We start from the raw sequence: 115,582 nt of genomic DNA, 5'->3' as shown, positions 1-115,582 counted from the left end.
CAACAACTGAACATTTGAGGTAATCGGTTCGAAGTTTGGACATATTTTCAGTATGGACTACAACCGCTGCTGCTGACAAACAATAATGTCATACTCGGAGAAAAGTTTGTCGGAAGTTTTGACCTTGTATGTGCAAATATTGTGACATAACTAGTTATAAAACATCACACATCAAGAAGGATTTGAAACAGGTTGTAGGAATCCACTTGTTTTTTGGCCAAAATGAATATAAAGATAGCTTTGCAGCACCTGGAGGGTTCAAATTCGAACTTTATGAACTATTAGGGTCCAAATACACAAATAAATGTACCAAAGACTAATAAAAGCGGATTTAGCAAAATATGACCCCTTTAACACAGAAGAGGGTTTCTTTGATTTAATATAAAAAGTTAGTTGGAGCTTGTAGTAAAGCTACAGAATGCAAACAAAATAATGCCTCTAGCTTCACCCGCCCATACAGCGACCACTAAAAAAAACATGAAAGACCCACCACTTCTGTAATTGCATCACCTAAAATCTCCCTAAAATCCATACATACATGCTGAGCCATTAACAATCCCGTGTAGTTCATTTAGATTACTCCATTATGTTAAATGTCACCGGTAGGTAGTGGTGTAGTAATTCAGTGTTACTTGTCACCCTCTGTGGTGCTGAAGGTTCCAACAGGGCAGGGAAGCATGTAGCTGGTACCCTCAGGGCAGTAGGACCCTGCAGAGCAAAGACCTCCTGTTGGGCCTTCTTCTGGCTGAGCAGACACAGAGCCTTGGATACAAAGGTAACTAGGGCCAGAGAAATGATGAGGACAGAGAAGATGGAGAGGGGGGATGTGGGAAATGATAGATGAGAAAGACAAGCAGAAAGGCAGAACAGGAGGGAAGTTTAATTATAGAAAGGAAGACAGAATTAAACAGAGACAGGATGTCATGTCGTTCATATCTCTCATAGTCTTTCAGTGAGCGTGCTCAGTTTGCCTGTGTTTACCCAGGGGAACAGTCCCCAGAGGGAGCAGCTAGTCCGGAGGAACTGCAGTATCTCCCTGGAGGGCAGAGCTCGCAGCCCGACTTATTGGACAAGCCCATCTGGTTGCTGAAGGTGCCAGCTGGGCATGGGAATGCTACACCAGACTGTGTTCCTGTAGATAAATAGCGTATAATATCTACAGATGGTCCAGGATTAAACATCACAGAACAGTTTATGATGACCATCCTCATCTTGATCATCTATAATGGCCATTTACATAATTAGTAAGCCATTTACTGTAGCAGCAATTGTTTGAGTATGCACACAAAACAGGAATGTTATTTAAATGCATCTGTCTACTGTATAAATGCATTGTTACCTCCGCCAAGGAGGTTATGTTTTTGTTGGGGTTGGTTTGTCCGTCTGTGTGCAAGATAACTCAAAAAATTATGGATGGATTTGGATGAAAATTTCAAGAAATGTTAATACTGGCACAAGGAATAAATGATTAAATTTTGGTGGTGATTGAGGGTGGGGGTGGGGGTGGGGGGGGGCACTGTTGTGCCTTGGCGGAGGTCTGCGCTCTATGAATGCTTTTCTAGAAAAGACAGCGCAGTCCTCTGCCAAGGCAGATCAGTGCCCCCCACCCCCAGTCACCACCAAAATTTAATCATTTGTTTCTTGTGCCAGTATCAACATTTCCTGAAATTTTCATCCAAATCCGGGGCACTGATCTTCCTTGGCAGAGGTCTGTGCTCTAAGAGTGCTTCTAGTTTTTATTTGGTTTTGGATGTTTTTCTGCCTTCATTTCATAGCTGACAGTGACAAAGAAACTAAAGCAGAGGGAGAGGGGAGTAACATGTTACAAAAGTTGCCTGGACTGGACCCTGTTGGCATAACCATTCAACTAAAGGCCCCACCAACACTCTATTTGTTGTTTTTTTAACCATGCAATATTACTCTCTATACATGTATCTTTAAAATAAAGCAGGTCAACATCGCAAACTTAGTTATGTAAATGTAAGCAGTACAATCATGTCCTACCTGGTGGGCAGTACTGTCCTTTAGGACAAAGTGTGGGAGTGTGAGTCCCAGACACCAGCCCAGTGGTAGCATCTACAGAGCCATCACAGTAAAACCCAGCTGGACATTCAATGCACTCTATCTGTGGAAAGGTAAAGCTGATCACTAAAACTAATGGACAACAACATTTGATTTGCTTGTATTTGAGAACATAAACCATAACTGCTAACAGCATATAGAGATGTTTTTACATTTTTTTTTTTTTTTTTTTTTTTTTTTGAGGCTTAAATCTACACATTTCATACAGTTCAGTCATAGTATTGACTTTAGTCCACCATCAGAGTAAACATTATTTTCAATTCAGTATATCAACCAATATAATGTCATGAGAATTTTTCCAGACATCACTGTTTTACAGTATGAGTAAAGGACAGAGGTCAGACTCAGGTTTATTTATGATGTTTCTGTCTTCCTTAGAAAACATGGTGCAACACAGTAAAAGCTGCTATTTAGGATTCTGTACCCAACACGATCATCACACACATTGACATTATGCCATATTTTGCTTCATGACAGATTCTTATGGTATTTAAATATGACATGCAGTCACGGAAAAAATATGACCATCAAAAGTCATCAAAAACAATGGTTATACAATCAAGTACTAACTTCTGTGTGTATCATGTGACTAAAACAGGCAGAAAAGAAAACATGAAATGCCTAAAAGCACTGTTTTTGTCAGTACAATGCCACAGCTAGTGATGTGAGAACTTAAGGGAGTTTGGTTATTATCAAGAAAACCATGGAAAGTGGCTAGATATCAACTCTTAAATTAAACTATTATGAGCTACTTTTGTTGTTATCATTATATTTGTCCAAACACATGTACCTTTAGTTGTACCAGGCATTAAAATGAACAAGAAACTGAAGAAAATAAAGGGGGGTCTGATAATTTTTTCCACTACTGTATATCCAGAACTGAATGGGTTAATCTGTTCTATTGGGTGATATCTGTTCTCTAAACGTGTACTGTCAATAAATGTCTCTTGTTTAATTAATTCAGAAAGCCTCCTGTGTGTATGGACTTCAGTTTCTTTTAAGACCTGCTCACAGAACAATTATCCATCAACTGTTTGGGTAAGACATAATACAGCTGGCATATTTCTTAGCGAGCACAGAAGATATTATACACTCTAATCCTCCTCACCTGTTCAGGAAAATCCTGGTAAGTCCCTGGCAAGCACGGGACCTGTCTTTCAGACCCAGGGGGGCACATGTTTCCAGGTGAGCAGGGTATAGCACCCAAGAGACCACCGGCTTCTCTTCCTGGACAGTAAGAACCAGCTGGACAAATATGAGAAGGGAAAGAGAGCCCTCTGGTGACACACAGAAACCCTACAGAGAATAAAAAAAAACATTGTTAAGCAGTTATAAATATGAAATCACAGTGTAGAGAAAGAACATTATTAATAAATTAAATAATATAATGAAGGATTGGTCTTTGGATAGATGAAAGATATACAGTTTAACATCTGTGTATGCAACACACATATAATAGTGCTAACCTGAAGGACATGGGAGGCAGTTGGAGAGATGAGTGTTCTTGGTTTCATTGCTGTAACGTCCTAGGGGACAGGGCACTGGTGCTGCGGAGCCTGGGGGACAGTAATGACCTCGAGGACAACTATCACCTGTCATCCCTCCATCTTCTGGACTGGGTGAACGAGCCCCAGACAGGCAGTAGTATCCTGCATTACAATAGCCTGATGCAACACCTTTCCCACGGGATCTACAGAATGAGCCTGATGTAATACAGAACAGAGTGAGTTTCAGAGGAGGAAACAATGGTCTGGATTGTCCTGCATAACAAGAATACAAAAACAAGCATTTCACATTAACCCATAAAGACCCATATATCCTCCAGCGTCCAAAAGCGTACTAATCTAAAATATTTAATACCTGCTGATCCACTAATCCTATCAATCCATGTAAACACCTGGTGTAAAATGCAGTTTGTATTCTTTTCATGGTCATCAGATATGACCCATTTGGACGTTCAGAGGCTCCATAGTGAATATACAGTAGAAACACTGTCATCTTCTACAACATCGATTCACCAGTGAAACCCATGGAGCTGGATCAATCACAGTGGATGGAGACATTTAGTTTATGTTCAGTTAATGATATATTTTACTGAAAAAGTGGCTTTTTCTCAAGTTTTCTTTGTTTTTGGTATAATAACCCGCAAAGGTAATCTTAGCATGATGATTAAAGTACATGATCAGTGAATTAAATGTCAGAAAATAGCTGATTTTCACAAAAAAAAAAAAAAAGAAGCAAAATAGAGAGGATAATATTATGATAAATGGTGATAAATCCCTTAAGATTAAATCTAGAGGAAAATTCATTTGGGAACTGCCACTAAAGTAGCACTGGGTCTTTATGGGTTAAATGGACACCAGTTGGACACCAGTTGGACAGTCCTTTTTATCACCAGCTTAAGATGCAGTACAGAATAGAATAGAATAGAATAGAATAGAATAGAATAGAATAGAATAGAATAGAATAGAATAGAATAGAATAGAATAGACTTAATTTGCCATTTGCACAGATACATAGCAGTATAGGTACATTGGAATTCTTGTGCGTTTCCCTGAGTCACAGAGTTAGAAAAAGATAAAGATATGACAAAAAAGACAAATACAAAACAAACACAGCTAACACATATAAAAAACAGTTATTGCACATACAAGCACAAATACACATTTGTAAAATAGAGTATTATAGAAAGAGTAATAATAATAATAATAATAATAATAATAATAATAATAATAATAATAGTACTGAGCGGTAACAAGTTATTGCACATTTGAATTAAAAGTACTGGGAGGTAGAGCAGGTTATTGCACATTCAATTAAAATACTGGGTACAGTACAAATGTTACGTTACTTTTGTCTTTGATGAGATGTAACATCTGCTTTTTGAAGTACTACATGGCAAATTAAATGTTTAATTATAATTTAGTGTCAAGGTCAAAGAACTGAACAACCTAAGTCAACCACTTAACCAAACAGAAGCTCATAGACATTAGCAGTAAATTGTGCATGACCTGGAGGGCAGGGTAAACAGTCCTGGAGGTCTATCATCCGACGGTGGGGGTTGATGGATCCGGCAGGACAGGGATTCTGGTGTTTGGACCACGTCCCGGACGGACAATAATGGCCCACTGGACACTCGTAACTTCCAGACACAGAACCATTACTACTGACAGGACAATAAAACCTATCCAGCCAAAACAAGGATGGCATAATTAACTTTCTGTCTTCTGGTGAAAGTAAGAGAGCATGATTATATCCTACTTGCATCTGTGTTTTCAGTCTATATACAGATGCGTGAAACTTGTTCAGACATGTAAACATAAAAAACATGGTAAGTCTAGCATCTTTATTGTTCTTGAATAATCAACTATGTTTAAATGCACAAATGTATAGATGTTCATGTGTGGCTGATAAGCAAGTTTACCCCTGGGGACAGAAGCTGCAGCTGGCTTGGCCGTCTTCTGTACTGATGGTTCCCAGGGGGCACTGCTGAGGAACTACAGAGCCCTCTGAGCAGTAATAACCTGGTTATGCAGGGACAAGAGCCATGTAAGAGATGCACATTGAAACGCACATATACACAAATACTGACGTGAACAATCCACAGGGGACAGGTTTGATTTCCAGTGTCAACACAGCAGCTGCTTATGTGAAGGCCTATTAACTTAAAAGGTTGTTTTGTTTACCTGCTCAGTAAGCTAGCTCTGGCTTATGGCTATTTTAGTCTTAATTCTGTGCTTCTCATTTTCTTTTTTAACTGTTTCCTTGCATGTGAAGTAGTAGATCCTATGTTTTTATGTCCCATCTAAATATCTTCCCCTACCTGTTTACTTTCCTCCCATTTGAAAATATTCCAATGAGAGAATTTAGAATTGTGATGACCTTTCAGACATGGTCCCCCACGACTGTCTCTCAACGCAGGGTCAGGACGATCAGCCCCCTCCACACAGAGAAAACCTTTCCAGCACTTTCCCGAAGGCACTGAGAGCCCCACGGCGTCGCAGTAGTAACCAGGGAGACATGGCTGGCAATCCTCCTGACAGGGAAATAAGACAGAGGAAGAGGGGACGAGGGAGAGAGGCTGTAAGAAAATGACTAAAGAGAGAGAGCCTCATCGATTTAACATAGATATTGATTGGCTGTCACAATGAGCAAGATAGAAAAATAATTGTAAAGATAGTAGAGGAAAGCTAGCTTTAAAACTAAGTGTGACAGACATGCATGGAATGCTGCATAACACATCTTTAATTATTCAAGGAAAGGGAACAGTGTTGGAATGTGATGAATGACATATAATTAAATGAGTCAGTGTGGTGATTCAATTGGTTAAACTTCCTTGTGTTAAGAGTTGGCACTGACCCATTTTAGGTTTTAAATGCATAAATGAACCACATGAAATTTGTGTATTGTATCAAGGCTTTTTGACTTTGTCAGGAACCTCTATTTCAACAAAATAATACATATATATATATATATATATATACACATATATATATATATATATATACATATATACATATACACATATATACATATACATATATATATATATATATATATATATATATATATATATATATATATATATATACATATATATATATATATATATATATACACACACACACGGTGGGGAAGCAAAATTTACAATGAACATTTAGTTGTTTTTTCTCAGCAGGCACTACATCAATTGTTGTGAAACCAAACATATATTGATGTCATAATCATACCTAACACTATTATCCATACCTTTTCAGAAACTTTTGCCCATATGAGTAATCAGGAAAGCAAACGTCAAAGAGTGTGTGATTTGCTGAATGCACTCATCACACCAAAGGAGATTTCAAAAATAGTTGGAGTGTCCATAAAGACTGTTTATAATGGAAAGAAGAGAATGACTATGAGCAAAACTATTACGAGAAAGTCTGGAAGATACTATTAAAGAAGAATGGGAGAAGTTGTCACCCGAATATTTGAGGAACACTTGCACAAGTTTCAGGAAGCGTGTGAAGGCAGTTATTGAGAAAGAAGGAGGACACATAGAATAAAAACATTTTCTATTATGTAAATGTTCTTGTGGCAAATAAATTCTCATGACTTTCAATAAACTAATTGGTCATACACTGTCTTTCAATCCCTGCCTCAAAATATTGTAAATTTTGCTTCCCCACCCTGTATATACATATATATATACACACACATGCACAGAGAGAGAGAGAGAGAGAGATTTTTTTTTTTTTTCTCCACTAAATTCTGAAATGCTCTGGTTGAAATTATGGCCTTTGTAATATTAGGGTTGGTTTTGACCCAGTTATAAAAATAAGGTTATAAAGCAATAATTACAGTCAAAACTGAAATCATAAGTGCACTGTCAGCCAACACACTGACGGCCAGCTCCTCTAACAATCATGTGAGCTTTTAGAGATTTCCATTTTGCCCTGTTATCCAGTTTTCCTGCACAAAAACCAAAACAGGCAAAGACAGGCATGTCCACACATGTGAGGTCGGTTCAGAGTTAGTGACTTGCAGAGTGCACATTGATGGGTATACTGACAAAAAAAAGGCCCAAAGGCTCACACCAAAAATATTAAAACCAATATTTTCATGGATAAGGAAGCCTAACCAAGAGATGAGAAACAAACTGGATGACTGATAATTGTTTTTAGTGTATTTTAAAGCTGGGTCAAAACTGACCCGTTAACATAAGAGATGGTAACAGAAGGCTAACATGAGAGGAGGGTTAAGCTAGTTTTTGGCATTTTTTTCTGCAGTTAATAACTAAACCTATAAACTGCTATAAATTTTGAGGCATGGATACCTGTATAAATAAAAGATCCTACAAGAGATTATTTTAAACCAATGTTCAAGATAGTTCATTCTGCCTAAAAGACTGCAAGCTGAAGAATATTATTATTATTTTTTTTTAACTTTACATTTTTTTAAGTTGTTGTCACATTTGGCTACAGTTTCTTCATGTAAAAATGTCTGAAATTTTGCAATAAACTCAAGTGAATGACTTTTTGTTGTCATGTGACTTTCTCACAATCACCAAGCTTTTCTCCTTATGGTAATTTTGCTATAGTTTAACTTCTTCCACTGTGAAGTAGTTGGTAGCTTCCAAATATGCTGACAGAGTAGTTTCCATAACACTGAAAAGGGCAATTTAATTCTTCCATGAATATCCTAATTTACAAGTTTACAATTCCAATTAAAATACAGTAGTTCTGTAATTTGTAAGAAAATATTCTTTCGGCTAAGTAGTTGTGTAAGTGTGTCAATGGAACCTTGGAGCTTATTTTAGTCAGATTAGAAAATGTTCCACGTGGACAGGGCAGAGGATGGACGGTGGCCTGGGGGCAGTAATGACCAGTAGGACATGGACCTCCCTCTCCTGGTGAAACACACAGAGAGCAGGGTTGCCATTTGTCAAACATCTTAAAATATAAATGCAGCTGCTCAGCATTGGGCACTTTGTTTATATTAGTGAATAAAAAAAAAAAAAATAAATAAATAAATAAATAAATAAATATATATATATATATATAGTATTTGCGATATATGTGGATATTCATTACATGATCTGAGAAAGCTTTTTATTTACCTGTAGTCTGTGAGAAAGGTTGTGGGGAAATGTTTCCATGTGTACAGTAATACCCTTCCTGACATGGTCCAGTGACAGCGGTGCCATTTCTGGAAGAGCAGTAATGACCGCCGTCACACTGCTTGCACTGAGAGATGGACCAGTAGCCGAGGTCAGGGCCGTACGTTCCTTCTGGACAGCTTTTCAAGTCAAACCCAGTTCCTTCGGGACAGTAAAAACCTGCAAGACAAACAGACAGAGAGAATGAAGATGCCGAATTCACATACAACAAATGCAAAGCTCACATTGTAGGGCAATCAACTCTCATTTTTATCTTTCTAAATTACTTGTGATTTTACTTTTGAGTGTATTCCCATAAGATACATTTTCTAATATCAACATTTATGAATACACATTTTAAGGACATAAAACAGTAAATGACCTACCTGCTGGACAGAGGAAAAGAGAGCCAGACACACAGTACCAGCCTGGCAAACAGGGCTCACACTGAGTAGCATGTGTAACAGCTACATATGTCCCTGGATCACAGAGCACAGGTCGAACACTTCCCTCTGGGCAGTAGTAACCCTCAGGGCAGGGTCCTCCAGTAATTCCATCAGTAGGGGTGGATGTGACGGCGCTCTCTACACAGTAATACCTGGATGAGAAACAATGATAATGAAAATGATAGCTGGTGTTCCACGTTATGTATCAAGTTCACAGGGGTATGCTGTACCCTCCACTGCAGGGTGCAGTGGGTTCAGTGAGGCCTGTAGTGTCACAGTAGAATCCCCCCAAACAAGGCTTGCAGTCTGTGTGGCTCTGCAGGCCGGAGCTGTTGGACCAGGTTCCCTCAGGGCAGGTCACTGGAGCTGTGGTGCCTGTTGGAAGAACAACCAACCATCACTTCAACGTCCCTGAACAGACCAGTAAAAGGATAATTTAAACACTATGTCTACAATAGAGGTAAAGTGTTACATAACATGCAATAATGTAATATGACAGCAGGGCATATTTTGGCATGTAAGCAGAAACGAAGTCCTAGTAAATCAGTACGCATTGCACCACAGAGTCTGATAAAATCTAGCTCCTACAGCAGCATGTCTAAATCACAGGTCAGTGCCCCTAGTCAAAAAGAACAAGAGTACAAATTAATCTTAAAGAAACAGTATCAAATACTACAAGATAAATGTTGTCAGAATTTCCTGTAGGCTACCAAATGGTAATTAGCTTGAATAAAAGATTACAGCCCTAGAATATAGAGGATAGATTGTTAATACTCTCAAGCCGTATAAATTTGGTTACATTAGTTTATAAAATAAATTACATCAGCAGTGAGTTGCAAAAAATAAATTCACATGGATTCTAAAAATTGCAACTTTATAGATTGAAGGAATCTCATTACAGCTTTACTGAAGCTGCTGCTGGGGCTTGATTGCTTATCGAGAGAGAACACAGCAATAACCTGATGGGCAGTATTGGCTGGGTGGACACAGGGAACCTGAGAGTCCATCCAGAGGGCTTGGAGAGGATGCTCCCTCTCTGCACCAGTAACCGGCATGACATGGTCCTGTTCGTAGCAAAATAAAACACATTTAGTTACATCAACAGTCGTATGGTAGATGTTTCGTGTTAAACCAAATTTTAAAAAAAAAACATGTTTATCTCCAGTGCAGATGGTGTTCTTTTAACCCAGCTTTTTGAGATTTCCATCAGTGTGACAAGTATCTCAGGGCAAAATAGTAAACAGTAGATATTTGCATGACAGATAAAAAGGGAAACGTAAGAAAAGAGGAGAGCTTGCTTCCTTTCTCTCTCACCTGCCGGCTCTGAAAGTCCCAGAGAAGGACAGTACTGTCCAGCAGCACATGGCATGCAGCCTTCACGACTGTCTGTGAGCTGTCTGGGGTTGAAGGAGCCTATTGGGCAGGGATGCTGGTTGGCCAGGGATGTACCTGCAGGGCAGTAATGTCCTTTGGGGCAGGGCCTCAGCAAAGAACCATTTGCTAGACCCAGTCTCAGATCACAGTAATAACCTTGGAAGAAAACAAATGTACAGCACATGCATGTTAGTGTATTTTCTACCAGCTGACCAGCATGGGAAAATAGTCTAAGCAGCTTAATGCAAAGTCACATGTGTTTATTGATAGTTTTATAATATTTTATGCAGGATACTTATTTCTGTGTTATTGAAAAATGCAGAACAATAACTTGGGTCAATATATAATCGAGAGACTTTTTGAGTTACCTTTAGGGGTCACATAGTTGACAGGTATAGTTGACATTTTTGCTGTTTTCAGGCCTAAAATCAACGTAACCATAACACCACATGGGATTTTTACAGAAAGATTCTTCTAAATATTATATATACAATTGAGTAAAATTGAAACTAAAAGTTGTTTATAGAGATATTGTAGTAACACTGTTGACATAAAGTGTGATAATACACACTAGACTCACACACTACTTTATATTAAATAACTAAGAAAGAGGAGAAAGAACATACCTTGGAGTCTTGCAAGTGTTTTCTTCAGGAGGAAATGACATCATGTGGAGCAGGTCATGTGATTTGGAATTAACAGACTTCCTTGCGAGGTGTTTTTGTAGTGGGTAACCTAATTGAAAGTGATTTCTCAGACACATTGAATTAGGTATTTTCCATCTATTTTTTGATATATTTCCAAAAAAACAAATATCTGTCATGATAATCTCAACTTAATAAAAAGAACACAATCAAAAATGTTTGGAATAAGCCAATTTTATTATTGTTTAGGTAATTAGAGGGTAGTTGTTATTAAATTTGGATGGTTGCTTAGTTGACATTTTAGTATATCTAGTCATTTATTAATTATTTATTAACTATTTGCTAACAAGTGATGAACTAATTCTGGAATTTTTAAAGATATGATCATAATGAACATAAAAAACTTTTTTTTTTTTTAACTTTTAATAAAGATGTATGTCAGATATATCCCATGGACTTCAAAAGTCACTCAATTATATATTGACCCACTTAATTATATGCAGCTTTACAAGTAGGTTTACTTGCTGGGTTATCAAACAGTTGCTTATTTTACAAAAGTTCTTTACTTCATTTGGTAGAAAAGAGTGACTATAGCTCCTACCTGCCTCACAGATTGTACAATCTGCCTGTCTCTCCTTGTCCTGGTAGGTTCCAGATGGGCAAAGTTCTGGAGCTGCACTGCCCTGTGGGCAAAAGTGGCCTGAAGGACATGGCTGAGCAGTAGCCACAGTCTGACCAGGAGGGCACCAGTAGCCTATAGAGAGAATAAAAAACACAGACGTAAAAGCATATTATGTGTATGTTTAAATAGTTTAAAAGAAGGGAGAGCACATACCTTAAATAAACAAACAGATGCAATAACAAATACAGTACCAAGTGAACCATAAAAGAGTATATTGACTGGCCTTGGCTGCAGGGTCCAGTTGGGGCCTTTAAACCTGTTCCTGCGCAGTAGAAACCTGCAGTACAGGGCCGACAGCCAGCCTCACTGGTTAGACCAGACGCTGCAGAGAAAGTTCCAGCTGGACACAACTCTGGTTTCCCAGAGCCCTCAGCTGTGGACAGAAATCATTTGAGCAGTAAAACATTTTTCACCACATTCATTTGTTACTTTTTTAGGCCAATATTTTATCAGGGTTGTACCAGGACATGTTGGAAAGAATATGAAGCAATAACACATCACTATAAACAAGACACATAATGAGTCTTACTTAAACCCATGAGAAATGAGGATGTTCAATACACCTGAGTCATGGCTATAGTTAGTTTAGAGTACAATCCAGCTATTTTGCATTACTTTGAACCAAGTAATGGATCCAAAAAACTTCAAATAAGCACCACTGAGCTTTCCTTTGAATATTTAATCTGTGTTATTTAGAGAGGCCACTAAAGTGAAAGCCTGCCTTTGCTGACTCCTGCAGTGTTATGTGGACTTTGTACCATTAGCTTAGTTTCACTCAGCTGCTTCATCCGCTTGTGTTTTAGTCATGCTGTCTCCAAATTGTACATACTCTTGGGTCACCCTTGAGGGATCAACATCTTTTTAGACGTGCACGGAAATGCAGCAACAGTCACCTTTTCTTTTAACTTTGGAAAAACACAACTATTACCCAAAATGAAGTGGATGACATACTGAGGTTTATGAGTGTATGTCAGTGGAGATTTGACTGTTTCCTACAGTGTCACTGATTTTAAAAGAGTCTCGTTGTGATTGAATTATCTGCAGCAGACGCCAGATATTGACACATGCTGCTGATATTGCAAATAAATGCTTTTCTATTAATCTGAATCATACATGAATAAACACTGAATTTGACCTCCTGAAACCCCAGAAAGTAAAAGTGTTGGCTTTTCTTAACACTTTCAGTGCCATGGGCCGATTAAATCGGCTTTACGAAAACAACCTGTAAAGTGCCACGGGCCGATCAGATCGGCTTTGGAGAACACGCCATATTTGTGTACAAACAAACCATCCACCCCCATTTCTTTCTCACATTTCGATGACGTTCTTTCTGCGTCCCCCTTTTGAGACCAAGCAGACGGGAATTTGAGGTCACGCGACCGAATAATATTTTTATATCTTTTTAATGTTTCTTATTCTCCGGTGTTTCATCAGAGGGAGCCCTCCATGCCGGGGGGCGGCTGTGGACTCCGGGGGCTGTGGCACCTTCTCTCACTGGGGTCCGCTCCTTTCTGGTGGGTGGGGGTCCCAGTTGGCCCTCTCCCACTAGTTGGGATGCGGGGCTGTGTTGCTGGTGCCTGGTCGCCGAGGTCGGCGGCTGCCTCCTGGTGCGGATGGCTCCCTGAGACAGCGCCTCCTAAACTGATGTTTTACTTTTACTTGTACATTTTTGTTCTGGTCTACCCGTGCTCAGTCAGTCTTCTTAAGTATGTGTGAGCTTGTGGGTTTGCGTGTGTGTGTGTGTGTGTGTGTGTGTGTGTGTGTGTGCGCGGGTGTGTGTGTGTGCGCGGGTGAGTGGGTGGGTGTGGGTGGGGGGCGGTACTGATTTTTAAACTGATATGTAAAGCACTTTGTGCTACAGTTTTTAATGTATGAAAAGTGCTATATAAATAAAGATGATTATTATTATTATTATTATTATTATTATTATTATTATGAATTATGCAAATTACGGTCAATAATGAATCGGCTGCGTCCGGTGCGTTTTGAATCTAATTAGCAATCGGTCGGATGTTACCGAGCGGTTTCCTGCAGGATTCTTCAAATATTATAAAAACGACGCGAAATACTGAAAAACGGCCAAATTCTGTGGCACTTTTAAGGCTTATTAGCCCCTTAACTGTCTGGCACTTAAAGAGTTAAATTAAATAATTGCTTTGATTGGAAAAAGCATGATGCAACAGTTTTTCAGATACTTTTTTTTTATGATTTTTTTTTTTTTTTATGGATTGTCCTTTGTGGTGGACAGCCTTTTTGTTGTTTTTTTAACCCATAAAGACCCCAAACATACATCACTGACCAAAAGCATCAACTAATATAAACTCTTTAATACCTGTTGATCCACTAATCCAATCAATTCATGTAAATAATTGGTGTAAAATGGAGTTTGTCATCTTTTCATGGTCATCAGATGTGACCCATTTGGACGTTCAGAGGCTCTGTAGTGAACGTGGAAACACCGTCATCTTCTACAACATTGATTGACCAGTAAAACCCATGGAGTCTGATAAATGACAGTGGATGGAAATGCTTGGTTTATGTTCAGTTAAATGATATATTTTACTGAAAAAGTCACTTTTCCTGCAGAAAAAATATATTCACCCTCAACTTTAATCTGAGCTTTTATGGTCATTTTCGTGATCAGTAAATTGAAAATTGGAAGATACTTGATTTATACTAATGACAAACAACATACAGAGGATAATATTATAATAAGTGTTGATAAATGACTTAAAAAAGGTTAGACGTAGAGAAAATTTTATTTGAGAACTGACACAAAAGTAGCGCTGGGTCTTTATGGGTTCAGTAAACCTGTGAAACTCTTGTCCCCTATAGAGGACAGAAATGCATTGCTGGGTCTCAGGAGGTTAAACAAAAGTGGATCCAATATAAAATGTTTCTTTCATCCAAACATTTACTATATGCTGATTAATAACATCATCATCTTTGTTGCCATGTTAGTAATACAACAGTCTCAGGGCAGTAAGACTCACCACAGTATGTCCCAGGTGGACAGATACCGCCTGTTTCTCCATCTGCTGGTCTGGCCTCGGTGGCCCCTCCCACACAGTAATACCCAGGGGAGCAGGGTCCCATCGGCAGAGCCAAACCTCAGAAACAACAAAGTATTTAAAATTCCTCTGCTGAATATTGTATACCACAAACACTACATATGACCCTGATATCCACTCCAGTAGAATAATACAAGTCCAAAAGATGGAAACACAAACCAGTGTATTTCATGTTTTATGTCGGTGAATGCCTTGATTTATCAAGGATTTTTTTCTTTAAGGAGTGATATTTTGCTTTTTTAAATGGAATAATTTAAAAAATGTTAAAACATTTCCCTGTGGTCTACATAAACTGTAAATACTATGCTTGGGTCTGAATTCTTCATTAATTAATCTCCACAGGTCCATCTTCAACCCTGTTTCTGAGTAATGACACCAGAAAGGTCATTTTGAGCACTGGCCCTTTAAATGCAAATGAGCACTTGACGCCCCAGCCATTCCAGGCAATTGTGTTCGTTAATACAACCAAGAACTGAACATTTTAGGTAATCGGCTCGAAGTTTGCACATATTTTCAGTATGGACTACAACCGCTGCTGCTGACAAACAATTATGGCGTGCTCTGAGAAACGTTCTTTGGAAGTCTTGACCTTATATGTGCAAATGTTATGAAGTAACTAGTTATAAAAAGTAACAAATTAAGCAGGAATTGAAACAGTTTGTAGAAAGCCACTCAATTTTTGCCTAAATGAATATTAAGAGAGCTTTGCAGCATCTGGTGAGTTCAAATTCAAACCTTCTGAACTATTAGGGTCCAAATGCACAAATAAATGTACCAAAGACTAATAAAAGTGGGTTTAGCAAAATATGACCCCTTTAATAAATGAACTCTATTTGGTGTCCAAATACCTGAGACGTTACAGAAGGTTCCAGGTAAGCAAGGCAGAGGCTCCGAGCCACCTGAGGGGCAGTAAAAGCCAACCTGGCAGTGCCCCCCAGTGGCAGTGGCTGGACATAGACAGTTGGCGTTTGTATAATTGTCCAGGTCGAAGGGCTGCGAGTTCCACGCCGCTGACACACAGAACCAGCCTGACAGGTAAGACAAGGTTAGATGAGACGGTGCTCTGTTGTCTGGCTTCTGTCTGTCTCTGCAATATGAGAACACTCCTGGTTTTGACATACAGTAGCATCACCTTAGATGCACTTCATGACTTTCTCAGCTGTGGATGAAATAAAAGTATCAACACAGGCAGAATGTAGTTCAGGGCAAGGTGAGAAAAATGAGCCAGTCAAAAAGACGGGCTTAATAAACCTGCTAGCCTCTGTTCTACAGTCTTTTTGAACAGACTTGTGTGGTTTGCTGTTTTGGTTGCTTTGAATATAAATCATAAAACATGGAGTTGCAGGGAATTATTTAAAAGCTGTTAACTCTACAGTGTTATAGCATAAATAAAATAATTATTGATATGGTCAGGGTGGGGTATTTCATGCACAATTTGCTCCCTGACTGCTGGGGACAGACTTGGCAGTTCCTTGGAGACAAATACACTAGCATATATATAAGACAAAGAAAAAAGGGCTGTACGTGATCTTTGTAGAAATAAGCACAGACAGTATTACTGACCGGGTTTGCATTTCCCAGACACTTTGGTCAACCTCTCCTTCTCACAGTAGTGTCCTGGAGGGCAAGGCAGGCAGCTGTCCAGACTCTGAGTCATGGGCTCTGGGTTGTAGTATCCCCTGGGACACGGAAACTGTGTAGCCTGTCTGGTACCTATGCATATGCAAAATAAGACTTTAAATAGGAACACCAAGCTTCGCTGTATTGTTTTAACTTTATAAACTGAGTGTGTTATGAAAGCTGGGAGAAAAAAAGAAAAACAAAAAAAATCTGTTCTGCAAAAACAGATCTACCAGCAGGAAGCCAAATATTAAATTATAGCCAAAGAAATTGAGGGTAAGAGGATTAAAAATAGAGCCGTTTAAACTACAATCAAACTTAATAAGCAAATACTAAAAAATGCCTATAACTTAACTACGTTGCATTCAAGTAAAAACAGCGCTGTTTAAGTCAGAGTTAATATGATGTTTGATATATGTAATATGTATCATATACAGCTCTGGAAAAAATTAAGAGGCCACTGCAATTTCCTGTGAAATCAGCATGTCTGCATGTATGACAACCATTCCATTCCTGTGTCTGTTGAATTCCAACACAAGCGCACCTCATTCTACTGAATAAACACCTATTCCATGTCTTACTTAGGAAGGAGAAGTATAAAATCCACTAATGTGGCCATCACTATTTTTTTTTTTTTACGATAGGGTAAAAACAGTGCTATAAGTACAGCAAAAGTAATTGGAATAAAAAAATAATCATTGAAAACTACTGGACTTCTGCTCTGACAATGTTCCCAAACTCTGAGGACTGGTGTTTCTATCAGGACAATGCCCCTGGGCTCAGCTAGGTCAATAAAGGTGTGGATGACGGACCACCAGATGAAGACCCTGTCATGGCCGGCCCAATCTCCAGACCTGAATCAACTCTGAAAACTTCTGAAGGAACATGGATGGTCACAAGTCATCAAACATTACTGAGCTCCTTGAATTTCTATGTCAGGAGCTGCATAAAGTCATCAAACAGCAATGGAGGAGAGCCAAGACATGTGAAAGGTGTCATTGAAAATCAGGGTTATTCCACCAAATACTGATGTCTGAACTTTTCACAAGTTACAACATTAGTATTGTAGTGTTTAGAAATGAATATGAACTGGTTTTCTTTGCATTATTTGAGGTTGTGTTCTGCAATTACATGCTCTAAATAACAATATTTTTATTTGGAATTTGGGAGAAATGTTGTTGGTAGTTTAGAGAACAAAACAAAAATGTTCATTTTACTCAAGCACATACCTATAAATGGTAATATCAGAGAAAGTAATCATTTTACAGTGGTCTCTTATTTTTTCCAGAGCTGTTGAGGTTTTGTGAGTGGAGATCCATTCAGGAAACAATCCTGTTCCTCTGCTGGGATAATATGCCAACCATAATTTTAGCTTATTGGCTGAAATGTCTTGCCAAGACAAAGTTAGACAGGAGATTCATTTTCTAATGACAAACACAGCTGACAATATCATTTTTAAGATTCCTGACAAACCGTACTGTGCTTGAAACACACACACACACACACACACACACAAAAATAAATAAATAAAAGTCTAAGTTAGTAATGCTGACTAGTAGTGTTTTCAGCTCATTTTACACTGTGTAAAAGGTTCCCAACAGATTACTGATAGTCTGATGGAGTTGTGGGCAGGTCTACCATCAGGGCAGTAGAATCCAGGGGGGCAGGGGTACTGTGTGAAGTTGCTGGTCTTTTCTGGACAGTAGTATCCAGCAGGACATGAGGAACACACTGACTGGCCCGTGAGGTTGGTGTAGCTTCCCGCTGGGCAGGGTGCTGGGCTCGGGCTACCCTGAGGGCAGTAATGAGCTGGTGGGCAAACACCGCCTTCTGAGCCTGGAGAGAGAAAACCAATTAGGTGTTGTAAATAACTGAGATTAGAACTGTGAATCTCTTAATGTGATGAATCCTGTGAAAACCCTGATTAATTCAGTGCTCATCCTTTCAACAAAACACCCTCAGATTTCTTGCATTCATCAGCATCTGTTCCTGATGGTTATTCATGAGACTTATCTCCGTACCCCATTTATTATTTCTGCCCTCAGCGATTTAACTCCATGTATGAACGGCATGAAATAATAATAATTGTTTAATAAATTGTTACACAATTCTTTCCTTGTCTGGATCTGTAGACATACTGTGTTTCCCTACAGATAATGGATTAAAAATTAACTCCATGTGAAAATGTATATTTCTACCTGTGGCTGTTGTGTCTCCCCCTGGACAGTAAAATCCTGCCCTGCACAATCCAGACGGACGAGTCAGACCTACAGTGCCACAGAAGTGACCCGCAGGACATGGACTACAGCCAGATGAATCTGTCAGATGAAGACTGAAAACACACACATCAGCAGATAGATTGTAGAACAACAGAAGTAATCTAAATATAAGTGTGTTCGCAATATTTTGATTGTCCAACCTTTTAGAGAAGGTTCCTGGTGGACAGGGCAGGGGGAAACTGGTCCCCTCAGGACAGAACATGCCTTGTGGACAGGCTCCTCCTACACCTGTGCTGAAGTTTCCATCTGGGTTCTGGAAGTTTACACCTGGAGAAGTTGCACATCTGTCTAAACAATTGTATTCAGGCTGTGTTCTGACTGTCTTGTTATGTTCTGCTGTGGTATTATAATTGTACCTGCTATACAGTAGTAACCAGCCTGACAGGGTCCAGTGGGTTCAAACAGACCCCAGTCCTCACAGTAGAACCCTGGTTCCACAACATGAGGAAATGAAAAAATAGCATTACAGTAAAAACAAGACAGGGAAATCATCTCAGTATTTACTGCATATCTCAGTACATTAGTCAACAGAACATATGCCCTCTGTAGTTAGTTAAGAATAACTGATACACATTTCACATACATTAAAATGATTCACTTAATGTCATCATTTTATGTAAGAATTTCCAGTACCTTCCTCAGCACAAAAATAAAACCATGTAACAATACTCTCACCTGCTGGACATATGAGGCATTGCTCTACTTGGCTGAGGCCAAGCTGAGGGCTGTATGTACCAGGAGGGCAGGGCAGGATGCCCTCCACACCACCACCGAGACAATAGTGTCCTGCAGGACAGTGCTGGACTCCATCACCTGACAGACAATAAGTCCCTGAGGGGCAGTCTTCACACTCCTCTGCTCCTTTATTCATTCCAGAAACAAAGAAACAACAAAAAATCATATGTATATCCTTTAAATCCAAGAAGCTCATATGTTGAGGCACCACTACAAGGTTCTTTACCTGTTGAATTTGAGAAAGTCCCATCAGGGCAAAGGACGGGAAAAGTTGATCCAATCGGACAATAGTGTCCAATTGGACAAATGTCTCCTGTCACCCCATCCAAAGGCACTGCAGACGCTGCCTCTCCTAAACAGTAATACCCTGTAAATCAATGGATAAAAAATTGATTGATTTAAACATATTATTGCACCATATTTGTCATTTTCATTATATAAGATAAAAACTAGAATACAGCCTATTAGTTGTCATTTTTCATTGCTTCTCATTCATCACAGAAAATCTTCATGACAGAAAAATGACTGACATAACATTTTCAGTTCCCCTTGATGCGTCAAAGAACAACCCTCTGTAATTGTAATGACACAGTGAAAGTGGCAAATTTTGACAAAAACATGCCTTTTTATTTGGTGTTTTCTTTTGCTGGGATTTAACAGTTTTACTGCCATTATTCACTTGTTTCCCCACATGCAAATGTTCAAACAAAATAAGACTTCATTTGATTAAGCTTTGCAAAGACACAATTGCAGCACCATGCAATTAGCAACTCCCAAGATGAATGTGATTCATTTAAAGATTTGCAAACTTGGTGCCAGACCTATCTGCACACAGTGGCACAGTTCTATTAAAGTGGGCAGACATGTCTGGCTCTGCTCTTGATTGATGAAATTGTATTTTAATACCTGCACCACAGGGTCCTGAGGGCTGGCTGAGTCCAGTGTTATTGCAGTAGAGTCCTGAAGGGCAAGGCCAGCAGGAGGACAGGTTCTGGCCTCCTATAGCATTACTCCAGGTTCCAATGGGGCAGGGGTATTGGTGAGGATACTTAGTCCCTTTAGGACAGAAAAAGCCTGCAGGACACACACCACCAGAGGCCACAGCCACCTGTTGGAATGTAGTAGTACTCATCAGAATATGACAAGTCTCATTTCATTTTGGCTCTGATTTGAAATGAAAGTTGCTCTAGTTGAAGTTGAAAAGTTAAAGCTGTGGGCTGTGTGAGTTGGTAGCTGTCAGTCATTTCCCACGCAGCTACAGCTAATCCAAAAAACAATTTTTATTTATTTAATGAACGCAAACCTGAACCAAATATGACTCTAAATTCACATTCATATCAAATGACAAAAACACTTTAGCAGTCAAAGTGTGTGGGAAATTAATGGCTGCCATCAAATCAACTAGAGAGCTTCAACTTCAACATAAATGTTTTAGTCAAACTCTGTATGTTACAGCCACTGAAATTGCCCTAGATTTTTCTTATCTGCACACCCTTCCCCTGGCAAATATTATGTAACATACATTGCAAACAACATGTCAAACATCTCACTCTCATAGTTTATAATTTAGAGATCAGCCTGTTAAATAGGAAAGCATTAGTGGCTGGTTTCTGAATACTTCATGACAACAGTACATTGTCAGAAGATCGTCTGAAATGTATGCAGCTCAGACAGTCCTTGGTGAAATGGCACTGAAACACTGAGATCAATGAAATTGCTAAACAAATGTCTTTCTTTGCTTATCAAATGAAAATACCATAATAACCTACTTTGATCCCTGAATAAGTGACATTGTAAAACCAGACCTTTTTTCAGACACTGAATCTTTTGCGTAAATACTGTTTGTTGAACTTGTAAGTAAAAAGTAGCTTCAGCTATGTTCTCTCTCAAGTACAATTTTGCCAAAACATCAGAAATTTAAGGATAGCCTGTGTAAATCAATCTGTAATCTGTAAATGTCAAATGTCTTACTGGATTGGCAGTGGAGGCTCCAGATGTGCAGTAATGTCCACGGTCACAGCGACCCTGAGGCTTAGTGAGACCAGTCCTGCTGCAGAACCAGCCTGCCTCACAAGGCCGACATCGTTGTGCAGCATCAAGACCAAACTGATCAGAATAGGTGCCCTGAATAATAGCATATTTTTAATTTACAGTGTATATCTCAGCAGGACAAATGAAATTAAAATACGCAAAATTAAAGTATCAAATTAAAGATGCAGCAGTGAATAAGAAAACACTTTAGGAACCTAAACTAAGAGCTCCATGACCTCATACACACACATACTGACACACAGATACTGACTGGAGGACAGGGATGAGCAGCAGAGGACCCTGGAGGACAATAGTGTCCTTTGGGACACAGTGGCGGCTGCGACAAGCCTGTCTGGTTACACAGTCTACCTCCGTGACACTCAACACATGACTGTGCACCTCGACGCTGTGGAGGATTTATAGACAAAGGGATAACCTTGAATGTGGCACTTCTGTCATCATCTCTTTCTAACAGGGTGCTGACAGTGTCACAGGGCACTTAATGTTTTATATATGGATTATTTCATACCATCTGAAATGTGCCATGAGGACATGGCTCTGCCCTGACAGCCCCCTCCAAAGTATAATGTCCTTCCTCTGCCTCATTCTGAACAGGTGAAGCAGAGCCTCCAGTGCAGTAGTAACCAGGAAAGCAAGGGCCTGAAGGGGAGGTGTTACTGAAATCTAAACAATAGAAACTGACAAGGAGAAAACACAGTAGAAAAAACATTTAGTGGTGTTTATACAAAGGAGAAGATGAAATGAACATGAGTGGTATTACCCTGGTGGACAGCTGACGCAGTCCTCAAGTCTACTGTGGCCTGTACTGTTGCTGAAGGTACCGGGGGGACATGGGAGAGGAGAGGAGGAAGCCAAAGGGCAATAACATCCTGCTGGACACAATCCTCCTGTCTGCCCATCTACTGGAGTCTGAAATAACCAGGATATGCATTAAAATAGTAACAGTGTCATCCTTGCACAGGGGAAGGTATCGTAGTAGGAGGCTGACCCAAAATAAAAATGATACAATGAAAATAAAAATCTTTTACATCATATTGGACTATATAAACTCCTTGATATTTTAGACCTGAAACTAAAAGTGACCATTCTTTTTTTACTGTAGTCATCTATGCATAAGTATTTAACAAAAAAAAAAAAAAAAAGAAAGGAAAGCATGTCCAGCTATGCTATTACTGATAACTAACAACTTCTGTATGAAAAAGATGCAACAGCAATGTCTTACTGCAGACTTGGCTCCTTGTCTACAGTAGAAGCGCTCTTTGCAGATTCCAGAGGGCTCTGTGAGTCCCACACCAGTGCAATACTGACCTCCACCACAAGGGGAGCACTCAGACCCATCACTGAGAGCCGTATGTGAACTGTAGGTTCCCTCAGGACAAGGATCTGGAGTAGAAGTGCCCTCTGGACAATAAAAGCCCTATGAATTAAGTGGTGGGCGGAGAGTGTTACTATTACTTGATACCAACTAAGATATCACATACTAGACTGTGGGAAGCACACATTAAGGATGTCATGCTGTTTCACTGTTGGTACAAATTCATACCTGTGGGCAGACTGAGGCAGTGTGAGTTCCTGGTGCGTCACAGTAATGCCTGGATGGACATAATAAACACGTCTTTCCATTGTGACCGAGTGAGTTGTTCCTGTATTGGCCAGACGTACAGGGGTGGGTGTAGGGGTATCCTGTCCCAAGGGGGCAATAATGCCCATCAGGACAAACCCCTGTCTGTAACGTAACAACACATTCAATGACTATTCATTCCTCTTACAATGTGTAATCTTTGCAGGCAGTATTATATAATATTTGACAGTTTCATGTCCAGTATTCTGATGAAATAATCATGTATATAATCACCTACTATTGTAAATCTTTTTCCATTAGTGCAGTGGTTCCCAACCTTTTTTGGCTCATGACCCCATTTTAACATCAGAAATTTCTGGCAACCCCAGACATTCAAAACGGAGACATTTTTTGTGGCTAAAATTAATTTGTTTTTGATCATGGAATAGTTTGCCTTATTATGTTGCAAATAAACTTTAATTTTAGATGACATTTAGTCTATATAATGTGTATTATTATGAACAGAGGCAGAAAAGCCAGGATGAGATTACTGCACAAACTGAGAATTTTATTTTCCTTGGTCAGGATATGTACAGTCAGCCCAGCTTGGATTTACAAGGCTGACAATTAATACTGAACAAACAATAGCTCAAACTATGAATTATAAAAGAGCTGCAGCATCTGAAACTTAAACCACAATGGACATTTGAAAGATAAATAGTACCACAGTGTTTCAGTTTCAGCTTCAGAGTTTGTCATGTCTTTTAAGGATTGTGATTGTCTCTCTCAACTCGCCATATATTTTTTATTGGTAAGTTTTTATTTTTATCAATTTCTAGAAATTTCAGGTGACCCCATTTTAATTCTAGGTGACCCCACGTGGGGTCCTGACCCCAGGGTTGAAAAACACTGCATCAGTGACTTACAGGTCTAGTGATTGGCTGCTCCTGTGGATGTTGGGAATAACAGTACTCCCCCTCTGGACACTGGGCACATTCACTCACATCACGCAGACCAGGGAATCGACTGTAGGTACCATTGGGGCAAGGAACAGGGTTGGGATCCTATGAGGAAAATCCCGGTCAAAGAAGTAAACAATGCTATAAGTGCTTCACATATTTGAAGATATAATGGTGATAATAGAATTTGTCTTTTGCTGTAGCTAAGATCTCCACCAAGGCCAACAGTCTGCTTTTCTTCTGGCTCCACAGTATTATGTTTTCCACCTTTTTGTGAGTTGGTGCTGTGGCAAGTGATTTGCAATCAGGTCCATCTTCCTGACCAACTTTTAGAATTATTTTAAAAAATCTTTTTCACTATTGGCGACTGTTCTGCTTTTTTGTTATTTTCTAAGACATGAAGGCAGCTATTCTTCTGTTTAAAAAAAAAAAAAGAAAAGAAAAAATTACACATGATGCATGACAATATCGCATAATCAATTTCCTTCAGATCTAGATAATGACCTCCAACTGAGAGCAGAAATTCATCTCTAAATCAGCCACATTTGATGAATGTTCATGCTCAGTCTGATAACAGTAGTGACAGTAAAGAAATTGCATCTACACCACAAGTAAAGTAAAAAAATAAAAAAGATGACAGAGACATCAATCAACATCAACATCCTGGGGGTATGTTTTAACAGTCAACTGATAAAACAAATCAAAATTCTTGTAAAAAGAAACCTACATATGCTATTACATATATGATACGTGACATATAATTTTTTTTTTTTCACTTATTCTGAATGATGGATATGGTCTGACATCGGTGATTCTCCAGCTTGTGATTTTCTAGTTTTATTTGTCATTTTAACTGCTACTGCTCTATGTGCTAAAATAGTGTGGGGCTCTCCTGTGTGCATCCTTGAAACTGCTTTTATGGATCTGCTCCATAGTTTAAGGCGTTCACCCTAAGCCTAAAACCAGTGCAGCAGGTTTAAGAATCCCACTAAAAGACAGACAGACAGGTGGACAGATGGACTAATGGGAGTCATCATGTAACCTCAATGGCTGAGATAATTATTTAACTCACGATGCCTCCTCCTGGGCAGTAGAAACCTCGGGGACAGAGGGTAGCTGAACGCTGAGGGTCTCTGGCCAGACCTTGAGAGCAGAGGAAGCCTGGGGGGCACATCATGACGCTCAACATGGCCTCCTCACTAGTGGTCTCATTACTGCAGTAGTAGCCCCGCAGGCATGGAGAACACTCCACAGAGCCCTCATCCTACACACAAGAGGACACAGAAGAACATTCAGGGAGTTGAAGTTAAAGATATCAACCAGCATGGGGGAGGGACACAGCAAAGCACCGACTGAAAGTGCAAGGGAGAGGAGGATCTAAGTTGGAAGACGATGGAAAAATACTAAGGTTCCTTCAATATTGAGAGCGAAATGTGAGCCATAATAAAATTTCTCTAAACTATTCATCTGGCTGACATTTACAGATGTACATACATCATGAGTAATGTAAGATGATATCAGTGTGGGCGGAAAATGCTAACCTAAAAATAGGACAATCAGAATGGCTTATAGAAGGATGAGAGTATTCTACTGGTTGTGCCAGATGACCAGTCACACTGGACACAGTGCGGTGTGTAACAGATGAGGTCTTACAGAGTAGCTGCCAGTTCCACACACTCTGGGGTTGATAGTGGCTGAGTAGGGACAAAAATAGCCAGCAGGGCAAGCAGAGCAGTCCTCCAGTCTCTGACCTCCTTTCAGATGGCGAAATGTGGCGCTGGAGAAGACAGGAAAGAGCCAAAACACTAAATCATAAACTCATGCTTATTACTCGGGCTCAGATTTAATTTCAACCACTTTCACCTCTTCCCACATTACATTACCACAGTTTACCGTGGGCAGGGAGTCGGTTTGGAGGTGCCCTCATGACAGAAGAAGCCTTCAGGACAAATCAGGCAGTCTTCCCTCTGCCGATTACCCAGTTGGATGCTGTAGGTGCCCACAGGACAAGGAAACTGGGTACCATATGCAGTCCCTGATGAACATGGAACCCAGATGCAAAAGTTATTTTCACATGAAGGAGCACAGTTTAGAGCTCAAATGAAATCTGTAACAGCCTTTAAAGAAAACTTATATTTGACCAGGAATAGAATAGAATAGAATAGAATAGAATAGAATAGAATAGAATAGAATAGAATAGAATAGAATAGAGTACTCTCTTGCCTACATACCCTCAGGACAGTAGTGTCCAGAGTTACATCTGCCTGATGGGGCTCCTGACCCAGCCAAACAGTACCACCCTGGTGGACATGGATGGCACTCACTCTCAAATTCCAACCCACTTTGGCCGCTCCATGTCCCCACTGGACACTTGTACTGGGTGGGGAACATAGTGCCAGGGGGACAATAATGGCCTGTAAAGCAGGCGAGTGGCGGTCTCTGGATACCACCTGTGCCTGTGTGGATTAAGTAGCAATCATAATAAATAATAAAGGGGGAAATATCCTCTGAAGCAGACATTTATCTATAAAGTAAAAACATAATATAGGAACTGAATCTGTGTTATGATAGAGGCCAAAGCAGCCACAAGATCTATCACATCACATACTCTATATTGACTTTGCACTTGAAAGGGTGAATACTAACTTTTCCAAGGATATTTGAAAGTTTGTCATGTATTTGTAAAATAAATGGCACCTCGCAGACAGGCGTATCTTGCTGGACACTGCTGACACTGTGAGGGGTCAGTGAGGTCGGTGCGATTGCTTAGTGTCCCTGGTGGGCATGCGTTGGTCAGAGCATTGGGCTTTGAGGAACCAGGGGGACACACAAACCTGTCAAGATCCAAAATGAGCAAAAAGTTAAGGTGGCATTGCTAAAAGTCACATGAGGATACATTCCTGAGCAAATATAAGAAAGAAATTCCTGCTTTCACAGAGTTTCAAATATTAGGAAAATAAGTCATTACTTACCCTTGCATGCAGTCCACATCAGGGGCTCTCAGAGCTACCTGAGTGCAGGCTTTCCCTGCATAGCACTCTCTACAGTCAACCAGCTCATCTTGACCTTCTAGGGGGTTAAAGGAGCCTGGGGGGCAAGGCAAGGGGTCACTCGTACCCTCAGGACAGTAGAAACCATGTGGGCATTTGAGACAGTCCTTCACACCTGGACAGATGGTTTAGAGAACAGAGAGAAACAGCTGCTCATTATTAATATACATTTAAAGGTACCCATGAAACTGACAAAAAACATTAAGTTATATGAGATGACAGCTTGATGCATCGAAATGTTGATTCTCCATTTTCATTATCATTTCTTCAATGTTCAGCTCACAGCTCCAGCTTACATTACTTTTTTTTTTCCTCAATTTTATTGCTAAATTAGACTCTATTGCCCCCTTGGCATCCATCTGTTACAGTTCATCTTCCATACATTCTGATTCATAATATGATCTAGGCAACATTTTAATCTGTAAATAATCACTGATTTTCTCTACAGCTCTGATGCCATATTAGTTTTTTTGGTTCAAGGGACAATAGCTTTTCCCAAATAAAAAAAAATAAATAAAAAACTTAGTGAAATATTAAATAATGATATAGACATAAACTCCTTACTTATTGCCCCTTGATGAGGGGTAAAAGTGCCTGGAGGACATATTACTTCTTCCAAGGTGCCAGCTGGGCAGTATCTCCCCCGAGCACAAGGCAAACCGGGGCCTGATGAGCCTGCCTCACACAAACACATAACATCCAGTACACAAATATACACACTGCCAAGGAGAACAGCAGGCACAGCTTGTCATATGGTCAAAATATATGTCTTCAAAAAGTCTTTTTTTTAACTTCTGTTTGTTCTTCAGATTTAGATGTAGTGACACATTTTCAGAAATATTTCCTCTTTTATAGATGTTAGTGTATTTGTGCTAAGACTTACCTGCAGGACAAAAGCGTCCTTCTCTACATCTCTTGCACGCTGCCCTACTTGTCTGACCCAGTTGTTCCCCCGCTGTACCAGCAGGGCAAGGTGACCCATGAGGGGTGGCTGTGCCCTCTTCACAGTAATAGCCCTGTGGGCACAGGAACTGGGAGGTGGGCCTCCGCGAGCTGCCTTCCAGACAGTAAAACCCTGGAGAAAAACATTTATAGAAACTGTCACAGACCACTTATGATAAAAAAAAACATAGGACGTGGAAAAAATAAACTAAACAAAACTAACTGACCTATTTGAAGAGAGAAACTGTAACTGAACATGATATATGAAATGATGATCTGTACATGGCAGTTGATATGAAACAGTTACTGTAACATTACGAAGCATGAATGTTTGAAAAATCCACCTGCTGGACAGATTGTACAGTCTCTGAGTCTCTGCAGACCTTCTTTAGCACCATATGTTCCTGCAGGACAGGGTAGAGTTACACCTCCCACACAGTATTGACCTGGGGTAAAGGCACATCCAAACATACAGTATATTAGACCTCTGGGGTTTTGCACTGCTCTGCACATGCTCTGTTACATCAACTGTACATATAAGCAGAAATACCGATGGGACAGATTGCACAGTCTGATTCTTCCGTGGGGTCTTTATATGTTCCTGGTCGACAGGTGATGGTTTGACTGGACCGATGGATGGGCTGGTTCCAGCGGGGGCCCACAGCTCCTCTGCACTGTAAGGAGGAGTCATTACAGTTGTGGCAGTAAGTTTGACCAGGTGTGGAAGACCAACCAGGAGGACACGGAAGAGGCTGGGACATCCCTCTGTCTGGACAATAAGTACCTGTGAGAGGCAGATGATGAACTTTACTTCTTTATGTTTAATCCCTTGTACTGTGGGTTAGTTTGAGACATTAACCCATAAAGACCCAGTAATATTCTGTTGGGTTTCTGTAAATTGACTTGGAGTCTGGTTTTGACCAACTCTATATATAAAATGTCAAGAGATAACTTTTTTTGTGATCTGGCGCTATATAAATAAAATTTGATTGATTGAGTGATTTAATTGGTTTTCCTCTGTAAGTCGCTTTGGAAAAAAGCGTCTGCCAAATGCGTAAACATAAACATAATACTTTTGTGGCATTTCCCAAATGATTTTTCTCTCTAATTAACCTTACTTTAGTGGTTTATCACCATTTATATAATACTATCCTCTATATTTTGAACATTTCACTGTAAATCATGTATTTTCCTTTACTTAATTTCCAATATTTAATTTAGATGTTCATGAAAATTCTGAGTTAATTCAAAGGTTATTATATCACAACAGAGAAAACTGAAGAAAAAGTGAGTTTTTCAGTAAAAATATCATTGACTGAATGTAAAAACGAGCATTCCCAACCTCTACCATTTATCCAAATCCATGGGTTTTACTGGTGAATCAATGTTGTAGAAGATGACGGTATTTCCACGTTTACTACCTAGCCTCTGAATGTCCAAATGGGTCATATCTGATGACCATGAAAAGATGAATAACTGTATTTTACACCAATTATTTACATGAATTGAAAGGATTAGTGGGTCAACAGGTATTAAAACAATGTTTTTCAACCTTGGGGTTAGGACCCCATGCGGGGTCACCTGGAATTCAAATGGGGTCTCCTGAAATTTGTAGCAGAGAGACAATCACAATACATAAAAGACATGACAAACTCTGAAGCTGAAACTGAAGCACTGTGGTACTGTTTATCTTTCAAATGTTCATTGTGGTCAGTTTCAGATGCTGCAGCTCTTTCATAATTCATAGTTTGAGTTCTTGTTTTTTCAGTATTAATTGTCAGCCTTGTAAATCCAACCTGGACTGACTGTACATATCCTGACCAAGGAAAATAAAATTCTCACTTTGTGCAGTAATCTCATCCTGGCTTTTCTGCCTCCGTCCATAATAATATACATTATAGAGACTAAATGTCATCTAAAAATTAAAGTTTATTTGCAACATAGTATAGCAAACTATTCCATGATCAAAAACAAATTAATTTTAGCCAAAAAAATGTCTCCGTTTTGAATGTCTGGGGTCGCCAGAAATGTGTTATGCTAAAATGGGCTCATGAGCCAAAAAAGGTTGGGAACCATGGTATTAAACAGTTTAGATCAATAGATGGTTTTTGTCACCAGTGGAGGTTTGTGTCTTTATGGGTTAAATTCAGTTTTACCTGCTGGGCACTGAACACATTGGATAGTACACATGGTGGAATGGAAGCCAGGGAGGCAGTCGTTACACACAGTGTGATTTAAGTCAGGCTCCTTGCCAGGCTCACACTACAAAACAACAGGCAGAATAAGACAGAATATCTCAGTTTTTATCATTTGATTTGATTTTGATTTATTTATTAATTATTAAGAAATAACCAGTTAATTAGGACGTTTTGCTTGTTTGTTTGAGTGGAACAACTAAAATGTCTCTTTCACTTTTACCTTATAAGGGAATCCAGAGGTACAGATGGAGTCGACTGGACAAGTCAGACAGTGAAGGACCCCCTCTGGAGAATGTTGGCCTGGGGGGCATAAAGAGAGGGTCCCATTGTCTGGATCACAGGAGAAACCTGCAGGACACAGCCTACAGTCCACTCTGTCCTCTGAACTAATCAAACCTGGAAAACAAGGCTGCAACATACAGAGACAAGCAAAATCATAGCATGAAAGAAACACTACTGAACTGATATGTGGATGATTACATTATTTCATTATAAGTAGCATTTCACTTGTCATAATAAAGCAGGCAATCACAAAACTTTTTTCCAATTCTCACAATGTAACTTTTCAACAGTGGTGGAATGCAATTAACCAGATTACTTGAGATCAATTTTGACATCCTTGTACTTTTCTTTTCTGCTTTGTTATACTATACTTGTCCTCCATGTTTAGTTCATAGTTGATGTTATGACATGATGTGGAAGTGTTCACAGTATCTAAATTTAGTTACACATTGGCCTACTATTTACTACTGATAAAACAAATCAATATATTTTACAATGAAGCAACTGGGAGCCATTCTGTGTAGTGAATACTTCTACTTTAACCCATAAAGACCCAGTGCTGCTTTTAAGTCACTTTCCAAACACATTTTTCCTCTCCATTTAAACTTTATGTGATTCATCACCATTTATAATGATATTATCCTCTATTTTGTATTTTTTCCAGTGAAAATCTGGTATTTTTCTATATTTAATTTGCTGATAATATGGATGTTCATTATAGTTAAGGGTTATTATATGAAAAACTGAGAAAATTGAAGAAAAAGTTACTTTTTCAGGAAAGATATCAACAACTGAATGTAAAAAGTGTCTCCATCCACTGTCATTGATCCAACTCCATGGGTTTTACTTGTGAATCAATGTTGTAGAAGACGATGGTGTTTCCACGTTCACTACGGAGCCTCTGAACTTTTGGTAGATAGTAGGTGTTTGGGTCTTTATGGGTTAAATGGGACTATGATCAATTTTGCAATCTGATGACCATGAAAAGAAGACAAACTGCATTTTACACCAATTATTTCAAAGTATTGATAGGTTTAGTGGTTCAGGAGTTATTAAACATTTTACAGTAGATAGTTTTGTTTGCCAGTGGCTGGTTTTGGTCTTTATGGGTTAAGCAATTTATCACAATTTATTATTATATTATCCTCTACATTTTGTATTTTTCACTGTAAATCATATATTTCCCTATATTCAATTTTCTGGTCATGTAGATGCTCATAAAAGTTCAGATTAAAGTGGAAGATTATTATATTACAAACAGTGAAAAATGAAGAAAAAGTGACTTTCACTCTGTCATAAACATTTCATTAATCTCATACCATTTCATTTCAACATTTTCTAACAATACTTCTATACTTTTAGCTAACGTTATTAGTCCAGGACTTCTATTTGTAATGGAGTATCTTTACAACTGTGGCAGCCCTGCTTTTACTTCATTAAATGATATGGTTCTTCCCCCTCTACCTCTCAAACAGATGACAGTTTTAACTTCATTTGACTTATTAGTTCCACCTGTAATATTCAGCTAGGAAAAAAACAAAAATATCTCTATAACTCTACAACTCAGATTAATTTGGGAAACCAGGCAGTCAGCAGAGGATGATTTATTTTTCTAATCTATTTGTTCCCTGTCCCCATTGCAGAAACGACAAATAAATAATAAATAGATAAATAAAACTGCAGCAGCCACCTTTCATTTTTTTTTTTTTTTTTTTAACACTGGTTTATTACCTTGCAGTCACTGATGCTGCTTTTCCCAGTGTAGAGGTTGAATGTTCCTGCAGGACATCGATGAGGTGCAGATACATTGCCAAGACAACTATATAATAGAAATATATTAATTCTTAGTAAAAAAAAAAAAAATCATTATGTAACTGAACTGAACCCATTTAATCTCTTTTCTATTTCTACTAAAAACATCATCCAGCAAAAAAATATACATTTCTTTAGTGTTCAAGTCAATAAGTTAAAAGATGGTTGATGACTTACTAATGACCAGATGGACACTCCAGGCAAAGCTGATGAGAGAAATATGTTCCTTCTGGGCACTGACCAAGGTCTGTGTCTTCAGTAAGGAGGAGGTCTGCACTCCCTTCAAGTAATTCTTATACAAATACACACCAATGTGTTTGAATGTATGATCAAAAAAATTTACCTTTTTTTATTTATTTATTTATTTATTTTTTACAGTGATTGCTCTTACCTGATGCAAATCCAGATTTTGTTGGCTGCAGAAAAATCCACAAAGATGACAAACAAAGCAGATGTGTAACTTTCCATATCCACATTGTTAAAGCTCGAACTAAAAATGCAGTTGTTTCTATATTTTGATTTGATTTTGATTAGCTGGGACAGCGGCCTTAGCAAACGTGACTGAAGACATGAAAGTGAGAGGGCCTTAGTCCCTGAAAGTGAAATAAGAGCACGTAATGAGATTCCCAACTGAATGCTCTTAACTGATAATGGTGTGCAATGATCTCCTGTAACTGTATCTTTCACTTTCATAATGTATGAGTACGTGCTAAAGCTAACCTACATATTGTCTCTGCTAGTGGATCTACTCAATTATTTATGCTACTTGTGTAATTCACTTAAAGGTTATAAAGATATAACCTCTAAATGGTTATAAACATATCAGATTAAAAAATATAATACAATTGCTTTTTTGGGAATGAATCAGATTAATCTAGATGCTAATGTGAAATATTTTACTACATCTAAAAGAACACCTTGTTTATCAAATGATTTAAATAAATGCCACTTGACAAAGATTCATGCTGCTGTTCAAACACTGACAGAGGCAGTGCATTTGCAGACACATGCATCTGCAAACCACATGAACCTTTATTGGAGGTCTTTTTTTCTAGCATGTGTAATATGCATGCTTTACAGCTTTGCAAAAAGGAGCAACATTTTACATTTGCTTGCTTATCATTTCTCTCAGGTTTTGTTTTTATCAATGGTGCATCATTTAAGTTTAAGGATATATTTTCCATCAAAATATCAACTGAAATTTCCAGGAAGTCAGGTGCAATGGAAATGTTCTGACTTATTTTTACACAGTTCTTGAATCCTGGTGTATACCACTTCCTGTGTGAACCCTGGAGTTGGTGCATATATGTGGGTACTTGTGTTTAGTGCTACAGGTGCATGCATTGCTTGGTATTCAGATTACTTGAGTGCATGTTTTGGCAGCAGGAACCAATAAAACAGGAGAAGAAACAATGTTTTTAATCCAGTTTACATGGTTCTTTCTTTTGGCAAGTCAAGGTAAATATATATTTAAATTTGTTGTGTAGCCCATGTCAAAGGATGGATCCTACATAGAACTATAAATGTAAATGCATGCATGTAGGCCTATTACTATACTATACTACTATTACCATAGGACTCAACAAATGTGCTTTGTGAATTTTATATTATACATTTATACTAACGTTGTCTCTAACACTTTGTCTCCGCAGACTTTGTGAGCTGTGCAAACACAACGATGACTGTAGAGTTAGGGGCTACGCTTACATTAAACTGCACCTACAATTGCGCCTCTGGATTTGTTCGCGGATGTTGGAAGAAAACACAGAACGATACTGCTTGTCTTGGCCACGGCAGCGTCAGCCAAGGCATGTTTTGTACCGTGTCTCTCCATCTGTCAAATGTTTCCATTAAAGATCTGGATTATACCTACACTTGCTTCACAGTAGCCACAGATCACCCACAACTTCGAGAAAACACGGAACGCACCGTGTTACTACTTCAAGGTAAAAACATTTTACAGTGACCTTGACTATTCCTTAAGAAGTAATGTGTAAACATATACACTTGTATATACATTTATAGAACTATTCAATTTTAATTAAACATTTTTTGCAGAACAAACAAGCTCCAGAGGCCGGACAGTTACCCATAAAAACCATATTACAAACAGTACGTATGAAGCAATGACTTACCCTGTGTTTCCATGTCTAATATATAACTGTATGTCAGATATTCTACTTATGCAATACTTTTTTTTAAATTTAAATTCATGTTGTTCCTTCCACTGTCTCTTCTAGCTTCACCAAAAGATCCAAGCGGAGGTGAGTTGGCATGTATTGTGAATAATCACTCACTAAGAGATTTATTACTGTATTAATGATATAAATCAAGGTAACTTTGTTGTTTCCATGATAACAGGAGAATTCAATGGAATGAAGGTTTTGGCAGCAGTTACTATTGCAGTGGCTATGGTGCTTGCAGCTTTGGCTATGTACCTGTGTCTGAATTGCAGCAGGCAGAGCTGGAATGGTAAAGGTGATTACAAAGATTATTGTGCTTTAAACATACTGTATGCTGACTATTAAAGGTCGGCTGCAATTTCAGAGAAAAGAGCAGTAAGGACACATTTATCTTTATGTCATTACAGGTCAGCCTCTTGTTTCCATGGCAGGGTGAGTGCAAAGTATACATGAATTTTTCAGGAGAAAAAAAAAATCTATTAGCTTCTAATCTAATCTATTTATTTTTGGTCAATGTTTTATTATTTTTCTGCTTGTTAATTCTAGCTCACCACGACCATCTCCTACTGTTCTGCCACCAGTAAAGGGTAAACATTTACTTTATTAAAAATAAAATGGAACAACTATACTTCACAAATGCAGTTCTATCATTTATATCTGTCATTTCCCCCAGGATCACTGTCAACACAGAGTGAAAGACCGACACTGAGGATTCCAACTCCAGGTAAGGCTATCTGTGGATGTGAAATCTGCAAGCATTTGTCTCTGAACAACTTTACAATTCAAATGATACAAGTTACTGAAAATTAAATCATCTCTTTGACCCAGATAATGAGAGCGACACGGAAGTTCCCTATGCTGATATAATGATCACCGTCCGAGGTGTGAGCACACCGGAGCTCACTCAGGTTGGCTACTTGAACTGTGGGGAGCAAAAAGAGGTAAAGGACGACACTACCGACTCCATATGTTTAAAAGTGTCATTATAGCAAATTTAGGACAGACTAATGCAGCGGTTCCCAACCTTTTTTGGCTCGTGATCCCATTTTAACACCACAAATGGCATCGATCCAGCTGATGTCATCATATCTGTGTGTGGTGATGACAGCATATCAACTGCCTCTATATATGTGCCAAGGCTGAAGTAAATTGAAACAAAATTTATGTTTTTATAGACTTGAAATTTTGCCCATTATACTGTACATAAATAGGAGAAGAAAAAAGATTTTAAAAGTTCATAAAAAGTTTTAACTTTGACCAACTTTTCTCAAAATGTAACCACATCTATTCTGGGTCACTGGCAATCTACAAACCCAATTTTGTATGACTTGGACCAATAGTTTTGCTGCTACAGACATTTTAAATTTTACCCATTATAAGTAAATGGGAGAAAAAAAAAAAGATTTTAAAAAATTCATAAAAAATTTGAACTTTGACCTACTTTCCCCAAAATGGAATCAGATCTGTTCTGAGACCTTGGCAATCTATAAACCCAGTTTGGTATGAATTCAACCTATAGTGCTGCTAGTGTTAAACAAACATACAAACCGAACCAAAAACAATACCTATTGCCTCTCCTTCTGGGGGTGGGGTAATAAATGGTGATAAACCACTTAAGGACGGTTAAGTATAGAGAAAAAGCCATTTGGGAACTGACACACACGTCACAACGCCCAGATAGCAAAATCATTATGGCTTAAATCTGGCCCAAAACTGGCATGCCATTTGGCAAAGTTCTGGGCGGATGTATGGGCCCTAAATGGCCCAAAATAGGCAAGCCAAAATCAAACCGGAAGCCAAAATTCACCAAAAACTAATTGCAAGACTTCCAAAATATAGCCATAATTGTCCCAGAAAAGCCCCAAATCCCCATAATCCAGCCAAAAAGTAGCCAAAACATGCCATACCATCCCTATACTTGATCCCGCCCTTTGCCCGGTCTTTTGGTTAACCAGACATAAGCCATAACTCAGCCATATACTGCTGGTGCCTCCATATCTATTATGGATAACCTCAATCATACCACAGTTAAGCCTAAAGGTTTTCATAATGCCAAAAGAGAGTCAAAAATGCCAAATGTATGCCAGAATACTGCCAAAATATTTGCTATCTGGGCGGGTGCTTATGGGTTTGTAGAAGCCAATAATGTAATAACAGCTGATAATGTAATAAATTTGCCATTTTTAAAATGTAATAGGCCAATAATGTAATATCTGACCAATAACATAATAAAAGTCCTGAACCGATAACATAATAACTTTTGGCCAGTAACGTTATGACTTACTGGCTGGTTATTACGTTATTGGCCTGGTAAAAAAAAAAAAAATTCTTTGCAGATGTAAAAACTGAGCCAATAACATAATAAGTTATAATGTTATTGGCCAAAAGTTATTACGTTATCGGTTAACCCTCCGGTATCCCGCCCAGCAAGGCCCTTACCAAGCACCAAGTGTGCCTTTTTGGCATACTTGTGGAATAATGTAAAAAAAAAAAATTCATACAGTTTGTTTTTAATTTTTTTTTTTTTTTTTTACACTTTTTTCTATTTCATCAACTTGAGCTGTAAATAAAAATACCAAATACTGAATAATTGTCACATTTTTTAACCCTTTAAATGTAAACAAACCATTTTTTTGGGTGCAAAAAACAAAAAACAAAAAAACAACCATCAACATAAAAAGTGGATCACATATTATTTGATTTTTTCACCCTGGCATATGTCAATGATTAACTCCAACATCGGTTAATTTGCATTATTATTTTTGGCGCTAGGTCCAACGTTGAAAAAAGCTAGTATCTGTCACCAAGTGTGCGGAAAATGCACACCTATAAATCAAACTATTAAATATCATATTGATTTCTTTTTCTGCTCTAATTTGATTTCATTTTTTGTAAATCAAGGTCAGCCCTAATCATACATATCAAATGGAAGAAATACTGCATTTCAGGCACACTTGGGAGACAGATGCTAGTCTTGTAATTTTCTTTTGTTTACAATGTGCACATTTTAGTGGGTGGCCAGAATTTTAAAGATCACGCAAAAATGAAAAACTTTTGAATTCTAACCTTATTTAAATTGTGAAAAATAATATGAAGTTTTTTAAAACAAAGTGCAAAGTGTGCTTAAAAGGCGCACCTGGATACCAGAGGTTATAGGACTTTTATTACGTTATTGACCAGATTTTATGTTATTGGCTTATTACATTTTAAAAATGGCAAATTTATTACGTTATCGGCTGTTATTACGTTATTGGTTGTTATTACCTTATTGCACAAGTGTCAAACATGCAGCCCGGGGGCCAAATCCGGCCCGCCAAAGGGTCCAATCCGGCCCTTGGGATGAATTTGTGAAATGCAAAAATTACACTGAAGAAATTAACAATCAATCCACCTACAAACACATACAGACCAATTAGATTTCAAGTGAGTCAGACCAGTAAAATATTATCATAATAACCTAGAAATAATGACAACCCCAAATTTTCTCTTTATTGTTTTGGTGCAAAAAAGTAAAATGACATGAAAATGTTTACATTACCAAACTATACTTTTATAAAAAAAAAAAAATTGAGTAACCTGAACAAATATGAACAAACGGAAATGTCTTAAGAAAAGTAAATGCAATTTTACCAATATTCTGCCTGTTACTAAATGTTTTGTGCGATTGTAATGCACATGTGTAAATGATAAACTGATAAACCGAGACAGAATATTGTTAAAATTGCACTCGTTTTTCTCAATATAATTCAAGTTGTTCATGTTGTTCAGATTTTTAGGGAAACTTTGTAGATGTAAACCTGATCATAATTTTAATAATTTTACTATAATTTTACTTTTTCACTGTTATTATTTTACTGGTCCGGCCCACTTGAGTTCGCTTTGGGCTAAATGTGGCCCCCGAACTAAATTGAGTTTGACACCCTTGCCTTATTGGCTTCTACATGGGTTAAACTAAACTAAATAAGCAGTTTCCCTTTTGTACAGGGAAGCCAGTATGTTGTGCCATTTGCCGTAAAAGCGTTGGCCTAAATGTGTGATGCAGCCTTCCTTCCTCTTGCTCCTCTTCCTTCCAGTGGTGGGGGGATGAGTGTCACTTCCACCTGCAGGCCTCCCGCTCAGCTGATCGGCTCCACGTCCCTCAGCCCAGAGAGGTCAGCCGCAAAATGAGCACAAACTCAGAGTATGCTGTCATCACATACGCATGATGACTGAAGAATATCCTGCTGTTGGAGAGAACCGCAAACATGCCTTGTATTGTTGCTATCTGGCTTGTAACGCTGTTTTATGCTTGTCGTGTCTGTGTTTTGTATAATTGTGTCTTTTATACCCAATAAAAGTATTCGAGTTTACTGATGTTTGGGCCTCATCAGTTCCCGTAGTCAGAGCTGTTGCTTAGAAACCGTCGTCAATAAAACACAGTTCAACTCCGCTGTACCGCATCAATTTAAAGGTAAAATACGCTGGAAAAACTTATCCTGAGACGTGTCATAAAGTGTCATCGCAGCAGTTTAGTGCCTAAAAATGTCCGTGCCTTTCTCCAACACCCACCTGCGTGTCCCCCGTGGGTTTGGGACCATTCTGGAAGGACTGGCGAGAGAAGTTCTCCGAGATCAGCCAGAGGACATCCCTAAATATGCAGCAGAACACTTTGAAGCCCTGCTGAAACAAAGAGAAGGTAAACACTATGTAAGCACATTCAGATAAGAAATAAGCTCTTCTCAAAGCTGTCATATGAACAGTTAGCCTCCTGTGTTTTTACTTTAAGAGAGTGGCCTGGACCCAGCTGAGTGGGCTGCAAAACTAGAGGATAGATTCTATAACAACCATGCATTCAAGGTGAGTGTGACATTATATAGAAATACACATTACTGTCACTTTTATGGGCTTTATACACAGCCCCACTACTTCTTGAGCTTCAGGCATCCCTTTATTTCCTGTCTTTTTTTATGATTCAAAAACACATAAGGAAATGTTTTTCACCAAATACAGTGATGAGGGTTATTCATTGTCACCATATGTTTTTATTTATTTATTTATTTATTTATTTTTAATTTTTTTAGTTTAGTTTATTTAAATATGCAACAAGACAAAGTAATCTTACTTAGTCCTTAGCAATAAATCAGGTAGTAAGAAGTCATGGAAGAAAGCAAAAAAAAAACAAAACAAAACTTATACATATATATTACTTCATTTACACATTCAAAAAGGAGTGGGAGGAAGTATACTTTATTTAATCCCACCCCTTCTCCACACAACAGTCTATCCTTGAGCTTCCCATCAGCATAATATATGAAAAGTCAAGTCCCTTAGATCTTTGTAAGTTATTAACCTCACTTATCCTCACACACACATACGTACACACCCATATTGACATATCAGAAAAATACATACATACATAATAATAATAACTATTTGTATAGCACCTTTAAAAACAAAGTTTACAAAGTGCTTTGACAGAGGGCACAACAGCAGGATACACAAAGCAAGTAAAAACACTAAAACAGAAGCAACACAATTAGAGAGATGTATGAACAAGTTAATAATCAAACAGGATCAAATTTAAAAATTACATACATACATACATAAGTCCTTGAAGGCAACACAAATGAATACACAATAAAATAAAAAATAAGACAAGGTAAAGGTAAAAGAGTAATGTAGGGAAGGAAGAGGGAGATAAATATGCATTATTAATATTTTATGGAGAAGGGGTGGGATTAACCCATAAAGACCCAAATATCCATCACCGACCAAAAGCATCTACTGATCTAAAACTGTTTAATACCTGTTGATCCACTAATCCTATCAAGATATGTAAATAATTGGTGTAAAATGCAGTTTGTCATCTTTTCATGGTCAACAGATATGAGCCATTCGGATGTTCAGAGGCTCCGTAGTGAACAAGGAAACGCTGTCATCTTGTACAACACTGATTCACCAGTAAAACCCATGACAGTGGATGGAAATGCTTGGTTTATGTTCAGTTAATGACATATTTTACTGAAAAAGGCACTTTTTCTGTAGTTTTTTCAGATTTTTATAGAATATTTCTCAGCTTTAATCTGAGTTTTTATGAACATCTATATGATCAGTAAATTAAATACAGGAAAATGTCTGATTTATACAGATACAACGCAAAATACAGAACATAATATTCTAATAAATAGTGACAAAATCACTTAAGAAAAGTTAAATATAGAGGGCATTGTATTTGGGAACTGACACAAAAGTAATGCTCGGTTTTTATGGGTTAAATAAATTGGACCCCTTTTTGGGCATGTAAATGAAAATATTGTGCTGGGGGGTTTTTTGTCAAAAGATTGTCTTGATTAGTGATTTTTGTATTATTATTCATGTTTTACTTGCTCACATATATGTAAAATTTCATTGCATGTTCGGAATAAATCACTAAAATCAAATCAAAAATTGGACACACTGGTTAATCCAGGTGTGCTTGTTACTTCTTGTTGTGACTACTGTGGTCAGACACACCTGGATTAATTAGTGTGTCAAATAATCAAAGACAGGAAATAAAGGAGCTGCCTTAAGTTCAGAAGCCCATTATATGTAATTCCCTTTTATTCTGCACATCATTTATAACACTGTTGGTTTTTTTTTTCTCCACTCAGCACACAAGTCATGAGACCATTTCCAAGTAAGTTTCACTGCAAGTACAACAAGCGGAACAGTAACAGGACTGGGACGGACAGGGGGGGGGGAAGAGAGAGAGAGAGAGAGAGAGAGAGAGAGAGAGAGAGAGAGAGAGAGAGAGAGAGAGAGAGAGAGGAGAGAGAGAGAGAGAGAGAGGAGAGAGAGAGAGAGAGAGAGAGAGAGAGAGAGAGAGAGAGAGAGAGAGGAGAGAGAGAGAGAGAGAGAGAGAGAGAGAGAGAGAGAGAGAGAGAGAGAGAGAGAATAAAATATTTTGATTTCAGATTTACTGCTAAAAGGTTTATATATGGTGTCATGTAATGTTGCTCTACATATAGTCAGAAGATATGTCATCAGTTGTTTATTTTTCTTACCCTGGTTCAAACATATTCTGAAAATAGAAAAAAGCTCACAAAATTGCATCTGACCCTTTGTTACCTTCGTCAAGATCTGCATCCCCAGGTGCAATGATTACATACTGAGTCTAATTACACTTTATCTATCAACAATAAATCACATTGTCACGATGTTTTAGGTATTTTATTCCAACTTTATGAGTGATAGTGTATAATGTCCCCTCACATGTTCTCAGACATCCTGTAACCAAATACACAGTATATTATTCTCAGTCTGTTTATGTGTTCCCATGGTCAGTAGTGAACCTCCTAAATTCTCAGTCAGTCTGTGTGTTAATTATGGAAGAGGATTAGGGCCACTGGAAAGAAAAAAACAAAAACATTAAGGTCCAATGTATTTTTTTTTAATTATTATTCTGAGAAAAAAGTCAGAATTCTGAGATTTAAGTCAGAATCCATCCATCCATTATCTTCCGCTTTATCCGGGGCCGGGTCGCGGGGGCAACAGTCTAAGCAGGGATGCCCAGACTTCCCTATCCCTAGACACCTCTTCCAGCTCTTCCGGGGGGATCCCGAGGCGTTCCCAGGCCAGCCGAGAGACATAGTCTCTCCAACGTATCCTGGGTCTTCCCCGAGGTCTCTTCCCGGTGGGACATGCCCGGAACACCTCCCCAGGGAGGCGTCCAGGAGGCATCCGAAACAGATGCCCGAGCCACCTCAGCTGGCCCCTCTCGACGCGGAGGAGCAGCGGCTCTACTCCAAGCTCCTCCCTGGTGACCGAGCTCTTCACCCTATCCCTAAGGGTGCGCCCAGCCACCCTGCGGAGGAAACTCATTTTGACCGCTTGTATCCGGGCTCTTGTCTTTAAGTCAGAATTCTGAGTTTAAACTCAGAATTCAAATAACATTACAAGATGAATGAAAAATGAAAAGGGCACGTCAAGATGGCTGATGCGATCAGCTATGAAATAAGTGAAACTAAAGTATCAGTCAAAATGCTATACTCAGAATTCTGAGTTTAAAGTCAAAATTCTGAGTTTAAGATCTAAATCTGATCAAATGAAATTTTTTTTACCATTGTAACATAGAAGTCTCAATAACATGAACAAAAATAAAATGTTGGGTGCCAGACGAGAAGGGATAAATTACCTTCCACAAGTCAAATTTATTACAGATTTAACTTACTCACTTGCTCACTTCCTTGTTACAAAAAACATCAGATAACAACATAAAATTAAGGTTTCTTAATTTTCTCTATTTTAAATCATCAGTTCGAAATCATCTACATCCTCATCAAAACATTTCTAATTATTCATCAACTCAAAAAAAAAAATCTTAAATCAGGAATTAAACAGTAAATTAAACAGACATTAAATTAAACGTAGGTAGTCCGTCTCAGAACACAATAACTTTTTCATGTAGGTATGGAGTTCAGTTCAGTTCAGTTCAGTTCATGGGGGGTGTGTGTGTGTATGAGAAGGGGTAAAGATGAAGGGGGTCCAGTTCAGGGCAGGTTGGAGGTTAGGGGCATATATGTGTTGAGTAGGGGGGAGAGAGAGAACACAGGGGTATCTTCAGGCCAAACAGGAGAAGCCAGGAGAGTTTGGGGAAAAAAGGGGAACTTATCTGTTTGTGGGTGTCCTCCGAGAGAGAGTAACTGCTGAGTCCGAGCAGAACAGGTCCGCCTGCTCCAGGGATTCAGATTCTCTTCTAAAGTCTCCTGGGTCCACACCGGTCCATTTCCAGATTCTTCAGTTAAAGTCACATTAAGGTTTTCTTTTTTGTTTTGTTTTTTTCCTCCTTTCCATGTCAATCTCACTTCTCCTTTTGCTCTGACCTCCTTCCAGTCTTTCCTTTGTTTGAGTTTTCCCTCCACACACTGCCCTCAGGTGTGTCTCATTTATAAGTTTCCCTTCCCCCTCCTTACTAGTGATGTCATTGTTACTTTCTACTTCCTGCTACACCATGGATTCAACACATGGTCTGTAATTAAAATGCCATTTTATAACATAACTAGTTATAAAACGTAAAAAATTAAAAAGGAATTGAAATGGGTTGCACAAATCCACTAGATTTTTGCCGGAATGAATATGAAGCGGCTAAAATTTACTTAGGGGGTCAAATGAGTGGCCATTTTTGTCAAAAAAAAAAAAAAAAAGTTGTAAGAAATGCATAGAACTGTGTTGAAATAATGCTAATACATTTGTGCACAGACTACTGATATTATTTGACAGTGGAAGCTATATTTTCAGAAATATTGGGTTTTGAATAGCACGTGTTTGTGAAAACTTTTGCTGGTGGACGGACGTGACAGTGGACAGATGTGACATTACCCATGATACTCTGGTCAGTACCAGTACTTTATTACTAATAAACTTATATACTTACTATTGCTAATCCTCCTCTTATTCATAAATGTTAGTATTGTGGATCTAAAACAATAACAGCTGACACAAAAACACAAAATGTGGCAGTGGACAGATGTGACATGGTTGTTACGGATCCCATCATACTGATGCTCGGCAGCCATGTCACCGTTTCCAAAAAATCCCTGTGCAAAAACTAGTATCATAATTACCTCCGCCAAGGAGGTTATGTTTTTGCCAGGGTTTGTTTGTTTGTTTGTTTGTTTGTCTGTTTGTCTGTCCGTTAGTGTGCAACATAACTCAAAAAGTTATGGACAGATTTTGATGAAATTTTCAGGGTTTGTTGGAAATGGGATAAGGAAGAAATGATTAGATTTTGGTGGTGATCGGGGGTGGGGGGGCCCACGGGGGGGCCCATTTCCAACAAACCCTGAAAATTTCATCAAAATCTGTACATAACTTTTTGAGTTATGTTGCACACTAACGGACAGACAAACAAACAAACAAACAAACAAACAAACCCTGGCAAAAACATAACCTCCTTGGCGTGGGGGGGCCACTGATCAGCCTTGGCGGAGGTCTGCGCTCTCCGAGTGCTTCTAGTTATTTATTGTATAGTCTATCATCATACTAAAGAGTAAATAACAACATAGAATTGTTATTTCTTTATAAAAATGCTTATTATTAGAAAACTGTTGATTTAAAAAGCGACGTGTGACATTCTTAATGTATGTATTTGCATAACATAAGCAGGATGGATCAGCACCATACTCCATATTGCAACCTGTAAAAATAAAACATGTGATATGTAGGATATAGTCTTGTAAGAAAAAATGGAGAATCTAAAAGAATAGAATATTTGTTTTTCAGGTAAATTCAGTTAAAATATAACTTGGCCATTTGTGACATGAAAATATAGCATTGATTGTGATGAAATTGGACATTTTTGACCTGAAAACAGTTCATATGTCAATCAACATGTTGCAACAGAACTGAAATCCTGTAAATTTGCATAACTTGCATTTACCAACACAAAGTTCCTTTGGGGATTCACTTATATTGATTTCTTATGCACAAGGGCATACATAAGACCTCTAAGCAAATTTTAGCCAAAAGATAGCTTTGCAGCACCTGGAGGGTTCAAATTCAAACTTTATGAACTATTAGGGTCCAAATACATAAATAAATGTACCAAAGACTAGTAAAAGTAGGTTTAACAAAATATGACCCCTTTAAGGAAGGACTCAGCAAAGGGTCAGTTTTCATTATCATTCTACATACTAATACACAAAGTTAATTAAACAATATTAATCTGGTAGCTCAATTGTCATATGTTTTAAGTTTTTCATCACTGAGGACCAGAAGTGACACAAAATCAGCTTATTGTTTAAAGCTCTGTTAGGTCTGTGAAGTGTAAGAAGGGTGAGGAGTGACAGACGAGAGGCCTTCTGCTGCAGTGAGATATTCACAGGTTCCAGATGAATCCTAGAGAGGCATGACATATTGCTAATTATAAGAAGCATTGCATTTTACCACCATCGTTTCCAACTTGTTTTTCATGTTTCCATTTAATTGCTGTTTTTTAGAGAAAAATCATATGAGTCCCAAACTGAAGATGAATCCAGTCATTTGGAAGAGGCGTCATCTTTCAATCAAAATACCAAACCTAATGAAGAGGCCGATTTAACAGAAACTACAGACGACGAAGAAAGACATGTTATTCTGCAGGAGGAGTCAGTCAAGGAGCTTCCAGTTGCAAATATAGACTCACATAATCTGAGCGGGACAGACGACAAACAAGACCCAACGATAACTACAGTTAATCAAGCTGACAGTGCAGCTTATGAAAACGATAACAGCACATTTTCAAACCAAATATCTGACTCTGACTTAGAGGCCTCTCAGTCACAATCATTTAGTGGGACTGCAAATATAGATGTGTGTGCTCTGGAGTTGGGAGAGACAGAAACTGGAGGACAAACATTTCATAAAGATGAGACTGATGATGGTAATGAGGATTTTATGGACTCACAAGGAGAAAAAACAGTGGAAGAAACAGCGAGAACGCCCGAGGAGGCTGCAGCTATTGAAGAACGCAGTGACGCACTTGCTATCAGCGAAGAAGGCGAAACATCCCAACTCAAAGAAACTATTCTACAGTCGTCTCTTTCTCAATTAGAAACAACAGAGGATAGTCATCAAGAAGCAGAACATCAGACAGAAAACATAAAGGAAGAAGAATTAATAGAAAGTGAAGCTTATTCTGGGGAAACAAATGAAATTGTAGCTCCTGCTGAGGACGATTTAGGTGATAACTCTAAAACACAGGAGGAGTCTTTGGTTGAGATTAGCTTTGAAGATGTTCCAGAGGCTCAGCAGATTACAGAGTCTGAGGAGACAAAGCAAGTGGTTGAAAGTTCAGAAGAGTTGCAAGGTGAGAAATCAGAGGTGCAACAACATGAAGAGTCTGAGGTTACTGCGGTGATAACAGCCGAAAATGTATCTGGTACACAAGACAATGATGAGCCCAAAGTAGAGGGGGGAGAAATGGAAGTTAGGTCTGAAACGGAGGAAATGGACAGTCAGCAGGAGGCATCTGATATGGCAAAAGAGAATGTGGACTCTCATTTAAATGATAGTGATCATAATGAGATGGAAGAAGGTGTTAAAAACATCAGCACCACACATCAGCCCACCACCGAGGCAGAGAAAGTGGAGGATCAAAATACTCAAATTATTGACGATAATGAGAAGATAAGTGATGGCGAAACACACCAGAGAGAGGATTCTCAAACCAAAACAAATGCAGATGACCCCGACTACGGAGAAGCGAAAGACACGTTTGGAGAAAGTAAAGAAACCATAAATACTGAAGATTCTGACGCAGATGAGCAAGAAATGAAGGATAGTGATCCTGAAAATAATTTATCACAAACAGCTCAGTCGAATGTAGAAACAGTTGGATTGGAGGAAGAGAACAAAACTTTGGACTCAAGTGAATGTGATTTAACAGAAGAGAAGGAAGAGGAGCCGCAGCCAGAGGATACGCTGGAAGAAAAAGTAGTCACCTCACAGGAGCCAAATTCAGAAGTGGAACTTGTAGAAGAAATTAAAATGGAGAGTGACGTACAAGAGAAGAGGGAAGAGGGAAGCATTAACCCAGATGAAAGTGCAGACCAGACTGTCACTGACGACCAGGAAGAGCAGCGGTCACATGGGTCTGAACAGGACGCCGTACAGCCTGAGGAGGAGAGTAACGACAAGGTAAAGTTTGGAGATTCTTGTCAATGCAAAATGCAATACATCAGTGACTCCCTTTTATGTAGTAAAATACACCTTTGCATATGATTAACAATAACATGTGAGCATCTTCTCAGCTCTCATATTTGAGGTAAATGACCAAAATTATCTGATAATGACAAAGTTAAAGATACGTGTACATCCAGTTTCAGACAGAGGTATTTTTAAGGTAGGCTACAGTCTGCTGTGTTCTCATTTCTCTGTCAGGTAGCCCATATAAATAAACTCTTCAAGGACAAATCTGATCATCTGTGTCCCATACTTTTAGGCTGCCCTGGACTCCTCAGAGATAAACCTGTAAATATTTCCAGTCTGTTTTCTGAACACTATACTGTACAGTTAGTTACATACATACTTGATGAAGTCTAAGTGCAGGGAAATAGGGTCATAATCATAATAATCTTAAAAAATGTTCAGAAAATGTAGTACTAAGTCTAACTGAAGAACATAAATGATCTCTTTGCTCATATACAAGCACTTTAATGATGCCGTTTGAGGCCGCTTCTCTGCTGCATGGTCATAAAACAGTAATACTCTGCACCAGATCTAGTAAGACTCCTCTCTGGAGGCACCACAGCTTCCACAGATTTAAACTTGCTTTGGTAATCTGTCATCATAAAAGACCGACCGAACAATTTGTCTTGTGAATTAGGCCCTTAACATTTTTTTTTTTTTACTGCTGTCACAGTTAGCCCGTCTGATTTGTCTGGACCAACAAGGTTCCAAACACGGAGAGAGGGAGTGTAGGAAGAAGTCCTAACAATGTTACCATGGTAACTCTTCACCATCCTGCTCTCTCTTAGTGCCGTCATGGAATTAATAGGAGACGGTGATGCTGATAGTTGCTAGGCACCATCTGTGTCAGCTATCTACCTTTAAAAGCAGTTTATAACTGACTGAAAAAGCAGAGTAAAACAGCACTTTCTGTATTTTGGAATACAGTGCCTTTGTGTGTACTTTGGCTAAGAATATTTTAGAAACCGAAAAACATGTACCACAAACGTGTACAGTATATAGGCCATCTGTTCTCACAGTGACCTAGCTGCAGCATCTCAGACCCAAATCTAGTCCTTACTATTTTCATTTTTATTTCTAAACCTTTTATGTACAAGTTAAAAAACAGCTCACGTGCTACGATCATCTGGGGAAGACTAATATAGTGTAAGATACAGTAGTGATTAGACTCATTTGAGTGAAGTTTTGATTGATTACAGTTAATTTAATTACACTAATCATTCCTATAAATGAGGAAAAAAGTAATTTGATTGATCAAACAATGTAATCACATTCGTCTTTGTGAGATTAGTCTCGACACAAGCCATTTTTTAAGTGATAACATATTGTTTGTATGCTTGGTAAACCATTAGCAGAGTGTTAATGTCAGAGATATAACTCAGATAAATGGATGTTTTCTGTTTCTCTCTCTCCGTCATGTCTGTGAGGCTGGCAGAGGAGTGTGGGCGGCCATACCAGCTGGGATCAGAGGGATGGAGAGTGCTGTTAGCTCACTCTGAGTCTAATAAATTTATAACACCTCCTAGTGTAAAACAGTCCAAAATGTTTACACAGTTTGGTCTTCATGCTATTAGTAGAATTTGAAAGTCAGCATTTATTGTTTTATGACCATCTGTCTTTAATATAGTATTTCTATGTTGGTCATTTGTTGTTATTTGTGGGCTTTATTATTGTAGCACGGCAACTTGTGTATTTAAATAATTCTCTGTGCATGTGGTTGAGTGTGTTTCTAGTTCATCTCCAGACTGTATAGATCTACCGTCCTCACTGGTGTCAGATCTGTCAAACTTTACATGATCAGAATAGTCTTCCTACTCTGCATACTTCAGGCTTTACACATTGAATGTTGAAATGAGGTCTGCTAAAGGTCTAACATTAACGTGATCACAGTAGGTCAGCAACCTTAATGAGACTGAAAAGATGGAACACATGCTGTCATGTTTGTAGGAGGTCTCTCTTTCCCTCCCTCTCGCCCTCCCTCTTTCTTCCTCACTGACTGTATATCTCTCTCTCTCTCTCACTCGGTGCGTGAGCGGGTGTTACTGAACATACAGTGATTGTTAGTAAGAGCCAGTCAGGCATCTGTATTTTACCGGAGAATCTTTTAGGAGATCTTTGTTTGTTCATACCAGCCATAACAAGTCATACTAGGTCATCTCACCTGAAGACTGAAGTGATCTCTGAGAGTAAGACATGGACTGTCACAATGTAAGTACAAGCTTCAGATGAACTTTGTTTGTTTGTTTGTTTGTTCATTTTTTTTTTTTTTTTTTTACCATGACTTTTGTTGGTAGATGCACAGGTAAATGCATGTTAACTGAGTACTGCTTGTTACTAGTAACTAGTGTTGTAAAGCAGTATATTTTCATGTGTGTTTTAAAAAGGTATTCTATGTTGAATCACAAATGATAAATTTCTTTCACATGAGCTTTAAGCTGCAACTAGTTTTCAACATAAATGGATAATATTACATAAGATTTGCGCCAGCACATTTTTCAGATTAAGTCTAAAAACCATGTAGCAATAAAAACAACAAAACCCATGAGAAGGTGTGTAGACAGTAAAATTCTGTCCAGCAGTCCTGCATCTCTGTTTATGCAAAATAACTGTATTCTGGCTCCTCAGTGAGCAGTCAGACAGAGAGGCTAATGCTGGCTGAACAGGTGGGTGGTCACACTCCCACACTGGAGGGGTTTCACTGGAGACATGATGCTGCTTCACCAAGGTAGTGGGATGACAGTGGGCTCATTTTGTGGGCTGCTTTTGTATGAAATGTCTGTTTCCATAGGCAAAGTGTGGCATGTAGCTGATGTGTTCAACATGGAATCTGATTTGGTGTTTACATAACTCATCAACAGCGATGGCGCTATTCCACTGACACTTTATGACAAGCCAGGATTTCTTTCTCCTCCGCCCACCCTATGTTTCCTTTGGGACAGTGGTGCTGTACTTTGACTGTGACTGTTTGAGCTACTGATGTTGACTGCAGCACCATTTTAGCTGGGTCATGCTTTTCTGCCTTGGTTACAGAGCAAGAATGTCCTTGAAACATGATCTTCCCAATGTATCACCAGTTTTGTAAAAATTAAAAGATGCAAGATGTAAAGTATAAAATCTTTTAACTTTGAAAACTCAGATTGGTATCATTTCTGCTAAATGCAGCGGTTAATAGTAGTTATTTGCAAAAGATGCTGACTCAAACATGTTTTCTCCCACAGTGTAACATGCAAGAGAGGGATATAAAATAAGAATTTCAGGTTACTGGCCTCCTGAGAGCTCCAATAAAGTCATGAAAACACTTTGCAACAAACACACAACATATTTTCGGACTCACAGGTAACTACTTCTGCTTTTTGGTCATCTCAGCAGGAGGACTGCAGCCGGCCCCAGGAGGAGGAGGACATCATGGACATCCCCCTGGATGACCCCGAGGCCAACAGGGCTGCTGCCAAGATCCAGGCTGGGTTCCGTGGGCACATGACCCGTAAGAAGATGAAGCCGGAGGACAAAGCAGAAGGGGAGGAGGTGAGCAGCACTGGGGAGGTGCTCAACGGCAGCCAGGGGGACACAGGTCAGTGGTGTAGAACCAGGGGATAAGACTAGGTCACATAATGCCGTTAAAGAGGGCATTATGGCTAGTGACTGTAAGGATGGTAACCACAGTGGGGGACGTGAGGTAAGTAAAAGAACATAAGTTAAAGTAAGGATATAAGATGCATAGTTTCATAGGAAGTTTAGAGAGTGTTAAGTTTGATTTGTATATGTCCCACTGGTTTGTCATTTCATCAGTTCTCTTTTAAGGTGTATAATGCAGAAACACCAATAGAGTTAAAGAAGGTAAAGGTAGAGGCAAAGAACTCATTTAAAAAGCTATATAATCATTAAGTACACATATTAGAGGCCCCCGTGAGTTATCCCAAGTGTGATTAATGCGGTGCATAAGTGAGTGACTCATTTAATTATCCCATAGGCACTCCAGGAACAGATGATTGAATCTTTCAATTACTTCTTCTGTTAAATGTGTTATGAATCAATCTGATTGTAAATTTGCGTTTAAAATTGCTTAAGAAAGCTTGGATTACTTTTAAAATGTCAAGCTACCGTTATACAAACCAAAATTAAACATTGCGTCATTGTGTTAAACTTATAACGGCAGATTTACATCAGAACACCTACATACATTTTTATGCGTGGAGCTTGGAGCATACTGTCAATCACAACACATGTGAATCAGAGGCGTTTCTGTCAAACAGGCCTTTAGTCCTTAAAAATCTGTCTTTGCCTTAGACAAAGCTGCATTTTCTCCTGTAATGTGGCTGACACAAGGGATCTGGTACGTCAAATGATTTTCCCTAACCCAGTTGCTGGCTGCCTTGCATCCTTATGTAGGAGATGTATTTATAACTCCAGGTGCATTAGGAACAGTATATGCTTCAGAGGGCCAAGCAGAATTAATGGACCTGTCGGACGGAAACCGAACATCCTGAGCACCTCCCACTGGGGGAGACCCCCTTTTTAAAGGAAGTGAGTTTTTTGAGTTTATAGCGATAGCATTCTTCAGCTTTACAACTTACAAAGCCAGTTTTGCAACAAAAAAAAAAGTGCAAAATATGTGTGCAAAATGCAAAACCTTTAAGTCATTTATTAAGTAGCAGCTCATCAGGTTTCTTCCAGGGCTTTTCACAATAGATCGACCCACATGTAACCTTGCATGTTGTGATAAAGTATTATAGCTTTCACCCTTGACAGATCGTGTATAACAGTTCTTTCAAGGCTCTGCAGTGCTTAACTACGCCTTGCCTATTTCTGTTTTTAGAGACAGGAGGATCGGGGGCAGTAGAGAGAGACGACACATCTGTGCCAGAGCAGTGACGCCCCTGTCCTGACCTGGATGAACAGAAGGAGGGGAAGCAAGGTAGCGAGAGATGGCTGGCAGAAGCTGGCATGGCTGGCTTTCAGGCACACCTTTTTACCCCAGGAATCATTTTCTTTTCAACACAAATTAGCTGTAGAAAATGAACAGTTTTGAGGGTGTGTTATGTGAATTTTGTGAACTTTAACACTCCTCTGCTTCTCCAGCAGTATCATCAGTACGGATGTCTTTGACCCAGAATTTGCAACTCACTGCATGTACTTGTGAAACTTCTGGTAGTGTGCTAGTTTTTAGATGATGATCTGTGAATGTGAAAATGAATGTCCTCTAAATGCTTACAGGGCTTATTTTGGATGGATCAGTTCATACCATCTGTGTATAAACCTTGTATGCATCAGCATTAGATTTGCGTACTTAGTGGCTTAATTTATTTGTTCTTCTGCATTGTTTTCTGATGTGCTTGTATCTTGATCATTTACCTATTTGACTTGCTTACAAAAATGATTAAAACATCAAAAGAGAAGTAGCTATGTATGTTCTATTTATTCTGTTGTTTACCGTATTTAAGATAGCAATTGCCTTGATTATCTTTTGAGTTCTCTGTTCACATTCTCAAGCATTTTTCTATAAATCTGATCTTCCAGAACAGTAAGCATGCAGTAATTACACTTTTTTTCCAGATGCATTTGGTTCAGCTTTATCGTATGAGACAAAGGTTCAATATGCTCTGTTGTTGTGTTGGTGGGTTCAACTTGTTTGACTTATGTTAAATCAGGTGTATGAAATTCCATTGTTAGAGTTTGCAGATCCTTCATGCTTGAAAAACAAATTGAATAGTACTTTGCTCAACTTTGCTGTAGAGTCGTGGCATTACACTAATAAATCCACCTCAAATATATGGTGAAATGTCTGTTTTAAACTTCATTAATTTGACTGAGGATCTCTTTATATCAAATCGTGCCTTTTATGTCACTTGTCCTTTCTATAGTATCTCTGTTGTAGAAGTAAGTGTTGAAGTTTAGATTTTTTTTCAACATTACAGCAACCAAAGCTGCTCATTTGTGTCTATCATGCAATGTAAGCAGGGCTGCTAATTGGAGAGGAAAGGTTTCCATGAAGCAGAAACAATGTTTTGTCTCCCTCGTGACTTTCTTGCACAAGGAATCTAATGAATAATTCATGAACAGAAAACTACATTTACAGTGACACGAGACACACTGGGATTTTATTTTGGACAATAGATATAAGAGGGAGATGGGATTGGCTCTGGCGTCCCCGGAACCCTCTTGAGGACTGTGGAATGGATGGTATAGAGATTAGATATGTCAGACCTATACACCTAAAGTTATACGATAATGTCATCAACAGGTTTATTGAGATAAACACCTACAAGACAGAGAATGATGTTTTGCCAGTGTTTCACATTGTACAGCCTACGTTTACAACAATATGGCTGTCTAAATAACAAAACACTACACAGTTTTACTTCACTTGCTAAGGTATTCTTGTTAGCTTTATGAGAAACAGGCTCGAGCATCTTCAGCCTCCCAGTGCTCCCACTCAGCCCACCCACACACATCTGAGCCATACAGCACACTGCACAAACTCAAACTGCACATGCTTTTTCACACAGGAAAAACACAGCCCTTACTTTAGTATGCAGATCCCACTCAAGTCATTCATTGTCACTCTCATGCACATGTACACACATACACCCACAGACACACAGATGCCTCTTGGTTGTGTCACCAGCTGCAGAGATAGGACAACCAACACGAGTCTTATTCTCAGTGGTTTTCCACAGCCATGGTGCAGAGTATTTCCTTCTCAGGTTGACATCCCTCCTCCGCCACGCTCTTATAAACATCCTCTATGGGTTTTATATGGACCTATTCTCTGTTCTCCTACTCAGTCCCACAGGTACCATGGCCACGTTCTTCTGTCTCTTTAATGACTGTGGGTGAACAATCAATATTCTGCACACCTCCAAACATAGCACAACACCCACTTGGTGCTGTAGATTGAAGTCTAAGAGTGAGAGAAGAGAAAGGTTTTCAAAAAAAGAATCTGCAAATCGTATTGGGTTAGGGTCTTAATAGACCCAAGGTTCATGAAGAGGCTACAAGCCCACAGTGGTGTAGCTGAGAATAACAATCCACCGTTGTCTTTTGCTTAAGCGAGGGTTATTTCAGGAAACCATCATCTCAGTGATCTGCTTGGTTGGTCTGTTCTCTTGCTCAGACAGTTTGTCAGCAAGAGGAGGTATCTGTACTCTCTTGGGTGGTAATTAGAGATGAATAAGCTACAAGTAACAGCAGGGGGCGCAATTATCTGCTTTCCAGTGGTTATGCTCATGGCTTTCCATCTTATAAGAAAGTATTTTTTTTATAATAAGTAGGTTGCACAATTTGGCAGAGATGAGAAGTCATAGACGAGTTATAATTCCAATAGTCACAACAGAATATTCAGCACTTCACAGATCATTGTTATACACTCTTTAATAATTGCAAATTTAAGCAATACCATGGAAGAGAGGCTGCAGCTTAATGATCTGCTCATTATAATGTTTATCACATTTTGTTTGAATCTGCCATGTTAAACCTTTGCTGTCTGACTCATGCTGAATTACATCAGTCTAGTTGTGCAATAAACTTGACAATGCCATGCACGTACACACACACACACACACGCACACACACACACACACACAGATAGACAAGCCTCGTCTGTGCCTGGTCTGTCTTCCTCTATTGACTGGAAAGTGTCCCCCTTGATTTAGAGTGTGTTAGAAGATGAGAGGAAGAGGGAGGTGCAGCTTTTACCAAGGGCAGAGGTGGAGGGTAGAGGTTCAGCTTTGATGGCCAACTACACAACAGTCTGAGCCCTGGGAGAGTGGTGACAGACAGCAGCTGTTCCCACATTCTTACAGCCTTCTATCAACCATGTTTCCTCCTCTGCATAAAACGCTCCCTTTGTAGTCAAACAAAAATGCTCTAAAATAAACCATAACAAAAGGCTGCTTTCTCAAAGTGGGAGTTATGACTTACAATGAAACAGGCTAGTCAGTACAAATAAGAATAATGATGCTTGAAGATCCCAAACACAATGCAATTAACTGATGAAACATGGGATCAGTATGTGAAAACATTTCTGACATCACTGTGACTGTTCAGACCTCTGGAGATTGTCAAGAGTTTTCCTTTAGTTTTAGACCTTTCGACCTATACGTTGCATTTTAAAAATATATATATATATGTTCAATATCTAACAGAAATGACACAAAAAGAGCAAAAGTGCAACAACATAAACCACAACTATCTCATTGCATTGTCAACAGTTTAGTTGCCACTTTTCTTTTGCTTTCTTCTCTTGCTTTCTTCACCATCACAGTCGTACAGTAATGTGACTTTTACACCACCTACTGGACAAACTGAGTTCAACAACATTCCTTTTACTGGCTATTAGTTCTTTCTTTTTTTTAATGATGCACATCCCAGGGATGTACAACATACAGACTATGCAACTGACAGATCATGTAGCAACCACAAGTAAAACGATTCAACCATTGTGTTTGTGTCTAGGTCAGCAGCAATTTGTGAGTTTATTGTGTGGCTCCGGTCCAAAGAGGCGTTTGCACAATGTGACAAAAGTGGGCCAGCGAAGGGGGATAGAGAGTTGTTTTTCAATTTCAGACAACTCAGGGGTTGAAGCGGGCTCCTCTTGAAACTGCTTTGGGCTGAGGTGCAGTCATTCTTCTCAGGGGGAATTCTTAAGAAATAGCTTAGCTCAGTATTGCATTCAAGACTTTAATGGTTTTGCTCAGAGTTTTAAAAAGACTGGGTGAAAAAAAAAAAGAATCAATATAGTCAAAGGGAAGTTTCTGAAATAACATTCACATTAAAATAAATAATTGACTTACAAGACAAATATTTTCTTTGGTTTCCCGTTTGACTGAGAGAATCTCATCTACACTGTTTCACAGGAGTACACACACATACACACATACACACACATAGTCAAACACACACAGTTGGCTGTTGTTGGAAGTGACTGGGGTGCTGTGAGGAGAGTGGGGCTCAGTGTGACTAGGCAGAGGCCAGTGTTGCAGGCAGGCAGTGGAGAGACTGTTGAGCCACAGAGACGTGCCCAGGGTGGATAAACCATGCTCACTAAGAGGGAGAAATACTCTGCCCAGGACACAAGATGAAGGTGGAGAGGAAGACCCCTTCCACAGGCAACAGTTTTACTGACATTCCTCCACTGCTGACGCTCTTTGGCCTCCTCCTCTTACTCTTCACAGGTAAGTTCAACCATTCACTCGGGCTTTTGCATGAATGTCACCAAGTAAACTGCAGATACCTATGTTAATAACATGTAACTGGCTTCTTTCACAGTTTATTTCTTTCTTTATATCAACTTATTAAACATCTGTATCAATTAAAGCCAACCCGTAGACTTTTACAAACTGTGCACTGAAGTTAATCTTTGTTAAGTTAGTCGCAGATTTTCCTTTTCTTTCTCTTGTGTTCCATGAACTGGCTGCTCAATGGATTAATTCACGGTTGCTGCTTTGTACTGGGCCCCATCACAGGCTCGAGGGAGCCTGGAGTGGCCTTTGTAGATTTGTAAGAAGAGGACATGTAGGTTAAGTGTGATTATATCAAGTTTTGTGAAGAGCTGTTAAATAGAATGAGGCTTTTTATTAAGAAGGGGAAGCTTTAGGTGAGGTCATATTAGTGGAAAATCTGTCTGTAGTTGACTATTTGGTAATCTGGGTAAAAAAAAAAAAAAGTGTGGTTTAGCTCAGTGATCTGTAACAGTGTTGTAAGCTGTTTTGGTAGAATAACTGGATTCTGTGTCTATCTCCAACTTCACCAGTGACAAAGAGTCTCTCTCCTTCTCTCACCCTCTCTCTCTCTTTTCAAGGGAGGAAAGTAGTTTCAACAATCATGCCCTTTGTCTTATTGCCTTGGCAACCCTGGTCAGGCGGACCAAATGGTTACCACGGCAATGAGGCGATGCCTTGCTAACTGCCTCACTGCAAAGAATAGCGAACAGTGCACGGTCTCTCCCTCGTTCTCCTCTGAGTTCTGAGTTCCATCACTGAGGCCTGTAACAGTAGGAAGCCCCTCATAGGCCCGCAGCCAATGTTTGGGCCTCCATGTGTCGAAGTACGCTGAGTTATAGGAACCTCCGCTGTGAACATAATAGCTTTGCTGTATTTGGTTTCCAAGACAGAACTACTCTATAAAGAATGAAATGTGACTAACACTATAATACCTTATCCCTGTATCTCTGCTGGAGGTGACGGATAATTGGGGAGCACAAATCACAGTTGGAGTTTTGCTTGCTCACTATGAGGGGTCATGAAAAAATTCCAGGGGAGAATGTCTGAGAACAGCGATTAAGATGTGACAGCCCATAGTTAATACAACTTTTGATCAAGTTTCTTTGAGTGAACTAGTGCCTGTAGAGACATAAAAACAAAACAAAACAAAAAAACATCAAATTTTGTCCAAACAAGTTCATTGTGAGCTGAAATTCTGGAAAACTGACACAGACTTGGACAGAATGCATTGTTGAAGGTATTATTAACACCTGTGCTGTCCCTGTGAAAAGAAGAAAAAAGAAAGAAACATCCAAACATACCTCTGGTGGTTTCTCTTCCTGAGCATATGGCTGTTTTTGTATGACAGGCTGCATCCAGGTGAGAAGGAAACCAGTGCAGAGAGGGAGGAGTGGGGAGGGGGTAGCTGTGACCAGGGGTGCATTCAGACACCTGCTTTAAGTAACGGAGGAACTGAATTAACCTGGTTACCCACTGTTTTAATGGATCACCTTCACAGATCAGTGTGTGATGAGACATGGCCTCAAATACAGTTATAAGCAAACTAAGTAAATTACCAAATCCCATTTTAAGATATTTTAAAAACCATGTTGGATTAATTTATTGGCAAAATAATTAAGAATCAAATGCATCTTAACATAATAGTTCTGGCCAAACAATAGACTAAATAGACAACTAAAACCCTTGAAAATACATTACATTTAAATACAATAGACTGGAATTAAAAGGATTAGAGGAGCTTATTTTAATTTAATAGGCAAGAATCATAAAAAATCATACATTTTCCTCAAGGAACTTCTATGTCACAGGTGTCAAACATGTGGTCCAGGGGCCAAATCCGGCCCGCCAAAAGGTCAAATCCGGCCCCTGGGATGAATTTGTGAAATGCAAAAATTACACTGAAGATATTAACAATCAATGGTGTCAAAATCATTTTAATTCAGGTTCTACATACAGACACATGCAGTCTAATTAGATTTCAAGTGGGTCAGACCAGTAAAATTTTATCATTATAACCTATAAATAATGACAACCCCATATTTTCTCTTTATTGTTTTGGTGTAAAAAAAGTAAAATTACATGAAAATGTTTACATTACCAAACTATACTTTTACAAAAAATGTGAATAACCTGAACAAATATGAACAAACGGAAATGTCTGCAGAAAAGTAAATGCAATTTTATCAATATTCTGCCTGTTACTAAATGTTTTGTCCGTTGGTAATGCACATGTGTAAATGATAAACTGATAAACCGAGGCATAATATTGTTGAAATTGCATTTGTTTTTCTTAAGACAGTTCAAGTTGTTCATATTCAGATTTTTAAGGAAACTTTTTAGATGTAAACCTGATCATAATATAGTTTTACTTTTTTCACAGTTATCATTTTACTGGTCCGGCCCACTTGAGATCAAACTGGGATGAATGTGGCCCCTGAACTAAAATCAGTTTGACACCCCTGCTCTATGTCATATACAGTATAATAGTTAACATAACAGGCTTAGAGACGAAAGTACTCACAGAAACATCCAGTGAAGTACAAAATATACAAATATGCAAACACAAAACACTGTCTATAAAGGTCCAAAGCTACCAGAGGAAATCCTGGAGTAACCATTAAAGGTCTATGAAAGACTAATGGTATGGAACCAAATAATATAGTGTCGATATTTGATTTTCATTCATTTTCAGCATCTCTGTGTTTCTGCCACATACAGCTCATATTGTACTGGAAGGCAAATGTCACGGCCACTTTGTATCAGCAAATATTCTGATTGTCAAAACATAGATGAGGCACCCAGGATTAGAGTTATTTACATGATAAATACACAGAGTAACATACATGTGACCTGCGTATTAGTATTATCTGTGCGTACTGTACACTGCACTTAAACATTCTGGATCAGGGGTGTCCAATTCTGGTGCTTAAGAGCTACTCTCCTGCATGTTTTTGATGTGTCCCTCTTCCAACACACCTGATTCAAATGATAAGTTTATCTTCATGCTCTGTAGAAGCCTGATAACGACCGTCAGGTGTGCTGGAAGAGGAAAACATCTCAAACATGCAGGAGAGTAGATCTCGAGGACCAGGATTAGACACCACTGTTCTAGATGAAACACCAGCCATGACCAAATGATTGTCTTTTCTCTCCAAAATGACTTTTAACAGCATTGTTTGTACTTTTAACCCATTTCACAAGCACATACACAGAGACAGTTAACTGTCTGCAACAACAGGGAACAGCAAAGTCAGTTTAGTTATGTTTGTTGTGCTGAAAGCATCCAAAAAAGGCACAATAAATAAAAATAAAATAAAACAATCCATCCACTGGCCTGCAATATGTTCCTGCTTTGGAAGGCTGTGCAATAGTTTTATGCACTGAAGCAAAAATAATGCACTTTTCATTTACAGGGCTAATAAATCTTACCTCGAATATGTTTGGTTCTTTGTTGCTACATTACAAGATAAGGGTTTATTAGCATGTTTGTCTGGAGGACATCTTCAGTGGATTCACCTAGAGGACTGACAGTACTGAGAAAGTTCATAGTTTGGTAACTTTCTTTTACATCACAGTTTACATCAACCTTGAAACATAATAAAAGCTATTTTCATGACTTTAAAATGTTAAAAAAGTATAATGATCAGTTGCAGTCTGCAGTAACAGACTGTTCTAAAACATAAAAGAAAAAAAATATTTGTTGTATTGCTTAGAGCTTTCAGGATATCTGGAATATTTTAAATAGTTGACAGGTTGTAGGGTCAAAAAAGCACAACTTGAGAACATGCTCAGAATACTGCAGGCAGGTCAGAATAGGTGCTTATCATACTACATGTTAATCCTGCCAATTGTTAGTAAGTATAAATGGAAAAAAAAAGCAACATTCTGATTTGATCTGTGTCATTGTGGTTGTATTTTGCCCAATTTTTAGTCTTAGTTGATTTTAATATTGATCTGTCACACCACTGGCTTTTACTTGTTTTATGAAAACTATATGCAGGAACACAAATTCTATGTCACACATCCCAGAATTCACTTGTTTTCTTTTCTTTCTTTCTTTCTTTCTTTCTTTCTTTCTTTCTTTCTTTCTTTCTTTCTTTCTTTCTTTCTTTCTTTCTTTCATTTAATTCAACCTAAGACCCTACACAGAATACATATCACTCATAAACTTCACTGACATTAACACCTGCACACTCTGCCCCAAAGCAATAGAATCATTTGGATGCATTTTCACATACCAGTTAAACAGTTCAGGTCAGAGGTCATGGGTGAGCTGTCCAGGGTCCTCAGCCTCAGCAACTTCATAACTTATCAGGTGACCGCTCCGCACTTACCATCCCCAAAGATCTCCAGACCTCCATAATAGCTTTAAACATAGGCAAGAACGTCCCAATTTAATGCAAAAACAGGACAAATCTATCAAGAAAATTACCCTACAAGCACCCTCACCTCATAACCTCCAGATTTACCAAATGAAAGTTTGTTATTGTATTTCCTCTTAATTGTGTATCTCTTCATCTTGACCATATATATTTATAACAATAATAATAATAATAATAATAATAATAATAATAATAATAATAATAATAATAATAATAATAATGGATTCAATTTCTATAGTGCTTTTCAAGGCACCCAAAGCGCTTTACATTATTGATCCATTATTCAATCACTCTCACATTCTCCCTCTGGTGGTGGTAAACTACATTTGTATCCATAGCTGCCCTGGGGCAGACTGATGGAAGCATGGCTGCCAATTCATGCCAAACAGCCCCTCCAACCCCCACTGAACATCCATATACATTCATACACTAGTGTGAGTAACACAGGAGGCAAGGTGGGTGAAGTGTCTTGCCCAAGGACACAACGGCACATGACTAGGACGGAGCGGGATTTGAACCACAAACCCTTAAGTTATTGGACGGCCTCCTGGGGCATGGCCGCCATGGCTGCCATAGATATCTATGTATCTGACGTCTTATCTATATCCCTATGATTGTCACCAAAAATGATTTGGTGCCGTTTCTTAGTCAAACCAGACACAGTAAAAAACAAGAAAAGCACTTCAAGAGTGCAGGCCCTCTGCCAAGGCAGATCAGTCCCCTGCCCTTGAGCACCACCAGAATGTAATCATTTGTTCCTTGTGCCAGTATCAACATTTCCTGAAAATTTTATCAAAATCCATTCATAACTTTTTGAGTTATCTTGCTAACGGACAAACAAACAAACAAACAAACAAACAAACAAACAGACAAACCCTGATGAAAACATGACCTCCTTGGTGGAGGTCATAAATAAAATATGAGTCAAATCCTTCACCTTAGGATATCTTGTGTGCTTTATACCAATTCAGTGCATGGTGCTGTGTGTTTGACTTGAGTCTATGTATTGAATGTGATGTCCTTGTGATTTCATATTGTCAATTTTATACCTTTTGAAGGATTTAATAATCCTAAAAAGGAAAAATAAATAAATAAATAAAATAACAATAAACCCAAACAGCAATATTCAAGTTAAATGAAAGTCAGAATTATACTTACATAATACAGGGCCCAAGTAAATTAGCATTTTTATTTTCCACCTCTGTTGTGCAAAACCCCATACCCATATTTCTTTGTGCTTGTGATTGTTTGTACTTTTATTTGCAATAGTAATTAGAACAGCAGTAATTAGTGTCATTACGGTAGAAATCCTCTATTGTTTTACTACACATGAATAGGTTATTCCTCGGGCTAAGCGCCAAAGGCTGCCTTTGTTTACACTGCGTCCTTATGCAACCCTCCATTATTCCTGTATTCCTCTGCTCTCCATGTCATTGTTATACCTGTATGCTTTCTTCCCAGGTGAGGTGTCAGGGGTCAACGTGACGAGCCAGACGCAGGTGGTGAAGGGCACGGTGGGCAGAGAGGCCCTGTTGTCAGTCACCTACTCCAGCAGCAGCTCCGACAAGCCTGTCATTAAGTGGCAACTAAAGAGGGACAGAGAGAAACCTATCACCGTGGTGCAGTCAATAGGCACTGACATCATCGGGAACCTGAGGCCAGAGTACCGCAACCGTATCCTGGTGTTTGAGAACGGATCGCTGCTGCTTCACAACCTGCAGCTGTCAGACGAAGGGGCGTATGAAGTGGAGATCTCCATCACAGATGACACCTTCACTGGAGAGCGCTACATTGAGCTCACTGTGGATGGTATGCAGATTTATTGTCCTTTCACAGACCTGGATCTTCTCATTTTTCATAACATGACTAAACAGGGCAAGGCAGTGAAGAGGAGTTATGGGCCAAAAGGAAAATCAGTGCCAGTTAAAAATACATTGTCTATAAGATCAAGTAGTTGCAACGCTGAAGTTCAGTTTTAAAAGATGAGACAATAATGACTCATAACACTGGTGAGGTTTTAAAATGACATTTACTGTTGTATGATTTTACAGATCAGTTTGCTTATATAACAAAAGATCAGCCGGCATCTCATATTAGTGAATTCACTGTTAAATCCCTCCATGTGTCTGTCCTCAGTTCCAGTATCCAGACCTTATATCCAGATGATGGCCTCTTCTGTGCTGGAGTACAGCGAGCACTTTAACCTGCACTGTTCCCATGATAATGGCACCAAGCCCATCTATGGGTGGCTGAAAGGAGGCAAACTGCTGGTTAATGACTCACGAATGCTGCTTTCACATGACCAAAAGGTGCTCACCATCTCACGCGTTCTGATGTCAGATGATGATGTCTACACCTGCACAGTGGAAAACCCCATCAGCAGCATGAAGAGCATTCCAGTCCGGCTCACTGTCTACAGTAGGTGGCATGTTACACCGGTAGGATCACAAGCTATGTTAAGTTTACCATTAGGATGTTATAGATGTGTATTGGATGCAAAATTCCTTCTATGTTAATCAAACAAGCGAGTTACAAACCTCATTTCAGCTCTGCAAGCAGCCATTTTCAGTGGCTAGCAAAAGCAATTATCATCTCATGCTGACCCATACACAAGCATGCCTGCCTCTCTAACAATGTTGTTAACAACAAGTGCAAATCCAGGACATGAGCACAGTAGAGTTGGCTCGGAGCGACTGATACTGGGCGCCAGTAGAGAGCCACATGTCAGGCAGGGAGACTGAGTGTGTGTAATCCAATGAATAGACAGTTATTTATGAGGAGGGAGCAGAAAAATAAAGCAGGTGGGGAGGAAGCTTTGCCTCAGTGGACCTCAGTAATCCTTACTTCATTATTGCCGTACTGTGATGTGCTGCATGAAGAGACAGCAGCAGGCCTTCAAACTGCTCCCTATTCCCTCTGCATGCATAGCAGCATGGCACAAAGTCTCAAAGTGAGTAACCGGTTGTACTGCTTCATTGCACTTTATTCAAGCTAGCACACTCAAAAGATTTGTCAAGCTGCGAAAAAAGCAATGTTACCTCAAGATGCTTGAAATAGTGAACATTTTTCTTGTATTATGGCCTGAAAGAGAAATTGTTCCCAGTCTCTGTGGACTTTGGCTGTCCCTGTAAACTGAAATGTCAGGAAGAAAAATGAGAAATGGTTCAACGAGGTTTAACAAACAATATACTGGTAAAGCAGGTCAAACTTGATGTTTAATCTATGTGAAACAAAAGAAAAATTCAATGTGAGGAAAAAAGCTGCATACACCTGCTGCTTACACACTATCCCTCTCTGTGTCTTTCTTTCTGTCTTTCTCGTTTTTCTCTCTTTCTTTCTGTCTGTCTTTCTTCCTTTTTCCCTCTGGTTTAGGAAGGAGCTCACTATACATCATCCTGTCCACCGGGGGCATATTCCTCTTAATCACCTTGGTGACAGTGTGTGCCTGTTGGAAACCGTCCAAGTAAGAGCTACTCTCTTCTTTTTCCCTTTTCCCCCTGTTTTTTTTTTTTTTTTTTTTTTTTTAACCCCTATCTCTCTCTCCCTCTCTCTCACTGGCTTTGAACTTGTACTAGGACAGACATGGACAGAATATCAAGTAGCTCAATTGTGTAACCAGACTTTACTACTCCAGCAGGTTTTTAACAATCTTTAAGTGGCAGGGTTTCAATTTTTTTTTTTTTTTCTGCTGCAGAAAAAAACACCGACCAGTCCCCCAAAGAGCTCCCATCTACATGGAGCAGAGTGAAAATGGCCATGATGGTGAGAAATCACAATGAATCATATTGTCTATAACAATTTTAGTGTTAATTTGTGTTACACATATGATAAAATGTTTGTTTTCGTTGGCAGTTGATGTTGTACCTAAACCAACCACACTTGGCCGGAGGAGTCCGATGCCTCTTTATGTTCTCAATGAAGATGTAAGTGAGGCTTTTTTTTTCCTTAATGCTCCTTAATGCTGTTAAACTCTCAACATCTCCACCCAGCACTCCAGTTACAGGGACTTTTATCAGGTTTTTTCAGTGGGACTATTGATTTTAAAACAATATAATTGTTCTCATGTTGGTTTTTGCTCTCAGTTTGGTGTTTCCTTGCAGATTTGTCATATTGGCAAATGAATATTTTACAAAGTATACTGACTAATATCAGGTTTTTCAACTGCCATTATTGACTTCGAAAAAAAATAGTTGTTCATATCTAGGTTTTTACTCTTGCTTGCTGATTTGTCTAATAGTTATGAACAAATTTGTATTCAGTTCAACAGTTGTCCAGTTTCTAGATGATGTCTAACTAAAATATTAGATTTTTTCTTCCTCTAAAATCCTCTAAAAAAGCACCAACAGTCAGCTAACCTCTATGATGGTGTTACCAAATGGACAAAACAACAAATGTACCATCATCTTGTTCCAGGAGACTCTTGAGCGTCTGGAAGAATGTTCTGTTGCCAGCCAATCAGATATGGGTGTCCCTGCTACCTATGCTCCGGTCCTCCCTCCCTCCTCCAACAGAACTGAGCGGCCCATCTGGTCTGCCCCTCGCAGGTACCCCCGTAGCCCCTCTCCCCTGGCACAACCCATCCCACAACCCCCTCCAGGAACTTCCCTGCGCCCTGTCCGCTCCCCTGCCCACTCCCCTGGGTCATCTCCACGCAGTTTTAGCCCAATAAGAAAGGTCCGGCCTCCAGTGGGGATCCCAACCAGCCACCTGCCCGTAGAAACAGAGTGTCCAGGTCCCAGCGATCAGACCCACTGTCCACCTCAACAGTGACAAGTGCTGGAAATGTCCAGTAAAATTTGTACATAGTATGTTGGTCTTTTCTGTCATATAGAAATGGATTTTATGCACAATGATAGAAGATATTTGATTTGACTTTGCAAATCAAGATGAGTCCACTTTAACTTGTTGTCATTTTACTCCATTATCCTTCAACTTTTTCCTCTATGGCTATGCACAGTGTATCTGTAGTCTTTAAATAAAATATTCACCCGGTCCACCAGCTAGTCCACCAGCTGCGACAAGGAGAAATTTCCACCCGTGATATGTATTTTTTCTTTTTGAATTTTCTGTAAACATCTGTATATATGTAAGTTAAAATGTCAAGAAGTTGCAGTTGCAGTTTTGGTTTCCTTTTGAACAAGTACACCTCACACATTGTTCATTAGGTCAGTGCATAACCTACAGAAATAAAGAAATAATAGTTTGTGGTTTGTCATTTTTTTGCAACCTCAACAGAACCACTCTGCATAAACATTAATCCACTATTAAACATAAAGTTGGAATTATTTTGTTTTTAGATGCATTCCTTTTTATTCCTTTTTATACATATCAGGTTTCACCTTTAAATTAAATATGAAGTCCTACATTGTCACAGTCACTTCATGAGAAGAGTTAAAAATATTTTATTCCAACTTTATGAGCAACAGTGTATATGTGAAGCCCCTTCATGAGTATGGGGGATATTTCCTTTCTTGTCCATTAGGTGGCACCCACACCTCTCTTTAATGTGTGTCAGTGAGGGAGTCGAAATGGGACAGATTTACTTTTGTGATTTTAAAACTATAATCTTTTATCTATTTTTTTTTGTGTGTGTTTGGAATTCAACCTTTTGTAATATTTCTATGCTTGTAATCACATTACTCTTTACTTTCCCTTTCATAAGCAGCCTTTTTGACTAGTGACGTACTGCCTTTTGCTCTTGACTCCTCAACATAAGAAGGGCAACAAAGATCAAGCTTCTCCTAAACACACAATTGCACCTAATAATATCACCACCACTCAGTCTTACCTCTACTTTAAGCCATTTTTATATTCTTGATTGCAGCTTTTTCAATGAGCTTTAAGTGGGTGACGTGTATCTTTGCATCAGGGTAATAGTAATTGCATATACGTGTGTATGTGGATTATTTTATCACATAAGAGACGAGTATGGACCCAAAAAATTAGAAAGATTAGAGGCTCTTCTGAACTATATTCAGCACTGAGGTACAGACTTGTATCAGGGTGCCTGATGCTTGCAAACATGAACATAAAGTAGCCTGGTCCATCACTATTATCAGGATAATGTGTTCCTTTCAGGTTTCCAGCTGGACATCTTTTGTCATGAAAATCCAGATGATTTCATTTGTTGCTTTAATCCTGAAATGTATCTTCCATTACCAAAGGTGTGATGAGCCGAGCATTTACACAAGCAATCTGATCTGCCTGTTTTGATCTGAGCTCTGCAGTCTTTGTTCTGCTTGAAACATTATTTATATCTTGGCACACAGCCTCATGAATACACATGCATGAACATCTGAACACACAATCTCAGGTAAGCACACACACACATACATTTAGGGTTCAACCTTTTTGTCACTTATAGCTCAATGAGAATAAAACAAAATGTCCAAAGTGGGTCATACTAACGGTACAGAGCACCTACGTTTTGTTTATTTTATCCATTTTGATCTCACACTTGTATATCGGTTATCAGTGTTCCTATCATGTTCCTGCTTTCATCCAGCTTTTCAGAAAAGCATGGGGGCTCAAGCCTTAATTAAACTCAGGGGAAGAGGATCACATCTGTGTGTCTGAAAGTGTGCAGGGCAAATGTGTCATATGACTCAAACAGAGATGATGTATGACGCTCTTCATCTTTAATTAATTACCTCTTTCTCCCGCCTTGTCAAGCCTTCTCACTCATCCTTGATCACACATCCTGTTGATGTCAAATTCCCTGAAGACAGTCGTGACTAGATGGTTGGAAAGCTCTTAACTGCCATAACAGGTAATTCTATAGAGCATTGGCTGTGGTCTTTGATGTAGGTCAGCAAACAAAAGACATGAAAAGAGGTTTTGTCCTGTTACCACCTGGTGCAACCAGGAAGTGGTTTGATCGGATCCACTATCTTTTTGGCACAAAGATGTCTCAGCTGAATTACTTATTTCTGAATAAAAATGAACTAATATAGGTTGATCATTTGATAGCGCCTCATATTGGTATCCTGATTCAGTTATATCTTTATACTTTGTATTTTTTAGAGAAGGCAAATAGAAATATGAATGATGATGAGTTTGTTATGTGGCAAAACATCATAAACATATAAAGAGTAGAGTAGAGTAGAGTAGAGTAGAGTAGAGTAGAGTAGAGTAGAGTAGAAGTAGAAGTAGAAGTAGAGTCAAACAGAGTCGAATCAGAGCAGAGTAGAGTGGAGTAGAGTACGGGGGGGGGCTGAAAAGTTCATAGCCTGACTAAGAAGGAGTTATTCCACAGCAATGAAACTTGGCATATATTAAATTCAACCGCTCCCGATACTAATTGCATGGTTTCCTTCCAGATAAACCCACATTGGATAAATAATTTAGGACTTTGAAAAGTAGTACCAGAGACATTTCATGAACCATCCGTGGCACCGTGGTCTTATCAAATGTCTGCAGAAAAAGGGGTTTACCCCCAAGGACATTCATGCGGACATGGTTGCTATAGGGGATGATGCTCCAGCTTTATCAACTTTGCAAAACTGGGAAGAGGAATTCAAGAGGGGTAGGGAGAACGAGGGAGGGGTGAAAAGCAAGCATTTTCGTGAAATGTCTGTAGTATTACTTTTCAAAGTCCTAAATCATTTATCCAAAGTGGGTTTATCTGGAAGGAAACCATGCAGTTTGTATCAGGAAAGGTTGAATTTAGTGTATGCCAAGTTTCGTTGCTGTGGAATAACTCCTTCTAAGTCAGGCTATGAAGTTTTCAGCCCCCCCTCGTAGAGCAGAGTAGAGTAGAGTAGAGTAGAGTAGAGTAGAGTAGAGTAGAGTAGAGTCAGAGTAAAGTGGAATCAAGAGAGTAGAGTAGAGTCAGAGTAGAGTAAAGTAGAGTCAGAGTAGAGTGGAATCAAGCACAGTAGAGTCAGAGTAAAGTAGAATCAAGTAGAGTCAGAGTAGAGTGGAGTAGAGTCAGAGTAAAGTGGAATCAAGTAGAGTAGAGTCAGAGTAGAGTGGAGTAGAGTCAGAGTAAAGTGGAATCTAGTAGAGTAGAGTAGAGTAGAGTAGAGTAGAGTAGAGTAGAGTAGAGTAGAGTAGAGTAGAGTAGAGTACAGTTAAGGAGAGTAAAACTTTGAAATCCCCAGGTGACCGTGTGTCTCACCCACAGCAGCAGACTGACATAAAACTAACATTCCTAAACATTTCCATACTGTGTATAACATAATTAAACGTGCGCACTTGAAAACCCTCGGCCTGACTTATCAGGCGCACTACTGCCCCCAGTGGTCTGACTTATTAGTGCATGGCATAGTTTTTGGACAGACGGACGGACGGATGACTGACTGATTACTATACCTGTATAGTTGTACTAAAACTGTACACAACGCACCAAACACAGACTAACAACACATGCCGCTGCTATCACCTGTTTGTCACCCAGTAATCATAGAAAGTAACACCAGCTGAAGAAAATCTAATAAAATCACCTCCAGACCCGATTGCATTTGTACATCATCACAAAATCAACTTAATAAATAATTAAAGCAGGATAAGGGTGATTGCTGTCACGTCCATCCTGAGGTCAGGACTGATCTCTTTCGTGATCCGAAGGTTTTTCCATCTTTTCTTTATCAGTATTGTTTAAGATGAACCATGGTGCACAGAATACATTGTCCCCTGGGTAAAAAAAAAATTAATTTAGGGCAACATAGATTTGGCTTCACAAGAAATATATCCAGACAATCCATGACCTAAGCACCTGCTGCATATGTTAGAACATGATTAATGTGAAATCCTGGAACATGTGTTGCGACATGTGTTATATGTATTTCAGTCTCTCCATGACCATTTATAAACTGCTGACAAAAATACAGTACGTGCACTTTAAAATGTCTTGGAGAGTTCTCTGCTAAACTCATCTGACCAAACCATCTGCTAGACCTGTTTTCAACAATAGAGCAGATGAATGGACCTACATAGCACATACACACACACACCCTCTCTCACACACACACACACACTAAAACAGGGAAAACACACAAATTGTATCAGTGAGGATATAAAACAGTCAATCACTGAAGAAAAAGCCAATCAGACTTTAACCCATAAAGACCCAAACATCTACCATCTACCAAAATCATCTATTAATATAAAATGTTTAGTACCTGTTGATCCACTAACACATGTAAATAATTGGTGTAAAATACAGTTTGTCATCTTTTCATGGTCACCAAATATGACACATTTGGGCACACATTTGGGCTTGATAGTTACCATGGAAACACCGTCATCTTCAACAACATTGATTCACCATTAAATAATGACAGTGGAAGGAGACGCTTGGTTTATGTTCAGGTTTGCTGAAAAAATCACATTTTCTTCAGTTTTCTCTTTTTTTTAATAATATAAAAATCTTCAGTTTTACTCTGAGCTTTCAAAAACATCTACATAATTAGTAAATTAACCCTTTCATGCATGAATTATGAGAACCTTAATAGGTCAAAACACAGTAATGTCCCATTAGAGAGCAAACTTTAATTGATTGTCATTCCAACATTTATTTCAATACAAAGTAGTTCGTTGTTTTGGATAATCCCTTATGGTCCAACTGAAGTAAAAATGAATTTCAAAGTAAAAATGTGGGTCAAATTGTCTCTAAAATGTCCCTTCAGAGAGATTTTGACTACCATTTTTTGACCCTAATCAAAATATTTTTGCTGAGTATTTTTATTCCTCTTTAGGCAAAAAAACAAAAAAAACAATGCGATTTAAAAAAATTTTATGAACGTATTTTTCATGGAGTTGCAAAAATATCCACTCAGCTGGACATCATGTATTTAATTTTTGAAGCAAAGACAACATATTTTTACTGATACACTGTGTGAAAACTATGAAATAAATTATTTTTAATGCAGCTAACCTGATGTTTTGTCACATTTAACATACTCTAATATTAGTTATTACTCACTTTATGGAGATAATATGCAAAAAAAACCTTTTTGTTCAAGAAAAATGGTTAATTACGGTCTAAGATAAGATAAGATATTCCTTTATTGATCCCACAATGGGGAAATTCACAATAATAAGCAACTGATTTACACTCAAACCTGTTACTGCAGATCAGATTTATCAAGAACAGCAAAGTTACAGTAATGGTATGAATTACAGTGTATGGGATGATGCTTAGGCGTCCACTGCATTGGCTGATGTGAAACTAAATAAAATCCATGAATATACAAGAGAACAGCTGTAGAATAGCTGTCTACTGTAGAGACCACTATGCATGAAAGGGTTAAATGTTGGAAAATACCTCATTTTTATTGAAAAAAACACAAGCTACAGAAGATAATATTACAATAAATGGTGCTAAACCACTGTCACACTGGGTCCGTATGGGTTAAATTAGGGCCTTAGCTGGAGTTCACCTAAGAAGACATCATTTTCCATGTATGGTCGAACGCTGTAATCAGTGTTTACATCATACGTAGAGGCCAGAATTAGCTGAGGTAGTCGAGAACACACGTTAATATCTTCAAGTCAGTCATCAATCAGAGTAACCACTTAATGTTTAGTTTGATAAATCCTCAAAATAGATGCATAATGTACAAGAGGTCTGCGAACACATCAGGTAAATACCCTTTGCCACTTAAGACATTAGGGTTTTCTCTTTTTTCACCATAGTAACAGTCCCCCGGCAACCAGTAAGAGTGCCAGTTATATTCATGGTACTCCGTTGTCTCCCTCACCCCATACCCTTCATCACCTCCTCCACCACTCACAGCCTGTCTCTTTCTTCCTCTGCAACTTACCTTTGCATTTGTGTTGTGTTTCCGTCTGCATGTGAGTCAGCTGCACCCTCAGCACCTGGGACATTACCTTCACTTTGCACAAGGGAAGCCGCATCGCTGACACTGTGAGTTTGGCAGAGATGTAATTGCTTATTAAATTAGTCTAATAGTCATTTCATCCATCTGTGTTTTGTTTGCTGTTTCATTAAATGTGATATTTCTTAACTATTAGGAAAAAAATGTTAGTTACATAAATTAATGAATGTAAATGTCATTTCTTAAATAACATAAGATGCTCCTTTTCACTGCTCAACTTTACTTTTTATTGATTTTCCTTAGTATTTGCTCACATGCATGAATAAGGAAAAATATTTCCATTCTCTTTTGTTTGTCTTTGTTTGTCCAGAGGACTTTTGCCGAGTCTTTGCGTTTGTCGATCAGTGTTTCAATCCAGTATCACTGCTGTTGTGAAAGAGAGGAGAGGGAGGTCAACATGGGCTCCAGCTCCTCCTCTTATGCCCCCAAAACCATCTACCTGGATGTGGATGGAAAAGTGCAGAAGGTGGGTTAGAGGTTTTCACTTTTTACCTGCTTTAGTTACTGAAGTTGCATAAATTCAGTGGAACGAAACAAGATAATGAACAAGAAACAATAGACAATAAAATAATGAATGTTTAGTTTAAAAAATATATATATAACATATTTACCAAAATAATGTGATGTTCAGGATTTTTTTTCAATAAAACATATTTTATTGATTTTATGTTATGTAATGCCTAAAAATGTACAAATGTTTCTGATATGAAGGTAATTTCCCACATAATGTGAATATGACTCATAAAATAAAACTATATGAAAGTGAAATAATAGCAGATTAAAATATTAAAGGCCCTATAACTTTCCCCCTTTGCATTGATATTCTTTTCTAATTTCAGAAATTAATTAGAACTTAATGTAATGAATTCTAGGAGCAATCTTAAACAACATTAACAACGGCAATTAAATGATTCAGCTTTTAATTCATCGTCCTGATGAGTGCACAAGGCATTCCCTCTGGACTCACCTGAGGAGCAGCTAAAAATAAATTGTGTTATAGAGCTGGTGTTAGATACAGGTGTTAATGACAGAACCAAACACCTGTTGATAACAGCTTACAAATCTGCTGCGTTACAAATCAGGGATGTGGAAAAGGAAAATTAGAGCTCAGGTCTATTAACACATAAAGACCCAAACATCCACCTGCGACCGGCTCCATTTACTGATCTAAACTGTTTAATACCTGTTGATCCACTAATCCTATTAATCCATGTAAATAATCGCTGTAAAATTTAGTCTGTCATCTTTTCATGGTCACCAGATATGATTCATTTGGACATTCGGAGGCTCCGTAGTTACCGTGGAAACACCGTCATCTTCTACAACACTGATTCAACAGTAAAACCCACAGAGTTGGATCAATGACAGAGGATGGAAACACTTGATTGTTCAGTTAATGATATATTTTAGTAAAGAAGCCACTTTTTTTTTTAGTTTTCTCTGTGTTTGATATAATAACTGTTACCTGGGCTTTTATGAGCATCTATATGACCAGTAAATTAAATATAGAAAAAATTCCTGATTTTTACTGTAAAAATGCAAAATATGGAGCATTATTTTAAACTAAATAGTGATAAATCACTTAAGAAAGGTTAAATATAGAGAAAAATTAATTTGGGAACTGCCACAAAAGTAACACTGGGTCTTTATGGGTTAACCCTTTCATGCATGAATTATGAGAACCTTAATCAAGATGGTTTTTTTTTTTTTCCTGAGTGTTTTTATTCCTATTTAGGCATGAAAAAAAACAATGTGATTGAATTTTTTTTATGAATCTATTTTTCACAGAGTTACAAAAATGTCCACTCAGCTGGACAGCATGCATTAGATTTTTGAAGCAAAGAAACATATATTTAAAACCCATCATCATAAAGTGATATACTGTGTGAAAACTATGAAATATATATATATGTGTGTGTATATATATATATATATATATATATATATATATATATATATATTTTTTTTTTTTTTTTTTTTTTTTTTTTTAAATGCAGATAATCTCATGTTTTCACACATTTTATCATATTCTAATATTAGTTGTGGAGATAATACGCAAAAAAAAAAAACTTTGTTTGAGAAAATTAGCAGTTGATTTACACTCAAACATGTTAGTGCAGATCAGGTTTATCAAGAACAGCAAAGTTACAGTCATGGTCTGAATGTCAGTGCAGATGATGCATGAGTGTCCACTGTGTTGGTTGATATCCTCCTGAGACCCAGGAAAGTGAACATTTTTAGCTTTTTTTTTTTTTTTTTTTTTTTTTTACATTAAACAGTCATCTTGGTTGGAAATTGCATAATGTAACAGTTTTTTTCAGATACATTATTAAAATTATTTTCATTTATTTACTTTTTAATGGAATGTCCTTCGTAATGAACAGCATTTTTTTAAAAATAAAACTGTCAAACTTTTGTTCCCTACAGAGGACAAAAATGCATTGCTGGGTCTCAGGAGGACATGGAACTAAAACAATTAAACCCATGAACGTACAAGAGCTGGAGAATAGGTTTCCACTGTAGTGACCACTATGCATGAAAGGGTTAAATGAGAAAAAGCAGTCGTAAACATCTGAGGAAAATCTGATACAAGATTAAAAAAAAATCTGCAGTAAATTAAGTAAAATCTTACAAATCCGCTTTGTGATCACTTTGATGGTTTGTAAGAAATGTACCACAAGCTGAAGTTTAATGTTTCAGCTTTCTCGATTATACTGAAGAACAAATTAATGCAACACTTGCTGATCTGGTGACGCAGAGTGTTTCAAGTACAGAACTGGATTTGACACATGTCTGTTCGAGAGCCCCGAGTCCACGGGCTGAGGCTGAACGTTTGTCTGCTACACCTGCTCCCTTCAAGATGCAGAGACACACATTTGACTCAGTGTACTGCATATGCATCCACTCTACAGCGTTAATCCTCCACAGATAAGTTGTGTACACTACATACTGTACATATTGAGGAGTAAACTGAGCTGATTTGTTTTCACATGACAGGCGTGGATAATGCTATCGTCCAGATCTGCATGGATTCTCACACTCCAGCTGTCCCTTTCTTCCCCTCAGAGGTCTCGGCACTGATATTCAACCATAAAAGTTTCTTTACATTCCCATGTGACTGGGGGTATCTTAAATATACATGAAATGTGACCTCACCCCTCCCTGTCAGAACACTGAAGCCTTATATCTAAACCACAGCAGCTGTTTGTGTGCAGGTGTGTCTTTGAACGTCACAGTTTCCACTTCGCTGAATTTGATGGACAAAGTTTCATATAGTGGGATGATAAATACTTCTACTAATATGCAATCTTATTCCCCACAGCCACAGAATCATTTAGAATAGAATACATAGAATAGATCAAATAGAATGAATAAAAGAATGAATGAATTTTTTTTTTTTTTATTTTAGTTATGTACAAAACACATACTTATAAAGAACATACAATTAACACAATTCGAATTTGAATAGAATCAAACAGAATAGAATTGAATCAAATCAAACAGAATCAAATAGAATTGAATCAAATCACATAGAATCAAACTGAATTGAATCAAATCGAATCAAAACAAAAGGAATCGAATCGAATATTGTCATTATGTGCACAATAAAATTAGGAGTGCATCTCCAGTCAGTGCAGCAATATTTACAAACACAAGTGCTACAAAAATAAGAACATAATATTACAAAAAACAAAAAAATTAGATAAGAAAATATTTTAGAAGTGTACAATTTAACAAAGTAACATAAGAATAGAGCTTAGCAGAATAAAAAATAAAAAATAAAACTGGATAAAATATAAATAGTCAAAATATACAGTATTAACAGTATGTGTATCTATGAATAATATTAACTGTATGAACAGCAGTATTTAACAGTATTAACAGTATGAATGTATTTAAATTTCTTATTTTTCTGTTTATATTTTCATTGTTTCACTCGTTTGTGGTTTTTTTCTGTCTGTTTTCTGCACTTGCTTGTTGTATTTTTGCTGCTGCTAACTGTGAAATTTCCCCACGGTGGGAAAAATAAAGTCTTATCTTATTTCCTATAAAAACCAATATGTATATCTATGTAAAACAATATGTATACCTATGAACCAGGTCTTTATAAAAGTAGTGAATTTATTTTTGGTTAATATTGAATATTTATTGCATTGTTATTGCAGGACAGAAGAATATTGCACGGTTATATTTACTGAACATAATTCACATTTGAGGGATTATTGCACACTATGGGAAGGGACTCTAATTATGCACTGAGGGAAGCAGTAGAACAGGAAGAAACACCAGAGTTATTATTGAACCACAGAGTTATTACAGAGTTATTGCAGTTAAGTGTGGTGACACTGTCTTTGAATCCGTTTGTTCTTGTTCTGAGGGACCTGTAGCATCTGCCAGAGGACGACAGGTCAAACAGATGGTGACCGGGGTGGGATGAGTCCCTTTATATGCACAGTCTTCGACCATAGTTTCCATATGTATAAGTCATAAAAACTAAAAGGAGAGCGCTCTTACTTACTCTACTTGAACAATAAGTCACCTGTATGTCTGCCACAGGTGGTCTTCAGTCGACACTGCAGTCCATGTGACATCAAGGAGCTCCTGTGTTCCTCATCTAACATCCCCAGGTTTGTTCCACCTGCTTTCAAATGCAAACGATAATATTCATATGTTGCCCTGTTTGCTTGTTAATTTGTTTGCTCATTCATTTATGCATTCATGTACCCAACAATAGACTTGTATTTAACTCATACAGACCCACACCGTCACCAGTGGACAAAAGCATCTACTGATCTAAAATGTTTAATACCTGCTGATCCACTAATCCTATCAATACATGTAAATGGTTGGTGTAAAATAGAGTTCGATCATCTTTTCATGGTCATCAGATATGACCCTTTTGGATGTTCAGAGGCTCCGTAGTTACCATGGAAACACCTTCATCTTCTACAACAGGGGTGTCAAACTCATTTTAGTTCAGGGGCCACATTAAGCCCAAATTGATCTCCAGTGGGCCGGATCAGTAAAGCAATAGCATAATAACCTGTAAATAATAACGACTTCAAATTTTTCTTTTTGTTTTACTGCATTCAAAATTAAATTATGAAAATATGTACATTTACAAACTATCCAAACAAAATGATGTGAATAACCTGAAAAAAATGAAATTTCTTGAGGAAAAATAAGTGCAATTTTAACAATGTTACTCCTCAACTTATCATTTACACATGCATATTACAGATTGGATGTGCAAAGACACAAAATATTTATTAACAGGAAGAATAATGTTAAAATTTAACTTTCAAAAGTTAAGTTTTTCACATTTCACATTTTTATTGTTAAAGGATAGTTTGTAAATGTTAATATTTTCATAATTCAATGCAAGTTTTTACACAAAAACTAAAAGAAAAATTTGGAGTTCATTATTTATAGGTGTAATGTAATATTATGTTTTTCACATTAAACTAAGAACATTTGGAGTCATTATTCATAGGTTATTATGCTATTATTTTAGTTGAGATCACATTGTTCTTAATGTGGAACCTCAACTTGATTGTTAATATCTTAAGTGTAATTTTTGCTCTTTGCAAATTCATCCCACGGGCCGGACTGGAACCTTTGGTGGGCCGGTTTTGGCCCCCGGGCCGCATGTTTGACACCCCTGTTCTACAACATTGATTCACCAGTAAAAACACTTTACTTGTTTTGTTCAGTTATTGATATCTTGGTAACACTTTATAATAAGTACACACTATGAAGCATTAGTTAAGCATTAACAAATACTGAATTCATTACTTATAAAGCATATTTCTGACATGAATACTCATTAGAATATGGTTCATAAGCACAGTTATAAATGTTTTACTCATCATTCATGATCATAATCATTCATCATTCAGTCATGCAGTTTGTTTGATAATCCCATGTGCTGTGTCTTTCCTTTGTTAGAATAACTGAGACTTTTATGAGTCTTTACACATGGCCAACCTTTAAATCTCATTTGTAAATGCTTTAGATGGCACAGATAGTCCACACTTTAGATGAGCTCACACCATAGACTTAATTAATGAGTAGTAAGTGCTTTATAACTACCTGAAATAATGAATTCCTGTATTAATAACTGTTTATAGGACATCTATTGGAAAATAAATTTTGAGTTAGTATAAAATACCCACTAATATATTCACTAACCATTAATACATGTCTGAATAGTGTATGTACAAGCATAAATGCACATCATAACTGGTTTGTAAGTGACGCAATACTAAATTTTTAAATGCTGAATCCATAATTTACTAAGTATGAAAATACAATCATCAAGCACATTATAGATGAGCTTATTAGTGGTGTGTAAAACCATTATAACTCTGCTTATAAACCATATATTAATTAGTATACATGTCAGAAATATGCTTTATAAATAATGAATTCAGTATTTGTTAATGTTTAACTAATGCTTCATAATGTGTACTTATTATAAAGTGTTACCAATATCTTTGCTGAAAAAGTTTCTGATATGATAACCCTCAACTTTAATCTGAACTTCTTTGAACATCTACATGATCGGTGAGTTAAATACAGAAAAAGACCTGATTTTCACTGAAAAACAAAAAAAAAAAAATAGCAGATAACATATTAATCAATGGTGATAAATCTCTTAAAATTAGGTAAATAGTGGGAAAAATTCATTTGGAAACTGCCACAAAAGTACCACTAGGCTTTTTGAGGTTAAATATTCAGTCAAATTTACCTACATATGTGTGTATGTGTTTTTGGGGTTTTTTTGTTGGATTTTTTTTTTTTTTGCAGGACCTAGTATCCAAATTGCAGCTTCTAAACATCTTCCTTCTCCTGCTACAGGAACACTGCAATCATGATGATCGACCCAGAAGGTGCCTTGGTCTCCATAGATCCCACCATGCCCACCAACACTCCAAAGTAACAGCAGTCTGATGTTTTTCACATTTGTATTTGTATTGTATGTATATGAAAGCCTAAAACAGACCTAAAGCATCTACTGATATAAAATATTTAATAACTTCTGAATCACTGGTCTTATCGGTACATTGATTAATTCAGGTATAATGCAGTTTTCTCAGCTTTTCATCATCGTCAGCTTTGACTCATTTGCCTATTCAAAGGCCCCATTATTTTCTGCAACACTGATTTACCAATAAAATCCATGTAGTTGTTATAGTTGTAGGTACTTTTTTTTTAGTGAATGACATATTTTGCTGAAAGTATCACTTTTCCATCAGTTTTCTCTGTTTTGACATAATAACCTTTGAATTTACTGAGCTCTTATAAACATCTACATGATCAGTGAATTGAATATTATGTGAGAAAATACCAGATTTTTGCTGGATAAAATGCAAAATGCACTGATTAATATTATAATAAATACAAATGAATCACATGGGGAAGGTTAAATGTAGCAATAACCTCACTTAAAAATCAACACAAAAATACTTGAGGTCTTTTTTTTAATTAAATGAGTGACAACAAAAGCTGGTACTTGACCTGGAAAAAGCACAATAACCTTGGCATGAAGTCCATTTTGCTGCAGATGAAGTACCTCATGAGAAGAGAGACAAATGAAGGAAAAACACTGGGAGTGGTCTCCTCTAGAATGGCAGTGCCCCCCCATCCACAGGGGTGGGACACTGTCATTCTGGCCTGGGGTCGATGAATGGTTTGATGAATATGAAAGTGATGAGCCCTTCACACTCAGCAGATTTTAACCCAGTCGATGTTCCGGTAACTACACTACTACTATTATAAAATCCATAAATGAGAAGGAAAACAACGGCGTACATCCATCAGAAATCAGAAACTTGTAGGAATCAATGCTTAGGCTTGTTTGAACATGATGTGTTGACTTATTAAGCAACTAAATGTAATTTGTTTCTTTTAATTTGTCATTGTATGTAAGATTTAACTGTAAAAAATACTTCATATGTGCAAATTCAAAATAACAACATGTATTCCTGAATTCTTCCCAGCTCTTTGTACAAAGTCGTCCCTCTGTCTACTGGTCAGCTTGGAGGTAAAGCAGATGTTTTTATTTCCTTTATAAAGCTTCACTTGCACACACTTGCAGCTAAAAAGCTATTATAAGTAATCATAAGCTTCTCAATTGTGGGTTCTAGGGATGTTTTCAACAAAACCTGGCAGCCCTTCATAGAGTATTTAGATAGAACCCCCCCCCCCAATCCTCTAGTTTGTTTTAATTTATTTTGTTTTATTTGTAAATTCAGCAGTGGTCATGTGTTGTTGTTGTTTTTTTGTTTGTATATATACATATATATATATATATATATATATTTTTTTTTTTTTTTTTTTTTTTTGTTTTTTTTTTTTTTTTTGTTTGTTTTGTTTTGTTTTGTTTTGTTTTGTTTTTTTTTGTTTTTTTTTTGTTTTTTTTTTTGTTTTGTGTGTGTGTGTGTGTGTGTGTGTGTGTGTGTTTTGTTTTATTTTGTTTTTTTCTCTTAATAGTGAGTGTAGAGGGACAATGGTTAATTATGGTTCAGTCACAGAAACCATTCTGGCTTAGATTGAAACTGTTGCTGTTGTCAGTATACATTGTAGAAGACAACTTCCTATTACCTTTCAACTAGAACACCTGGAAACATTGTACATGTCAGATATGGCTATGTGTGTACGAAAAATCCAATCAAAAGATTTATTTATCCTCTTAAGACCCAGGAAAATTCAGCAAAGTACAAGCTTTTTTTGTTTTTTTATCAAATAAGTGCCTATATTGGAAACATCATGATGCAACAGTTTTTTCAGATGCAGTTTTAAAATTGTATGGAATGCCCTTTGTGGTGGACAGTTTTATTTTTTTCCATTATTTTTTTTTTTGTAAAAGTTGTAAAACTCTTGTCCACAAATGTGGACAGAAAACCCATAGCTGGGTCTTAGGAGGTAAAAAAAAAAAAAAGTAATCATAAAGTCATAAGCATGAACATAGGAAGCCTGGTAATGAGACTGCTGTTCACAGTGATTTATCAGGTGTGCATTTTTGTGTCTGCAGAAAAGGAGGACATGTTTCAGAATGTGTTGTCCCAGGTGGCCGAGCAGTTCAGCAGGTAAAGCCTCGGTTGTTTATATTATGGTATGGTCGTCCCCACCCTCACACATACCTCACACTTAACTGACACCAATGCCTGTTGAAAACACACAGCAATTATTCACACAGTCACCCAGTGAAGCAAGAGCTCATTTCAAGACACTATTAATTTTATTTTTTTCATTCAACATAAATACGTGCCAGGCTCTTCAGTCTTTTTTTTTTAATCAGTTGCTTTCCTCTTACAGAGCCTTTCGCATTAATGAGTTAAAGACGGAGGTCACCAACCGACTAGCCATGCTGGAGAAGAGAGTGGAGTGTAGGTGGTGCCTTTCATATAGTTTATCTGACAGAATCACATAGAAAATCAATAAGTTTGTAATTAAAAAAACAGAAATGTGTCCATTTAAAGTCAGATCAAATGTCAAACTTTTAGGGAGTTTTATGTTTCCTGTAGTTAAATAAACATTTGTTATTGTCATGTTTCAGTGGAGGGTCTGAAGGTGGTGGAGATTGAGAAGTGTAAAAATGATCTGAAGAAGCTGCGAGATGAGATGACCTCAAGAGGTGGCAGCAGGTGAAATGAGCATCCAGTAGAACTCACATGTCAAATTTCTCATAAAATGCAAATATTGACAACAGTTTTGTAATTTTATTTTTACTGTTTCACTTCAGAGTGAACTGTCCTTGCAAATACAACTTCTCAGACGATGGGAAGAAGGTCACTCCTCGAAGAGATGTCCCAAATTACCCAAAGGTAAGTCCATTTACAAGACACCACCATACATGCAAACGATGCTCCAGCTTAAATTACATAATACACATAACTTAAATATACCAGTCTTTTAATTTTGCACTGAGTTTCCTTTCCTTGTCATTCATATACTTAAATTTAATAATAATGTATGCTTGATTTCTCTGAGTTTGTTACATGGGTCTAAGATAAAAAAAAGATAAGATAAGATAAGATAAGATAAGATAAGATAAGATAAGATAAGATAAGATAAGATAAGATAAGATAAGATATACTTCATGTACAGTAGCACAAGACAATATGTGTCAAATACAATAGAAAAATAAAAAGAGAGAAAATATTAAATAATTGTTAAAGTGACAAAAAATTGTATAATAATATTAATAGCCTAACCATCATGTCATCCTCAAATTTACTATACACTGTTTAACTTTGTGGACAAAAATGTGCACAAAAACAACTAGAGAATCATCATATGTCAAAATTTTTTCTTGCTTTTTTTTTTTTTTTTTTTTTTAATAAATATTAATATATATTGCATTTTTTGTTTTTTGTTTTTTTGCAATAAATCTCTCAGAATTCAAATGATTAAACTGGCATTTAAAGGGTTAAAATCCTGAAAACTGTTGAATGCTTGGTAGTTTTGAGCAGGGGCGAAGTTGTTTAAGATATTTCTTAAAAAAAAAAAAAAAAAGAAAGAAAGAAAGAAAGAAAGAAAGAAAAGAAAAATATTAATGTATCATGATTTTAGAGCATATTTTGTGTGTGTGTACATTTTTGTCCATGAAGGAAACCAGAGGGTGCAAAATGCATCATGGGAAGATAAATCACATCTAAGACTAAAAGATTCTGGATTTCAAAAATATAGCTAAAAAGCAGCATTTCTGCCAAATTTCATGCAAAAGCTGCAACGCTCCAAAATGATCAACAAATATAAAAAAAAAAAAAAAAAAAGAAAAAGAAAAATGTACAAAAATGCCTGAGGAGGACCTAAGGGATAAATAAAGTATCAAGGGTGCAGTAGGTGACAAAGGTAAAATAATATTAGTATAAGACTACAATACTAGTGTAATAACACCTGTTATGTGCAAATATTATTATTAATTGCTAATTTTCTTAAAAAAAAAAAAAAAAAAGGCAACTAGGCATATTCTTAATCACGCTTAATGAGTTGTTTTGTTTTTGCCATGAGCTAAATATAAGCATATTAACTGCATTTCATTTTAACTTAGATATCCCATGGTTCCAGTGGCTCAGGGTGTGTCTCCTGTAACCTGAGGCCTTTTAGCTCAGACTGTCTGCCACATGTCAGCCCATCCTTTTTACTCCCTTTCCTACATGTCTCAGCTGTCTCCTAATGTGCTAAATGCTAATGCTATGTACTGTGTGTGTTTTAGTACGGGGAAAATGCAGAGACTGAGTGTCCGTGCAGGGATAATACATTGAGTTAACCACAATAATAGAGTGAAAATGCTAAATTAAAATGTCATCATTTTAGATTTAACTATACTGAGAAGAATAAAGCACGCACAACTGCATCTTACAAACTCACTTTAACTGTAATTCATTTTTTCCTAAAATTCCTAAATTAACCAATAAAGACTCAAACAGCAACTAGTGACCAAAACCATCTATTGATCTAAACTGTTTAATAACTTCTGATTCACTAACCCTATCAATCCATGTACATAATTGGTGTAAAATGCAGTTTGTCATCTTTTCATGGTCATCAGATATAACCTATTTGGACGTTCAGAGGCTCCATAGTGAAGGTGGGAACACCGTCATCTTCTACAACATTGATTCACCAGTAAAACCCATGGAGTTGGTTCAATGACAGTGGATGGACACACTTGTTTTACGTTCAGTTAATGATATCTTTGCTGAAAAAGTAACTTTTTTTCAGTTTTCTCTGTTTCTGATGTGACAACCTTCAACTTTATTCTGAGCTTCTATAAACATTTACTTCATCAGTGAACTAAATATAGGAAAATACCTGATTTTCACTGAAAAACACAAAAAATATAGTGGATAATGTTCTAATAAATGGTGATTAATCACTTAAAAACAGATGGGTTAATAGTCAGTCAAATTTACCACAACTTTCCCTAGTGAACATGGAAACACCATCATCTTCTACAACACTGATTCACCAGTAAAACCCATGGAGTTGGATCAATGACAGCGGACAGAGACACGTGTTTTACATTCAGCTGAAAAAGTCACTTTTTCTTCAGTTTTCTGTTTCTTATTTGATAACCCTCAACTTTAATCTGAGCTTTTACGAACATCTACATGATCACTAATTAAATGTATGGAAATGCATGATATACACTGAAAAAAATGCAAAATAAGCAGGATAATATTACAATCAGTGGTGATGAATCACTTAAGGAAGGTTAAATATAGAGAAAAATTTATTTGGGAACTGCCACAAAAGTAGCCCTGGGTCTTTATGGATTAAAATAAGCATAACTTGTCAGATTTTCCACTATAATTTCCATGAGACAAATGTAATTTCTAAATTTCCACAGTTTTTTTTTTTTTTTTTTAATTATGATGGTTTTATTCGGTGTTTTGTGCAGTACACGCTGTCACAGGAGACTGTTGAGGCACTGAAGAAGCCAACATTCGACGTCTGGCACTGGGAACATAATGAGGTTTGTTTGACGTTTTCAGTCATACACCTATTATTTAACTGATCCATTTTCTCAGTCATTAAACAGTGTGAGTGATTTCACCGATATCTGATAATTCTGTGTCTTATCTCTGTGTTTATGGCTGTAGATGCTCAGCTGTCTGGAGTACATGTACCATGACTTGGGGCTGGTGAAGGAATTCAACATGAATCCGATTACACTGAAACGCTGGCTGGTAAAATACACCCTATCAGCATTCTGTCAGAGATTAGAATATAGTGATGGATGGAAATACTATTCTCTGGAGACTCTGCTTCTAATCCAGTGAATTAATATTTTACTCCCGTCTAGTTGGCGATTCAAGAGAACTACCGCAACAACCCTTTTCACAACTTCCGTCACTGCTTCTGTGTTAGTCAAATGATGTACGGCATGATTCACCTCTGCAACCTACAGGTACAGTGGATATGTTTACACTATGATAGTGCATGACAACATAATTATTATTATTAGGGTCCGATCAATTGGTAACACATGGACACATCTCATGTTCAACAGTCTCTGTCATGTAAGCAGAATAACTTATATGCATGTATTTTTGACTCTTTACCATTGTATGCATCACCCAAAATGTATCAAAAGATCATTACTTTCTGAAAGTTTCACTCAAATATCTGAATTATAAGTGACTTGGAAATTTTTAATTGGTTTTTTTGTGGTAACACATGGACAGGACCTTTTAAGCAACTCACAAATTTTTAAAGTCATAAATATCAATAATATTCACAAAATAATGAAAATTTAAAACTTGAAACTTAACAACCATCTGTATAATCAACAGATTAAATATATTTTAAAATATTTTAGATATAATTTTTAGTGTGAAAATCGAGCTATGGCTAAAGTGTAAAAAGTACAATTGGTTGTAACTCAAATGGTATTTAAAAAGAATAACAGTTCCATAAGATAAAAATCTTTAGCTGAAATATGAGCTCACTTGATAAATGATGTGTGCAAATTAACTTTTTCATGTTGTTGCTTATTGGACCCATTATTATTATTATTTAACTCACTTTGTAAATTGTGACATTAACCCTTAAAGACCCAAACAGCAACTAGTGACCAAAATCATCTACTGATCTAAACTGTTTAATAACTTCTGATTCACTAATCCTATCAATCCATGTAAATAATTGGTGTAAAATGCAGTTTGTCATCTTTTCATGGTCATCAGATATGATCCATTTGGACGTTCAGAGGCTCTGTAGTTACTATGGAAACACTGTCATCTTCTACAACATTGATTCACCAGTAAAACCCATGGAGTTGGATAAATGACAGTGTATGTAGATGCTTAGTTTTGTGTTCATTTGTTGATATCTTTGCTTTAAAAGTCACTTTTTTTTTTCAGTTTTCTTTGTTTTTTAACATAATAACCCTCAACTTTAATCTGAGCTTCCATGAACATCTACATCATCAGTAAATTAAATATAGGAAAATACATGATTTACACTGAATAAACACAAAATACAAGAGGATAATGTTATAATAAATGGTGATAAATAATTTCAGAAAGGTTAAATCTGGAGGAAAATTCATTTGGAAACTGCCACAAATGTACCACTGGGTCTTTATGGGTTAAAAGAAAGAATAATGCACTCCTTCAGGGTTAAAATGATCTTCGTTTTAAAACACTAACAGTAAAAGTCACAGTATTTCCTGCCTTTTGCATGTTGTATTCACTCTGTTTAATTTCCCTGTTGTCCAGGAGAAGCTGACTCTCACAGATATGGGTATTCTAATGACAGCTGCAGTTTGTCATGACCTGGACCACCCTGGATACAACAACACGTAAGACAAGACTCACTCCTCTGTCTCTCGGGGTGTTGGCAGATCTAACGCTGCAGATTCTCACTGACCCCACTATGTTTTGACATCCTCTGTACAACGCTGTAGTCAATGAACTGTAAAACTAGCTCAGGGTGGGGAGAGTTCAGGTATGAAAACACGCTGATTCAGATTATGATGCTGTTTTTGTTTGGGCAATTTGGGCAGGCAAAGACTTCCCTTATCAGAGAAGCTTCATGGGAGTGTGATATCTGTGCATCTATTCATCCACCCGTGTCTTCCATCTATCAGGTACCAAATCAACGCCCGTACAGAACTGGCAGTGCGCTACAATGACATCTCTCCACTCGAGAACCATCACTGTGCTGTGGCCTTCCAGATCCTTTCTCTACCTGAGTGCAACATCTTTGCAAATGTGGATCCTGAGGCGTTCAAACAGATTCGACAGGTGAAACGTGCTTGTAAAACTGTGGGGTGCAGTGCCACATGTATGGGAGAACATTTGATTTGAATTGATTTTAGTGATTTATTCCAAACATGCAATGAAATTTCACATACAGGGTGGGGAAGCAAAATTTACAATGAACATTTAGTTGTTTTTTCTCAGCCGGCACTACATCAATTGTTTTGAAACCAAACATATACTGATGTCATAATCATACCTAACACTATTATCCATACCTTTTCAGAAACTTTTGCCCATATGAGTAATCAGGAAAGCAAACATCAAAGAGTGTGTGATTTGCTGAATGCACTCGTCACACCAAAGGAGATTTCAAAAATAGTTGGAGTGTCCATAAAGACTGTTTATAATGGAAAGAAGAGAATGACTATGAGCAAAACTATTACGAGAAAGTCTGGAAGATACTATTAAAGAAGAATGGGAGAAGTTGTCACTCGAATATTTGAGGAACACTTGCGCAAGTTTCAGGAAGCGTGTGAAGGCAGTTATTGAGAAAGAAGGAGGACACATAGAATAAAAACATTTTCTATTATGTAAATTTTCTTGTGGCAAATAAATTCTCATGACTTTCAATAAACTAATTGGTCATACACTGTCTTTCAATCCCTGCCTCAAAATATTGTAAATTTTGCTTCCCCACCCTGTATATGTGAACAAGCCAAGCATTAATAATAAAACAAAAATCAACAATCAAGACAATCTTAGACAGAAGAACAGCAGAGCAGTTTAATTTACATGCCCGTAAAGGGGTGGGAATTAGTGCAACTTTTTTAATCCCACCCCTTCACCATAAAATATTAATAGTAATATATATTTATCTCCCTCTTCCTTTTACATAACTAGGGGTGTAAGAAAATATCGGTTCCGCAATATATCGTGATATTTCATTTCACAATACTGTGTTGATATTAAAAAGTACTGTATCGATATTTTTAGGTATTTATTCAAATGCAGATATGGCGGAGGTTCATTTTTGTTTTTTTGTTTATATTTTATTTGTTATTTGTTATTATTTAACACTGTTTTATTAAATAATGTTAGTTCTTTTGTTGGGATTGCTCAAAAATAATGCTCTGATGTTAGTTCTGAACTAATAGAATATGAACATTTGAACAGGATCTTAAAATGTAATGTCTGTAAAATGTAATTTAAGTTTTAACACAGGAAAATTTTGCGATATAGCATTAGATCCTGTTGTGATCAAATAAAAATGTGTTTAGTGTTTGTGCATAAGACAATATCGGTTCTGCAATATATCGCAATATTTAACTTCACGATACTGTATCGATATTAAAAAGTACTGTATCGATATTTTTAGGTATTTATTCAAATGCAGATATTGTGGAGGTTCATTTTTGTTTTTTGTTTTTTTTTGTTTATATTTTATTTATTATTATTTAACACTGTTTTATTAAATAATGTTAGTTTCTTTGTTGGGATTGCATAAAATAATGTTCTGATGTTAGTTCTGAACTAATAGAATATGAACATTTGAACAGGATCCTTAACTGTAATGTCTGTAAAACAGAATTTAAGTTTGAACACACAAACATTTTGTGATAGAGCATTAGATCCTGTTGTGATCAAATAAAAATGTGTTTAGTATTTGTGCATGTTTCTGGTGTAATTCAGTTCTCCCAGGAAATAATCATTTTAAAAAAAGAAACAAACAAAAAATTGCCTTTTTAACAGTATCATGATATATCGTGATTTAGCGTATCGTGATCCTAGTATTGTGATTTGTATTGTATCGTCAGATTCTTGCCAATACACAGTCCTATACATTACTCTTTCATATTTATATATCTATTCACACACACACATACACACACACACACTCCTACATCTGTATACACATACATACGTACATACATTTATACATATACACACAACATCTGGTACTTCTCCATTTTATTCTGTTGGCTTTTCTTATTCTGTCCACCTGTAAACTGCAGCTGAACGGAGTCCAAGAAAAATTTCCCCACGGGGACAATAAAGTATATCTTATCTTATCTTAATATACAAGTGTACATACACACATACAAATGCACACATAATCTTTTACCTATGCATTTCTTAATTGTGCTGGCAAAATATTGATAAATAATAAATAACTCAAAGAAAATAATAAATAACTCAAAGAAGGCATAACTATGCATATGAAGTCTCTGTGCTTAACCCATAAAGACCCAGTGTTACTTTTGTGGTGGTTCCAAAATGGATTTTTCTCTCTATTTAACTTTTCTTATGTGACTTATCACTATTTATTATAATACTATCTTCTGTATTATGCGTTTCTACAATAAAAATCAAGTATTTTCCCATATTTAATTTAATGATCATGTAGATGTTCATAAACGCTCAGATTGAAATTAATTATCATAATATCAGAAACAGTGGAAAAATGAAGAAAAAGTCACTTTTTAAACAAAATTTATCATTAACTGAATGTAAATCAAGTGTCCATCTACTGTCCCTGATCCAACTCCATTGGTTTTACTGGTTTCCACATTCACTACGGAGCTTCTGAACATCTGAATGGGTCATATCTGATCACCATCAAAAGACGACAAAGTATATTTTACATCAACTATTTACATGGATCGATAGATTTAATGGATCAGAAGTTATTAAACATTTTATATTGGTAGATGATTTTGGTCACCAGTGGTTATTTGGGTCTTTATGGGTTAATACAAACCATTATATATTATACAAACAACTATTCATATAAGTCTCTGTGCCTAATACAAAATATTATACTGCATACAAACATAACTATTCATATGAAGCCTCTGTGCTTAATACAAACCATTATTTCATTCACATATTTACAGGCCATCATAACGCTGATTCTGGCTACTGACATGGCCAGACACGGAGAGATACTAGACTCCTTCAAGCAAAAAGTGGACAACTTTGACTTCACCAATGAAGAGCATGTGACATGTGTAAGTATCACATTGTCCTTCAGCTATTATATATACAAAATGTGACCTGAACACATGCAGGATTTCATCCAATAAACATGCTGTACTCAGACGAAGACTGTTAGTGTAATTGGAAAAGTGCTCATAGAGATGCAGTAGATAATGTACAGCTAATCTAATAATGAATGGCCCTCTTTATTCTGTACATGTGGGTGTTCTATGTATGTGTGTGTGTGTGTCTGTGTGTGTTATTTTTTCAGCTGAAGATGGTTCTGATCAAGTGCTGTGATATTTCCAATGAGGTAAGGCCAACAGAGGTAGCCGAGCCATGGGTGGACTGTCTTTTGGAGGAGTATTTCATGCAGGTGACCTGAACCAAAGCCTTCGCCCCTATTCACACCTGAGCATTCTACATCCAAGACAAGTGACGTTTACTCGGCCAGATAATATTATGGTTTCTGTGCCTTTCAGAGTGACAGGGAGAAGTCTGAGGGTCTCCCTGTGGCTCCTTTCATGGACAGAGATAAAGTCACTAAACCCACCGCTCAGATCGGATTCATTAAGTTCGTCCTCATCCCAATGTTTGAGACTGTCATGAAGGTAGGGTTCTGGATGAACGGAAACAAATGGGTTCTCCTGTAATTTTAACAACTAATTTTTGCTTTGTGCTGTTCATCAGCTTTTCCCTCAGATTGAGGAGATCATGGTTCAACCACTGAGAGACTCTCGCGATCACTATGAGGAGCTGAAACAGATTGATGATGCCATGACAGAGGTAAAAACTAGTCTATCTATCTATCTATCTATCTATCTATCTATCTATCTATCTATCTATCTATCTATCTATCTATCTATCTATCTATCTATCTATCTATCTATCTATCTATCTATCTATCTATCTATCTATCTATCTATCTATCTATCTATCTATCTATCTATCTATCTATCTATCTATCTATCTATCTATCTATCTATCTATCTAATCTTCCAAAGATGGTAGATGTGTCACACTAGATTAGCTGTCATCTACTTTCTATAGAGTATAAGTAGTAGTAATCTTTCTCTTTATTCTTGCTCTCCATTAATGTACAACCACCTATTATGACTATTATCATGTTGTAATTCCAACATTTAACATACATTCAAATCTGTGTTTTAATTAGCACTACATATATTTAATAAAATGCTAAATTGGGGTTTTGTATCTATTTTTGCATGTAGACTTGTTTGAGCTTTGTGCTGTGGTGTTTAAAGCAGACTGAAGAATGGAGAAAACATATTTTACACACTTTTATGTTTTGCTGTAAAATTATCATGCATTTTTAATATTAATGTTGTTGTGGGTTTGTACCACAACAATCCTATAGTGCAGCACTCAATTCTGACCTGGGGGTATGTGGTGATTAAGACTGCAAACAAGTCAGGTCTAAACCTGCAGAAATGGCAAAACAACCACATGCAAAACTTGCACCTGTTTTTGTTGTGAATATACCTGTTTTTGTGGGCACAAAAACTAACTTTAACAGGGTTCAAACAGTGACAGCGCTACAGAAATCCTTTATTTCATACATAAATGCATGTAAGTCATTGTACACGGGGTCGTTTGAGGTTTTCTCCTGGAGCTGCTAAACACTTATGCATTTTGTTTCATGTGGGTGGGGTCTCACACACATGTATGGACACAGATACATACATCCTATCCTTCAAACCACTTGCTAACATAAAGGTGTGTCTTTTGTTCAATGAGGCACAGAAGAAAAAAACTGAAAATATGTCATTAGGCGGGAAGAAGAAGTAAACTCTGCAGTGAGTGAGTGCAGTGGTATCTGTGTAAGTAAAAGCAACTGACTCCTTGGTTGTGCTTTAGTGTTTAGACTTAGTGCCATGAGTGTCTCTATCTCTGCCTTTCTCTGGCCCCGTCTGAAAGAACTCTTCATGCCTGAACGAGCTCTTCTCTGTAATGAACTCTATCTCCAAAAACCAGACTTTTAAGACTGCGCAGCACTTTCATCACTTTGGATTCGCCTTTCAAATTAACACCAAGCAGTTCATATCAGTTTCCTCACACAAAAGAAAACCAACAGGCTAATCCTGTTTAGAGAGCTTAAAATTGGTTCAGCTTGAGAGGTATTTGGCGAGTGTGTGAGTTACAAAAGAAAAGAAGTTGAAAAAGCTTATGTGAAAGTAAGGAAATCTCAACAAATAATGAAACTAATTTTACTGCTGGCAAGATTTTCAGCTGAAAAAAGATGTAATTTTTGACGTTCTGGATAAAATATGATTTTACAGTTGTCCCTGGCTGAGACGCTGAAAACAAAGTGGTGAAATTGTTGTTCAGCGTGTTATTTTTTTTCTACAGTGACAAGATACAGCATGGTTATTAACTATAAATTCTTCTTTTCTTCTTACCATTCTAGTCAAACAACCTTTGAGTTTGTGGTGGATGATAACCAACCAAACTTGTGGTGGTCAGACATGGTTTAGCTTCTGGACAGTTGTAGTTTTGTAGATTTATCTTCTTTCCTCGCGGTCTCGGTTCTTTCCTGTGTAATTCAAGCTCTTGTTCTGTTGCAGGGGTCTTCATTTGTGATCAAATTCAAGAGTGACTTTAAAAAAAAGTGAGTGAGGCCTCCATGAAGACGTACTACTCTGCGTTATGAAGACGGCAAATGGAGCAGGAGGGCAAGAAAAGGGCTGCTTGGCTACATACTGAACTAAACTTAGGCATCAAGGTGGCATGTCTTGAACTTTGACTTAGACTTTTGCACTGCATGTAACAGAGAGGGTCCTGGTGGAGTCTCTGTGTATTTATGGTGTTTATGTGGTTCTCTTTACTCTGGTTTTTTTTTTGTTTGTTTTTTTTTAAATTCGTAGTGCAGCACAAGCATGAAAAATCAGTTTCTCCTTAAATCTTGAGATTGGATGGTCATGTACAACTAAAACCAGGTAACACAGGCCGTAAGAACAGAGAATTATTCAACACAACAGTAACTGATAAACACCAAAGTGGGGAAATGTTTGAACCTCACTGAAGCAATAAAGTTTTGTTTGTTATGGTTTACAGTGACAGTGTTTTCCAAAGATTAATGCATTTTCACACCTTTACTTTTTTGTTTGTACTCAATCAATTCAGTCAATAAACACATTAAAAAAACACAATCAAATAGGGGTGTATACAGACCAAGCGGTTGCACAATACATCATGTGAAAGTGTTTGAACGTCTCATAATCCATGTACACTGTGCTGTGTGTGCTTGCTCATTTGTCACATCCTGTAAATCTTTATATGAAGTATAAAGATATATTTCAGAGTGTCTTCTTCTAAAGTTTCTATTGAGCCAAAATCTATATATTTATTAAAAAGCAGATTTTATATCAAACACATCTACAAAATGCATTAGGTTAGGAAAAAAAAGACCAAATTAAATATACTATATGTTATAGTAAAATAATGTTTAAAATCAATTAACAAATATATGGATAAAGCGGTGAAAACATAAAAATGTCTACTTTTACATATTGAGCGATTAAATTATAGTTTATGGACTCCTCATTTATAGATTTACAGTTGTGCATGTGACCTTTTATTGATGCTGTTTTTTGCTGTTGTGCTCCTTAAAGACACATACCATAACATCACATTTAGCTGACTGTTACAGTTACTGATCATTGAATTCAGCTGATATCTTTTTTTATTATTATTATTTTACATCTCTTGAAACCACAGTTTTCATACACTCATTGAGTCAAAGAGAATTTAATAACTTATTAAATGGTATTCAATTGTGCTTTTCTTTTTCCAGCAAAGTTGCAATAATATTTATATGCAACATAGGAATTTGGAACAATAGGACAAAAAATACCCCTCCCTACATTTATATGAGCATAAATGAGATGGGTTATTTTCATTTTAATGTCTTCACATAAAAACATCAACACTGCATCAACACATGGAAATTCAGCTAAATAAATAGGCATGTGTTTGTACAGGTTAATTAGGTGTAACGTCAACTTCACAAACATCACACCTGACGAAAAATTAATCATTTCCCGTAAATAATTTTCTGACAGACGCCTTATGTGACCCTAAGCGGAGGCCTGTACGGTCTTAACATCACCAATCATCTCTGCTTATCATCCTGATTGAGCTGCTTTTTATTGCCACGTTTTAGACTTGAAGGTTCCAGTACAGCCCGCATGTGTTGAAATATGTCTAGTTATCCAGTCGTGTACCACCCAAAGGTGCCACTTATTTCAGCCTGTAGCACGCCCCTCTCTCTCTGCAGGTTCCCTTTGAGCTACAAGAGAGCTGGGTGGTTTTCCTCCAGCTACTCTCTTGTGTTTTTATAACTGTGTGTTTCTTTGGCAACATGTTGCAGAAAGATCAGAGCGATTATTGCCTCACCTGTTGGCCTTATCTCACACACACACACACACACACACACACACACACACACACACATATACAAAATACCACCTGCATTACTCTGATGATATCATTTTAATAATACAAAGTAGGATTCACCACCAAAGGCATTAATGTGTCATTTGGTTTAGGTTTGTCAATTTCACTTCTAGTCTATAGATTGATTTGAAACGTTTCACCATGAATTGATTTATTCACGTTAATGGTCTGGGAGGTTCGTATGGATGCCACTGATCATTTTGTGTGCATATAATGTAATCCTATAGGTTTATCTTGTAAGATTATCTCACAGTAATAGAAAAAAAAATGAGGCCACATGTAATTGGTCCATCTGAGATGAAAGAAAATCTTTAAACATACTTGAGTTCCTGTTTTGTAATTACCCATTACCTTCTCCACCTAGCATGACAGATTGTGTTGATATTAATCTGCAGGAATGCTCTGACTAAACAACACGCTGTCTTATCACAAACGAACACTGCACAACTCTCTGTTACTTCATTATTATTAATGATCCTATTACCACATATTAGTATCCTGCTTGTTTATAAGTGCTACATTTAGAATGTTATATACCATTTAATCTTCTTCCAAGTGTGATATCAGGGTTTGTCAAACTGAGGATGGGTGTATGTAATGTCTCCAACACCAAAATTGTTGAGTGCTTTATTGTTCATCAAAAGATTAATCGCCCAGATGAAATATCCACCCTGATAATATTTCACTCAACAGACTGTTAAAAGTTGTTTTCATGAATGCAATGCTAATTAAAGTTGCTGATATCTAAAACCCTTTAGTTATTCTTTTTGCCTTGAGGCTGGGTGTCACATCTTGTAAAACTACCACAATGCTTCAGTAGGCCTGTTTGTTGATGTGAAAGTGAATATTGACTTGATAACAAAAGTGCATTGATGGTGGATAAAAGGGCAAGTGTTTAATTTTTCTCTCACAGAGCTTACGCGATACTGGCTTCAATAGAAGGTGTGGCCTTTTATTAGTGATATTTGACCAGCGGCTTGGCACATATTCCATGCTTGTTCATATTTAAAACACTAGCAGAAGTTTGGTCAACTTATTAATATACATGCAAAGGTCGATTTACAGAAGTGCTGAGGTTTTCCACTGAATGTTGGATAGGTTTTTAAGAATTCCTTCAGTTAAAGCCTTTCAAAATTTTCTTATGACTGTAATTTTTTATTTGTGTAATAGTTATCCAGTCATGAAAATTGTTGTCTCCATGTTGCCTTCAGTTTTCTCCAATTAAAATCCTAAACACTATCTGCTGAGTTAATGAATTAACATGGAAAATTCTTATATTCACAACTTTAACGCTGTGAAACCTGCCCCAATAAAAACTCATCACAATTTTTTTTTTTTTTTATTAAAACATTTTTGCAATATCATTTTGTTTTTTGTATCACATTTGATACATTGGGCATTTTTGGCAACTTTTTGCTTACAACAATGTTAGATTTAGATACAAAAACACATTTTACCGGTAATATTTTGAAAATATAGAACATTTCACATATTTTCTTAAATAAAACTTTTATAAAACTTTATCCGGCCTTTTTATTTTCCCTTGAATGACACCATAATGACAATATTTTTTTTATATATTTTTTTTAATTTTCAACCAAAAATAACAATAAAAATATTCTTCTTAATGAAACTTCTTGAAGATTACAAAGACTTTTCTGCAATGTGTGTGTGATGATTTAACAGTAGTGACCATATTGAAAAGGGCAAATAAAAAAAAATGCCTTTCCACTGGCTGTAGTGCGATGATAAACCACTAGTGGACAGAAAATACAAATCAGGTCAGATACAACAAGTTTTTAAGGAAAGTATTGATCTTGTTGATTACATAGAGGTCTCAGAACCTGGTGTAGCAAATATGATACAAATGGTTTTACTGGGTTAAAGGAGTTGTTTGTATTGATACTCCAAACTATCAAGAGTAGAGGGAAGTCACATTCCAGAACACACCCACAGCTACGTCTCCACAGACTGTATCACTCAATGGAAAAAGTGCTAACTTCATTGATTAATACAACACACATTTGTATTAAGATACTACCAAGTTCTTTCCTTCAAATAAAAAACTTGTGGCTGGTTATTTTTGACAGTCTTCCCATAGGTTACTGGTTCAGCGGATAGTTTACATTAGATATCCGTTAGCTTAGCTCTGGTCATAGAAAAAATACAGAAAGCAAACATTAAAACCACAAATCTCCTCAGAACAGTCAAGGTTTGAGTGAACTATGGATCAACCAATAATGAACTTACCATAGAAAATAACAACACATCATAACTTTATAGCTTCATATGTTTCATAAACAAACTCACCCATGTAGAAGAAACACTGATTTCAGCATTAAAATCCATTCTTTTCATTTAGAGATGTAGTCAGTGGTGAAAACAACAACAGTGCTTCTACGTTTTATCACTTAGCCTTTTTCTTTGACTGTACAAGTTGCTTCTTCTCACTTTCTGGCCACTTTCTGATTTTGGTCAAAGGCACAGTGGTGTTAGTTTTCCTCACCATAGGAGACCAGCAGAGTGACTCACTACTCCCTCTAGTGGTCACATAAATCCAATGGACCATCAGCGTAAGTAGATTCAGTTCATATCTCAACAATCCAGTACCTTAGCGTCTTTAGCAGAACTTCAGAGCATTTTAATTATTTAAAACTCTAATGGTAATTTTAGGTCATATTTGAATATTTAAAGCAGAAATACATGTAGCATCTTTAGCTGAGAATAAACCTAGATCAGGTTGTGAACTGCTGTAAGTGTAAGTAAAGTAATTTGATTGCATTGCTCTCTGTAGATATATCATGTCTTATCATCTAAGACACAGGTGTCAAACATGCGGCCCGGGGGCCAAATCCAGGCCACCAAAGGGTCCAGTCCGGCCCTTGGTATGAATTTGTGAAATGCAAAAATTACACTAAAATATTAACAATCCTTTTAGTTCAGGTTCCACATTCAGACTAATTCAATCTTAAGTGGGCAGGATTCAGTAAAATACTATCATAATAACATATAAATAATGACAACTCCCAATTTTCCTCTTTGTAAATGTAAATATTTTCACGTATTTACATTAAAACAAAATATAATTTCACAAAAAATGTGAATAACCTGAACAAATATGAATGACCTGAAATGTCTTAGGAGAAGTAAGTTCAATATTAACAATATTCTGCATGTTACTAAATGTTTTGTGTATTTGTCACAAATACACTGTGATCTGTAAGTCATAATGTACATGTGTAAATGATAAACTGAGGCTGAATATTGTAAAAATTACACTTATTTTTTCAGTTTGTTCATGTTATTCTCATCTTTTGAAAGGATAGTTTGTAGATGTAAACCTTTTCATTATCTAAACTTATTTTTTTCGCTCTAAAACATAGAGAAAAGTTTGGAGTTGACATTTATATATTATTATGTAATTATTTTACTGGTTTGGCCCACTTCAGATCAAATTTAGCTGAATGTGGCCCCTGAACTAAAATGAGTTTGACACCCCTGATCTAAGAGATCAAAACGGATAAAATGTTCAGTTTGCAAAGCGGCAAAAAAAGTAAAAATAACACATCTACTGTGTCTTATGTCTGCAACACTAAAATCCATGTTCGCCGGTTTGTGGAATCATCCTTGAAAATGTATTAACGCATCTTGTGTGTTCTGCAAAGATCTGATTAAAAGAGATAGATTTACAGACTTGGTCTGAAAAATGTCAAATGCTTGATTTCCATCATCCTCTCCTTTTCATTTTAACTTCTTTCTTTTTCTCACATACTCGGCACTTTCCCAGTTCAAAACAACACAGCGTGGAGAATTCCTCCCAGCGTGTGTTCATCCATGGGTTAAGGTAAAGGCCAGTGTGTGTGCGCGCATGTGTGTGTGTGCGCGCATGTGTGTGTGTGCGCGCGCATGTGTGTGTGTGTGTGTGTGTGTGTGTGTGTGCGTGTGTGTGTGTGTGTCAACAGGCAGTCTAAGTCTGAAGTCTTGAAGCAGGAAACTGTGGATGATCTGTGGCCTACTTTCATGGGAAACAGTAAAATTCAAAACACATGGCATGGAATAAAGTCTGACAATATGACTACCTAGCGGTTTTACTACCTTACCGTCTATTAATCTGTTCTTTATTGTCTACATCCCTTTTTCTTGAACATTTAATCTGATTGAGCTGAATTTGTAAGCGTCAGGATTCCCAACCATGTCAGCATAAACACACACAGCCTCATATTTATCTTTTGTCTAACCATAGATTACACTGCGGCGTTGGTCAGGGAAATGACTCAGCCACAGGCTTGACCAGACAACAGTGCACACCAGACCTGTTTCATGTGACAAATATGCACGTACACCAAACCAGAGATGTGGAAGAGTCAGTTAAATCGTCATCCAGCTCCCCTGACATCCACATTTCACTAAAATGTTCTGGTCCTTGTTTGACTTCTGGACTGTGAGGACACAAACTAGATTTACTGAAGACAGTTACATCCTGGCAAAGAAAAGCACAAAGTTAAAGGTCAGTGGAGAAAGTGAGCCCTAAATCCTCACCCTGCATTTTTGCATCGGAGACTAAAGACACTGTGACAAAGAAAACAAAGAGCAGTGTCAGCCGATGTAAATCATGGTTCCAAAACTATTTTTTCCCCTTCTTTCTGTCTGAGAAATCACAACCGGTGTGACAGCGGTTATGCAAATATACGTCTCTTTAAGTGAGCTTCTCATTCACTCCTCATGCAAAACATCTTTATTACCAGAAAAAATCATTTTGGTTAACAGCTACACTTTTTTTACAAGCTGGAAAGACCTCACACACTCAGTCATATGGCTCTGACACCTGTGCTACATTCAGATAAAACAGGTCTTAAATGCAATGTTTCCATAAAGAGACAATGACTCTATTGTGTTTCTCTATATCAACATCCTGTCGACTTAAAAAAAAAAAAAGAAAGAAAATAAAATAAAATTACTAAATAAACATAACTATGCTTGATATTTTAAACTTCTATGGCAGGGGTGTCAAAGGTATTTTAGTTCAAGGGCCACATACAGCCCAAAATGATCTCAAGTGGGTCAGACAAGTATAATAATAACAAAGAAACAAGTAAAATTCCATTATAAAAATGTTTACCTCTGCAAAGTTGCCTTAAAATTTTTAATAACATGATAACTGGAAATCTCTTAAGAAGTATAAGTTCAATTTTAACAACATTATGCCTCAGTTTATCATTTGCATTACAATTTGCAGATCATAGTGGATCTACAAATACATAAAAGATTTAGTAACAGGAAGAATATTGTTAAAGTTACACTTACTTCTCTTAAGACATTGTAGGTTGTTCATATTTGTTCAGGTTATTCCCATTTTTTGTAAAAGGATAGTTTATAAGTGTAAATATTTTTGTGTAATTTTACTTTTTTACAGTAAAACCAAGAGAAAAATTTGTAGTTGTCATTATTTATAGGTTATTATGATAGTATTTTACTTGTCCCCACTTGAGACTGAGTTGGTCTGTATTTGTAATCTGAACTGAAATGATATTCAAATCCTTAATCGTTGACTTTTTTTGGTAATTTCTACATACATTACAATACAGTGATAACAGTTACAATAAGTTAACAATCTCAGGTCCAATGTGTTCTACAGGGTCTGTAAGGTCGACCTCTGCATGAACAGTGAGTGTACCTGCTTTGTTAGGTACCATGAAGTAATGGTACTAATGTAAGGAATGATGTTCAAAGTGATAATGTGGATGTGGACAGGTGTCTGGATCAGCACTTATGTTGGTCTAATGTTCTAAAAGTGATGTTCTAATGTTCTAAAATACATGTTCCTTTCACCTTACATGTGTTATTTCTTATATTTTTATATACATGCTTCTTGTATTTTTTTTTTTATGCTACTTACAGTTAAGGAACCAAATGTCATAACTTTATTGACCTTGATTTTCTACTTAACAATAAAAAATGTTGAAATTTTTCTCAAAAGTAATGAAGTCTTGCCATGTCCTCCAATAGCACACTAAGGTTGAAATGCTGAATTTCAGATTATTTCTATGAGTGACCTATAAAGTGTTAACCCTTTAACACCAAATGTATTGTATTTATACATGAGCTTTGAAGCGCTCTACAAGATCAATGTGATATTTTTTTTCTTGAAAAACCTGATGTATACAATTAGATACATGTAATAGAAGGATAATCCACCAGGGGGGAGGGATTCATTCACCAGAGGCCTTTCCAGTGACACTACAAGACTGTCATTAATGAGGAAGGAGGCAGAACTTTGCCAATTTTGAAAAAGAATTACCAATTTGTTAGACATGTTTGTGTTATACTATGCTTTTGTTTGTTCAAAAATAATAATATTTGAGCATTGAGACCTGATGTATCAAATATGATACAAAATTGAAACACATACATCGAAACTGACATTTGAAAAATCTGTTTTGGTTGTTCAGAAGGACCAATAAAGGCTCGAGTTTCAAAGAAGTGAAATTTTCTGTCAATGATTTATTGGTTCAGGCTTTACAGGGTTAATATCTTCAATGTAATTTTTACATTTTACAAACTTATACCAGATAAGCCAGACTGGACTCTTTTGTCCCACAGGTCGTATGTTGGACACCTTTGTTCAATGTCCTCTTTTTTTTTCTTTTTTTTTTTTTGCTTGGTTTATTTCAAACATGCAACAAAATAAAGTAATCTTACTTAGTCCTTAGAAATAAAACACATAGTTAGAAATCATGGAAAAAAAAAACTTATACATGAAAGCAAAGTATGACTTCATTTGCACATTCAAAAAGGAGTGGGAGGAAGTATAACTTAATATGAGTTCCAATCAACACACCTCAGCTGTATATCTTGATGTAAAAAGCTAATGGTGTACCATAGGTGCTTCTTTATCTTTATTCCCTGCAGGCTACATCTTCATCATGCTTATAGTCTGCATCCAGTAATTCCTCATTCCTCATAACTCTGCTTCAGCATTTTTCCTTTTACAGTGAACTCAGTATCCACATTGTTTCCTTTCTTACAGTGTGTCAATACCAGTCATCATAATATCACTTTACTTATCAGCAACATTCCATGCAATTTGTTCTCTTTCACAGTGCCAGACTTAAACTTTCAAAGGCAGCCCTGGTGTAAGTAAATACTGAAATATCTGATTTCCCAAAAGCTGTGGAGTCTATACGAAATCAAGCATTTGTTTCCTGCATACCAGCATTGTCTTGTATCCTAGGGTTTGCCTTTATGGAGTTGTGACCCTATGTGAGGACACTTCGTTCTTCTCTGGTGACGCACATTGTCACAGATGGCAAAGTTTACGTGCTCTGTTTTCTCTCATATGTACTGTTTTTGGCTTGTGTTATGCAAGACACTGAACTTTATACAGTTGTTCTGAACGGGGATGCAAAGGTCATTCAACGAAATAAAGTTTGCGCATATAATTCCCAACTTTTTTTTGCAAAGAAATCCTTCTTATTTTCTCTCACAAGCAACATTGAAATTAATGATGTTTAATACACTGCATGCTCATTTATTTCAAGAAGTAACAACAGAATGGAGCTCAGACTTTAAAGCAAATAGAGGCATGCAAACACAAAAATGGGACACAGAAAGATATTTGTTTTCTTCAGGCTGTCATTGTGAAATACTGAGACCTATTTTGCTCCACTTAAATTGTAAAATTGCACCATGTTTTCCTCAGCCTTTGTGGTTATTTTTCATACAGTGACATTTTGCATGTGTTGAAATAGGGCAAATATTATGTTTTATGACTTACAATGTCACATTTCTTCACTTTAATTAAAGTCACTCTTCACACATAAAACAGACATAAGCTCATAAAAGACAGTCTTAATATTTCCCCTCATTTACAATTTAAAGTGTTCCAAAAACAGACATTTTACTGGTTTACTTATTTTTTCCAGAGAGGCTGTTAAATTAATAGTTCCCAGGTCAAAAATAGAGCTCTAAATACATTACATGGACTCACAACATCATCAAATACAGGAGGTATATTGTTCCAAGTGCGTTGATCATGTTACGCATGTTGCTGTCACACTGATTGGCCAGGATTTGGTTTATCTGGTTCCCTTATTATTTCCAAAGAGAAGTCAGGCAGCTGACATTTGGAAATGGTAATCTCAGCGCATGAAAGACGCCTGACAGCTCACCGAGGGAGAGGCTCTCACCAGTTTGTTTACAGCGTGATATTCCAGAGCAGGCATCTTGATTGTGTGCTGGCAGAATATCAACAGTTGTGCCGTGACTGAGGGGCCACACGGCAATTACACTGGCCTCTTATCTGTATGAATAGCAGGCCTGTTAGTGCAGTAAGGGAGGCCTAATGACAGATCGACATATGGAGCATGGTCACAAAAAGGCCACCAGAGGAAAGTACCTTAACGTCTTCATTCAGTAACATATGAGGGGAAGAACACGTGGCCGAGGTGGAAAGAGGTTAAAAGTTGGATTTAAATGAAAAAAGGCTCTGAGCTGTTCTGTAAAATACTATTTTTTTATTCAAGAAAAGAAAAACAATATATGATGCATTTTAGATACAGTGTCTTGGATTGTTTTTCTTAGATTAACCAACCGAATCCTCTCCCTCCCACCCCTCCCACATACATACATACAAACTACCACTAAACATGGAACAAAACAAAACAAAAAACAAACAAAATAAATATTTAAATGGGGGAAGGCACACAATAATATAAATCATGATATGGGTAAATCAAAAAAGGGACACTTTCACAAGTTATTTCTAGCTTAAAATACTATTAAAAGGGATTTACAATTAAAAATTCAGGGTTGTTTTTTCTTTTTTTTGTTTTGTATTGAACTGTAGCAGTAGTCTTTTCATTTTGTGAGGCAATATTGTTACTTACAAGATTTTAACTTGCATATACTGTATGTCAACACTTTTATACTTGCTATGAAAAGCCAAAGGTAATTGTGTCTAAACAGGCATTATCTTATCTTTTCAGTAAAACTAATCCAATTCTGCATGTATCTGCATCTTCCATATGTTCACATATACAGGAGAATCAGTGTAATTCTGATAACATTATCAAAATTATGACTGTCGAGTTGTGTTGCTTCTTGTTGTTTTGGCTTGTGTTATTTTCCACAACTTGAATAAAGGAACTGACATCTGATGGAGGTTTGGAAAACTGGAATTCACTCGAAGTCTCCACAGGATGACTTCCTGTTTCCTTTTTTATTTTATTCATTTATTTATTTTCATTAAAGTTCAGAGGCATAGATCCATATGTATTAAGCAGATCAACAGTTAAATGGTGGCAGTAGTATAAGCTGTGGCAAGTAATTAGTTAGCCTTCATCTGAAAGACTTTAGAGAAAATAAAATAGCAAAGGAATACACAACAATAATTATTCATCATCCTACCGAAATGTGTATAAAAGCTTAAGTTTTAAAACAGTTTGACTTTACAATGACTGTATTTTTTGTACTATAGAGGACGAAGAATACGAATCTTTTCTCAGCACATATTTCACATGTGTATATGGAACACACACTGAAACTGACCCTCTGCTTATAGCCCATCACTCGCTGAACATCAGGAGCACAACACACAATGCAGAGCAGTGGGCTGCAACCAGGGAACAAATAGAGAGGGAGGGGGGTCCCTTGCTCAATGGCACATCAGCCAACGATTTCTCTGTTGGTCTGGGGAGTCAAACCAGCAACTTTGGTGACAAGCTGCCTCTCCAAACTTGTAGACCATGACTGACAATAGAAGCCACAATCAAATATGAACACTAGTCATAGGGAGACAACATTACATTTGTCAATATAAATATGCAAACTGTACATATATTGTTCTTTTTTTAAATAATAATTTGCTTATCAAATGCGCATTTCATATTAATCAGACATTAAACATGACAGAGAGATGATTTGATATATATTATGATAATTAATGATATGAATTGACTAATATGAACATTTTTATCATGATCATATTTTGACCATATGGTCTCTCTCAGCATCTATATGATAAAAGCCAAGTGGCCTCTGTGTGTGTGTGTGCATGCGTGAATGTGTGTCTTGGGATTCACACAAAATCCACAAAGAGCTGACTGCAACACTTTGGCATATTTATGAACAGACTAGCGAAAGGAACAGACTAGCAAAAATAGCAAGTTGATAAGACCAATATTTTTGGAAATTTTAGTATATTTTAGTAGTTTTGGAATGCAATAGTCTTACAGTCACGTTGCCATGCCCAGAAGGCTTTGGCAGTGACTGCTGGACAAATGTGGTATAGCATCCATGAATACACAACAGCAGAAAAACAACCACATCTAGAACCTGTGGATCCCCACGGGTCAATGCACTAATTATTTTTATTCTGTTACATCAATCAATCAGTCAGTCAAATTTTATTAATGTAGCGCCAAATCTGGTCGAAACCAGACCAATTTACAGAACCTAACAGAATCCTCCAGGAGCAAACACATGCCTGATGGTAATTTTGAGTGTGTCATGTTGGCATGTTATCTTACCCCTGTCAAAAGAGAAAGTATAGTTCTTGGGTAACTCAGATTGTTTGCCAGTTTCTTGGGAAAAAACAAAAACAAAACAAAAAAAATGGCTGCTTTAATAATTTCCTGACAAGTTATGACAATGTAGAGTTGTGGCCGGTTGTGAAGTATGTGAAGAGCTGTGAGTGAGAATGTGCAGCAGCGTCACATAAGGCAAAAGGAGCTCATGCTTTTAATTCTGCAAGATCCTGTGTTTAATGATTCCCCGCTGAATGACTCTCTGCAACTTTATTAAATGCCCCCCACTGAGAATTAGCAGTAATTTCTAGTTTAACCCCAGCAGGCCAAGAGTTTGATTAATTAAATACTGAGGAGATCTTTTCTGTATCCTGAACAGATGTTTTCTGAGTCATGTGCTTCCTCAGAACCAAGACTTTAATCAGCACCATTTGATGAAGACTGTGCAGACTTTTGGCCTTGCTTCATCCACCTTGAAGAACCTCCACATTTTCTCATCGCAGGCGCACACTCCAGATTCAGCGTTCATTTCTACTGAGGGTTTCCGAGGAGGAATGAATGTAAAAGGAGATTAGCGTTTGCCAGATGTGTACACGCAGACTAACGCGGGACAGGCTTCGTCTGTTCTGTAATTACCCTGAATGCATACAGTGGATACGCAAAGTATTTGTATACGACTTTTCTAAAAGGAAAGAGTAAGGTAGCTCCACCTCAGCTACTAGATCATAACAGCTTTGACCTCCCATAATGGGGAAAGATAAATGATACGTTCCTACGCCTGTGTTTAAAGTGGGATTGTCTTTCATCTCCTGTTGGTACCCTGCCAGGAAAGATTCTCATTGTGGGGTTTAATGCTGCAAGCTATAAGCCCAAACATGTTTATTTATTTTTACAATTCAAAAGAAGCTTTTTTTTCTCCCTCTCTATTGCGTCCTCTCTTTCCCCCTCTATCATTAACTTTATGGGAATTTCCATGGAATTCTTTCGTAATATAGGTGAGTGTGTGGGTGGATGGGGAATGGTTCATGGGGGTGTGATACTTTGTTTGGAAAGTGAGGGGTTAAATGGTCCCTCCTCTGTTATTTTCCTGTGTTTTTCCCGCAAATGCCCCCACGAGTGATGACACAGGGACATCTGGATGGCAATGCACAGTGAGTAATGGTGCATCATGTAGTCATCAACAGCTTGACAATCTTTGTGTACGTTAGATTATGTAACGACAAAGAGAGTCAAACATTAAACCATCTAACTCAGAAGCAGACCATTCCTCTTTTACCTATTTTCTGGTCTGTCTACCATCCTCTATAGCTTTCCTCCTTTGTTGTCTTTTGCTCCATGTGAGCCTGGGCTCCAGAAGGGTTACTGTGGCCTCAGAGCCCCACATGTGTAAGGGGATATCTCCTCCGTCAGCCTACAGCGAGGAGCTCACAGAATGACTGGCTGCTTCCCCAACACTCTGAAGACGAAACAGTTCAAACAGAGAGAAGAAAAGATGGGGAGAGACCAAATAGGAAAATACCACCAGAGAACTGCGAAGCGGCTTGATTTCAGCATCTGCAACCTACAATACTGTACACATTTTCCAACAGCTCATACACACAACAAACACCTCTGGCACATGTCTGGAGTAAAGATCAACTACAGATCGACCACAGAGCTTGGCTCTCCCCCGCTGGTTGTCCTCGTTTCGCAATACTGCAGAAGTGAAACATCATTAACCAGATGGTTCTGGAGAATTTCTTCTTACATCTGAAACTTTGTTCAAGCAAATCTTTATGGAGGAAATTTTTACAGCTATACAGGGAGTGTTAGAAGTTTAAGTGAGTGGCCGCAAGTGACAGAATCAACCCTCAGTGTAACAATGTCTGTACCTGTCATTCTCTTGCACTGGTGTGTTATATGTTATGGCTGTCAACTGGGAAATTTCCCCATTGTGGAATCAACAAAGTCTTATCTTATCTTATTGTATCTTATCTTATTTTATCGTATCTTGTCTTATCGTATCTTATCTTATCCTATATTTCTTATCTTTTTTTATTGTATCTTATCTTATTGTATCGTATCTTATCTTACCTTACCTTACCTTACCTTACCTTATCTTATCTTTCTTATCTTATTTTATTGTATCTTATCTTATCTTATCTTATCTTTCTTATCTTATTTTATCGCATCTTATCTCATCGTATCGCATCTTATGTTTCTTATTTTATCGTATCTTATCGTATCATATCATATCTTATCTTGTCTTTCTTATATTATTTTTTATCGAATTTATCTAATCTAATCTAATCTTATCTCATTTTATCTCATCTCATTGCATCTCATCTCATGTCATCTCATCTCATCTTCAATTCACAGTCCCTCCAACCAAAGCCAAGTGTGCCACTTGTCAGTAAAATACTTCACTCTCAGTCCATAACATTCATCTTTAATGACACAATACAGAACAGATGGGCCAACCGTTTGTTGAATTCAATGGCAAAAAAAAAAAAAATGCTGTTTTGGTGAAAAGCTCTATCTGGGTGGCACAAATCCCCTGTCAAACACCACCGTTTTAAGCTAACTGTGTGCAAGTCCCCGCACATGCACACACATAAACACACACACGACTGGAATGCAGTATTAACACCCTGGCTGTAGTCAAACCCGAATACCTCACAAATAAGCACTATTGTCCCACCATCAAAGGGTAGAAATACTTCACATTTTTAACAGTAAAAGTGGAAGTTTGGGGGAAATGTCAAACTTGTTCAATGTTGTAGATAGTTATTCATCTTTATGTTAATATATTGTTTTTTCTGTTCTTCAAATGTTATTCAAGGATATGGGAAAATGTATTATTTTTTCATTTCACAGCTGCAGAAGGATGTCAATTGTGCTGTTAGAATGAAAAACAAACACATCTTGAGTCTACAGGAGACTGACCAGACAAGAGAGTAGTGTCTATTTCACAGGTTTTGCCTCAGGAATGCAAACAGCTTCTCACATTTGAGCCGGGACATTCAAGATAACACTGCGGCAAATTACAGTGGAGTTTAACAAAATGACACACAAGTGAATAAGGATAACAGTCCATTTGGTTTTGAGTTTCATTCATTATAAATCACATGATGTGTGCAAACTGGAGTTTTTATATTTGGACTGTTTATTCCAAATTTCACTTTCACTTCTTCGTAACTTCAAAAACAGTAACTGATCAGTTATTTTATCTTTATTGCTTTTTATGGTCCATTGTTACTATAGAAGAGCACTCAGAGGATGCTCCTGTATGGTTCCCTGTACAGGTTTCATTGTAGCTGTAATTACTACAGGTGAGTACTATTGTTAGTTAATAATAAACACCTTCTGTACACTGGAGCTGGTGGTTAACAGATATCAACCCGAGTCACTGCAGGCACAGAGCTTCAAACGACTACTGCACTTTGAACTGTTGTGTGTAACCACAACATAGAAAGTTTACTTCATGTTAAGTTCCATAACTCCTGTTGTTGTTCATTATTATAATGTATAGTAACACAGAATCACCGAATCTATCCTCTACATTTAACCCTTAAAGAACTAAAACTATTTTTGTGGTAACTTCCATATGAATTTTTATCCACATCTATTATTTTATGCTTTGCATTTTTTCAATGTTTATTTTTCTGACCTAATAGGCACTCATAAAAGCTCTGTGGAAATTCAAAGGTTATTATATAAAAACACACACACCTCAACAAAAAGTTAACCTTTCACCAAAATATATCATTAACTGAAAGTAAAACCAATGGTTGAAAACCACTGTCATTGATCAAACTACATTGGTTTTACTGATGAATCAATGTTGCAGAAGTTGACAGTGTTTCCCAAGCCTCTAAATGTCCAAATGAGTCATATCTGATGCCACTGAAAAGACAACAAACTGAATTTTACCTGAATTATTTCAATGTATTGATGAGATTAATGGGTCAAAAGTTACATAAGGTTTTCAATTGTAAATGTTTTTGTTTGCCGGCAGCTGCGTGGGTTAAATAAGGGGTTAAATGTGTTGACTATACAAACCAGCACTGTGTTTCCCATGATGCACCATCATTACATACAGCCCATCACCTATTTTTGGCTTAATCTTACAGGGAAAATGATTTTCCTCTTATCTGAGTGTTCTAACTAAGATGTAGTCAGAGAATACTTGAGGACTAGACTCGACAAAGAGGTGTGTTTGCTTGACCCCCACTCCTTCAGTCTATCAGGATCCAGAGCCCAGTTTGGTTTGCTAGGCCCAGCTAACAATGTTTGCTCTGCTTTATGGCTCCTCTGTTTGTTTTCCCCTTCAGTGGAGCGATCACATCTTGGTCTCTGCCGCACTCAAGTGCTGCCACATTTGGGGTCACCAGCCTGGGGCTCGGCCCACCCAGAATGCAGTGCGTCAGCCAGCAGAGATAACACAACAGCTCAGGTGCTTTATGGGGACGTCACCCTCCCATTTGCAACACACACAAGGGTGATCTACCATTTAACGCAGCTCAGAGATCTTCCCTCAGATAAGCAGAGCTCTCACCTAAGATTTGTCAAGTTTTCCCTTAAGGACATAATAAAATTAAAAACATACAATAGAATAAGGGAGTGGCTGCATTTCCTTTTGATGGAACCTGTGAGTGACTCAGTTGTACTCAAAGGCAATAATTACATGATAGATATATCTCAAAAGGGTAGTATCTCAACTGAAGTCATAAATAAAGCTGAAAACAGAAGTTCCAAAATAACGTCAGCCTTATTTTCATTTTATTTGTGTTACACAATCGTTTTATGAGATGCATGATCATTTTAGAACACAGAAACCTGTTTTCTGTTCATCAGGTTGTTGACAGTAGACTGTAGGAGTGATTTACATAGAAGTATTGCACTTATTTACTATGTTTTTGCAGCATATCTGAACATTTGATAGCATACATTACCCCATAAAGACCCTAGATCTATTTTTTGTGGTAACATCTTATGAATTTCTCTCTGTTTAACCATTACCAATTTAGTGATTTATCCCTATTTATTATATTACTATCCTTTGCATTTTTCCTGTGAAAATCAGGTATTTTCCTACATTTAGTTTACTCACCATTAAAGCTCAATAAACTCAAAACAGAAAACTGAAGAAAACACAACTTTTTCCAGCAAAATATATCATTAATTCTACATAAAAACAAGTGTTCACAGCCACTGTTTTTTGTCAGACTACATGGGTTTTATTGGTGAACCAGTGCTGCAGAAGACAATGGTGTTTCCATGTTCACTACGGAGACTATGGATGCATCTGAAAAAATGTATCTGATGCTGCTGAAAAGCTGAGAAACTGCATTTTACCTGAATTATTCAAATGTATTGATAGGATTAGTGGATCAGCAGTTATTAATCCTTTAAGACCTGAACTGTGCAGTGATCAAAAGTATGTGCTGATCTAAAATGTTAATTAACAGTTGATCCACTAATCCTATCAATACATGTAAATAATTCAGGTAAAATGCAGTTTCTCAGCTTTTCATCATCATCATCATCATCAGATATGAGCCATCTGAACGTTCAGAGGCTCCATGGTGAAAATAAAAACATCTTCTGCAACATCAATTCACCAGTGAAAACCATATAGTTTCACAAATGACAATGGTTATAGACACTTGTTTTCATGTTTAGTTAATGATATATGTTGCAGAAAAGTCACTTCTTATTCATTTTTGTCTGTTTTGATATAACCTTTGAATTTACTCTGAGCTTTTATGAACAGCTACATGATCAGTAAATTGAAATATGAGAGAATACCTGATTTTCACTGCAAAATGCAAAATCCAGAAGATAATGTGATACCTACACTGTAACAAATTTCTTGTAGAATGCACAGTAAATACCAGGCAAAAAAGTTGACAAAAAGTTCTGTAATATTGTTTGCTCATTACTGTAAAAATAATTACAGTATATTACTGGATACTTTTTACAGGTTTTCATTCATTCATTCATTATCTGAACCCACGTTATCCTCACTATAGGGCCATGGGGGTCTCGGGAGCCTATCCCAGCTACTCATGGATGAAGGCAGGGTACACCCTGGACATGTGTTACAGGTTTTTGCTGTACATAAATTACAGTAATGTATTGTTGTTTTATATTAGAAACAACCATTAATTGTATTTTAGTTTTGACCGCTCCAGTTCGACAGTAGCCAAGCTAACAGCGCTAACGGAGCCTGGACTATCGGAGGCAGTTCTGAACGAGGCTAATGCACACAGCTAGCATTAGCTTAACCTAACCAGTTTTTTTGCTAGCTAACATTTGCAAAAACAGTGCATTCTGAGTGCCACACCCCATACATTCCGTATGAAACATGACTAAGAGAAATAAAATAATGTGAAATACAGTCACTCACACAAATAAAGAAACTTTATTCTTATTAAAATGCTGGTTTTTGACATGATCTACATTACATGCTGAGTTCAAATAGACGTCTACACGGCCAAATTATATTGCATAAAGTTAGTATTTGAATCACATTTTAATTTTTCAGCTAATAATGTCTTATTGACACTTTGAGTGGATGGAGTCGGGTTCACTCCCCTGTGTTCGCCTTTATGTCCTCTTTTGCGCCTTCTAATGCTACCAGTGTGTAAATGTCATTTGTATTGTTTACAGTCAGGACCAAGTGAAAACACAACCATCCTGTAATTTTACAATGTGATACTGTGAACAAATGCTAGAAGTCACCGTAAATTATTTTTGTTACCCATAATGCATTGCAATATACAGTTACACCTTGTAAATTGTTAGAACAAGAAGCTACTGTAATTTTTTTTACTGTAGAAATTACACAAATTTGTTACAGTCTATCTAGCTAGCTACCTAGCTAGCTAGCTATTTAATTTAGCACAATTTAGCATTAATCAAACCCACCCTCTTTACTTTATTCCATTCGATTTTGAAGGCTCAGTTGAGTGTATCTTATTCATTTCGATATAATAATGGCTACATGAAAAAAAAAAAAAAAGAAAAAAGTTCTCATCCCGTGAATAATTATTTTAAATTTTTAATTTCTTTTTTTTTTTGTTTTTTTCTTTGCAGGCTACAGCCCAACAGCATAGGAACAACATCCACAAAGCTGTGCTTTACAAATCCAAATAACACCTTTGTTATAATAGTTGGGGGTATTATTAGTTCAGGCTGCTTGCTGGAGTGCAGGAGGATCACATGAGGCCTTTAGGGGGATGGGCAGAGTTTTCAGAGGGTGGTATGGCTTTAAGAGTTTACTACCATCAGCACTCACACACACACACACAACAGAAAGTTTGGAGGCCAGGCGAGCAGTGGGATACCGACGGATAGGAAGTGACGGGACTGCATGAATTGCAGAAGGGGTGAAAAAAGACGGGAATATCAACACAAAGCAGAATGAGAAGCAACGTGCGATCATTGTATAGAGAGAGAGAGAGAGAGAGGGGGGAACTGAATTGCGCATGATCTTATCCACAACGCCGGAGTCAGACTTTGAATAGAGGTGAACCAGGCTCTCAACAGTGGAAAACACAGATTTGGTAAGAGGATTGTCGTGTCCGTGGACTCTGATTTTCATGACTGCAGTTGTAATAATAGTGCAAAGTGCCGGCGCAAAGGGGACCATATGAACCACAAAGTTCCCAACTCCAGCCTGATCCGCACTTTGAACATGAAGAAAAAGACTTTACGCACCACCAGAGGAAACAGTTAGGGGGATATGTGCGCACAGCTCCGGTTTTTTCCTCTGCGGGGTTACCTTTTGAGTCTTTGGGGATGTTGGCGAGTTGCATCTCTGCGGCTTCGGTTCGGATACTGACCCGGATCTGCGCCCTGGTCTTGTTCCTCACCGCGGGACTCAGTTCGGAGCTTCGGGTCCGGGTCCGGCTCTCCGACGGACTGGTGACCGAGGAGGTTTTGGAGGCGGACAGTGAAAGAGACTCGATTTCGCTCGAATTCAAGCAAGGAGACGGGACGCTTATTACTTTTGTGGCCGACTTCAAGCAGGTAAGAGGCGGGTGTGTTTCCACCTGAAAACCAACCTGCTGTCACTCATTCTCACACCTTAGGAGAGATCAGGAATGAGAAACACTTATTAAAAGTTTATCTGGGTATTTACCAGAGCCCCCAGCTGTTTACAGATAAGCCCACAACTAAAGCTGGGGGTCCACCCTGGGCCCCCAGAGACTCTTAAATAAATCCCATTTAAAGCATGTGAAACACTGCAATGAAAACAGCCATTGTTGACACCTGTAATATTAGAGTAAATCCAAAACTGATGGTCTCTAGTGGGTCACAACATCTCCAATAAGGAACAGTTTCACCTATTTGACAATCAATAAGAACAGATACCTACTAATATTCAATAACTTAACCCGTAAAGACCCAGTGTCACTAATGTGTTAACCTTTCTTAAATGATTTATCACCATTTTATTCTAATATTATCCTCTGCATTTTGCATTTTCTCAGTGAAAATAATCTATTTTCCTATTTTTAATTTACTAGTAGTGTAGATGTTCGTCAAAGCTCAGATTAAAGTTGAGGATTACTATATGAAAAACAGAGAAAACTGAAGAAAAAGGGACTTTTTCAGCAAAATCTCTCATTAACTGAACATAAACCCAGTGTGTCCATCCACTGTCATTGATCTAACTCCTTGGGTTTTACTGGTGAATCAATGTTGTAGAAGATGAAGGTGTTTCCACGGTAACTACAGAGCCTCTGAATGTCCAAATGGGTCATATCTGATGACCATGAAACTGTATTTTACATCAATTATTTACATGTATTGATAGGATTTGTGGATCAACAGGTATTAAACAGTTGAGATCAGTAGATGTTTTTGGCCAGCTTTGGATGTTTGGGTCTTTATGAGTTTAAAAAAAAAGAAAAGAAACTATTATCTATTAAATCCAAATTCATGTATCTATACTCTGACTGAATAACTTTAACTTTTTGAGTGATTTTATATAATCAGCCTCAACATCCCATTCAAGCTCAAGTCAGGACATATACTGGCCTCTTGTGTTTACAGACATGGTTGCTTGACAATGATGATGATTGTGATGATTGTGTTGATGCACATCTGAAGCATCCTAAATACACCATAGTAGCCCCTCAACCCCTTAGAGCAGATGTTATGTCATGTGTGTAAGTTAAAGCGGGAGTTCATCTTCCACCTTAATGTGAGTCTCACAGAGGTCAAGACAGCTGCACATAACTTGGATGCAGATCCCCACAGACCCCAATAACCTTAAAACCCCTGCTGCTCTCAGTCCAGCCCTGGGCCCATCATCAGCTGCCATATTTAGCATTTTTCTAAAAGTAGACGAGCAGATCAAATGTCCCTCCCTCACTCGCACCACATTCATATTTTTTTTTTTGGAAAGATGACACTGTTTCTTGTTCAACAATGACTACTCGGAGACGCGTAAACGTCAGCCCTGGAAGGAAAACTACAACGGTTGAGCAGAATGGGAGGGACTCGCAGGCTCACAGAGCAAAGGCATGTGTCTGTGATGGTTGCTGTCACACAGAAGCTGACAGGCTGGCGAGATGTGAAGGGGGAGATTTACCAGGATTAAGTGGGCATGTCTGACCTTTTTGATCTGCATGTCTGGTTCACTAACCAAAACAGCTAATTTAGAGTTGAAAGAGAAGAGGCCATCACCCCCAATCACTGGTGACACTCCAATATAAAGAAACATACACTGTGAGTAGGGGGCCAGTGCTTAGTCGTGTAGGGAACCCATTTTGGCGCGCCTCCTTATGCTTGTACACACACATGCTCATATGGTTTGGTTTATTTGAATAAAACGAACAGAATCTCTTAGATCACTTTACTTTTCCGCTGCCTGATTTATCTGTTCCAGTTGTAGGTCGGCCTCCCCAGCCTCCTCTCCGTCTCCCTTCCTCCCACTCTCCCCTTATTCCTTCGGCATGTGGTTTTTATTCAGCTCTTGTTGCAGTATCTCCAAGATTTATGGAAAGTTGGATGAGCTGTCACTTCAAGCTGCCATGAATATACAGTCCAGATGAATGCATGTGGGAAGAAAAGTGTTCTAGCAGGGATGTTAAACACAGGAGACTTTATAATGAAGCGCACAGCCAAAGGTGCTTTTGAAGTGTACATGTTAAAGTTCTCTTAGTCCTGTTTCTCATCAGTCACTGAGGAGGTCACTTTTTTTTTCCCCCCAAATTATCATAATTCAGTATTTAGGTCTATTGTTTATTGGTCTGTACCATCTATAGATTTTGACCATAATAAAGAGGTTCTCCCCATTAAACTCTCTTGCTTAGACAAGAGTTTTTTCCTCTTGCTTTGAGAATACGTGGCAGCAATGTCATGGTAAATGTTTCAGCCGTTAAACACTGAGGGGGAGAGCACTCTGCCGGAAGTGAGAAGGAAGTTTAGTCAACCTTATCTAAGCAATGAATCACTGACGATCAATAAACTGTGGGGTAATTCTGCTCTAAAGATGTGTAGCCGTATGGAAAAGATGATGTGGCTTATCGTCATGAAACCATGGTGTCATGTTAGGTTATTCTGTAATGAAGGTAAGGTTTTGACATTAACCCTTTCACGCATTAATTATGAGAACCTTAGTTAAGATTTTTTTTCTTGAGTGTTTTTATTCCTCCATAGGCATGAAAAAAACAATGTGATCAAGTTGTTTTTTTTTTTTTTATGGAGTTACAAAAATGTCCATGCATTTAATTTTTGAAGTAAAGAAACGTGTTTAAAACCCAATATCAGAAATTGATATTAAAACAAACAAAAAAAATCTTATGTTTTCTCACATTTTAACATATTCTAATGCTAATTATTACTCTTTTCATGGAGATAATATGCAAAAAAAAAAAACAGCTTTTTTTTTTCTGACAAATAACAATTGATTTACACTGAAACATGTTACTGCAGATCAGGTTTATCAAGAACAGCAAAGTTACAGTAATGGTATGAATTACAGTGTATGGGATGATCCATAAGGGTCCACTGTGATGGCTGATATTTAACTAAAACAACAAAACCCATGAATATACAAGAGAACAGCTGTAGAATAACTGTCCACTGTAGTGACCAGTATGCATGAAAGGGTTAAGTTCAAAACACTGAGTTACTGTCATATTATCCTG

At 37.5% G+C, this 115,582-nt stretch overlaps 6 protein-coding genes across 8 annotated transcripts in view; all 6 read left to right on the top strand.

The window, feature by feature from the left end:
* The first annotated feature begins 33,771 nt into the window (after positions 1 to 33,771).
* Positions 33,772 to 38,961, top strand: LOC115431889 (uncharacterized). Of its 2 annotated transcripts, none has more exons than XM_030152582.1 (10): positions 33,772 to 33,887; positions 34,082 to 34,375; positions 34,488 to 34,541; positions 34,670 to 34,693; positions 34,791 to 34,901; positions 35,020 to 35,044; positions 35,159 to 35,199; positions 35,286 to 35,336; positions 35,441 to 35,553; positions 38,686 to 38,961. In XM_030152582.1, exons 1-10 carry the CDS (start codon positions 33,842 to 33,844, stop codon positions 38,815 to 38,817), a joined length of 891 nt encoding a protein of 296 aa, XP_030008442.1. In that variant the 5' UTR covers positions 33,772 to 33,841; the 3' UTR covers positions 38,818 to 38,961. The 2 variants fall into 2 exon arrangements, with proteins under 2 accessions (XP_030008442.1, XP_030008441.1); XM_030152581.1 differs by having other exon boundaries at positions 34,791 to 34,907.
* LOC115431083 (protein starmaker-like) lies at positions 38,957 to 48,041 on the top strand. The gene is made up of 5 exons (XM_030151334.1): positions 38,957 to 39,287; positions 39,378 to 39,448; positions 41,242 to 41,267; positions 45,568 to 47,245; positions 47,970 to 48,041. Exons 1-5 carry the CDS (start codon positions 39,134 to 39,136, stop codon positions 48,039 to 48,041), a joined length of 2,001 nt encoding a protein of 666 aa, XP_030007194.1. The 5' UTR covers positions 38,957 to 39,133.
* Positions 48,042 to 49,285: 1,244 nt separating this feature from the next.
* nrgnb (neurogranin (protein kinase C substrate, RC3) b) lies at positions 49,286 to 53,067 on the top strand. 2 transcript variants are annotated; one of them, XM_030153089.1, is made up of 3 exons: positions 49,286 to 49,504; positions 50,663 to 50,867; positions 52,113 to 53,067. In XM_030153089.1, the coding sequence occupies exons 1-3, from the start codon at positions 49,490 to 49,492 to the stop codon at positions 52,166 to 52,168; spliced, it is 276 nt and encodes a 91-aa protein (XP_030008949.1). In that variant the 5' UTR covers positions 49,286 to 49,489; the 3' UTR covers positions 52,169 to 53,067. The 2 variants fall into 2 exon arrangements, with proteins under 2 accessions (XP_030008949.1, XP_030008950.1); XM_030153090.1 differs by having other exon boundaries at positions 49,302 to 49,504; positions 50,663 to 50,821.
* Positions 53,068 to 55,870: 2,803 nt separating this feature from the next.
* Positions 55,871 to 66,104, top strand: hepacama (hepatic and glial cell adhesion molecule a). The gene is made up of 7 exons (XM_030152833.1): positions 55,871 to 56,469; positions 62,361 to 62,708; positions 63,036 to 63,317; positions 64,272 to 64,362; positions 64,594 to 64,661; positions 64,752 to 64,822; positions 65,313 to 66,104. Exons 1-7 carry the CDS (start codon positions 56,373 to 56,375, stop codon positions 65,667 to 65,669), a joined length of 1,314 nt encoding a protein of 437 aa, XP_030008693.1. The 5' UTR covers positions 55,871 to 56,372; the 3' UTR covers positions 65,670 to 66,104.
* Positions 66,105 to 72,137: 6,033 nt separating this feature from the next.
* Positions 72,138 to 94,927, top strand: pde9ac (phosphodiesterase 9ac). The gene is made up of 18 exons (XM_030152228.1): positions 72,138 to 72,206; positions 76,298 to 76,368; positions 78,602 to 78,679; positions 79,744 to 79,787; positions 80,778 to 80,832; positions 81,062 to 81,132; positions 81,303 to 81,390; positions 81,489 to 81,570; positions 84,153 to 84,227; positions 84,355 to 84,441; positions 84,558 to 84,662; positions 85,975 to 86,057; positions 86,346 to 86,502; positions 89,355 to 89,468; positions 89,708 to 89,812; positions 89,919 to 90,047; positions 90,127 to 90,222; positions 92,022 to 94,927. Exons 1-18 carry the CDS (start codon positions 72,138 to 72,140, stop codon positions 92,067 to 92,069), a joined length of 1,557 nt encoding a protein of 518 aa, XP_030008088.1. The 3' UTR covers positions 92,070 to 94,927.
* A 16,795-nt stretch (positions 94,928 to 111,722) lies between these two features.
* Positions 111,723 to 115,582, top strand: part of oafa (OAF homolog a (Drosophila)) — a 19,756-nt gene continuing 15,896 nt past the window's right edge. The window contains exon 1 of the mRNA XM_030151673.1: positions 111,723 to 112,451. Within this exon, the coding sequence (XP_030007533.1) occupies positions 112,221 to 112,451 (231 nt within the window). The 5' untranslated portion in view covers positions 111,723 to 112,220. The remainder of the gene's footprint in view (positions 112,452 to 115,582) is intronic.

This window comes from Sphaeramia orbicularis, chromosome 13 (genome assembly GCF_902148855.1).
Source record: "Sphaeramia orbicularis chromosome 13, fSphaOr1.1, whole genome shotgun sequence".
In the NCBI taxonomy this organism is placed as follows: domain Eukaryota; kingdom Metazoa; phylum Chordata; class Actinopteri; order Kurtiformes; family Apogonidae; genus Sphaeramia; species Sphaeramia orbicularis.
The sequence above is the reverse complement of the archived record's forward strand: the minus strand, read 5'-3'. Positions and strand labels throughout refer to the sequence as shown.

Excerpts from the sequence above, each read along its gene's own strand:
- LOC115431889 (XM_030152581.1), top strand. The coding sequence starts at position 33,842 with ATGTTTTTAATCCAGTTTACATGGTTCTTTCTTTTGGCAAGTCAAG. Across the intron at positions 34,376-34,487 it reads CACCGTGTTACTACTTCAAG|AACAAACAAGCTCCAGAGGC; the intron begins GTAAAAACATTT and ends CATTTTTTGCAG. Across the intron at positions 35,554-38,685 it reads ACTGTGGGGAGCAAAAAGAG|TGGTGGGGGGATGAGTGTCA; the intron begins GTAAAGGACGAC and ends TCTTCCTTCCAG.
- LOC115431083 (XM_030151334.1), top strand. The coding sequence starts at position 39,134 with ATGTCCGTGCCTTTCTCCAACACCCACCTGCGTGTCCCCCGTGGGTTT. Across the intron at positions 39,449-41,241 it reads ATAACAACCATGCATTCAAG|CACACAAGTCATGAGACCAT; the intron begins GTGAGTGTGACA and ends TTCTCCACTCAG. Across the intron at positions 47,246-47,969 it reads AGGAGGAGAGTAACGACAAG|TTAGCCCGTCTGATTTGTCT; the intron begins GTAAAGTTTGGA and ends CTGCTGTCACAG.
- nrgnb (XM_030153089.1), top strand. Across the intron at positions 50,868-52,112 it reads CGGCAGCCAGGGGGACACAG|AGACAGGAGGATCGGGGGCA; the intron begins GTCAGTGGTGTA and ends TTCTGTTTTTAG.
- hepacama (XM_030152833.1), top strand. The coding sequence starts at position 56,373 with ATGAAGGTGGAGAGGAAGACCCCTTCCACAGGCAACAGTTTTACTGAC. Across the intron at positions 62,709-63,035 it reads CATTGAGCTCACTGTGGATG|TTCCAGTATCCAGACCTTAT; the intron begins GTATGCAGATTT and ends GTCTGTCCTCAG. Across the intron at positions 64,662-64,751 it reads GAGTGAAAATGGCCATGATG|TTGATGTTGTACCTAAACCA; the intron begins GTGAGAAATCAC and ends TTTCGTTGGCAG.
- pde9ac (XM_030152228.1), top strand. The coding sequence starts at position 72,138 with ATGGGCTCCAGCTCCTCCTCTTATGCCCCCAAAACCATCTACCTGGAT. Across the intron at positions 80,833-81,061 it reads GTGGCCGAGCAGTTCAGCAG|AGCCTTTCGCATTAATGAGT; the intron begins GTAAAGCCTCGG and ends TTCCTCTTACAG. Across the intron at positions 89,469-89,707 it reads ATGAAGAGCATGTGACATGT|CTGAAGATGGTTCTGATCAA; the intron begins GTAAGTATCACA and ends TTATTTTTTCAG.